At 41.4% G+C, this 110,862-nt stretch overlaps 6 protein-coding genes across 7 annotated transcripts; 3 read left to right on the top strand and 3 right to left on the bottom strand.

Annotated features, from left to right (window-relative positions):
• Nucleotides 1–6,280: 6,280 nt before the first annotated feature.
• LOC105727933 (acidic mammalian chitinase-like) lies at nucleotides 6,281–11,667 on the top strand. The gene is made up of 10 exons (XM_012468138.2): nucleotides 6,281–6,307; nucleotides 7,282–7,483; nucleotides 8,044–8,100; nucleotides 8,196–8,361; nucleotides 8,606–8,730; nucleotides 8,912–9,035; nucleotides 9,667–9,852; nucleotides 10,360–10,479; nucleotides 10,595–10,736; nucleotides 11,396–11,667. The coding sequence occupies exons 2-10, from the start codon at nucleotides 7,407–7,409 to the stop codon at nucleotides 11,665–11,667; spliced, it is 1,269 nt and encodes a 422-aa protein (XP_012323561.2). The 5' UTR covers nucleotides 6,281–6,307; nucleotides 7,282–7,406.
• Nucleotides 11,668–28,143: 16,476 nt separating this feature from the next.
• CHIA (chitinase acidic) lies at nucleotides 28,144–38,669 on the top strand. Its single transcript, XM_064371948.1, is given in 12 exon segments — nucleotides 28,144–28,168; nucleotides 29,369–29,395; nucleotides 29,862–30,052; nucleotides 30,054–30,067; nucleotides 32,530–32,586; nucleotides 33,271–33,436; nucleotides 35,668–35,792; nucleotides 35,974–36,097; nucleotides 36,364–36,549; nucleotides 37,313–37,432; nucleotides 37,520–37,661; nucleotides 38,410–38,669. Coding segments are annotated over 12 exon segments (1,437 nt in total).
• An 8,302-nt stretch (nucleotides 38,670–46,971) lies between these two features.
• On the top strand, nucleotides 46,972–53,315 carry CIMAP3 (ciliary microtubule associated protein 3). The gene is made up of 7 exons (XM_064370750.1): nucleotides 46,972–46,978; nucleotides 47,906–48,209; nucleotides 48,377–48,539; nucleotides 49,614–49,712; nucleotides 50,510–50,639; nucleotides 52,103–52,221; nucleotides 53,247–53,315. The coding sequence occupies exons 1-7, from the start codon at nucleotides 46,972–46,974 to the stop codon at nucleotides 53,313–53,315; spliced, it is 891 nt and encodes a 296-aa protein (XP_064226820.1).
• A 2,161-nt stretch (nucleotides 53,316–55,476) lies between these two features.
• On the bottom strand, nucleotides 55,477–69,965 carry LOC105727865 (pepsin B-like). Its single transcript, XM_064370747.1, is given in 10 exon segments — nucleotides 55,477–55,521; nucleotides 56,976–57,097; nucleotides 57,577–57,639; nucleotides 60,167–60,278; nucleotides 63,867–63,927; nucleotides 66,001–66,123; nucleotides 67,197–67,396; nucleotides 68,081–68,208; nucleotides 68,719–68,836; nucleotides 69,960–69,965. Coding segments are annotated over 10 exon segments (978 nt in total).
• Nucleotides 69,966–78,631: 8,666 nt separating this feature from the next.
• Nucleotides 78,632–79,017, bottom strand: LOC105727866 (prothymosin alpha-like; the record flags this gene model as incomplete). Its single annotated transcript, XM_012468011.3, has 1 exon — nucleotides 78,632–79,017. A coding segment is annotated over one exon (366 nt), but the record flags the coding sequence as incomplete, so codon positions are not given.
• A 5,457-nt stretch (nucleotides 79,018–84,474) lies between these two features.
• OVGP1 (oviductal glycoprotein 1) lies at nucleotides 84,475–97,647 on the bottom strand. Of its 2 annotated transcripts, none has more exons than XM_064372722.1 (10): nucleotides 97,332–97,647; nucleotides 96,302–96,358; nucleotides 94,476–94,641; nucleotides 93,877–94,001; nucleotides 92,218–92,326; nucleotides 91,931–92,116; nucleotides 90,238–90,354; nucleotides 87,292–87,427; nucleotides 85,895–86,347; nucleotides 84,475–85,150 (listed from the first exon to the last, which is right to left on the bottom strand). In XM_064372722.1, the coding sequence occupies exons 1-10, from the start codon at nucleotides 97,409–97,411 to the stop codon at nucleotides 84,666–84,668; spliced, it is 1,914 nt and encodes a 637-aa protein (XP_064228792.1). In that variant the 5' UTR covers nucleotides 97,412–97,647; the 3' UTR covers nucleotides 84,475–84,665. The 2 variants fall into 2 exon arrangements, with proteins under 2 accessions (XP_064228792.1, XP_064228791.1); XM_064372721.1 differs by having other exon boundaries at nucleotides 84,475–85,119; nucleotides 85,912–86,347.
• Nucleotides 97,648–110,862: the final 13,215 nt, after the last annotated feature.

The following is a 110,862-nucleotide window of genomic DNA, read 5'->3' as shown; positions in this document are numbered from 1 at the left end:
ATCCACTGTTCTTATGTTCTGCAGGGTGGTAACCTGAGATTTTTGGGAAAAAAATTTATGGATTAAACATATTTGGGACATGCCAGTTAAGCACTGAGGACTTAGAACTCTCAGTATAATGTGAATTATGATTTTCTAAGAGAAGCATCTTATATGCAGCATTTCTCCAACATATTCAAAGAACGCTTTTCATCATAAACACGACACCCATTAATATAATTCTGAAGAACAGTTTAGGGAACTGGAGTAGAAGATAAAGCTCATAGACCTTACTTTGCTTCATATGTCTTGTCATATGGCTCAAGGCTTGGATTGTAAGTCTTTTCTCTAGCTTTTCACTCAACTAATAGCTAGACTAGTATTTTCACCAGTTACTGGTGAAGTCTTCCCCGCTAAGACATAATCAATAGACCCTTGGAGATCACCCTTTTTGTTTAGTTAAGGCTTGCTGTGTAACAAACCACCCCAAAATATAACGGTTTAAAGCAGCAACATTGAACATGCTACTATATGGATAAAACTTGAGAACATCATCCTGAATGAAATAAACCAGTCACAAAAAAGCAACAGTGTATGATGACACTTTTATGAGAGACCTAGGCTAGTCAAAATCATGGAAACAGAAAGTAGAACAGTGGTTGCCAGGAGTTGGGGAGTGGAGGAAAATTGGGAGTTGTTTGATGGGTATGGAGTTTGTTTTGCAAAATGAAAACTGAAAAAGTTAGTTGTTAGAAAAAGCCCTAGAGATCTGTTACACAACAATATGATCATAGCTGACACTGCTGTACACTTAAATATGGTTAAGAATGTACATTTTTATTGTTTTTTAACCATAATTTCAGAAAATTAAAATTTAAGGTAAAAACAAAACAGCAACAACTTATTTAGCTCACAATTCTGTGGGCCAGCAGTTTGGACTGGGATGAGCCAGGCACTTCTGGTCTTGGCCAGGCTTACTCATGCATTTGTGGTTGACTGGCAGTCAACTAGTGCACTCTGCTTCTGGGGGTTGCCTGGCTGTCAGCTGAGGCCATTGGCAGTGACTGGCCACACGTTTCTTCATTGTCCCTCAGGCTAACTCTGGTCACATGACAGTATCAGCTTTCCAAGAGTATGAGCATAAGCTTCATGGCCTCTTCAGAACTAGGTCTAGAACTCACACAATCTTACTCTAGCTGCCTCCTATTAGTCAAAGCAAATAACAAGTCCAGTCCAGATTCAAGAGGTGAGCTAAGCAACTCCTGATAACAAGGCAATAAAAAGTACTGTGACTATTTTTACAATTGTCCATACTTGTCCTGCATCCCATTTTCTAGAATAATCCATTATTGACTGTTTCTTATATTTTATATATTCAGAAGCATTCAGGCACTCTTCTGTGCCTCAGTTTTCTTACTTTCTCAGACACTCTTCCATCTCATCAGCATATCAGAAGTGTTTTATTCCTTTTAGTGGTGAATTTTTGCATTACCATTTTGCTGTCTCTCCATTATCTTTACTGTACCTCAATGCTAAATGCTAAATATTCTAAAAACAATCTTCTCTAAAAGTGTTTCCTTGACTCTCTACCTCTGCCTCTAACAATTTCCTTGGGAATCCAAAAATCCAGATGCCTGGCTGTCTACTCCTTAGGCTGGGTTCCTTTTCACTTGCTGTAATAGTTATTCTGGGCTAACTTGCCCTATAATGTTTGACTCAGTAAGTCATAGTTTTTATTTACTTATCTATCTGCACCAGTGATAGTAAGCCCTGTGTCTTGTTTACTTGTATCACCAAGCACTCACAAGGTACCTGGCACAATGTAGGCATTCAGTAGGTAATTATTAAATAAATGAATAAACATTAATTAATGAATAGTTTGATGTAGGTGCATTCCCAAGGTGTTTACTGCAAATTATACCATCTGACTGTAAGATTATAGAGGATGGGAATGGCACCTCTTCTCTTTCTTTCTTCTAATTTGTGACTCATCTTTTACTTGAAGGATGCCTTCCTTTAATATTGCCTACCTGATTTCCTATATGCAAATCAACACCCTCAGCTTTCATGTGTTCACACCATGAGTACCATCTGCTAGACTCTGTCTCTTTTTTAGAGCATTTCTCCTCTATATGTGCTTTAGCTGATGAGCGTGCTCTAGAAACGAGAGCCTCTTCTCCCGTCACTCCTTCATACGCACTTGAAAAAAATGTGATTGTGTAAATTTTTATGTAATGTTTGTATATGTCAATTAGGCCAAATATTAATAATATGCTCAGGTCTAGACACTGACTTTTTTCTTTGTTCTGTTACTATGAGAGGAATTAGAAATCTCCTACTATAATTGTAGACTTGTCTCTTCTTCTTTTAATCCTGGCAATTTTTGCTTTTCATATTTTGTAGCTGTGTTCCTGAGTATATAGAGAATAAGAATTTTTAATACCTCCCTGTCAGATTAACCCTTATTATTGTGAAATGTCTTTATCTCTAGAAAGGCTTCTTGTTTTAAAGTCTACTTTGTCTGCTGTGAATATAGCTATACCTACTTTCTTCTGGTTAGTGTTTACATAGCATACTTTTCCGTGCTGTTATTTTAACCTTGCTGTGTCATTGTGGTATTTTTCTTAAAAGCAGCATTTACTTAAACTTATTTTTAAAAGAAAACACATTTGTAATCTTTGACTGATAAATGGAGTATTTATCTTATTTATATTTAATGTAACGACTGTCTATTTACGTAACTTCCCCAAAGCCACAGCATGATAGTGGTAGAGTACACACTAGACATTTCCTGACTTTCAAATCCGGGATGCTTTCTTGTTCATTACCTCAGACTTACGTTAAAGGCTGTATTTCCTTTAACCTTGACTCACATCTACTCCTGCCACTGTTGTAATATTTAGTCCTCCAAGTTCCTTGAGGGATATGGGCAGCACTGCCCTGGAAACTTAGCCTGGAGTTCTGCTCTTAGCATTACAAAAGAGGTAGCCAGAACAAAGGAATATTGTTAGCCCTCTGTGAGCTTTCCAGGAGCCCACACGATAGGGTTGGGAGGCTTTCAAAGAAATCAGTTCCGTTACTGAACTAGCATAAACAATTGTTCCATTCTGACTTCAGTTCGTTTCTCCTCATTTTATGTTTCTCCAAAGCATTCATTATCTAATATGAAAGAACTTCAAAAACTGTATTGAAGAAAACAATTGTGAATGTCCCAAACTCACCTGAAAGTCTTAAGATCCAGGAATAAATTCAGGGTCAGGACCTCAATGCCATACTATAGGTTGAGAACCCAAAACAAATCTAAGGTAGGACTGAATCTAGGACCCACAGCCACCAGCAAAGAACTATGCATGCTATATTGCTAGCACTCCCTAGCTCACCTATTTTCCTTTTTATTTTTTTAATGAGACTGAATCTCACTCTGTCATTCAGTCTGGAGTGAAGTGGCGTGATGTTAGCTCACTGCAACCTCCGCCTCCTGGGTTCAAGCAATTCTCTGCCTCATCCTGCTGAGTAGCTGGGACTACAGGCATAAGCCATCATGCCTGGCTAATTTTTGTATTTTTAGTAGAAACTGGGTTTCACTATGTTGGCCAGGCTGCTCTCAAACTCCTGACCTCAGGTGATATACCTGCCTCAGCCTCCCAAAGTGCTGGGATTATAGGCATGAGCCACCGCGCCCGGCCTACCTTACTTTTAAGAACAGGGAAGACTTTAAACATTCTAAAACTCAACTAGGGAGGCACAGGAGAAAGCAATGGAGATCTGGGCAAGCTAGAGTGCAAGATGAGTGAAACCACTTACCTTTCCTGCAGGTGCTCCTAAGGTACACAGTGCTTCAGTGCCTCTGTCTTATGGCTATCAGCTGTACAGTAATCTTTCTCAAACTGCAAAAAGGTCCAATTAAAATCCATCTTGCAATTCCTAGCATTTGCATTAAGGTAGGCAGCATATCTAGACATCCTTCTATAAGGTATGACTTTAAAAATATTAGAAGACTTTTTACCCAAAAGATGCTCTTACTCTAGCCTGCTTTTTCATGTGTAAAATACAACAGTTACTCCTACTAAAATTAATTAATTTGGTACTCAATGAATGTTTATTTAGAAGTCCTATTTTGCATAGGAAATAGACTTTAGGTACAACATGGGAATTAACACGGGTTTGACTAGTATTGAGTTCTTTGGAAGACTGGTATTCTTAAGGAGTTTTTAAGCAGGAGATAAGGCACATGTGCAAATAATCTATGATGATTTTTATTTGTGGAGTGTTATTATCCACCTGATTCTTTACAAATATTTCATTTAATGCTTACAACTGCCATGAAAGTAGGCATTTGTATCCCAATTTTCTAGATTAAGAAACTGAGACTGAGGCACTTTCCCAATTTCTCACACCAAATGAGCAATGAAAGGAATTTGAACCTCAATGGTAGAAAGGAAATCTAATATATGTGGGCTTTTCCACTGGTTCCACATTTCTTCCCTACCAATGGTTCATAAAAGGAAGCAGTGAGTTTTCCGAATGGTACAAACAAAATACCAGAGAAGTAGAGGTGAGGAAGGGAAAGCAATTCAGGTGGGCTTTTAATGGGGTGGGAGCTGGGTACAGGAGGACAATATTTTATATTCTAGACAGAGGGAATGGCCTCTGCAAGAGGGTGAAGATGAGACTATTTTTGAGCATGGAGAATAGTATAACTTAATATGCATGATTTAAATTGAGAGGCTAGCAGAAGGCAAGGCAGAAAGTTAAACTGAGGCAAGATTGTAGAGTCTTGATGACACGTGAAGGAAAAAAAACTCTGTGAGGCACTAAGGAGCTGTTAAACTCTGCGCCCCAACTCCAGGGACTTGGAGCCATATACAGAAAAGATCTAGAAGAAAAACAAGGAAGCTACAGTGCACTGTCACAGTGCTAAGCTCTGAAAGAAGTGGTGGTGGGGAATGGAATTGAAAGTTTCAAGGAGAAGGGAAACTCTAAGACCAAAGAGAAGAGGACTATAGATTTCAGCGACCGGTGGGTTCTGGAGAGTAGAAGAACTGTATGAATCACACAAACTATAGTGGTGAGAGCCTCAGTGAGCAGGAGAACTTTGGAACCACACACACAGAAATGTGGACAACAGGAAGAGGTGCTGGCTTAGTGGAAAGAACCACCTGGAAAGTGTCAGCCATTAGGCTCAGGGTCTGCTGGTCAGGTATGTTATGCTGGGGGCCCTGAGGCAGGCTGAATCCAAGGAAGTGTCACAGAGGAAAGGAGCCTCCTGAGAAGCAAAGAACCAAGTGAAGGCCACTTCAGGGGTAGAGGACTGGGAAAGGGTAGGAGAAATGGAAGTAGAAAAATCAACAGAAAGAAAAGAGGTAATGAATTTGGGGTCAAAAAGACAAAGTAGTAATGATCCTCTATAGCCTTTGCTTAAGGAGGAACATTTGTTCTTACAATGAGTGAGTGGATGACTGCAAAGAATAAACGAATGCAAAGTTACTCAGTGCTTCTGCCTGACAAAGAGTGCATAAAATGGCCAGTTAGTTGCTTCACTATCCGAATAGAAAATATAGCTCACTGTACACAAGCCATTTTGAATTACATAAGCTACTCCATAATGGAGCTTATAAGCGTGGTTCCTGGGCTTGAGCCCAATCATTTCTTCTTATTAAATGAAATCAAGATAGTATTGTTTCCCTGTCAATAATGGGTTCTTAAATGGGTTTGAGCTTTGTGAGCACTGCCAATATCAACATTCACTTTAGAGGCAATCTCAATAAAGGAAAATCTGATAAAAGAGGACCAAGAGGGTATAAATTGCAGGTTGGATGAGGGAGACACTGCCACTGAGGTAACATGGCCAAGCTCACCCTCCTCACTGGTAAGAGATTGTGTCATCTCTGTGTCTCTGAGCACTTCCCTCCCTCTTGGTTTTCTGCCCCTTTAAAACTCTTTTACCTTCAAATTTAAACCAAATTAGCTGAGATTTTTGCTTTTGGCAAGAGTATGGGGATGTACTGAACAGGGGACAGCCCTCAATTGCCTGGTGATAGGTTTCTCACTGCCGTCTCCCTTCACCAAGCCCCAAAGGCTCATGGCACTTTAATGGTCTTTTGAATGGAAATAGAGGGGAGTGGGTTTCCGGGACAAATCCAGAGGCTTTACCAGCCTCAGTAGGTTGGTCATCTACAGAGGGTCTTAAAAGAATGAAAAATAGCAAAAGCTTCCTACTGCTAAAGCGAGGTGACTCATGTATAAAGGCTGCTCTGCTCATATTCCTCCAGTTCATTATTCTCTCTGTTGCTTTAAGGTCTGCTCCTTGTGCTGACAGCTGAGATAGGTATGTATATTTCTTGGAATGAACCACTATATTGTTCCTCTTTTGCTTCTTCGTAATTTGGAAGCTCAGCATGGCCCTGTGTCCTTCCACATCAGACAAAGAATATTAACTACTCTCTAGAGAGTTTAAAATTCCCTAACCAAGTTTAAAGGATTGATACCATTGGCCTGAGAATCCCAAAGCAGAAACCAACCAGATGGCAGTCTTAAAGAATGAGTGTTAACAATAAAAACTAACGTGGTGAGGCAGCTACATGGTGTCTTCTGCTCTTAAAACATTTTCAAATCTGTCATCTTACTGAGTTTTAAAACAACTCTTCTTTGAGAGTTGTACAGGAAAGGCATTAACACCCCATCTCACAGACCAGTTAACCAGGGCATAGATAGGACGTATAACTTGACCCAGGTAATATAGAGAGCTCATGGCAGAATCTGAACCAGTAGCCAGGGTCCTTGGCTCCTGGTGGATAGCTAATTTCCCCCTGGATGGAATTACTCAGGGAGACATCTACAAGGGCTAAATAGGCTTATACCATCATCCTTTCTGTGTCTCAGTTGCCAAATGGGTAAAATGGGAAAAATAATAGTACCTCTCTTGCAAGGTTTTGGTGAGGATTAATGAGTGTATATAAGTAAGTTTCTCAGAGCATTACTTAGCACATAAGTGCTAATTCCCACGTAAGGGAGCAAGAACTAAATGATAGTTTACCAGCTTTAAAGTTCTATTTCAGCTAAAGACACTGGTTTCGAAGGTTGTCTAATTCTCTTTTGGAAGAACAGAGCTATCTCTAAGAGATATCTTCAGCCCTGAATTGTCTGCTCTTTATAGGTTTCCTGAAACATAAAGTTCTTACATCGACTTTTCCCCTTTCCTTTGAGATTTCAAATAGGGAACTCATTTGGAAATCAGTGGTTTTAAATAAATCTATGACTCACTAGGGAGCTTGTCTCTCATCTTCGTCCTCTGGGTAACAGGCTCTGCCTACCAGCTGACATGCTACTTCACCAACTGGGCCCAGTACCGGCCTGGCCTGGGGCGCTTCAAGCCTGACGACATCGACCCCTGCCTCTGTACCCACCTGATCTACGCCTTTGCTGGGATGCGGAACAATGAGATCACCACCATTGAATGGGATGACTTGACTTTCTACCAAGCTTTCAACAGCCTGAAAAACAAGTAAGTGACAAAAAACCTGAGTTTCAAATCCTTTAACCTTCAAGGACAGTTTAAACAACATCTTCCACAGCAGACTTCAGGCTGAAATTCCAAACGGGCCAACCAGCAGGTAAATTTAGCTTTTTAAAAATTATTTCAAGTACAAGAATGACTTTAATATTAAGGGTGATGGCTGGCTCACAGAAAGTAGTTGCCAACTAAAGCCCAGCTCAGTTCCCAAGGGAAGCTTACAAGTCCAACCACCAGTGGACTCAGATGAGAAATATCTTCCACTTGGAAGCAGTCCAAAGGTGGTATTGATAAAGTATTCAGTCTCCTTGGTCAGAAGCTTCACTCCTGGGGAAATAAATAGAACTGTGGAGACATTGAAACATAGCAATCATAGGCACCTACTCCAACATTCATAAGTTAGGAAATAAGGATAAGGATGAAGATAAATCGAGATGAGAGGCTGCATGACACTTTTCCTGGCTTCTTGCTCACTGTTGCAGCTAAATGTTGAGATGGCTTCCCTTTCTTTTCATGTGTTCTGATAAAACACTTTGTTTCTTTTCCCTCAGAAATAGTGAACTGAAAACTCTCTTGGCTATTGGTGGCTGGAATTTTGGCACTGCTCCGTAAGTTCTTTTTGGAGATGACTTCCTAGACTGATTTTACTCCAAGGTGTTGGGACCATGAAGGCCTCACCCTGCGTTCTTTGTGTCTCCCACAGTTTCACTGCCATGGTTTCCACTCCTGAGAACCGCCAGACTTTCATCACGTCAGTCATCAAATTCCTGCGCCAGTATGAGTTTGACGGGCTGGACTTTGACTGGGAGTACCCTGGCTCTCGTGGGAGCCCTCCTCAGGACAAGCATCTCTTCACTGTCCTGGTGCAGGTGAGCTGAGTTCCAGATCATTTTGACTGGAAAGCATACACCCATCTCATATGAAAGATCACTGGGACCTTAAACCTAGTTTCCTACAGTTTTAGTTGAGGTGAAGGACCTGAAGACCCTATTTCAGTAAGGATACTGAGGGATGAGTGGAAGGATGGAAGAAGTTAATTTAATTCAGAGTCATGAACCTCATGAAAATCAACTTAAAGTTACTATTCACAGACTTTCTCCTGCTCCTGTACAGGAAATGCGTGAAGCTTTTGAGCAGGAGGCCAAGCAGATCAACAAGCCCAGGCTGATGGTCACTGCTGCAGTAGCTGCTGGCATCTCCAACATCCAGTCTGGCTATGAGATCCCCCAGCTGTCGCAGTGAGTGATGTGCCTTATCCCCAAACTCCTGGAGGTGTCACTCGGGCAGGTCTGTCTTGTCCTTGGTCTGTCTTGCTATTCAGGGACCCTGTTTAGGAGGCTTTGGAAGTGGGGGAATGTGCCTTCACAGGTGTGGGAAATGACCATCAGAAATGATTTTAAATCCTCTACCCCACCTCAGATACCTGGACTACATCCATGTCATGACCTACGACCTCCATGGCTCCTGGGAAGGCTACACTGGAGAGAACAGCCCCCTGTACAAATACCCGACGGACACTGGCAGCAACGCCTACCTCAATGTGGTGAGTCCCCGTGCAGATGCAAGTGCTGACCAGAGATGATGATGTAAATCACATAGATTCAGGCACAAAAGGTATTATAAGTTAAGTGGTTTTCTCAAATGGGAAGTTAGGCTGCCATAATTAATGAACTGTTCTCATTTACTAAAAAACTTGCCAATTTTTTAACACCATATTGATAATTTTACCTAACACAAAAGAAGATTAATAATGAGTGTGTTGTTTTTTAATAAAAAAAATGATATCCCACTGCTCCTATTTCAATAAATTATAAAAGGCTTTTTCCACCTTTCCCCTTTTGCTGTTCCCCTTTTGCTTTATCTATTTTCTACTGTTCTAATCCATTGCCCATAGATGTCATATAGAATTTCAGCCATTAACCAATGAATCATACCAGCAATATCATTTTAAAGGTCTTGCTTTTCTATTATACTTTTATCAGAAGCGTATATGTAAAGCCTGCATATTGGCATGTTATTAAAAGAAGTTAGTGTAGAATGAGGCATGCCAATTTAAATATGTTGCAAGTACCTTGTACAGTGGGCACCACCAAACAGAAAAAAGTTTAGCTAATAATTAATCACTAGGCCATCAGCTATGGGTGAGAACTCTAGCTAATCCACTGCTATTCCAGGATTATGCCATGAACTACTGGAAGGACAACGGGGCCCCAGCTGAGAAGCTCATCGTTGGATTCCCAGCCTATGGACACACCTTCCTTCTGAGCAACCCCTCCAACCATGGGATCGGTGCCTCTACCACTGGTCCTGGCCCTGCTGGGCCCTATACCAGGCAATCTGGGTTCTGGGCCTACTATGAGGTATACACTCAAATTTTAGAGGAAAGGAGGCTTTTCTGGGTCCATGTAGCTAATAATATAAACAATATTTAAGTTCTTGGTCCATTTAGTAAACCATTGGAGCTGAAAGTGGATGCTTGTGACTCTCTAGAAGGGAGGCAAGATAAGCCCTCCTGTTGTACCACTTCAACTGGGCCTTCACTGGGGTCCTTTGAGGCTGGATTCCAAACACAGAAAGAGTAGGAAAGCAGGTTATCATTAGTGAGAGTATATAAATTTGTAGATACTTTTGACTGCCAGGGCATTCCTTGATTTAAGAGTTTCTCCCCACATTGAAAATAAATTACTCAAAAGGGATAAAGAAACAGAATCCCAAATGAACTAAGAAATTTGCCGATAGAGCCACAGACCTTCATTTTCAATTCGTTTTTATGCAATCCTTCTCTACTTGCCCTTCCCCGTGTCCTTTTACCTCTGCCACCACAAGGACACTGCCCACCTCTTGATCCGTTCCTTATATTCTGTTAGATCTGTACCTTCCTGAAGGATGGAGCTACTGAAGTATGGGAGGCTCCTGAGGATGTTCCCTATGCCTACAAAGGAAATGAGTGGCTTGGATACGATAACACCAAGAGTTTCAAAATCAAGGTAGACTGTGTTCCATGGGCTGTTGTTGCCTGTGAGCAAGTTCCCATTATAGCCCTGAAGCCACAGCTCAGTCTTGGTGTCTGTACGTAATTGGCTTCCTTTCTAATTATTACAGGCTGATTGGTTAAAGAAGAACAACTTCGGAGGCGCCATGGTCTGGGCCATTGACTTGGATGATTTCACAGGCACTTTCTGCAACCAAGGAAAATTCCCTCTGATCACCACCCTGAAGGATGCTCTGGGCCTGCAGAGTGCAAGTGAGTTAGGGAGTGAGAAGGGACACTAAGCCTCAGACTTGAGAGAAATGCCAAAGATTCCTTAGAAGTCAGGGAGTCATTGCATAAATAATTGTCTGACTATTGCTCCATTCCTGTCTGGTAACAATTGATTAATGGTGGGAAGAACAAACAGGGCTCTTCACCATTTCTTCCTTCCTTCATTCATTTCGCAAGCAATTTGTTGAACATCTATTACATATACAGTGCTCTGTATGTACCACAGGTGATCCAAATGCATAAATACCCATATCTATGTCTACTCTATGGAAGTTTACAATCTAGGGAGATAAATTGGATTCACAAAATTGCAAAGTCAGACAACAATACAGAAGATATTATATGATTAAGTGCTCCCCAAAAGAATAAGTTACCTTCTTGTGAGTTCATGAGAATAAGAAATTTCAATCAGTACGATGTAAGGAGCAAGAAATGCCCTGTGCCTTGAAGGATGAGGAAGGAGTTGCTAAGCAAAGGGGTGAGTAGAACAGGGAAGATGTATCAAATCAGAAGACTGACATATGCACAGACATGGAAAGAGGAGCCAAGAACAAACTCCAGGGTATTAGCTCTCATGCATCAGGTATCGCCGGCTAAAAGCAAGGAGGTTCAGGATTTATTTATTTATTTTTTCTTCTCAGGTTGCAAAGCTCCAGCTCAACCCATTGCTCCCATTACTGAGGCACCCAGCACAGGTGGTGGCAGCCACAGCAGTAGCTCTGGGGGCAGCTCTGGCAGCAGCTCTGGGAGCAGCCCCAGTGGTAGTGGATTCTGTGCCAACAGGGCCAGTGGCCTGTACCCTGACCCCACTGACAAGAATGCCTTCTACAACTGTTTAAATGGAAAGACTTTCATCCAGCACTGCCAGACTGGCCTTGTCTTCGATGCCTCCTGCTCCTGCTGCAACTGGTGATAACATTTGTCAGATACCACCTCACTCAGCCTCAGTAGTTCTTGTGCAATAAAAGGTTGTGCATTATTGCATTACTGTACAATGGCTTCTGCTTCTTTACTGTAGGATCTTAGATGTAATTAATCCCTATCTCCCAATGGTATACAGCTGCCCCACCAGCCCCCAAGCCTACAGCATACACTGCTCTTCCTGGGTGTTGGATAGCAGAAGCAGGGGGATTCAAGGAAAATACATAGTCCCTTCATTCTCAAAACATGTACTCAGATGAAGGCTGGGGACCCCAAGAATGTAAGACTCAGATAACAACGACCCATAAACAAATGTCATTTTGCTATGATCAATTTGACCTTTTTGTTGAGAATTCACCATGAGGAGGCTATTGCAGTGACTGAGGGGAGAGATGCAGGCTCAGAACAAAGTAGCAGCTGTAGAAGTGGTCAGAGTTGATTGTGTTTAAGCTGTATTCTTAAGATTTGTTAAGCTGGCCATTTTCTTTATGGGTTGTATGTACAGTGTGGGAGACGAAAAGAGGGGCCAAGGGTAATTTCAACATTTTCACTTAAAAAATTGCAAATATGAAATTATCATCAACTGAAATGGAGACAGCTAAATGTAGAGTAAATTATGAAAGAAGAGCAGGAGTTCACTTTGCACATGTTGCATTTAAGATGGTTATTGGGTTTCTAAGTGGCGCTATGGAGTAAATAGTTGGACATAAAACTATTGGAGGTAGTTCACATTTAAAGTCAATAGATTAGATGAGATCATTAAGGGAGACAGAGAAAGGAAAGCGTTCAAGGACTAAGCCCTGAGCATTTCAGCACTCAGAGGGAGGCTGGAGAGAAGAGTAGGAACAAGTAATGAAGACCAAAAAAGGAGGGCTAAGGGAGGTAGAAGGAAAACAAGAGTCAAGTACCCTGAAAGCCAAGAAAAGAAACATATTAAGGAGGAGAAAGTGATCAAGTTTGTTAAATACTACTTAGGTCAGGTCTGAGAATTGACCATCAAATTTAACAACCTGTGGATCATTGATAAAATTGACAGAAGTAGGGTTGGTAAACAACTAGGTGGCAAAAGCCTGAGTGCAGTAGGTTTAAGAGAGAATGGAAAGGTAAGAATTAAAGACAGTAAGAATACAAAAACCTGTCTTATGTGCACTAAAGGGAAGCAAAAAATGGGATTAAGAATAAAAGATTATGGAAAACAGAAGCTGAATTTGTATTTTCAAACCCACATTTACTTATTTAGAGGTATGGGAGATAAAAATCTAAAATCCTTTCCATAGCTGTCACCTCCTCATTTTTTAAAGTATTTTCACAAAGTCCATTTTTTTTTAACTTAAAAAGTGTTTTTTTGAGATAAGGTCTCATTTTGTTGCCCAGGCTGGGTAGAGTGAACTCATGGCTCACCACACCCTGGACCTCCTAGGCTCAAGCAGTTCTCCTGCCTCAGCCTCCCAACGTGCTGGGATTACAGGCGTAAGCCACCACATCCAGCCCCAAATTTTTAGAATCACTTTGTTTTATAATAGAACTAAAGTCCTGTGTTTAAATCAACGCAATATTCATCCCCTGTACTTACACTACAGCTTCTTCAATATTTGTTTCTTTAATTAGCTACTTGTTTGTTTTGTTTTTGTTTGCCAAGAAGGACTTGCAGTATCTTCCATTTTCTTGGATGTGTGAAAATGCCTGACTGTTGTCTTTTTACTTGATTGATAACTTTTTGGACATAAAGTTATTGGTTCACTCCTTTACTCAAAATTTTGTAAATATCACTGCTTTTTATTCTGGCACCGAATATTGAGCTAGTTCTTTTCTCATGGCTCTTTCATTTACTTCTTCAGGGTTGGCTGTTGTGTAGTTGGATAGTTTTTTCAAGTATTTGTGTAGCTGCCGCAGGCCTGAAGCTCCTTCATATGTGAGAATGTCTGCCTGTCTCCTCTGTTCTTGGAAAGCATAATTCAAATATATTATACTTGGTAGAATATAATATGATGGGCTTGTACTTTCTTTTCCTCAGAACTCTTCAGGTGTAGACAAAACTTCTTAACATGATTTCAAATTATCTCCACCTTATCTTTTAATTCCAGTTGAGGCTGCAGCGACCAATTCTGCATAAGCCTTAATCGCCTTCATGGCGCTAGGAAATCTACTTCAGATCTGTGTTGTGCTCTTCTTGCTACCCTTCCTACAGCTTCTGAGATACAGGTTTCCACTCAAACAGGTACAATCTAGACATGCAGAGGGGTTATTGTCATTTACGAAGATCAGGGGAACATGATGTTTCCACCTTTCTTCCCATGATGTTCTAGAAACACATTTTGTAAGACTTCTAACACTGTTCCAAAGGGATGGAGCATTTAGTTGTTTCTACCAGTGGCTAATTTGATAAAAGCATGTTTTTAATGGCCCTCCCTTCTTCCCTGTTTCACTCCCCTGTCTCTTATATTCCTTGCATTCTACTCCATTCTCACGTGAGCTGCTTCCAGGTAAACTTAGCCTTAGATAGTAGGCATTGATCCATTGTGTTCTGGCATTGAATATTGTTGTGGGGATGTTTGAAGCCAGTGGATAATCACTACCCTTCTATAATCCACTTTTAAAAGTTATTTGATTTTTTTCCTCTGAGTGCCTGAAGAATTCATGATTTATTCTTGAAGTTCAATAACTTAACCATGTTATACCTTGGTTATGATGGTTTTTGTCAATTTCTCCCATAAGACAGTTGAGAAGTAAGAGTTAACTTGCCTGGTGACCTGCAGGTGGCCTCCTGGAAAAGAAAATTGGCCTGTTGCATCTGGAAACCAACTATTACCTATAGCCTAGGTCCTAATGCAATCCATCCCGGCAGAGAGCTGACTGTGGTGAATGAGAACTTCAGCTAAGTTTACACCAAGCAATTGTGCTGTAATCACAGGGTTGGATTATATCAGGAGAAAGCCAAGTGTTCTCCCAATAGATGAATGCTGAGGTAGTAGATAAGACTGAAAGCCAAGGTTTTGCTATATCTTACTGTTATTAGATCCCATATCCTAATCTCACTAGAGTTTTGTTAAGAAGCTTAGAAGTCCCAACATCCAAGGCCCAGAGCCTCCTTCTCAAGTTGTGTGCTGCCTGAGAATAAAATAAACACCAGAGGATCACTCATCCGCCATTGCTTCAGTCTCTGATTTTTTTACCTAAAAAGTACTGTTTCAGAAATCCCAGTGTGCATGCTGCTTAGCTCCTCACCCTTAATCACTTGACAACTAGTATAGAGAGCTGGGTGTCAGACAGAGGCACCCACCATGGCCTCCAAGAAGTGAACCAAGGAGGGATTTAAAAGGTGTTTCTCAGATGATATGTCCCACCACTTTCAAAGATTGATATGACAGTCATGGGGACTAGTCCACTAAATTCCTAAGGATACAGAATGATAAAAGGACACTGGCTAGTTAAGATTGCTGAGCCTATCTTTCCATGATTGTTATTATTGGCCTTGGAAAATTAGCTCTAAGGAGGCAGACCGAGGGGAGCTTGACTGAGCATTTAGAATGAAATTACAATTTGAAAACTTTGGTGAATGTAAAATGATTTGTATATGGTCTTATCTAAGCAGGATCAAACAAATGCCTTCCTTTGACCCTCCTCCTATGACTGGTAGGATTAGTTCAAGATGGCACAGGTTGTCACATTGTCAGGGTGTTATGAGCTCCAGTTAAATGGGTGCAAAGGAGAGGAAAGACAAAGTATGTGACTTATGAGATTAGTTCCTCATAACAGGTGAAGAAGATAATCTAAAATAGGCTGATTGAACCAACAGAACTTCTGGGTAGACTCCCACTACAGCTCCCTCTTAGAAAGTCTATGTGATTATGGCTTCTATATAAAGGGTTAAACATGATAAAATTGATGATGGTCCCTATCTTTGTCTATGGAAAAAAATATCCAGTGAGTTTTGGGGGAACTCATGACCCAAGTCATAACAGGAATTTCAGGCCTCATAAAGACATCATGGTTGAAGCAGAGGTGCTCTGTTTCCAGCAAGCCCAATAGGAAGCTAACAATTGCTTTTCAAAAGGAGAATTCACCACCAGACTGAGAAGCAACAGCCTGGGCTCCGGAGTCAGACACTGGACTTCTGTTGTTATCAGATGAATTTGCTCAGCTGTGTACTGTTGTGTTGCAAAATCAAATGGCATTAGATAAGCTTAGCGCAGTCCAAGGAGGGGTTTATGCCTTACTGCATACTGAATGTTGTGTGTATAGCCAGTTCTCACAATATTACTCTCCTTGCAAAGCCATGCTGGGTGTAGTTTTTATTAATTGTGCTTTTAATTCTTCTGTGCTTACCCTGTATCTGTAATTTATATCAAATAAGCCTTCCCCATGTATCCGTAAGGGTATTTTCCTACAATTGAGTATCAAATTGATGCCAAATTTGGAGGGAAAGTTAAATGTTAAATTCGAACTCAATTGAACATGGACACAAACAACGGTCACCAAGTCCTGGAACAGGTTGTGTGAGCCCCTTGAGGTGTTCATCCAACAGTGTTTTGCAGAAATATCTATTTCAATTTATTCCTATACATGAGTTATTGAAAAACAATAGACAATCGCAAAAAACAAGTTGACCTTTTTGTGTTCCTTGAGCCCAGTTGCGAAGGGCCCTCATTACTAGGCCTCGTGCCAAACAACTCATTACAAAAAGAGCTAGGGTCCCAGACTGCACCGAAGCTTCATGAGACCTCTCCTTGTCTGTGTACAAACGGATGGCTGACTCTGGAGCCCAGCTGTTGCTTCCAGGTCTGGTGGTGAATCCTCCATAGTCAGGTGAGTGTATGTGTATATATATATATATATATATATATATATATATATATATATATACACATCTTTTCCCTTCTCCCCTTCTGATTGTAATTTGATTATTATAATTGCATATTCTACCATTTGCTTATTATATCTGCATTGCCATTTATGTGGGATAAAGGTTGTTTACCCTTAAAGGTATTATGTGTGTGTCTTTTCTTCTCCCCTCACATGTCTCCTGCACAGAACATTTTAAACGCAAAGGAATATAAATCATTCTACCATAAAGACACATGCACGTGTGTGTTTATTGCAGCACAATTCACAATAGCAAATACATGGAACCGACCCAAATGCCCAACAACGATAGACTGGATAAAGAAAATGTGGTACATATACAACATGGAATACTATACAGTCATAGAAAGGAATGAGATCATGTCCTTTGCAGGGACATGGATGAAGCTGGAAGCCATCATCCTCAGCAAACTAACACAGAAACAGAAAACCAAACACTGCATGTTCTCACCCATAAGTGGGATTTGAACAATGTGAACATATGGACGCAGGGAGGGGAACATCACACACTGGGGCCTGTCAGAGGGTGGGGGCAAGGGGAGGGAGAGCATTAGGACAAACACCTAATGCATATGGGTCTTAAAACCTAGATGACGGGTTGATAGGTGCAGCAAGTCATCATGGCACATGTATACCTATGTAACAAACCTACACATTCTACACTCATTTCCTGGAACTTAAAGTAAAACTTTTTTTAAAGAAAGGGAAAAAAAAGAAAATATATAGCAAAATTCAACTGGAATTTCCAAATGAAATAGTATTTTATTTAAACATCCATATTTTAAAAATAATTGTAACAATGAGAATACATGGACACTGGGGCCTGTCAGGGGGCTGGGGGGAGGGAGAGCATCAGGATAAATAGACAAAGCATGTGGGGCTTCATACCTAGGTGATGGGTCAATAGCTGCAGCAGGCCACCATGGCACACGTCTACCTCAGTAACAAACCTGCACGTCCTGCACATGCATCACAGAACTTAAAATAAAACAAAATAAAATCTCAAAAAATGATAATTATAATTAAATTTATATTTGAAACACGTAAGTTATTAATTCATACACAATATTTGGGGTGCAAACTCCCCTTTCCCCTACAATTACTCCTCAGCTGTCCAATGACTTGAGGTCCTCAGATTGGGAAAAATAACATTAACTAAAATTTATTAAATAACTAATATGTGCTAGGCCTGGTACTAGGTGTTTTACATTCTGTCACATGTCAGAACAGAATATCAGACATGTGTATCAAACAGGTGTGGGAGAACGCTCTCTGCAACTGACTGGCATTGGTTATTCTAACAGTTTCGCCCTCTTTTTATGTGAATAAACTGTCATTCTCACTCAGATTGACTGCATGCGTCAGTCTCCATAGTCTTTTCTTCAATGTTTTAAAAATGTTTTTCTTGTAGTAAAACAGACCAAAACAAACTACCAACTTAAACATTTTTAAGTGTACAGTTCAATGGTACTAAATATATTCATAATGTTCTTCAGCCATCACCCCTTTCCATCTCCATAATTTTTTCATCATGTAAAACTTCAACTCTGTACTTATTAACCAGTAAGTCCCCATTTCCCCCTCCCACAGCTCCAGGAAATCACTATTCTACTTTCTGTCTCCATGATTTTGACTATTGCAAGTATCTCACATAAACAGAAAAATCATATAGTATCTGTCTTTTTGGACTGGCTTTTTTCATTTAGCATAATGTCTCAAGGTTCATTCATGTTGTAACAAAGTCAGAATTCCCTTTTAAAGGCTGATAATACTTTATTGTATGTATATATAACAGTTTTGTTATCCATTCATTCATTGACAGACGCTTGAGTTGGTTGCATGTTTTAGTTATGGTGAGTAATGTTACTGGGAACATAGGTGTACAAATATTTCTTTGACACCAAACTTTCAATTCTTTTGGGTATACCTGGAAGTGGAATTGCTGGATCATATGGTAATTCTACATATGATTTTTTTAGGAACTTCCATACTGTTTTTCATAGTAGCTGTACCATTTTACATTCCCACCAAGAGGGCACAACTGCTCCAATTTTTCCACATCCTTGTTAACACTTATTATTTTCTTTCTTTTGATAGTAGCCATCCTAGTGGATATGAGGTGATATCTCATTGTAGATTTGATAGGCATTTCCTTAATGATTAATGACGTTAAGTATCTTTTTATGTGTTTATTGGCCATTTCAATATCTTCTTTGAAGAAATATATATTCAAGTCTTCTGCCCATTTTGAATCAAGCTGTTTGGTTTTGTGTGTGTCATTCTGTGTCATTGAGTTTTAGAAGTTCTCTCTATATTCTGAATATTAATCTCTTATCAGATATGCTATTTGCAAATATTTTCTCCCATTCTGTGAGTTGCATTTTTACTGTTTGTATTGTCTTTTGATATGCAAACTTCTAAAATATTCATGAAGTACAATTTATACATTTTATTCTTTTGTTGTCTGTAATTTGGGTATCATATCCCACAAATCATTGCAAAGTCCAACATCATGAAATTTTTACCCCATGTTTTCTTCTAAGAGTTTAACACTTTTAGGTCTTACATTTAGGCCTTACTTTTAGGTCTTACATTTAGGCCTTTGATCTGTTTTGAGTTAATTTTGCATATGATGTTAGATAATGGCCCAAAAAACATCATGGGGCCAGATGTGCTAGCCCACGCTCGTAATTTCAGCACTTTGGGAGGCCAAAGTGGGCAGATTGCTTGAGCTAGGAAGTTCGAGACCAGCTTGGGCAACATGGCAAAACCCTGTCCATGTAAAAAATACAAAAAAATTAGCCAGACATGGTGGCACATGACTGTGGTCCCAGCTACTTGAGAGGCTGAGGTGGGAGGATTGCTTGAGCCTAAGAAGTCAAGACTGCAGTGAGCTATGATCAAACCACTGCATTATAACCTGAGTGGCAGAGTGAAACCCTGTCTCCAAAAACAACAACAACAAAGAAAACAACTCATTTATCTGAGTGCCAGTCTTTATTATTTCTGCTACCTTTGGGTTTAATTTGTGTTTCATTTCCTAGCTCCTTACGTATAATTAGATTGTCAATTTGAGATTTTTCTTGTTTTCTTGTTTTTCAATGTAAACATTTACAGTTATAAAGTTCCCACTTCATAGTGCCTTCACAGGGTCTCATAAGTTTTGGTATGTTTTTATTTTCATTCATCTCTAAGTATTTTTTAATTTCCCTTGTGACTGCTTCTTTAATCTATTGTTGTTTAAGCGTGTTGTTTAGTTTCCACACACTGGTGGCTTCTACAGTTTCACTTCTATTATTGATTTAACTTCACCCCATTGTGGTTGGAGAAGATACTTGGTATGATCTCTATATTTTTAAATCTATTGAGACTTAATTTGTGACCTAACATATAGTCTACACTGAAAAATGTCCCATGTGCAGTTGGGAAGAATGTAAATGCTGTTTTTGTTAGGTGGAGTATTCTGTATATATCTCTTACATCTAGTTGCTTTATTATGTTGTTTAGGTCCTCTATTTTCTCACTTATCTTCCATGTGGTTGTTGTATTCATTACTGAGAATGTGCTATTGAAGTTTCCAACTATTATTTATTGTAGGACTGTCTATTTCTTCCTTTAATTCTGTCATCTTTTGCTTTAAATAATTTTGTGGTGTGTCATTAGGTATGGAAATGTTTGTAATTGTTATATTCTTGCTGTATTAAACCTTTTGTTAATATATAATGTCCTGCTTTGTCTCTTGTAAATATTTTTATAATCTGTTTTGTCTGTTATTAATATAGCCACCCCTGCTATCTTTTGGTTGTTATTTGCATAGAATACCTCTCTCCATTCTTTCTCTTTCAAACTATTTATGTCTTTAAATCTAAAATGAGTCTTTTGTAGACAGAGTATGGTTGGATTATGTGTTTTAATTCATTTTGCCAATCTCAGTATTTTGATTGAAGTATTAATACATTTACATTTAATTACTGATAAATAGGGAACTATTTCTGTCATTTTAATTATTTGTTTTCTATATGCCTTTTAGTTTTTTTGTCCCTCATTTCTGACAGTACTTTCTTTGTGATTAGTTCTTTATAGTAAAATGCTTACATTTCTTTCTTATTTCCTTATATATATATATTTTTTATATATATACACACACATATATACACATATACATATATACATATATACATTCACACACACATATATACACACACACAGAGCTATTTTCTTTGTGGTTACAATGGGGATTACATTTAATATTCTAAGATTATAACATTCTAATTTTAATTTACACATGTTTAACTGCAATAACTTACAAAAACTCTGCTTCTTTACAGCCCCATTTCTTACCCCTTTCAGTTGTTGATGTTATGAAACATCACCTTTATACATTGTATGTTCAAAAACATAAACTAATGATTCTTTGAAATGCATTTGTCTCTTAAATTATGTGGAAAGCAAAACGTGGAGTTACAAGCCATTGTTACAATAATACTATCTTTTATAATTGCCCATGTGTTTACTTTTACTGAGAACTTTTATTTATTCATATGGCATCAAGTTGCTGTGTAGTGTCTGTTTATTTTACCCTATAGAACTCCTTTGAGCATTTCTTGCAGGACAGGTCCACTGGTAACAAACTACATCAGTTTTTATTTATCTAGAAATGTTTCATCTTATCCCTTGCTTTTGAAGGATAGTTTTGCCAGATACAAGATTTTTGGTTGACACTTTTTTTCTTTCAGAATTTGAATATATCTGCCCACTGTTTTCTGGCTTCCAAAGTTTCTGATGAGAAATGTGCTGATAATTTTATTGAGGATCCCTTGTATGTGGCCAGTTGCTCCTCTTTTGATGCTTTCAAGACTCTGTCTTTGGCTTTTAAATTTTGATTATAATGTGCCTTGGGGTGGATTTCTTTGAGTTCATCTTACTTGGAGTTTGCTGAGTTCTTGGATATTTATATACATGTCTTTCATCAAATGTGGAAAGTGTTAGTCCATTATCTTTTAAAATATTCTCTTTGATCCTTTCTTTCTCTTTTATTTTTCTCAAATTCTCACAATATGTATGTTGGTCCACTTGATGGCTTTTCACATTGCAGAGCATATAGCTTGCTGTGAATGCCAAGAACTAAGTACTCAGACAGTTCCAGCTGAGCGGGGATAGGGAAGCAGCTCTTCTGGGAGAGTCTGCTCCAGCATCCATCCACCAAACATTTATTGAAAGGGTTTGTATTAACTACAAACACCCACTAGATGGTCATTTGAGGTGGGATGCTGAGGCAGCTGTGATCTTGTACACAGGCAAACTGCATTCTCAAGAGGCTGTTTTTAGTATACCTTATCACACCACACACTCCACTCCCTGTCCTGTTTCCAAGGTCAAGGAGTTTCATTCTCATGTGCAAATAACATACACACAGTGCCTCAGTATTTTTCCATGCTCAACCTCAAATGCCATGTATGTAAGCTTGAATATGTTGCCATGCACTCCACACACATACACACACACATGTCCTTTAGGCTCTGTTCAGTGTTCTTCAATTTGTTTTCTTTTGGTTCCTCAAACTTGATAATTTTCACTCTCCTGTCTTTATGTTTACCAATTCTTTCTCCTATCAGTGCAAATCTGCCCCTGAACCTTTCTAGTGAGTTTTCCATTTCAGTTATGTTACTTTTTAGCTCCAGAATTTATTTTATGTTTTGGTTCAAGTTTTAAAAAATCTTATTATTAATATTAACATTTTGTTCATACATAATTTTCTTCATTCTCTACATTTTTTTTTAGTTCTTTGAGCATATTCAAGACAGTTTTTCTAAAGTCTTTGCCTAGTATATTTGCCCTCAGGTCTTTTTCAGAGATATTTCTGTTGATTTACTTTTTTCATTTGAATGAGCTATGCTTTCTTGTTTCTTTGTATGCCTTGTGATTTTTGGTTAAAAACTGGACATTGGAATCAAATAACGTGGTATCTCTGAAAACCCCAGGATTTGCTGGGGTTTATTTATTATTGTTTTGGTTTCTTGTCTTTTTTTATTTTTTAGAGCTGTGATATTGCTGTTGCCCAGGCTGGCCTCAGACTCCTGGGCTCAAATGCCCCTCTGAGCTCAGTCTCCTGAGTAGCTGGGATTACAGGTCACTGCACTTGGCTTTGGTTTGGGGTTTTGTTTTGTTGTTTTTGTTGTAAGCTAGCCCTGTGCTGAGAATAAACCTGAAGTACAAACTTAATATCTTCACAGGTCTTTTCTGAGTCTTTCCTTGGGCATATACAGTCACTTTCTAATTATCCCAGTATATACAGTAATTTTTAAATGTCCTCATGTTTGATGTCTGGCTTCCAAATGTTGGAAAGAGAAAAATCAAGGGAAGATAAGAATGCTGCCAACCCTTTACATCACCAGGATATTACTTCAGCCAGAGGAGGAGTAGCTTGCAACCATGGGGGAAGGTGCAACAACGACTGCCTGCCTCTTTGTCTGCACCTTTGTAATCAGAAGCAGCAATCAGTGACAAGAGCACAGATCTCTGATATTTGAAAAACATAGCCCTTTATTGCCCACCCCGTCTCCCACAAGCTCTATGTAAGCTGCTCCCAGAACACATGCACAGCTTCCTGCCTTGGGGCTTAGTGGTGAAGGAAGAATATCTGCTACTGTGCTAAGAACTGAAACTGACTAAAATTAACTTCAATTTACCTATGAAGCTTTCTTCTGAAGTTGCAGGGCTTCAGTAGACTCTAGAGTTCCAGAGTAGTTGCATCAGACAAATTCTGCCAGTGAAATTTTTGTTACGAAGGGAGACAGATTTCTGGTGCTTTCTAGTGTGACATCTTCTCAGAATCCTTTCCTCATTTTCCTTCTATGTGATGCTCCTTTAAGCTAAGCATATTGGAAGTAAAGAAAGAAAACTGCCATTATTCTCAGATGACACAGAAACCAAAAAATGCATCAAAAATTATTTAAACTAATAATCATGTTTAGTGATATTGCTGGAATTAAAGTTTTTATAAAGATTAATTGTATTTATACAAACAAGTAATAGAAAATGCAGTTTAAAATGGTATCATCTACAGTAGAGACAAAATATATAAGAGATCTATAATTTTTTAAGATGTGAAAGATTACTGTGGAGAAAGTTATATAACTTTATTAACAGACACTTTCAAAGATGCAAATAACTTGAGAGGCAACCCATTTTCATGGAAAAACTTAAAATCATGAAGATTTTCATTTTTCCAATGTTATTCCATGTAATTCCAATCAAAAGTCCAACGGAATTTCTTTTGAAATTTTTATGATAAAATTAAAATGAAAGCATAAAAGGCCAAGATAACTAAGGCATTCCTGAGGATGAAAAGCTGTGTGTGTGTGTGTGTGTGTGTGTGTGTGTGTGTTGGAGGGTGGGTTAACTATGACAGATCTGAGGAGTGGCAGAAATGGCATTTCAAATTAGTGTGGAAAAGATGGGGTTTTAAAATTATGCTGGAGCAAGTAGTTCCTCACGTGGAAAAAATAAAATTAGATCAAGTCTATGCACTACACACAAAAGATAAATTTGATAGAGTAAAAGCTCAAATTTAAAGGCAACATTTAAAATTTTAGAAGAAAATATAAAGGATTTTACATTTTCAGAGTAAGGAGAAATCTTTCAAATAAGATTCCAAAAAATCAAACTATAAAGAACAAGTGGTATGCATTTGACTATATTAAAATTAAGAATTTATTTTTATTATAAGGCACTGTAAAAACAGTGAAAAAATAAGCCGTAAAGTGGGAAAAGATATGTTCAACGCACATAACTGAAAAATAATTACAATCCAGAATATATAAAGCATGACTATAAAAATTAATAAACTTGTGAACAGCACAATAGAAAAATGGGCAAAAGATACAAGCAGGCATTTCACAGAAAACAAAAGCAGCCAATAAATGTCAAAAATGCTCAACCACATTAGTAATTTGATAGATATAAACTAAAACTACTCATCTTAATGACACAAATTTTAGTCTGATGATTAGGTTTTGGCAAAGATGTAGAGTGATAGGAATTCTCATACATTGCTGCTGGTAATGTAAATTGATATAACTACTTTGGAAGAAACTTTCTAACTAAATAGTAAATTTTAATATGCATGTAATATTTCACTGGGCAATTCCATTCCTAGGTGTAAACATTGGAAAAACTCTTCCAAATGAGCACCAAGAGATCTGTGTACAGGAACACTTATAGAAGCATGCAGAAGAAAAATGCTGAAAATAAACCATATGTTGTTATTCATAGAAAGGATAAGTAAATCACAGCATATTGTATAATGGAATACCACAGAGCTGCTACTTGTAACAATTGGATAAATCTCAAAAACAATGCTGAGCTAAAAATGAATGAAATAGAATGCATATGGTATTATTTCATTTCTACAAAGACTAACGAACATGTTAAAACTAATATAATAAAGTGATTATAAAAAGTAAATATAAAACTAATGAATGTATTATTTAGGGGAACAGACATATGTGACAATATTATAAACAAAGTAAGAAAATAGATCAAAACTCAGAATAGTAGTTACTCCAGGGGAACGAGCAGCATTTAACTGGAGAGAAGCATACAGGGTAATAGTCAAAGATCATGTTATTTTTTAAACTAGATGATGGGGAAAGGGTTTTCATTTTAACTTTTTCCTTTTTTTATTTTTTTTAAGAAGGGGTCTTGCTGTTGTTGCCTGAGCAGGAGTGCAATGGTGTGATCTCAGCTCACTGCAACTTCTGCCTCCCAGGGTCCAGCAATTCTCCTACCTCAGCCTCTAGCATAGCTGAGATTACAGGCAGCTGTCACCGCATCCAGCTAATTTTTGTATTTTTAGTAAAGACGGTTTCACCACATTGGCCAGGCTGATCTTGAACTCCTGACCTCAGGTGATACATCCGCCTCAGCTTCCCAAAGTTCTGGGACTACAGGCCACTGTGCCCAGCCACATTTCTCTTAAAATGCATACCTAAAGTCATGTTTATTGTAGATTTTACAATTAAAGAGACTAAAAATAATACAAGGTTATTGAAAAAATTAATAATGTAAAAGGATACACATGGTCACAATTTAAAACTATTCATTCTATGACTCATAATGGCAGTAATTCTTTCCAACACCCAAGTGCTCAGATAGGATGCAAGTTTGATGGGGACACACTTGGAGCTTTTAAGGAACTATTGAAAAGGAATGTTTAATCTGCAGGTCACGTCATTTATTTAGAATCAGGGATGCCAAATTCAATAGACAATATCTCATTAGATATAAATGGTAGCTACACCCGATAGTCCTGAATAAAATAAACCTGGAGCTACTGGCCTTGCTGTTTGTTTTTACAAATCCTTGACACTTATTTGACACATTCTGACTCTGTGGCTCAACTGTATTCTCCTGACTGACTATCTGGGGAAAGAGCCTTACTCATTTCAACCTGGACCAAAAGCTTGCCTACTTAACACAGAGAAGCAGTGCTGTATAAATTAGGAAATTCCCATTGTGGAGACAGCTGGTCTTGTCTCCACACTGAATCCTAGATCTGGTGTTTAATAGCTGCTTAATTTTCTCATCTGCAAAATTGATGTGATAGTAATAATCCTCTTTGTAGTGTAAAAGAAATAATAAAGTCAAGTCTTCTGATGTAGTTATTTTTAGTCACTCAGCTTAAACTTTTTATTCTTTTAGAATTGTATTTTGTGACCAGTCCTGGAGAAAATGTTAATCCAAATACCCTGCTATTTCCCTAATCAAAGGTCTAGTGTTATTTAACAATATGCCTTTCCCCCAGAATTTAATTCTTGTCATTGATGGATGGAAAATAAAATTGAAGTTTATTTATTCTAAGCCTTCCTCCCATAACCCTCCCCAGAGGAAGACTTGGTTTCTATTATATTAGAGGCAGGTTCTGTATTATTTTTGATTCTGTGAGCTTCTTCATGTCTTTCAAATATATTGATTTGTGCTTATTAGAGTTGGTTTTGATTTCTTACAAAATTAAAGCCTAAGCGATATAAGCACCAAATATAGTCTCTGGCAGATAGTAGGTACCTGTAGTGTTTGTTGATATGATTATTTTCACAATTGAAATTTTCCCTGAACAACACACACTAGGGCCTGTTGGTGGGGGTGGCAGGAGGGAGAGCATCAGGAAAAATAACTAATGCATGCTGTGCTTAATATTTAGGTGATGGGTTAATGGGGGTAGGAAACCACCATGGCACATGTTTACCTGTGTAACAAACCTGCACACCCTGCACATGTACCTTGGAACTAAAATAAAACAAAAATGTTCCCTGACATCACTTCTATTAGACTTTATCTGGTTCTGAGAGTAGAACAAAACACCTAACCTACCGATCACAGGAAGAATGGATACAATTTAGTTTCTGAATGTGATAAACGGAAAAAACTGTCTGGACTCACAAGAATTCTGCTAAGGTGCTGATATCCCATAATGAGCACCCATATTCCCACCAGCTGCATTCCTGGTATTGTCACAAGACAGTATCATATAAGCAATACAGAAAATATGTGCTAGAGTACATAAAGTAAATCAGAAGAAGGAGAGATCATTGAGATACACAGAGAAGATCCGAGCTGGACTTGGAAGAATTGCTAAGATTGGGATAGGCAGTGAGGATAAGGAGACATTGCAGCAAGTCATTACAGGCAAGGAGTGGAGGGATAACTTGAGCAAAGACATGAAAGGCATGTTTGAGGACAAAGAACAGACCTTTGACCAAAGGAGAAATGTATTATAGAATAATGGTAGTGAATTATGTTTGGAAGGGGTAGATTAGCATTAATTTTAAATACAAAATTCCAGAAATGGTCAAGTTGCAAATATTTCTATTAAGAGATTCATTTCAATATTGTCAATATCATCAACATTATTTCTATCCATTAGCAACACAAAATAGTTTTTAGTGGATGTCATTTGAAACTACGGAACACTAGAGAGTTCTTGGTGACCTTCATGGGGGACATTTTGAAATCCAAACATTCTTAAATAAAATTATCATATAGTTGTGACTTGAAGCCATTCCAAAGAACACGTGTGAGTAGAATTCAGAAAGTAGCACCTGAAGAGGGAAAATTTCTTAGGCACTGATCGTACAAATTACATATGAATAATTCCATGAAGAAAAATGTTTAAGAACAGCTAATTACTTCCAGAGGGTTTTGCTATTTAGTTTTCCATAAAGACTTGCTTTGATGCTAGGCACGAAATGTCCACAACAGAAAATCTAACTACACTATCTAAACAGATTCTTATCAGCCCTTGGAACTGCCAAAAAAGCTATTAAACTGGTGCTTTCCATGGTGATGGTCTCCACCACCCTATTAGGAGCCGTGGCCTTGTTCTGTCCTTGTTGGGCAGAGAAGGTGGTGATGCTGGTGGTGGGAGGCTGTCGGTTGAAGGTCTGGGGAGGGTGTTTGTAGAAGAGGGGATCTGTTGATTTACTGATTAACTACATACACATCTGGGTTAAATTGCTCTCCGTTTGGAAGCCCTTGTGATAGTCACGGAATCAGAACACATAAAAAAGCCATTCTAGGCTCTGCGGGACTGGTACTAACTGCAACCATGGCAAAACTTATTCTCCTCACAGGTGAGTTTGTAATCAGAGATTCACCCTTCATCTTAGCTGGTTTCTTTTTCTCTCACAGGCTCTTACAACCATGACGTGGTCTTCATACTGCATCTCTACACTTTTCCATTCTTCTTCCATTGTTTCAAATTTCAGGTGAATCTTGTTACATACAAATCAGTCTGCCTCTTGTTTTCTTAAGCGCAACTAACTCTGGTAACATGTCTGCTTTTGTTAATCCCACAGGCCTGCTCCTAAAGGAAAGGTTTACTTTCTCCCAGTGTTAGTCTTACTCTTTCATCTTTTGTTCGGTCATTCCTTTTTCTTTATTCATCTTCCTACAGCATCTCATTTTAATTGGAACAATGTTTATTTATGTGCTTGTGTCCTTGGGCTAGGTTTTTCGGGGATGAAAATCAGTAGGAATTAAGAGAGAGTTATGGAAGTTGTCTTTGTTCTGCTGTTTTCAGAATTATTTCTCTTTTTATTCCTTGATTATCCTACTGAGTTGATGATGTACCATAAACATGTTAGAAGTTAAACTATTCAAAGAGTTTGATTCAGTAAATTGCTTAGAGTCAAGTCATACCCAGAATTTATTACTTGCTCTAGAGCTGGGATTTGCAAACTGTTTAAGCTTCTGAACCTTTTCCAAATGAAACCTCAGGCTCAATTTATGAAACAATCAGAGTAGAAGAACTGCTTTGTAGAAGCCAGGGAAAGGCATCTGGAGTCTCACCTCACAGTTCCTAGCTCTTCACTCCTCGCCTAAGGGCTCCTGAAAGTCATTCCAAAAAACTCCTAAGGCTCAGAAGATACTGAATTATCTGTTTTAGAAGATGCCTTGTCTGTTGGAAGGCTGTATTCTATCACTCAGGGAGGTGAAACACAAATGGATGTGTAGTCACTGAGTACAGTGACCAGGTGATTATTTCAGTAAGTACATCTTCCATAGATAGTAGACTTCAGACTCACCATTCAGTAACATTTATTTGTGACATGGTGTAAGAAGAAGGCACCATGGTCATATTTTACAAAGGGGAGAAAGGTAGATCCACTGTTGCGTTCACTGAAAAACCTTTGGAATCACTACTAAATTTCACTGAGGCTGTAACAATTAATTTACGGTAAATTGGAAGGCAATCAATGCTTCAGAGTTAGGTTCTACAGGGTACAGACAATTGGTTCAAAGGACATGTTGTCGTTTTTTTTTCTACCTAGGTCTTGCTCTTGTACTGAATGTGCAGCTGGATAAGTCACGGACTCCATGTTTTATCATTGAATATATATATGAGATAAACCATACTAGGGAAAGAGAGCTGCTGTTTGCTTCACAGACAGATGGGTTTGATTTGGGTGTAATCGTTTTCAATTGGCTGTCACTGCCACGCTCTTCAGCATGACCATCTGAATTATAAACTCGTATTCATTGGGCTTCATAGGACTATGAGCATCTTTTCTCAGAAGGCTGCTAGCTACGCTTCTCCAAAAATCCCAAAATGAGTCTATCAAAGTTAAAAATAAACAACCGCAAGTTAGTGACTAGTTCTGAGTTAGAATCTTTGGGTGCATCTGTAAGAGTGTTCATACTAACTACCTCCACTCAGAGATCAGGCATCTGAGGCACAGGGAGGGAAACAGAGGCAGGGTCAAAACTCACAGCACAATTCAGTGACTCCTAAACCAGGCCATTGTCCCTCCTGCTGATTACACATAGGCTCTGCCTACCAGCTGACATGCTACTTCACCAACTGGGCCCAGTACCGGCCTGGCCTGGGGCGCTTCAAGCCTGACGACATCGACCCCTGCCTCTGTACCCACCTGATCTACGCCTTTGCTGGGATGCGGAACAACAAGATCACCACCATTGAATGGAATGACAAGACTCTCTACCAAGCTTTCAACTAGGCTGAAAAACAAGTAGGAGGAGGGAGATATTTAATTTGGTATCTCCTTTTTCAGTACTTCCCAAACATTAATGCTTCTTGAAACATAGTTCAGATCCATGGGTCTGAGATAGGGACCAAGACTGCATTTCATTTTTCCTTTATAATTGACAAAATTGTATGTGTTTATCATGGACAAATGTCGTGGGTTTTGTTTTTGTTTTTTGTTTTGTTTTGTTTTGTTTTTGAGACGATTCTTGCTCTGTCACCTAGGCGGGAGTGCAGTGGCATGTTCACTGCACCCTCTGCCTCCCAGGTTTAAGCGATGCTTCTACCTCAGCCTCCTGAGTAGCTGGGATTACAGGCATCTGCCACCACACTCAGCTAATTTTTGTATTTTTAGTAAAGATGGGGTTTCACCACATTGGTCAGGCTGGTCTCGAACTCCTGATTTCATGATCTACCCGCCTCAGCCTCCCAAAGTGCTAGGATTACAGGCATGAGCCACCACACCTGGCTGACAATGTCATGTTTTGAAATATGTATACAGTGTGGAACAGCTCAATTTAACCATCAACATATGCGTTACCACAAATACTTAATTTTTTTTGTGGTAAGAACACTTCAAATGTACTGTTAGCAATTTTCAAAATACAATATATTGTTATTAACAATAGTTACCATATTGTACAATAGACCTCTGCAACTTACTGCTCATTTCTAACTGAAATTTTGTATCCTTTGACCAACATCCCCCCAACCCCCATCCCCACACCACCCCCAGCCTCTGCTAACCACCATTCTACTCTATACTTTCATGAGTTCAACTTTTTTTAGATTCCACTTACAAGTGAGATCATGTGGTGTTTGTCTTGCTGTGCCTGGTTTATTTCACTTAACATAATATCCTCCAGGTTTATCCATATTGCTGCAAGTGGCAGGATTTCTGCCTCTTTTTTAAGGCTTAATAGTATCCATTGTGTATATATACCGCATTTTCTTTGTCCATTCAACCATTGATGGGCACTTACGTTGATTCCGCATCTTAGCTATTGTGAATAGTGCTGCAATGAACACGAAAATTCAAATATCTCTTCAACACACTGATTTCATTTCCTTTGGATATAAACCCAGTAGTGTAATTGCTGGATCGTATGGTAGTTATACTTTTAATTGTTTGAGAAACATCTATACTGTTTTCCATAATGGGTGTACTAATGTTCATTCCCACCCACAGTGTGCAAGAGTTCCTTTTTTTCCACATCCTCTCCAACACTTACCTTTCATCTTTTTGATAACAGCCATTCTTACTGGATTGAGTGGTGCCTTGTTGGATTTGGATATGCATTTCTCTGATGATTAGTGCTGTTGAGCATTTTTCATGCACTTGTTGACTATTGGTATGTCTTCTTTTGAGAAATGTTTATTCAGGTCCTCTGCCCATTTTTTAATTGGGTTATTGGCTTTCTTATTACTGAGCCGTATACATTTCCTATGTATTTTTGATACTAACTCCTTACTTGATATACGATTTCCAACTATTTTCTCCCATTCCATAGGTAGTCTCTTCACTCTGTTTCCTTTGTCATGCAAAAACTTTTTAGCTTGATATAATCCCAGTCTATTTTTGCTTTTGTTTCTGCACTTTCCATGTCATATCCAAAAAATTCTTGCTGTAGCTTGTGAAGCTTTTTCCTAGGTTTTCTTCCAGGAGTTTTACAGTTTGAGGTCATACATTTAGGTCTTTAATCCATTCTGAGTTGATTTTGTTCGGTTTAGTTATGTTTAAGAGAAGGAAAGCTACAGGTGATTGCTACCATCAGTAATGGCATTATTGTGAATACAGCTACTAGAACTTTAGTTACAATGGCTAAGGGCAAATAAACCCCTTTACAGCCGTGTTTCTCGAAGTGCGGTCCATTGACTACTTGCATCGGAATCATGTGGAGTACTTGATTAAAGTGTCAGTCCCTACTGCAATCCAACTGACTCGAAATCTCAGGGGAAGGGGTGATAAACCCAGATCTTTAATGTTGTCCTCCCACAACCCTTGCACTTAATTATTATGTACATTTATGTTTGGGAGTTTCTATTCCAGAGAATGTGTATAATTTCAATCCAATTAATTTATGTTAATTTTATAGAGGCTAAGAATGTAATTAAGCTCATGCAACATTTACCATTTTATCTGATGGAATAGAATGTTATATTAGCTATTTATGCTTTTTAAGTTATGCATATCAAAGATACTGCCAATACACAATATTTTTTAAAGCTCAGTTTCAAAATTCAAATTTCCCTAGGAAACCCTGAGAGCATTTATGACAAGAACAACACAAATAACTTTTATAAAGGAAGTTTTCATTAGTGGAGGAAAATTGTTCTACAAAAGGCAAAACAAAAATATATGATCAGATCCAATACTAAAGCAATGTATTTTAAACAGAGGGACTCATGAGTTTTGAAATTTATCTGTTTCTATCCTTTGCTTTACAGGAACAGCCAGCTGAAAACTCTCCCGGCCATTGGGGGCTGGAACTTTGGGACTGCCCCGTAAGTCTTCTGTGGAGAGCATATTGTTCGTTTGCTATTGAAAGCAAGTTCGCCCCATGTGATCACTGTCCCTTTAGACTTCACAGTCTAAGACAGGGTATTGAGGATATACATAAAACAGTATGTGAATTAAATAAATTGCTACACCGGAATCTCAATATTAAATGGAACACAATTTATTTCATACATTTAATTTTGGGTGAACATTTTGGGGCCCTATCCACAGAAGTTTACGGAGGTTCCCAAACAACCTCTTCTTAAAGTATTTCAAGAGTACAAACCCTGAGGAGAGTGTCACAGTGCTTCTGTCTGTTTACCTCCTGGTCGGAGGAGGAACGAAAAAATCACACAAATGAACAAGAGGACTTCTTGGAGGGTACATGAACTTGGCGGACTGTTTGGGGAAGGAACACAGCGTGCTGGGTTTCCCAGGTGTTCAAAGAAACGAGGGCAGCTTGGGAGAAAGAACAGAGTTGGGGGATAACAAAATGAAGGGAATGTTAAGATACCATGGCTGGGAAGAGTAGTGATTACACAGGGAAGAGAGGAGAAAAACAAGAACATGCTTTAATCTGCTCTGTGGGTCCCGATGAAGGGCTCCGAGGCAGAAACTGAGAGCTTAATTTTACTCCAAAGTGTTGGGGCCACCAAGGCCTCATGCTGCCTTCTTTGTGTCTCCCACAGTTTCACTGACATGGTTTCCACTCCTGAGAACCACCAGACTTTCATCACCTCAGTCATCAAATTCCTGCGCCAGTATGAGTTTGACGGGCTGGACTTTGACTGGGAGTACCCTGGCTCTCGTGGGAGCCCTCCTCAGGACAAGCATCTCTTCACTGTCCTGGTGCAGGTAGGAAAGGAAGTCACAGTCTTTAGCCCAAAAAGATTCAAAGTCTTTCTTTCCAAGGAGAATTGGGTGGCTGTAGGGTAAAACTAAACTTGAATTTAAACTGATGGAATATAAGATTGCAAAGATTCTTCTATGTCATGCATTCATTAAACAAACATTTAATAGCAGCAACAAAATAACCTGTGAGTTGTGTGCCAGGCACTACCCTACATGTTGTTTTAAGAACCATAACTCATTTCATCTTCACATTTGCTCTATGGCATACATACTATAAGTATTATAATCTTTATTTTACAGATGAGGAAATTAAAGTACAGAGAGGGTTTAAGTAACTTGCCCAAGTTACACAGCTAGTAGGCATCATAACTACCTCTGCAGTTTGGCTACAGAGTCCCTTGCTTGTAACCACTACACTAGGCTGCCCGTTATTACTGAGCACATACTCTGTGGCAGATATCGTCAGGCTAAAGATAAGAGTAAGACACTATCCTTGGCTTGGAAGAACTTCTTCTGAGGTGGAAGACTGAAAACAATGAACAATACAGTGTATTGTGATAAATACCATGATAGAGGTCTGCAGGGTACAAAAGTAACAAAGAAAGAGTGTACCCAATTCTGCTCTGGGGCAGGATCAGAAAGCATTTCTAGAGAAAGTCGTGCTTGGGCTCAGCCTCGAAAGAAACTGGTGTTAACTAATCAAGTGAGGATGGGAATGGCACAAATGATAGATAAGTGTGAGCAAGTGGGTGAGCAATGGCTGTGAAGTTGCGTGGGTGACAAGAACCAGATATCGTGAGAATTTTTATATTATGTTTAGGAATTTGTACTTTACCTTTGAGGCAATGGGACTATTTTGAATAATTTTAAATAGTAGAGAGCTGATTTTAACCATAGAGGATAAATTAGAAGGAGATGAGAAGTCACGGATAGAATTAGGAGGTTATTGTAGTAAACAAAGCAAGAAATGATCAGGGCCCCAACAAAGTCTCTATACTGAGAGAAGAAGAGGATATATCAAGAGGATAGAGTCAATAGGATTTGGAAATCAACTGGAAATGGGAAATAGAGAGGACGCCCAGTTTTCTGACTTTGAGGATGGGTTTGATTGTGATGCTATTAACTAAGATGGTAAATGCAGGAAGAAGTATAGATTTGAAATAAAAAGAACTGCTCTTGAACATGATGAGTGTGAGGTATCTGCAGAGCACCCTAAAGGAATGCCCAGTAGGCATCAGATAAATATCCATCTGGAGTTCAGGACAAAAAAGCTTGATTTGATATACTTGCTTTTTAGACTTACTGTCTCCCAAGACACGTTGTTTGCTATACCATTCTATGTACCAGATCATCAGCCAGCCAATGAATAGTTTCAATGTTAAGTAACTAGGTGAAAAGTCAATTTACTTATTTGTTGAATAGCTCTAATGATCAGAAAGGAGTATCTCTTTCTTGGCTTGAACATGCCTCCAGTCACAATTTACAACTTCTGGTCATTGTTTCTAGTTCTGCCTACTGAAGCAACAGAGAATAAGACTGTACCTTTTGCAATATGTGGGCTTAATGTTTTAAGACAGCTGTGATTCCTTGCCTATAATTTCTCTTACTCGAGTTAAATAACTTAGTTCCCTCAATCAGTAACCACATGACAATTTTCAGAGCCACCCTTCACTAGAACATACTCTGGCACCCCTAATGTTTCAACTATAAGAACTAAACCCAATACTTCAAATGAGATTACAGTCAAACAGATACATGTGGGTTAATCTCTAGCATTGAATGGGAACCTATCATCTAGCTATTACCACCTTCCTTATTGGCCAATTCACCATTTTATTTGATGGGATGTCAGTCCTATAAAGTACTTCATCTACTTTATGAAACAAATTTTTATACTGCTAGATGTAAGGTATCACTGCAACTACAGCTTCAGAGTATAGAGATACCATGGAGCTCTGATGTCATCTGGGATCTGGGTTCTGGTCATGACCTACCTACTAACTCACTGTGGGACTTTGGTGAAGTGTCCTAACTTTTATGCATATTAGATAGCTATAAAATTCAATAATATAATGTATCCTATCTACTTTATTAGGTAGTTGAGAGACTAAAGTAAAATAAAATACATGAAAGCAATTTAAGACAGAGAAGTATTATACAAGCATATGTTTATTATTATTTAAGGAGCTAAAATCAGCATCATAGATGTCCTATTATGCCTTATTATTCTGTAGAAAATGCGTGAAGTTTTTGAGCAGGAGGCCAAGCAGATCAACAAGCCCGGGCTGACGGTCACTGCTGCAGTAGCTGCTGGCATCTCCAACATCCAGTCTGGCTATGAGATCCCCCAGCTGTCGCAGTGAGTGATGTGCCTTATCCCCAAACTCATGGAGGTGTCACTTGGGCAGGTCTGTCTTGTCCTTGGTCTGTGTTGCTATTCAGGGACCCTGTTTAGGAGGCTTTGGAAGTGGGGGAATGTGCCTTCACAGGTGTGGGAAATGACCATCAGAAATGATTTTAAATCCTCTACCCCACCTCAGGTACCTGGACTACATCCATGTCATGACCTACGACCTCCATGGCTCCTGGGAAGGCTACACTGGAGAGAACAGCCCCCTGTACAAATACCCGACGGACACTGGCAGCAACGCCTACCTCAATGTGGTGAGTTCCTGTGAAGATGCAAGTGCTGACCAGAGATGATGATGTAAATCAGACAGACTGGGACACAAAATAAACATAAAAAATTCTGCAACTGTCTCACTTGGACAACTGTCCTCTTAAGTTGATTGTATTTCATTAATTACAACTTCACCAAAATGTTTTGAAAAAAATAACTAATCCATTTTCAATTAACATCATACAGTTTTACAACTAAGCACTGGGTCCTCAGCTGGTTGGGCCTTGTAACCAACCCACTGACATTGCAGCATTATGTCATGAACTACTGGAAGGACAACGGGGCCCCAGCTAAGAAGCTCATTGTTGGATTCCCTACCTATGGACGCACCTTCACCCTGAGCAACCCTTCCAACACTGGAATTGATGCCCCTACCTCTGGTGCTGGTCCTGCTGGGCCCTACACCAGGGAGTCTGGGTTCTTGGCTTACTATGAGGTACATAGATTGGACTGAAAAGGGCTCTGTGAATTCCATGCACTGTGCCTCAGGGCTAGAATCTGCTGAAATCTCGAATGTTCATTCTGTCTCCTACCTAACTGCTTTAAACAAAGCTGCTTAAAGTGTTTAAATAACATTCATTTACGTAATCCAAATGAAGAGCATTTAATAAGCATAATATCCCTTCACACAACAGACTACATTTTTAATGTAATTTATATTATCACACAGGAAATAAAATAAATATACCTCTCATATTACTGTGGATTCTCAAAATTATTTGACAAGCAGCTTAATCCTCTTTACTACAAATAAACACCTGTAATTAGAAATAGAGCAAAACCCCAAATGTAGACATGAAAGAAGAAAAATTAGAAACATGTTTTTCTGGGCTGGGCATGGTGGCTCATGCCTATAATCCCAGCACTTTGGGAGGCTGAGGCAGGTGGATCACCTGAGGTCGGGAGTTTGAGACCAGGCTGACCAACATGGAGAAACCCTGTCTCTACTAATAATACAAAAATTAGCCGGGCGTGGCGGTGCATGCCTGTAATCCCAGCTACTTGGGAGGCTGAGGAACGAGAATCACTTGAACCTAGGAGGCAGAGGTTGTGGTAAGCCAAGATGGCGCCACTGCACTCCAGCCTGGGCAACAAGAGTGAAACTCGGTCTCAAAAAAAAAAAAAAAAAAAAAAAAGAAACATGTTTTTCTTTAATGGGAGTAACATTTAAAAGATTTGAATCTCTTGACTTTTGAAAGATCTGTACCTTCCTGAAAAATGGAGCCACTCAGGAATGGGATGCCCCTCAGGAAGTGCCTTATTCCTATCAGGGCAATGAGTGGGTTGGCTATGGCAACGTCAAGAGCTTCGAAATCAAGGTAAGATCAGCCCCTTAAACGTGCTGAGGTCCCAGGCCTGAGTCCCAGGAAATCAAGTGATTCCTGTTTTCTTCTTTCTTTGAACAGGCTCAATGGCTTAAGCAGAACAACTTTGGAGGTGCCATGGTCTGGGCCATCGATCTGGATGACTTCACTGGCACTTTCTGTGACCAGGGCAAGTTTCCCCTAATCTCCACCCTGAAGAAGGCCCTCAGCTTGCAGAATGCAAGTAAGTGACTGAGGGTGGGGTGATGCCCAGGTGTATAAATGCCCCTTCTTTAACTCAAAAAGCAACCCTGATGTCTTCCCACCCCCTACCCCCTGCCCAGGGATCCTCTTTTTGCTTCACCTCACTGCTCTTGCCCAGGTGAGACACAGGTTCTACCCTTGAACTGCCTTGTCAGGAACATCATGCACTTATGGAAAGCCAGGCCTAACTGGGTAGGTTTTCCAAGTCTGCTAAGTCTTAAGAGTGTAGAAGAGACTTGAGAAATTATACTAACTTCAACGCGAGTATCTACTTCTCCCGAATCCCTTATTCAAAGTCTTAGCCCACCTGGGGAGATTTAAGAAACCCTCACCAATGTTCTCATATGTCTAATCTGTGATTCAGGGGATGTAACAGTTCTCTGAATTTTTTCCAGATTTTTCCTAGAATTTATTTGTTCACCACTTATGCCCAGATTCTAGAAAAGTGTTTTGCATACACTGGGTGGTTAGTAAATATTTTTTTGAATGATTTAGATATTATAAGGAAAGAGCAGCCTTTTTTACAATTAAAAGCCAGGCTGGCTTGACACAATAGTTTCAGTTAACTCCTGAATCTGGAGTTACTTTCTCATCTTCTTAGTTGCAGGGATCCAGAGCCAACTGCACCCCACCTCCACACTTCACCTCCCACAGTTCTCTTCACCTCTAGGTGAAGCTTAGAGCCTCTCCCAGGCCCACAAGTCTGCTTTTATTGCTGTATGTTTCAGGTTGCATGGCTCCAGCTCAGCCCATTGAGCCAATAACTGCTGTTCCCAGCGACAGTGGGAGTGGCAGCGGGAGCGGGAGCAGCGGCTCTGGAGGCAGCTCAGGAGGCAGTGGATTCTGTGCTGGCAAAGCCAACGGCCTCTACCCCGTGGCAAATAACAGAAATGCCTTCTGGAACTGCCTGAATGGAGTCACGTACCAGCAGAACTGCCAGGCCGGGCTTGTCTTTGACACCAGCTGTGATTGTTGCAACTGGGCATAAGCCTGATCTGGTCTATATTCCCTAGAGTTCCAGTCTCTTTTGCTTAGGACATATTGCTCCTACCTAAAGGCCTGCAATAAAATCAGCAGTCAAAACATGAGTGTCTTTGGTTTTAAGTGATTTGGGTGGAAACCTTTTCTAGATATGAAAATAAGGGCTATGCGTGGGGAGGGAGTGATGGAGTAGTGTGCCTAAAGAAGTGGTGGAGCTAATAGCACCACAGGCTTCTATCTGCCTGTGTTCATCTCCATAAAGGTTGGAAGCTGTAAGGAGGAAATGTCCGCTTGTTTGGTGCATGGGTAGGATGAGGATATGAAGAGGATAGGTCTGTCACCAGGTGACTTTCCTCAGGAAGGAGCTGAAGTGCTTCCATGAGTTTGGGGGATATAGGCAGTGCTGCCTGGCTTGCTCAAGGAGTGGAAGGCTGGGACATTCTCTCCACTTCTACTGAAGACCTAGAGCTGATTGACTGGCCCCTCCCATCGCTTAGCTGATTGACATCAGGTTCAAGAACACTAATAAGATCATCACCCCTCAGAATTTACAGCTGGGAACAAGTAATTGCCTGTCAGTACCTAGTGTGGGTGGGTCTGTCATGTGTAAGCTCAGGAGCTGTAGTGAGGGACTAGGAGGAAGGAAACGTTGTCCTTGATGCAGAGCTGAGCTACAGAGAAAGCCAGGATGTGAGATGAGAGAGAACATTTGCTGATAGATGGCCTTCTTCTTCTCCTTCTTCTTTTTTTCTGAGATGAAGTCTCGCTCTGTCACCAGGCTCCAGTACAGTGGCATGATCTCGTCTAACTGCAACCTCCGCCTCCCGGATTCGAGTGATTCTCCTTCCTCAGCCTCCCAAGTATCTGGGATTACAGGCACATGCCACCATGCCTGGCTAATTTTTTTTTTTAATTACATTTTAGGTTTTGGGGTACATGTGAAAAACATGCAAGATTGTTGCATAGGTGCATACGTGGCAGTGTGATTTGCTGCCTTCCTCCCCTTCACCTATATGTGGCATTTCTCCCCATGCTATCTCTCCCCAACTCCCCACCCCCCGCTGTCCCTCCTACTCCCCCCCAACGGACCCCAGTGTATAGTGCTCCCCTCCCTGTTTTCATGTGTTCCCATTGTTCAACACCCGTCTATGAGTGAGAACATGCGATGTTTGATTTTGTGTTCTTGTGTCAGTTTGCTGAGAATGATGGTTTCCAGGTTCATCCATGTCCCTACAAAGGACGTGAACTCATCGTTTTTGATGGCTGCATAATATTCCATGGTGTATATGTGCCACATTTTTCCTGTCCAGTCTATCATTGATGGGCATTTGGGTTGGTTCCAGGTCTTTGCTATTGTAAACCGTGCTGCAATGAACATTGGTGTGCATGTGTCCTTATAGTAGAACGATTTATAATCCTTTGGATATATACCCAGTAATGGGATTGCTGGGTCAAATGGAATTTCTATTTCTAGGTCCTTGAGGAATTGCAACACTGTCTTCCACAATGGTTGAACTAATTTACACTCCCACCAACAATGTAAAACTGTTCCTATTTCTCCACATCCTCTCCAGCATGTGTTGTCTCCAGATTTTTTAATGATCGCCGTTCTAACTGGCGTGAGATGGTATCTCAATGTAGTTTTGATTTGCATTTCTCTAATGACCAGTGATGACGAGCATTTTTTCATATGCTTGTTGGCCTCATGTATGTCTTCTTTTGTAAAGTATCTGTTCATATCCTTCGCCCATTTTTGAATGAACTTGTTTGTTTATTTCTTGTAAATCTGTTTTAGTTCGTTGTAAATTCTGGATATCAGCCCTTTGTCAGATGAGTAGGCTGCAAAAATTTTTTCCCATTCTATTGGTTGCCGATTCACTCTAGTGACTGTTTCTTTTGCCGTGCAGAAGCTGTGGAGTTTGATTAGGTCCCGTTTGTCTATTTTGGCTTTTGTTGCCAATGCTTTTGGTGTTTTGGTCATGAAGTCCTTGCCTACACCTATGTCCTGAATGGTTTTGCCTAGATTTTCTTCTAGGGTTTTTATGGTGTTAGGTCTTATGTTTACGTCTTTAATCCATCTGGAGTTAATTTTAGTGTAAGGTGTCAGGAAGGGGTCCAGTTTCTGCTTTCTGCATATGGCTAGCCGGTTTTCCCAACACCACTTATTAAACAGGGAATCCTTTCCCCATGGCTTGTTTTTATCAGGTTTGTCAAAGATCGGATGGTTGTAGATATGTTGTGTTGCCTCCGACGCCTCTGTTCTGTTCCATTGGTCTATATCTCTGTTTTGGTACCAGTACCATGCTGTTTTGATTACTGTAGCCTTGTAGTATAGTTTGATGTCTGGTAGTGTGATGCCTCCTGCTTTGTTTTTTTTGCTTAGAATTGACTTGGCTATGTGGGCTCTCTTTTGGTTCCATATGAAGTTTAAGGTGGTTTTTTCCAGTTCTGCGAAAAAGGTCATTGGTAGCTTGATGGGGATAGCATTGAATCTGTAAATTACTTTGGGCAGTATGGCCATTTTCATGATATTGATTCTTTCTAACCATGAACATGGAATGTTTCTCCATCTGTTTGTGTCCTCTCGCATTTCGCTGAGCGGTGGTTTGTAGTTCTCCTTGAAGAGGTCCTTTACGTTCCTTGTTAGTTGTATTCCTAGGTATTTTGTTCTCTTTGTAGCAATTGTGAATGGCAGTTCGTTCTTGATTTGGCTCTCTTTAAGTCTGTTATTGGTGTATAGAAATGCTTGTGATTTTTTCACATTGATTTTGTATCCTGAGACTTTGCTGAAGTTGCTTATCAGTTTCAGGAGATTTTGGGGTGAGACAATGGGGTCTTCTAGATATACAATCATGTCATCTGCAAATAGAGACAATTTGACTTCCTCCTTTCCTAATTGAATACCCTTTATTTCTTTTTCTTGCCTGATTGCTCTGGCTAGAACTTCCAGTACTATATTGAATAGGAGTGGTGAGAGAGGGCATCGTTGTCTAGTGCCAGATTTCAAAAGGAATACTTCCAGTTTTTTGCCCATTCAGTATGATATTGGCTGTTGGTTTGTCGTAAATAGCTTTTATTATTTTGAGATACGTTCTGTCAATACCTAGTTTATTGAGGGTTTTTAGCATAAAGGGCTGTTGAATTTTGTCGAAGGCCTTCTCTGCATCAATTGAGATAATCATGTGGTTTTTGTCTTTGCTTCTGTTTATGTGGTGAATTACATTTATAGACTTGCGTATATTGAACCAGCCTTGCATCCCCAGGATGAATCCTACTTGATCATGGTGGATAAGCTTTTTGATGTGCCGTTGCAATTGGCTTGCCAGTATTTTATTGAAAATTTTTGCATCTATGTTCATCATGGATATTGGCCTGTAGTTTTCTTTCCTTGTTAAGTCTCTGCCGGGTTTTGGTATCCGGATGATGTTGGTCTCATAAAATGATTTGGGAAGGATTCCCTCTTTTTGGATTATTTGGAATAGTTTCAGAAGGAATGGTACCAGTTCCTCTTTGTATGTCTGGTAGAATTCAGCTGTGAACCCATCTGGACCTGGGCTTTTTTTGGGTGGTAGGCTCTTAATTGCTGCCTCGACTTCAGACCTTGTTATTGGTCTATTCAGGGTTTTGACTTCTTCCTGGTTTAGGCTTGGGAGGAGGCAACTGTCCAGGAGTTTATCCATTTCTTCTCTGTTTTCTAGTTTATGTGCATAGAGTTGTTTGTAATAATCTCTGATGATGGTTTGAATTTCTGTGGAGTCTGTGGTGATATCCCCTTTATCATTTTTTATTGCATCTATTTGGTTATTCTCTCTTTTCTTTTTTATTAATCTGGCTAGTGGTCTGTCTATTTTGTTGATCTTTTAAAAAAACCAGGTCCTGGATTTATTGATTTTTTGAAGGTTTTTTCATGTCTCTATCTCCTTCAATTCTGCTTTGATCTTAGTTATTTCTTGTCTTCTGCTAGGTTTTGAGTTTTTTTAATCTTGCTCCTCTAGTTCTTTCAATTTTGATGATAGGGTGTCAATTTTAGATCTCTCCTTTCTCCTCATGTGGGCACTTATTGCTGTATATTTTCTTCTAGTGACTGCTTTAAATGTGTCCCAGAGATTCTGGTATGTGGTGTCTTCGTTCTTGTTGGTTTCGAAGAACATCTTTATTTCTGCCTTCATTTCAGTGTTTATCCAGTCAACATTCAGGAGAAAGTTGTTCAGTTTCCATTAAGCTGTGTGGTTCTGGGTTGGTTTCTGAATTCTGAGTTCTAACTTGATTGCACTGTGGTCTGAGAGACTGTTTGTTATGGTTTCCGTTCTTTTGCATTTGCTGAGGAGTGATTTACTTCCAATTATGTGGTCAATTTTAGAGTAGGTGTGATGTGGTGCTGAGAAAAATGTATATTCTGTGGATTTGGGGTGGAGAGTTCTGTAAATGTCTATTAGGTTTGCTTGGTCCAGGTCTGAGTTCAAGTCCTGGATATCCTTGTTAATTTTCTGTCTTGTTGATCTGTCTAATATTGACAATGGTGTGTTGAAGTCTCACACTATTATTGTGTGGGAGTCTAAGTCTCTTTGTAAATCATTAAGAACTTGCCTTATGTATCTGGGTGCTCCTGTATTAGGTGCATATATATTTAGGATCGTTAGCTCTTCTTGTTGCATTGATCCTTTTACCATTATGTAATGTCCTTCTTTGTCTCTTTTGATCTTTGTTGCTTTAAAGTCTATTTTATCAGAGATGAGAATTGCAACTCCTGCTTTTTTTTTTTTTTGCTCTCCATTTGCTTGGTAAATCTTCCTCCATCCCTTTATTTTGAGACTTTGTGTATCCTTGCATGTGAGATGGGTTTCCTGGATACAGCACACCAAAGGGTTTTGGCTTTTTATCCACTTTACCAGTCTGTATCTTTTGATTGGGGCATTTAGTCCATTTATGTTTAGGGTTAATATTGTTATGTGTGAATTTGATCCTGCCATTTTGATGCTAGCCAGCTGTTTTGCCCATTGGTTGATGCAGATTCTTGATTGTGTTGATGCTCTTTACCATTTTGTGTGTTTTTGGAGTGGCTGGTACTGGTTGTTCTTTTCTATGTGTAGTGCCTCTTTCAGGAGCTCTTGTAAAGCAGGTCTGGTGGTGATGAAATCTCTGAGTACTTGCTTGTTCACAAAGGATTTTATTTTTCCTTCACTTATGAAGCTTAGTTTGGCTGGATATGAAATTCTGGGTTGAAAGTTCTTTTCTTTAAGGATGTTGAATATTGGCCTCCACTCTCTTCCGGCTTGTAGGGTTTCTGCTGAGAGATCTGCTGTGAGTCTTATGGGCTTCCCTTTGTGGGTAACCCGACCTTTCTGTCTGGCTGCCCTTAGGATTTTCTCCTTCATTTCAACCCTGGTGAATCTGACGATTATGTGCCTTGGGGTTGCTCTTCTAGAGGAATATCTCTGTGGTGTTCTCTGTATTTCCTGGACTTGAATATTGGCCTGCCTTGCTAGGTTGGGGAAGTTTTCCTGGATAATATCCTGAAGAGTATTTTCCAGCTTGGATGCATTCTCTTCGTCACATTCAGGTACACCTATCAAACGTAGATTAGGTCTTTTCACATAGTTTCATATTTCTTGTTGACTTCGTTCATTCCTTTTTACCCTGTTTTCTCTAATCTTGCCTTCTCGTTTTATTTCATTGAGTTGATCTTCAACCTCTGATATCCTTTCTTCTGCTTGGTCAATTTGGCTATTGAAACTTGTGCATGCTTCGCGACATTCTCATGTTGTGTTTTTCAGCTCCGTCAATTCACTCATGATCCTCTCTAAGTTGTCCATTCTCGTTAGCATTTCGTCAAGTCTTTTTTCAAAGTTCTTAGTTTCTTTGCATTGGGTTAGAACATGTCTTTTAGCTCATGGAAGTTTCTTATTATCCACTTTCTGAAGGCTGATTCTTTCATTTCATCACACTCCTTCTCTATCCAGTCTTGTTCCCTTGCTGATGAGGAGTTGTGATCCCTTGTAGGAGGAGAGGTGTTCTGGTTTCAGGTGTTTTCATCCTTTTTGCGCTGGTTTCTTCCCATCTTTGTGGATTTATCCACCTGTCAACTTTGTAGTTGTTGACTTTCTGATTTTGGTAAGTTTAAGTCTGCAGCAGCAGAACTCATAAACCCCTTTTTTTCCCCCCAGATGTTCTGTCCCAGGGAGTTAGGGCTTTATGAGTTTCCGCTGTGCTGCTGCCATTTTCTCTGCCCACAAGGAGGCAGCCTAGTCACTCTCAGCCTGCAGGGGCTTCACTGAGCTGCTGTGGGCTCCACCCAGCTGCCATGTGAACTTCCCTGCAGTCCTGTTTATATGGGTGTAGTTAGAACTGCTTCTGCTATGTTGGCCTGCCTCTGTAGTGACGGACTCTCTCTGTAATGGCAGGTCGCCTTGGTGATGGCAGGTTGCCTTGGGAACTGCAGGCTGCCTCCATAATGGTGGACGCCCCACCTCCACAGAGCTGGACTGTCCCGGGTTCAGTTGTGCTTGCCGTGAAAGTCTCAACCCAGAGCATTTCCAATTGCTGTTTTTTTGTTTTTGTTTTTGTTTTTGTGGGGTGGGACCAGCCGGGCCTGGTCACCTGGCTCCCTGCCTCAGAGTCTTTTGTTTTTTAGTTGAACGGTCAGCTCTCTACCAGGTGACCTGGTCGCCTGTTGAATAGGCACTGGGATCTGTGTGATTTCCCGTGCGGCGACCCACTGCGCCGGCTGAAACCGCGGCTCTTAAGATTCGTGGCGCTTTTTTGCCCAGGAATCTCCTGGCCTGGCTCCCTGCTTCAGCTCCCCTTGCTGACTAAGAAGGGACACAGTCTTGTTTACTCTGCACTGGGAGCCGCTGCGCCAGCTGAAACCACAGCTCTGAGATTCGTGGCGCTTTTTTGCCCGGGAATCTCCTGGCCTGGCTCCCTGTTTCAGCTCCCCTTGTTGGCTAAGAGGGGACACAGTTTTGTTTACTCTGCACTGGGAACCCCTGCGCCAGGGCACAGGCCAAACAGCCACGCCAGCAAAAACAGCCACGCTGGCGACCCATGGGGCTCCTCCGCCTGTGAATCTCCTGGTCTGTGGGCGGTAAAAATCCGTCTGGAAATGCGGCATCCACTCACCCTCTGCACTTTCACTCGGACCTGCAATCCTGAGCTCCTCCTAACCGGCCATCTTGGATCTCTCTCCCCAGGAAACTCCAGCTGGGTCCAGGTCGCAGCCAAGTCGCCTCTGCACTGCGCAGGATGCTATCTCTGAGGCCTGCAGGGAGAAGGCAGGCAGGCACGAGCTCCCTCGTCGACTCCAAGCACAATCTCGCCTGGCTAATTTTTGTGTTTTTAGTAGACATGTGGTTTCACCATGTTGGTCAGGCTAGTGTCAAACTCCTGACCTCAAGTGATCTGCCCACCTCGGCCTCCCAAAGTACCAGGATTACAGGCATGAGCCACCATGCCTGGCCAGATAGATGGCTTTCTAACTCTTGATTATAGTTTCTTCCTGAGGCCCAGATGCACTTCTGCCTTTGAATTTTGTGAAATATCCCTATAATACATAATAAATTCCTCTTTCCTGCTTAAGCTGACTCAAGTTTGTTTCTTTTACTTGCAAATGAAAGAAACCTAACTAACGTAATGAGAATATAAGGGCTCATATTTTTTCTGGCATTCTTACTATGTGTCAAGCTGTTCTAAGTGGTTTACAGGTGTTTTCTTAGTTTTCCCAGCAACTTCATGAGGTGGATAACGTTAACTCCAGGAAACTGAAGTAGAGACAAATTAGTTAACCTGCCCCAAATCACACAGCTAGTTAGTTGCAGAGCCAGATACACAGCCCGGTGGGCTGGCCCCAGAGCTCACGGTCTTACCTACTATGTTTTGCTTGCCTCCCTTGACATACACCACAGTGTTCTCATGGGAGATGACCACTGGTGGCCGTGATGAGGCACACACCACTCTCTGAGCAGCATCATTTATTCATGAACTCACAGCATTTATTGATTACTATGTGTCAGGTGTCCTGGTACTGAAAATATAGTGGTAAGTAAGACATACTCTACTCTCATGGGGATTATATTTTGCTGGTGGAAGTGTTAGATGATACATAAGCAAATGAACAAATGAGAACAGTAAAATTGTGATAGAAAGTGACCAAACAAGACTACTTTAGTTCGAGCAATCCCAGAAGGCTTCTCTGAGGAGGTCCTGTACCAGATGGCCTTGATAATCAAAAAGAGTTAATCTGTTTTGGGATCTGGGAAAAGTGTGTTTTGGGCAGAGGGACTATGTGCAAAGTCCTTGAGGTGGAAGCGAACATGAAGTGTTAGATATGGCACAATTCACTGTGTGCCTGGGCAATGCACTGTAGGATGTCTAGCCTCCCTAAACTGTTGACCAGGAACAACACCGCAACAATTTTTCACAAACAAAAATTATTCCGCAAATTTCCAAGACAACCTTAGATCTATAAAAATCATCCCTGAAGTCCATGCTAACATTGAGTATGTCTGGATTCCAGGGTCATCACCCATAAAGAGTCAAAGTATGGACCAGTCACACTGGGTGTCCTGTTACCTCTCACACCTGGACAACTCCTAATGCCATCCTAAAAATCTAGTGAAAACAAGCTAGTGTTAATATCCATGACAAAGGCAAAAAAGACAAAACACACTCCGATCTTTTTTTCTTGGGTTAGTATTATCTTCAGTGACAATAACTTATTGTATGTCACCCACCAAGCACCGCTCTGTTTTAATCTTGTCATCTTAATCCTCTCCACAGCCCTATAAAGAGGAATTTTTATTCCCAATTTAGAGATGAGAAAACTGGGGCTTAGAAATTTGGCTGCCCCAACTTCTAAAACTATTAGTCTTCTCTGATTCCTTGGCAATCTACCCGGTCCACACAAGGCCTCCAGTCCTTTTAAGGCCTCGCGCCCCTTCCCCTCGACCCCCGGGGTAGAATGGGCAACCTGATTGGAGGTGCTTGAAGAAAGGGAAAAAAGTGGTCTAAGAAGGGCCTAATAAGGAACCAGCTGTCAGCTCAACTCCGACCCCTACTCCTCTGCTCGGAGCGTTGCCCAGGGAGTCCACCCCCATACGCTGCAGCGGCTGTGTCTTTCTGCTTTCGTTTTACCTGCTGGTGGCCCGGACTTCGAGACGTTCTGAACCCCACTGTCCCTCCCTCTACAGCAGCGCGTTCCTCTTGGCCCAGCTTCCAAAGCTCTTGGTCACCCCGTCATCCCTGCAGGCACTACAGCCGCGGATCCAGGAAACCCTCTACCCGCAGCCCAGCTACTGAGTTTACAATCCCCTGGGCTCTCGGCTCCAGGGTGCGTGTTTCCGCCCCGTGGTGGCTGTGCGGACGTCCCACTTTCTGCGCAGGAGCGCTCGGTTCCTCTCCCCAACCCCCGGAGCGCCGCAGCTGGGGCTCGCGCGGAACTAGCCTTCGTTTCCTTGGCAACGCAGTACACAAGTGCTAGCCCTAGAAGCTCGCGATGTACTTCAGCAAAGCGGGTGAGGAGGGCTGCAGAGGAGCCTAGAGTAGAGGGTAGGTAGGGGGAAGGGTGGAGACGCTGGGAAAGATGAACGGGGAGGACGTGCAGCTCGCCCCACTCTGTGGCGTTTGGCTTGGTTTTGTAAGTGCACGGTTGGGCCCCGTCCTCTGCTCAGTCTCCCCAAACGCACTCTCATAGACCCAGGTGTCGATCCTCACGTGAAGCCTCTCCTCTTTCTTTCTTTTAAACACTGCGGATAACTACTGTTTTGGAACATGTCAACAGAGTAAACTTTTTCCTCACTTCCATCCCCCAAATGTGATTGGGAACAAGTTTGTTCCTCTTAGGGGATCACCCCACCGAGGGCCTGGTTGTTACTTACCAGATGTGAGTATTCACCTCTCCTTGGGTGGGTCTCAGTTCCCCGGCTATTGACGCATAGCCAAGTTTCCAAGTTTCATAAAAGAAAAAATTCTGTGGGACTTGAGATCTTCAGAGTCCCAACGTAAGAAAGCGCTCTGTTCTTCTGCAAGCAGCTGTTTAAGCCAATGCCAGAGATTAAAGGACCATTGCTCCCTGCCTTGCACCTCCACTAAAAGCAAGCACTAGCTTCATATAATCCCTGCTCCGTCCTCACTTCCAAAGGCCTGTGAGCCAATGCCAGTTACTCTCCCATTCCTCCAAACCTCAGGCTGACAGTTGCATTAGAGTAAGTTCAGCTCTGTGGGACTCCGAAGACTGGATTCATTTGAATATACGGCAATGTCCTTTATTCTACCTATCCAGCCACACCCCTCTACAAAGTTACCTGTATTACTTGTGTAATTCTATGGTCTTGAGTCAAGATAAGAAAGTGTAATCCCTTGCATAGAAGATTCAGATGGGTACTGTAAGGGTTATTGCTGAGTTTAAAATGAGGAAACTGAGGCCAGCACAAGAAGATCCAATGCGAATTTATTCAGCTCCCGGGCGAGGTTCTGCAGTCCGACAGGAGGGGCCAGAGAAGTTGCACGGACGCCTCTCAGATGTGGCATTTTATAGGGAGTGGAGGCGTTTGATTGGTTGTGGGAGAGCAGGGCGTGGGCGGGGCAAGCTTGCTATTGGCAGGTAGGCAGGGTTTGAATGCTATTGGGTAGATTTACAAGACTCGACTGCTATTGGGTATATTTACAAGACTTCTTTTGCATTTTGGCAGGGTTCTTCAACAGCTGGCTAGGTGCCGAGGGCAGAGCCTAGTGTCCAGTGCAGAAGTGGGCGTGGAGTAATGACGTGGTTTCCAGGCGCTGATGGGGCATGTCCAGGCTCCCAGAGAGGGAGGGGGTGTGGTGTGTCCGAGCTCCTGGCAAGGTGACCGGCCTTACAGGTACATGCTGAGTTCACCCAATTTTGATGACCCTGATGTTCTCTGACTATGTGTTGTCTTTTCTTTGTTTGTTTGTTTGTTTAATATATCACCAAAAGGCATATGGCTTGGCATACAACTTATCTAAGATCCCAACCAGCATAAAAGGATATACTTTGGGAGCCAGAACAGCTGTGAGGTTTAAGCCAATACGGAATGTAATGTGCTGGGATTTTAGTGTTGTCCACGTTACTGCATGCATTTGCACAGGAGTGCAAAGGGCAGAGAGCAAGGGGGCTTATCTGAAAGCATATGCCCTGAAATTAAAGAAAAGTAGGCATTTAGGCAAAAGCTATTAAGAAGCCTATCTGAAAAGCTTGGGCATTAACATTGCAAAGATGTGTGTGAGTATACCAGGAAGAGTGGGAAACAATTTACAGAAGAAATGCTCCCAACACAGGGCTTTGGTGCTGAGATGCCTGAGATTAAAATATTAGAAGCTTGCATTTATAGACATTATATTATCTTGTCAGTTAAAAAAAATTCCAATTTTTCCACCCCTTTGTGTGATTGGGGTTCAAATCTAAAGTTCAGTATAGGATCCTAATCTCTTATTGGACATTTTCCTGACACTTGAGCTTAAGGAGCAGAGATACTAGCTCTAAAAATCTCTGAATGCAATGTTAAGGGTAGTGGCTGGGAAAAGTTGCCTTGCCTCTCTACCCATCCTAGATTTATTTCTACAACCTATATGTTACGTATCCCTAGGTAGCTGAACCACACCCATCTCAGTTTTCTACCTACCGAAGGCTTATTTCTGTAGCCTGAGGTGGCTAAACCATAGCTGATTTATGAATAGAAAGAAGATGATTCTGTTTTCTTTCTACCTGGAAGGCTTTATGTGTGTGTGTGTGTGTGTGTGTGTGTGAGAGAGAGAGTGTGTGCATGTGTGTGTGTGAGTGTGTGTGTGTGTGTGTATCACTCTCTAACATAATGCTCTTTTTCTTGGAAACAGGAAATGACACCTCATGCAGGCATGTACCAGCAAGTAAGTCCTCAGCAGGAAAAACACAAACAAAATTTTGCTCCATTTAATGTCTTGGTGCCTAGATTTAAGAACTACTCAAAGGACACTTACTATCCCAGGTATGTCTCCTCTCTTCTGGTGCACTACAACAAAAAGCAATAGGGGAAAATAAGTATGTATAAGAAAAGAAGCATGTAAAGGAGGGATGCCATCCAAACCATCCCAGTTAAATAAGGACCCACTCACAGATTTAATCAGGTGTCTCAGATTTCTGCCATTGTAGAATTGCAGAATCATAGTTACTCATTCAGTGAATTTTTTATTAATGTGCCAGGCAGTTTTGTAGGTTCAATAGATTTTGCAGTATGTCCATCACACAAGGCTCCTGATTTCTTGGGGCTTACATTCTAGAGTCCAGACAGAGCACAAAGCAATACACAAGAAAATATCAATAGTAATAAGGAGAGTGACCATATAATTTGTCAGTCAAACGATGACACTTTTGAGAGTAAAAGCGATCCTATTAATAATTCTACCAAGACAGTAGCCACAAGGCAGGGACTCTCATGGACAAACCAGGAAGAAGCTTGCCCAGATGATATGCTACAAAGAAGGTAAAACAGGATGACAGTATAATAGTGAGTGATGGACTGGAGTCTACTTTAGCAAGGGTTGAAGAAATAACACTCAACCTGAGATCTGAATGACAAGACTGAGCCAGCCCTTTGAAGATCCAGGGACAGAGCATTCCCAGCAGAAGGAACAGCAAGTGCAAAGGCTATAAATTGGGAAGGAATTTGACTACTGGCTTGAGCAAAAAGGAACGCTAGCATGGCCAGAGTGTAGTGAGCAAGGAGAAATGAGACAGAAATGGAGGGCACGCTGGAGCTCATAGGCCTTGCAGGCCAACAGGCTTACTCTCAGTTCTTCAGGAAACTATTCAGAATGTATAGAATTGTAAGGCAAAAGATCAAGGCCTTTCTTTTATTGATGAGAAATCCAAGGATCACAGAGTGAATGTAACTTTATCAAGACTGCATTAAGGAAGTAGAAACATTGTCTTGACCCCCGTGTCCACTCTGTAGTTTCCTGACAGTAATAAGTCTACACAAAAGACAAAGTGTGATGAACAACATAAATTTTAAATGAGCCCATTGTCAAGAAAATTTAACTGATTCTGCTTTGCTGTGCCTACATTGCAGATAGATTATCGCTGCACTTTTATCACCAACTTTAAATTGTGGGCTACTAATTCATCACTGTTTTAGATCTCTTTCATCACCCACCGTTTCTAGGACCTTCTTGTCCTTCAGCTATGGATACTGAGGTGCAGAAATATCTTCTAAACTGGAGTCGATCTGTGCTCTAATTGGAAGTCAAGATTGTCGAGTTAGATGTTTAACACCAACATCTAACTCAAAATATATTAACAGGTAAAAGAATCTCATGCTTAATTAAAAAGCTAATCAATCTGTTGCCTTTTTCCAAGAGGTTAGGCCTAGTTAGGATCAGCTCTGGTACTGATGGAGTTTGTGTATGGTCACTAACTCATTAGATATGATGCTCGTATTTTTATTTTTCGCCCGGGCACATACAACCCAGAGAAGAAGCCACCTCCAAAAATTTCACGGCCAGTGAGATTTGGATCTCCAGACTGGGCTCAGGTTCCATGTCTTCAGAAAAGAACCTTAAAAGCTGAGGTAATAAGATTGGACATCTGTAGGGGACTCTTATTCTATATAGTACTTTCATATGTATAAGGGACTCTTATCTAGGGGTTTGTGGATGAACTTCAGGAAGTCCTTGGTCCCCAAAAATTATATGTACAATTTTGTATGTATATGAATATGAAGATCTTTTTGGAGAATTGCACTATTTCATTATATTCTTAAAGGTATATATGACTAAACAAGTGACATTTGCTTATTTGATCCTTAAATAATCTTTTGTGATGGGTACAGAGGAAATATCCCTACACAATAGAGGCTCAGATGGATTAAGTGATTTGTGCAGGTTGCACAGCTGGAAACCAGATCTCATGACTCCTAATCCATTGCTCTTTCCAATATATCCCTTGAGTACTAGATCACTGAGGAGCCACACAGCATTCGGCCAAGAGCATGGATTCTGAGTACAAATCTGCTTGGATTCATATACTAGTTTCAGTATTTACTTATTGTATAATCTTAAGCAAATCCTTTGACTTTTCTGAGCCTCAGTTTTTTAATCTGTAAAATGGGTATTACAATAGAATCAATCCAATAAGGTTATAAAAAAAATGTGGAAAATTATTTAGCACAATACCTGATAGCATAGTAACTGTTCAATCTGTTAGCTATCATAATTCCAGAGGTACTTTTTTTCTTTCCTAGTGGAACTTTCTACTAATTCCACAATTATTTATTAAGTGCCTAATGTATTAGCATTATTGCATTAGGGCCTATGGGTAACATTCAGGAATTAAACATATAATCCTTGACTTCAATAAGCCCACCAACTGCTTGGGGATTTGCTAAGTAGCAAATAATTCCTAGCATGGTATATACTATAGTAAGATGATAAAGGGTAGATGTACATATAAATCTTGGGAGAATCACTAAGACTAGGTTACTATGGGGTTGGGATTCACTTCTATAATGCACACTTCTTTTTTGCATAACTGGGAAGACCAGAGGCAGAGGATTCTCATTAGAATTTTGATCTAGGCAACATTCTTTCATTGCAGCTGTCCACAGACAAAGACTTCAGAAAGCATTGGAACCGTGTGGCCTACCTAAGCCTGTATTATAACTGAGCAGGGGTGACTACCTTCACGTGCTCCTCTTAAACACAGACTCTCCAGGACTGAGGACAGAGCTGTCTTCTTCTTCTGCATTACTGTGACCTTCTTGTCTGGCAGTCTGGGGCCCAGGGAGGGACAGGGGCTTAGAGCTGCAGTAGGAGAGCATAAAGACTAGCGCACAGTGCTTGTGGTGTATGTGTGCGTGTCTGAGTCTGTGGGTTCGTGTTGGGTGGTGAATTGGATGATTTCATTTTATTAAATATTTGTCGGCCCCTGCTCTCTAGTTCTAATTCCCAAGTGCCAATTTTATATATTTTACTACTAGCCCTGGTCGTAGGAGGCTGTTAGCCTATACATATCAAGGATTTGGATGGGATTTGGGCTTGCTAGACACAGAAGACACTTCAAGGCAGATTAAAACATTTATTGGCGCTCTGCCCATTGCATTCCTCAGCGTGGAGTGTGAAGATCTTCATTTGGTTGACTTTCCCAGATTGATATAAAACTCAAAAACCAAAACTTGCCCATTTCCCATGACATCATCTATTTAGTCTGTCAGTCAACATATATATTCAGGTCCTACTATATATTGGGCAGAGCAGTAAGTACTGGGGATATGGCAAGAATCAAACTTATTTTCTAACTCCTTGGGCCTGGCTTGAAGTCAGAGGAGGACTCCCCAGGGAAGCTAGTGGATTGGGTCTGCCCTCCAATCTGAATGACCCCCTAGAGCCTTTACAAGTCTGTCTAGGGTTATAAAGGTCAGAAAATATATAGCCCCAGACTGACTTGTAAACAGCTACATTCAAAGTACTTACTCAGACACTCAGGCCTGAGAGTTAGACCCCTTCCCTTCCAGCAGTAACTGAAATAATCAAGTATAATTTGTTCAGGGTTGGTATTAAATGTAATCTAATCTTTTGGTAGGAAGGCCCTTTAGTACACACTTAGGCTTCTTTGTAATAACCAGAAAAGCGGTAAGCCTACATGTGTCTGGATACCAAAGACTGAGAAGCTGCCAATGGCTGCAGGAGAGCACTAGCCTACCGTAACCCTTATGGCTACCCCCCGATCAATGTTAGCTGAGGAAAGGGCTAGCAAGAGGTGAAACCTCCTGGGCATATGATGCTGGGGAGCCTAATTCCTGAAAGGCCAAGGTCTTCTAAAACAATAACGGTGAAGGACAGGAACGTCTTTATGAGAAATCACATAGGACATATTAAGATAATGATAAAGATACTTAGCAAAAATGTACCTAATATATACACTTCTTTTAATCTGATGATTTAATGATTTCTATTATCTTGTCAAGAAGTATTTATGACTTAAGTCAGGATTAACTCTTATCACCTGTCCTGCACATCTCCCTCCTTCCTCTCCTTTGTACCCACACCTGCAGATTTTTTCAGAGGTGACAATTTAACATTCAGTGGTTTATTTTCTGATTCAGGGTCTTAGGTCCCTTCTTTGGAGGATATTGATGGGGGTGGGGTTGGGGATAGAACATCTTTCACACTGTTTAGTACATACGTTCAATTCTTTTCCAGGGAAGCGAACACTCTAAAATAATGATCTGATTTGATGAAAGATAAAATTTTAATATAGCTTCAGTTAACCTTCAGGGTCCTTTAAAGTGCTAAATTGTATATAAAAGTAATTAAGAAAGTACAAATGAACACAAAAACCAAAACATACTGTGCCACATTTATTTTACAGCTAGACTTGGTTCAAGGAGTTTATAGTATTTTTAGGTCTTAATAGAGTTAAGCTTTATTATAATGCTGTTTTATTGGGGTAAAGCTTCCAATGTGACAGATTTATAAAATATGGAGACTACATGACATATTGGAGGATGTGGTTTGACATGCAGACGACAGAATCTGTGACACTAGGATTTTACAAGTACATTTAAGGCCAGTTGCAACACTTACAGTTCTGCTGCAACCTTGGGCACACTTGAGGTGAAAGGTACTGCCTTCCACACACTGGTGGAACTTGGTATTGTCTTCAGGATTACTATAAATGCCATCTGCTTTACCAGTACATCAAGCTCCATCTCCTCAACTGCCCCCATCACCACTGCCTTCTCCATCACTTCCCTCGTCACCGCCACTTTCTCCACCACTGCCACTGCCTCTACCAATATTAGCACAGAAGCCTTCACTTCTGGGTGTCACAGGTCAGTTATACCAGCTGTTGGCGGCTGGTGGAATACATTCTAAAAGAATAACAACATTTCAGAGCATCATCATAACCTGTTTTTATGCATAGAAACAAGCAGCTCTGGACTCTGTCCTATATCAGTTCTGTTCTCAGAGAACTGGAGGAAAGCTGCAGCTGGGAAGACTGCTGCATGAGATCAGATGTCCAAAGCAAGGAGGAGGGAAACAAAGGCCCTGGGGTCCTAGCAGGACGTCAAGCCTCGGCTTCCATGCTAGTTCCACTAGAGGGGATGTAAACCCAACCCTACAGTGATAAGGAATGACTTTTTTGAGACTCTAATATTTGAGTTTTGATAGGGGAGGCTTGTCTGTCAGTATTTCTGTCATATGTAATATATTTGGATTTTTCTTACCTTGTTATGTTTTGTCTTTCATGCTGTATGTTTGCTTGCTTTATTTCAGCACTGATTTTCCCTTCTTTCCTCTCCCATGGTGATTCAGAAGTTTTGTATTTCATTTTCCTCTACTAGTAGAATGCTCTCAACCACTAAAGTTTTCTGGCTCACTGTTCAATTTGAGTCAATAATTTTTTTTTTTTTTTTGAGATGGAGTCTCACTCTGTTGCCCAGGCTGGAGTACAGTGGTGCGATCTTGGATCACTGCAACCTCCACCTCCCAGGTTCAAGCGATTCTCCTACCTCAGCCTCCTGAGTAGCTGGGACTACAGGCATGCACCACCATGCCCAGTTATTTTTTTGTATTTTTTAGTAGAGATGGGGTTTCACCATATTGGCTGGTTCAAGGCTGGTCTTGAACTCCTGACCTCATCATCCACCCACCTCAGCCTCCCAAAGTGCTGGGATTACAGGCATGAGTCACCGTGCCCAGCTGAGCAAATCATTTTATAATCTCTCATAGGTTTTTACAGTTCTAAAAAAATCAATGAATTTCCTTAGAGACCTTATATAGCAGCTTCCACTGCTCTCCCTCCACTTTTAGACCTGCCCCAAGGGATGCTTAATCCAAGGAACATACAAAGTCCATGAAGAGCAGGAGTTTCTCACTTCTTACCGTTGAGACCCATCAGCCACCTGAGCCTTTGTCCCTGATCTTTTTTATGATATCCTTCCAGCTGTCCTCACCAAGACCCAGACGACAAAATTTATGCATCTAAATTAGGAAATGGTGCACTGCCATGAGTGAGAGAACTGATCTACCTCAGAGATAAATGCCGGTTCGTATAGGCATACCTCAAAGATATTGCAGATTCGGTTCTAGGCCACCACAATAAAGCAAATGTTGCAATAAAATGAGTAACACAAGTGTTTGGTTTCCCAGTGCATATTAAAAGTTATGTTTACACTCTACTGTAGTCTGTCAAGTATGCAATAGCATTATGTCTAAAAACAGTGTACATATCTTAATTCTAAAATACTTTATTGCTAAAAAATGTTAACAACTATTTGCATCTTTAGTGAGTCATAATCTTTTTGCTGGTGGAGTGTCTTGCCTCAGTGTTGATGGTTGCTGACTGATAGTGGCTGTAGCAACTTCTTAAGACAATGATAAATTCTGCCATGTCAAATCGAAATTGACTTCCTTTCATGAAAGATTTCTCTGTAGTTTGCAATGCTATTTGAAAACATTTCACCCACATAGAATGTCTCTCAAAATTGGAGTCAATTCTCTTAAACTCTGCTGCTACTTTATCAACTAAGTTTATGTAATATTCTAAAACCTTTGTGGTCATTTCAACAATGTTCACAGCATCTTCACCAAGAGTAGATTTTATCTCAAGAAACTACTTTCTTTGCTCATCCATAAGAAGCAACTCCTCATTTGTTCATGTTTTATCAGAAGCAATTCAGTCCCCTCTTCAGGCTCCACTTCTCATTCTAGTTCTCTTGCTATTTCCATCACATCTGCAGTGACTTCCTCCACTAAAGTCTTGAACACATCAAAACTTTTAGGGAACACCCATTGATGAGAGTTGGAATCAACTGCTTCCAAACTTCTGTTAATGTTGATATTTTGACGTCTTCCCTTGAATTACACAGGTTGATCCTTGGAAATCCTCTCCAGAAATCCTCCCCAGAAGGTTTTTCATTTACTTTTCTCAGATTCAGCAGAGGAATCGTTGTCTACAGCAACTATAGCCTTATAAAATGTACTTCCTAAATGATAAGACTTCAAAGTCAAAATTACTCTTGATTCATGTGCAGCAGAATAGATGTTGTGTTAGCAGGCATGAAAACAACATTAATATCTTTGTATGTCTCCATCTGGGCCCTTTGGTAACTAGGTGCATTGTCAACAACCAGTAATATTTTAAATTTTTTTTCTGAGCAGTAGGTCTCAACAGTGGTCTAAAAATATTCAGGAAGACATACTGTAAACAGATGTACTGTCATCCAGGCCTTGTTGTTCCATTTATATGCCACAGGCAGAGTAGTTTGAACATAATTATTAAGGGACCTAGAATTTTCAGAATGGTTAATGAGCATTGACTTCAACTTAAAGTCACCAGCTGCATTAGTGCCTAACAGGAGAGTCAGCCTGTCCTTTGAAACTTTGAAGCCGGGCATTGACGTCTCCTCTCTAGTTATAAAAGTCCTAGATGAGCATCTTCTTCCAGTAGAAGGATATCTTGTCTACCTCACCTACCTAAATAACTAAATCTGTTGTTTAGTGTAGCCACCTTTACCAATGATCTTAATGATCTTAACTACATCACCTGGATAACTTGTTGCAGCTTCTATGTCAGCACTTGCTGCTACACTTTACTCTTTCATGTTGTAGAGGTGGCTTCATGTACCAACCTCTGCTAGCTTCACATTTTTTTTCTTTAGCCTCATCACTCATCTCAGTCTTCATAGAATTGAAGAGAGTTAGGGCCTGGCTCTGGATTAGGCTTTGGCTTAAGGGAAAGTTATGGCTGGTTTGATCTTCTATCTAGATCACTAAAACTTTCTTTATATGGCAATAAGACTGTTTTACTTTCTTATCAATCATGTGTTCACTTGAGTAGTACTTTTAATTTCTTTCAATAACTTTTTCCTCTGCATTCACAACATGGCTGTTTGGCATAAAAGGCCTAGATTTTGGCCTATTTGGCTTTTCTCAGATGTGAGTGCCTAGAAGTTCCATGGCTGTCTCCATGCACTCTGGCCTCTCTGCCTTTGCTGTTCTTTGCAGCCTAACCTGCATCTTCTTCAGAATAGTGTGCTGGACTTAGTTTTGATGCACCTGAGGACCAAGGTATGACTTCAGCTTGCTTATGAGCAGGTATTTGCTCTCATTGCAGAGCAAATTTCATCCATCTCATGCCTTCTTCACTAAGCTTAGCTTTTGATTTAAAGTGAGAGATATGGAACTTTTCCTTTCACTTGAACACTTAGGACATTGTAGGGTTATTAATTGGCCTAATTTCAATTTTGTTGTGTCTTAGGGAATAGGGAGGCTCCAGAAGAAGAAGAAAGATAGGGAAATGGCCATTCAGTGAAGCAGTCGGAACACATACATTTATTGATTAAGTTCATCATCTTACATGAGTCCTATTACTGGTGCCCCAAAACAATTAGAATGACAACATTAAAGATCACTAATCATAGATCACCATAATAGAAATACTATTTCTAAAACTTCTGGCCTATTGGTGACCTAGCCCAAAATTAACATGTGACTTACAATCTGTACATATATTTAATAGAGCATTTCTGTTCCCAAAGATGTACTATTAAATTTATGTTGAATCCAACATTTTCAAGTGCTTTATATTGGTAGAACTTATAGATGTTAAAATTCTGTCGAATCCTCTGCCATAGTCAACAATCGTATAGCCTATAAATGCTGTTTAAACACTCTAGGTTTGTTCCTGATTATGATAAGCCTGTAATTAACGTTTTGTAAACTGTATCACAACTTCCCTAATTTACCGGGGTTTTTTTATTTTAAGTTCAGGTATTTAATAGCTAGAAAGGCTTGTTTGTTTGTTTGTTTGTTTGGTGGAAGTAAATTGACTAGCACCAAACTGGATAACTTAAAATGGGAAAGAGAAGATGCAGTCTGGAGTTTGCGGTGTAAAGACTCTTATTTATGTAAACTGTGGAGGTGGAAAAAGCTATATTGGTGGAAAGGACATCTCAGGCAGAAGAAATATTCACCAAATATCACAGGTAAGAATTAGCTTGTTACCTTATAGGTAACTATCAGAAAGTCTACTGACTACTACAGTGAGAATTTTAAAACTTAACGGCAACTTGTTCTAACCATCACATTGCTACCTCTAAAGAATTAGGGAGGGGAAGAAGGAAGAGGAACAAATTACTTTTTATGTCAAACAATCTTGTGCTATCTGATTTTTTAAATAATTATGGGAATGCATTACTTTTATAATCTAAAAAGTAACTTAAATGCCTTTTTTATATACAAGTCAAATCTATTTCACCATCTCCTTTTCCAGTCCAGAGTCCACATGCCTTTGATGCTAATTATCTTTTCTTACTACTTCCCAGTAGCAAAAGCCTATGATTCAGCCCAGGGCTCTTCCATTCTCATCAGCAGACAGTAACTCTTCTTTACCATCAAACCCCCCTCCCTACCACGCCTCATTCTCTATATTCTTTTAAGTACTTGATTCTCACCGCACCATTGCTATCTTTCCATAGCTGCTATAGCCAGTCCTTCCCACCCAGATATTACCTTTGCAGATGCCAACATCTTTCTCCTCCGGAATAACCGTCTTCACCTCCTTCTCTGATACTACTGTTTCCCACCTCAACCTTGGGGACTTTCTTGCCTCCACCCTCATCCCCTGGCCATGAGAAGGCTCTTACTTCTGAATGCCAAAGTTACAGCTACTAGGGGCCAACAAGTTGGCCAGGTTACCATTGCTGCAGAAAGAAACAAAATGTGCTTCTGTGAAATCTCTGTGAGATTTCTGTGAAACTGCAGGATGCAAACATCACAGAAAGCAACTTTTCTTGCCCTCATTCGTGACTCTCTGGGGAATGGTCAGCTGCCAAGCACAACCTCTAAAGTCCCCATGGCAAGCATTTCTCCCTAACTGCCTCAGTTAGTGTTTATATTATATTTTACCATAATTGTCAGAAATGTGCCATAATTGTCAGAAATTTTACCATAATTGTCAGAAATTGACAGGAACAAACTGTCTGCAAAGGATTTTGCCTCTCAGAATCTTATGCTAGTGAGAATGAACTGGAGACTGAGCTTGGACTTTCCATTATCCCTCCCTGTCTCCCACTCACTGTGGACCCAATTCCTATAGACTTTCTTTCAGGACTTGGAACTGAGGATATAGGACATCACTATCACTGCATTCATAAGAAGCAATCTTGTCATTCACGGTGGTGAAGGCATATATCAGTTGTGTATGCAGATGTGGGTTCACATTCTTAAGAAATAACTTGGCTGGTTCTGGTCAATACTGCAACCAGTTGGTAAAGTAATACACTAGCTTGTAGGCTGAGCCTAAGAGGAGAAAGCAGCAGTTATTGTCATGCAAGGCCTCAAAACTGTCTCACTTGCTGATAAACTCTTCAAGGGAAGAGTAAGTAACCTAAAAATTAGCATGGTGTGTACCTGGTGGATACTGTCAAGGAATTACTAACCAGAATATATAATATGTTTTATTTGTTTCAAGAAGCAAACAAAAACGTAAACACAACATATCACAACCTGTGGGATACAGTTAAAGCACTACTAACAGGAAAGTTTTTAGCATTTAGTGCCTACGTCAAAAAAATAGAGACCAGTCTGGCCAACATGGTGAAACCCTGTCTCTACTAAAAATACAAAAAATTAGCTGGGCGTAGTGGCAGGTACCTGTAATCCCAGCTACTCGGGGGCTGAGGCAGGAGAATCGCTTGAACCCGGGAGGCGGAGTTTGCGGTGAGCCGAGATCATGCCACTGCTCTCCAGCCTGGGCAGTAGAGCAAGACTCTATCTCAAAAAAAGAGGTAGAAAAAAATTACATAAACAACATAATGATATATCTTAAAGAACTAGAAAAGCAAGAGCAAAGCAAACCCAATATTTGTAGAAGAAAGAAATAATAAAGATTAAAGAAGAAATAAATGAAATTGAAAGGGAAAAAATACAAAAGATCAATGAAACAAATATCAGTTTTCTGTAAATATAAACAAAATTGACAAACCATTAGCCATACTAAAAAAAAAAAAAAAAGAGAGAGAGAGAAGATAAAATCAGAGATGATAAAGGAGACATTACAACTCACACTGCAAAAATCCAAAATATCATTAGTGGCTACTATAAGCAACTATATGCCAATACATTATAAAATCTAGAAGAAATAGGCAAATTCCTAGACACACACAACCTACCAAGACTGAACTGTGAAGAAATCCAAAACCTAAACAGACCAATAACAAGTAACAGTATCAAAGCTGTAATAAAAAGTCTCCCAGAAAGAAAAGCCCAGGACCCGATGGCTTCACTGCTGAATTCTACCAAACATTGAAAGAAGAACTAATACCAATCATACTCAAACTATTCTGAAAAACATAGAAGGAGAGAATACTTCAGTATTACCCTGAGACCAAAACCAGACAAAAACATACCAAAAAAAGAAAACTATAGACCAACATCCCCAATGAATATTGATGCAATTGTCCTTAGCAAAATACTGGCAAGCTGAATTCAATAACACATTGACAGTTCATTCATAGAGACCACCTGGGATTTATTCCAGGGATACAAGGATGGCTCAATCAGTGTAATACATCATATCAACAGAATGAAGGACAAAAATCATATGATCATTTCAACCAATGTTGAAAAACATTTAATAAAATTCAACATCCCTTCATTATTTAAAAAAAAAAAACTCAAAAAACCAGAGATAGAAAGAACACATTTCAACATACTAAAAGCCATAGATGATGGACCCACAGCTAGTATCATATAGAATGGGGAAAAACTGGAAGACTTTCCTCTAAGATCTGAAATAAGACAGGGATACCCACTTCTACCACTGTTATTCTATATAGGACTAGCTAGAGCAATCAGACAAGAGAAAGAACAAAAGTGTATCCAAACTGGAAAGCAAAATGTCAAATTATCCTTGTTTGCAGATGATACAATTTTATATTTCTAAAAGCCTAAATACTCCATACACAAAAACTATTAGAACTATAAACGAATTCAGTAAAGTTGCAGAATAAAAAATCAAAATACAAAAAGTAGTAGCATTTCTATATGCCAACAGTGAACAATCTGGAAAAGAAATCAAAGAAGTAATTCCATTTACAATAGCCACAGATAAAGTTAAATACCTAGGAATTAACCAAGAAGTGAAAGATCAATGTAATGAAAACTATAAAACCCTGATGAAAGAAACTAAAGAGGACACCAAAAAATAGAGAGAGAGTATATGTCCATGAATTGGAAGAATCAATATTGTTAAAATGTCCATAGTACTCAAAGCAATCTATAGGTTTGATGCAATCCCTATCAAATTACTAATGACATTCTTAACAGAAATTTTTAAAAATATCCAAAATGTATATAGAACCACAAAAGACCCAGAATAGCCAAAGGTATCCTAAGCAAAAAGAACAAAAATGGAAAAAAACACATTACCTGACTTCAAATTATACTGTGGAACTATTGTAACCAAAACAGCATAGTACTGGCATAAAAACAGACACAGAGAACAGTAGAACAGAATAAAGGACCCAGAAATAAATTCATGCATCTACAGTGAACTCATTTTTGACAAAGGTGCCAAGAACATACATGGGGGAAAGGATGGTCTCTTCAATGAATGGTGCTAGGAAAACTAGATTATCTATATGCAGAAGAATGAAATAAGATGTCTAACTCTTCCATATACAAAAATCAAATCAAAATAGATTAAAGACTTAAATCTAAAACCTCAAATTATGAACATTGGGGAAACTCTTGCTGGACACTGGACTGGGCAAAGACTTCTTGAGCAATAACCCACAAGCACAGGCAATCAAAGCAAAAATGGACAAATGGGATTACATCAAGTTAAAAAGCTTCTGCACAGCAAAGGAAACAACAAAGTGAAGAGGCAACCCAAAAAATGGGAGAAATATTTGCACACCACCCAGCTGACAAGGAATTAATCATCAGAATATATAAGGAGCTTAAACAATTCTACAGGAAAAAACCTAATAATCTGATTAAAAATAGGCAAAAGATCTGAATAGATATCTCTCAAAAGAAGAAATACAATTAGCAAATAGATATATGGAAAGGTGTTCACATCATTAATCATCAGAGAAATGTTAATCAAAACTACAATGAGGTATCATCTCAATCTAGTTTAAAAATGGCTTTTATTAAACAAAAAGTAGGCATAACAAAGGATGTGGAGAAAAGAGAACCCTTGTACACTATTGGTGGCCTGGCAGCCCTCGGAGCACAAGCCTGTGGCCTAGTTACCAATGGCAAATCTGAGGGAAACACCAGGGCAAAGAGAATCAAGTGTGTCTACCGAAAACATGAGCCATGTCATCCCTCGTCCCCCAACCCAGCAGCTCTGATGTTCTTCCTCTTCCAGGCAGCCAAGCCACTCCTATTACACATCTGTCCATGAAATGCTTCTGTGCATGTGTGGTTATTGGAGTCCCATCCTCAGTGTTGATCTGATGTCCACTCTAGCTCTGACCGAAAGCTTTAGAAAGACAGCGGCTGTCTTACCGTCTTTAATCTACCTATATGGGGCCCAGCATATAGCCCAACGTAGGGCTTGTAATGAGTAAATAGCTGTATTTTGAGCACCTACTATGTGTAAGATGCTTTTTCAGGGTTCATGGTGATACAAGGAGTGGGAAATTTGTACTTACTCTTTTAAGGACCTTATTCTAATACAGATGAAACAGCACAATTAAGCCAAGACTAACACTGCAAGGCAGTAGCTGATAAACCCTGTAATGTGGTCCATAGAGTCTTATATGATTCAGTCTCTGATTCTTTGTGCTGTTTTTTTCTACTGCTCTCCCCTTCCCTTATAGATTTGTTAAGTGCTGTCTATGAGCCAGGTATCACACAAGGCACTTGGAGACACAATGGTAAACAAGACATACACCAAAGTCTAGTGAAGAGGCCAGACACTTAACAAAAACACACGAATTATGTTTAACTGCAGCCCTGATAGGTGCACATTGCGATGTGACGATCTAGTTTGGGAAGTCAGAACAAGGGTTTTTCTGAGGAAATGATACTTACAGGATGAGTAGAATTGGGCTATATGAAAAACCAACCTCCATTCCATGCACAAATAATCTGCCAAGCTCTTCCCTCTTTCTACTCTTGCAGGCTGGCCTGTTTCCCCAGTGCCTTACCCAACGACTAGGACATGTTAATGGCGACAGCAGCACAGGTAAGCACTGTAGGACCAAAAGAGAGAGAAATCACTGCACCCTGGGCCCCTGGCCTCCTTTTTAGGAGAAGATACTAATTCATCTGGGCTTTGAAGAATGCCTGAAATTCAAGTATGCACTCCAGGTGGCATGATTAAAAGAACAAGAGAACATGGCCAGGTGCAGGGACTCGGTGAAGTCTGTGCTTCATATCAGGAAGCACTGAGAGGCTGTACTGATAGGTGGAGCCGAGATTTTGTATGGTCTTGAGTACAGATCACAGGAGTTTTGTCTTTAATTGCCATGTGATAGCAAATTCTCAAGTGCAGAAATAACTGATTTGAGCACAAGCTTATCTGATCCCAAGGCTGATCCAATAAGCTTATGCTCAAATTTTGGTCTTATAAAATGTGTGATTTTGGACAAGTTACGTAGCTCTCTGAGCCTTAATTTCTTTATCTATAGAATGAAATATATTGCTGACCTCCTTATAGTGCTCTTGTGAAAATTATATGCAATAATATATTTAAAGTACTTAGGCCAGGCACAGTGGCTCACATCTGTGATCCCAGTACTTGGGGAGGCCAAAGTGGGTGGATCACTTGAGGTCAGGAGTTTGAGACCAGCCTGGCAACACGGTGAAATCTCATCTCTACTAAAAATACAAAAAAATAGCTGGGCGTGGTGGTGGGTGCCTGTAATCCCAGCTACTTCGGAGGCTGAGACAGGAGAATCTCTTGAAACCAAAAGACAGAGGTTGCAATGAGCCAAGATCACACCACTGCACTCCAGCCTGGGTGACAGAGTGAGACTTCATCTCAAATAAATAAATAATAAATAAATAAATACAATACTTAGCATAGCACCTGGCACATCTCAAACAGCAATGACAGCTATTACTTTGGCTAATGATAGAAGTGGTCAAGATTATGCTGACGGAAATCATCAATCTTCCAACAATAGAAACATAGATTCACAGCACCTAGGAATGACCAACCTGCCAGCATGATGAGGCTGAGTACCCAGTTCAAAAACTTCACCAGCCTGGGGGCTGGTGATTCTATTTAAGAAACCTGTGTGATGTGGAGGAACAGGAAATGTTGTCAAGCTGGAGAAACACCCTGCAAGTGTCCACAATCCACAGGAAGTGGCCTCTCTACTTACTCCTGGATGGCAATCTGCCGGTACAGTTCCCAGGTGACAGGGGTCCAGATGATCTGACCAGAACAAAGTTGGGGGTCCACACCTCCAAGGATAAGCCCTCCACCGTACTGGCAGGTTGGCTGGCTGGAGAGAGATGTAGAAGAGGGTGAGTGCCCACACATAGTTGGTGAGACAGTGCTCTCCTCTCTCCTTCCCACACTCCCTCAGACACAGGGGTGCCGCAGACTAGGGGGCGCTGTCCTCTGAGCTGCTTTCAGACTCAGCCTGCTGAGGCATGGGAGGAGACTTCTCAGACTAACACCAAACTACTAGACACTACACCCATAAAGAAGATGGAAGTGGAAACCAGGCACCCAAAAACAAACTAGAAAAGCGTCCCAGAGAAACCCTCCCTGGGAGGAAGTGAAAATAACAGGAAACAGCTTTGGGGACAACTAGAACAGGGCCTGAGAGAGCCTGCAAGTGTGCTCTGGGAGGCATGCTCCCGCTGTGGTCGAGTCATTAACTACACAATACTGGAAGGACTTTGGCCTTCAGTGCTCCTTATCCTGGCCAGTCCTAGAAGAAAGACACATGAACTTCAGGTGCTTGAGGATCATGTGTTTGGGAAAGAAGGAACAAGAGATAAAGTTTGGCACAAAAGTTCAGTGCCGAGTGGAGCAAGAAAAGCACTGGATTTGTGATCAAGATACTTAAGTTTGAATCTTGGCTTCACACCTACCGTGAGTGACCTTGATCAACGCTGACAACCGGTTTGAGCCTCCATTTGCTCCCTGGCAAGACGGGGCTAATATGAGGATTTTTGAGATGTCATTTGAATTTCTAGAAGGACACTTTATAAATCCAGACATAGCATTATGATTATTATTCCATTTTCTCTTTACTAGTAATGCTCATGAGGCCTGCTTTTTAATGCTAATACAGCAGTCTCCAGATTTCCTAAATAAACACTGAGGGACCGTTACTCAATTTTATGAAGACTCATCATGCAGCTTATAGCTAATATAATTTAAAATTCTTAAAGTGTACTTAAAATGGGATTTTTCCCAAATTTTCTGAAATGCATGAATTTTATATATCAAGTTATACTGACTGTGTCAGAGCACCTCATCACCTGGGCCCCATCTGGCCTTGGGTTGTGTAGAATCCGCATGGAGCCTCATTTTCTGAGCCCTTCACAGGATGAAGGTTCTCACTGGCTGAAATAGAAGCTGAAGATGGGCTGAGTGAGCTGACCCTGCTGCAGCAGCCCCTGCATCACTGTCGGGGTATTCCCCACTGCCATGTTTGGGTAGACCATTCCCAGGATCCCGTCAAAGTCTGAATAGTAGAAGGGGTCGCTGGGCTCATTCTTACTCAGGCCGAACTCCTGGTTATTGATGATGATGTTCTGAACCTATGACGGGCAGACAATATAGCTTGACAGTTCAGGTGCACAAATCACGTGGCTTCCCAGACTTACGTACCCCAGATATCGGATCCAGAAACCCTCCTGGGGAGAAGACATTGGCTTCTTTCATCCAGAATCCAACCACAAGGGTGGGAGTGGAAGGTGAAAGGGCAACCTTTTCAATCATGTGTCTTGAAAAAAAGAGTGTGGATGTTGGAAAAGTGGAAGCAGTTTTTTCTGGAGTTATAACTAGTTTCCACTTCCATGGACAGTGAAAGAACTGACTGGTTTCATAATGAACAATCTGTGTGCAAGAATGATTAGAGGAATTGTAGGTGTTTAAAGAAATAAGGAAATAGTAGAAAGATTTATCTTCAAATATGCAAAGTGCAACTGGGTGGAAGAGGAAACAGCCTCATCTGTGTGTTTCCAGAGGGCAGAGTTAGGACCATACAGCAAAGTTGCAAGAAGACACACAACTTGAGCACAACATCGAGGCTTCCTACAGTCAGGACTGCTGTGGAAGCGAATTTCGTCTTGGGGCAAAGGCTGAATTAGACAGGCTTTGTGTTCCCTCCAACACTCAGCTTCCGGGAAGCTTGTACCTAATTAGTAAGCATGGATTTCTCTAATAGTGTTAAGACTCTAAAAATGGGAACCAAACCACAGACCATCAGAGGCTATGAGAACACGACTCAAAGTCATGGTGTCATAGCCCAGGAACACACTCAGGCTGCCACTCCCATAGGGCAGTGTATAGGTTTGTCCGTTATTTCTGAAGATGGAGGACAGGCTGGGGTTGAACCTGTTGTGACTGGCTGCAGAAGGACAGAATGCAATGTTAGTGTCATTTACAGTTTTCCAAAACACATGAAAGCTACTTATCCTTGATGGACTGGGCTCATCAGACCAGGGCTGGGATAGGGCATCACCCTAGATCTTTTGCTTGTAGACAAACTGCCAGTTTTAGAAAAGTCTATCCTCCTGGATGACACACGTTGCCCAAATTCCTTCCACCTGACCATTCCCTGAGGGAAAGATTGCCTCAGTTGTGCCAGGAATACTGGACCACAAGAGGGAGCTGGGGGGAAGGAAAGGAAGCCTTAGTCTGTTTCTGCTGTCTGTCTCCAGAAGAGTCAGCACTTCTGAAAAGTGGTGCTGAAGTCATAGACTGACAGTAATTTCTAGATGTTCCAAACAGAAGGAGGATAAGTGACGGATATGCACAAAGGACTCTGGACTTAGAATAATGCACCTGTACTCAAATCCCAGCTCCGCCCCTCTATCTGCTCCCCTCATGGTGTGAAGGGTGATGGTGACATACTCACAGCAGGCTTGGCTCTGACCATAGATGGAGGGCACCCACAGATTGGAGGAGCCCGTGTCAAAGAGGACTAGGAAATTTTGGGGTAATGTCCCAATGTTGATCTCTCCAAAGCAGAAAGACTGAAAAAGAAAGATTTGTCACCTTCATTAAGCAACCAAGCCTTGTCTTAAGAATGGCTAAGGAGTTAGCCCATAAGAAGCCACATTCTGCCCAAATCATTTTTTGGGGGGAATGAGAGGCTCATCCCACAAGTTCTCCTTCTTATCTGGAGTTAGTTCCTTTCAAGATTCTACTTTTTGTCCCTAATCACAAGGCTTTGGCCAGCCAACTTAGTTTGGCAAGACAATATCCTCTTTCAAATGTGTTTTCTACTTTTACGATAAGCTGATTTCTTCAAGGATTTACCATGCTACACTGGAGTACCCAGAACTGGGGAAACAATTGCTTTTTCTTCTCTTACAGTGTCCAGACCCACACACACACACACACACACATTCCTCTCCCCTTTCTTTTCAATGTTAGACACTCCTACCACCATTTTCCTCTCTCCCAGTCACACACTAGCAGAGGGTGCTAGGGAGCTGGAGAAGAGGACACATGGAGAGCAAGAAGAGCTTTTCACTGGAAGGTAGTTTAAGCTCTAAGTTAACTTGGGCCAGTCATGTCACTTATCTGCTTCTCCCTCCCCTTCCGTGTCTCATCGGTAGCCTTCCATATACGATTTTCACAGCCCATGACATTTTTCTTTCTTTATTCTTTACAAATTAGTCAATTCTTATTGAATGCTTACTCTGTGTTCACCTCTGTACCAAGCTCTGGAAGTGCAAAGATAATCAGGAAGTGGTCTTTGTATACAAATGCCTGCATTCCTGCTGGAATAATGAACACATAATCAAACTGTCAGACCATGTGATCACTCTGAGCATTCAAGGGTTTGTTGAATGAGTGAGAGGAATAACAATCTTGTTAAAGCAAGCAGAGAGAGGGAGTGATAGTTCCTTGTGGGATGGAAAAGTCTTCACAGAGGAGGTAACATTTAAATAAGGATCTTGCAGGATATTAAATGAGGAAGTGAAGAAATTTATACACACACACACACCATTGCAAGCAGATGAAAAGCTTAAGCAGTGGCACAAAGGGGTGAAGTTGTGTGATGATTCAGAGAACACTGTGGCCAGCGTAGCCAGAAGAGCAATTCTCAGCATGGTTCATCACCAGCCCAAGACCATCCACAGGACTTACCTGCATGCGACCAATTTAACTGTTACTCTGAATATTATTTTCTAGCCAAGAAACCATTTGAAATAGAAAAAACTGTAATGCTGTAATAGGAATACTATGGAGTCTATGATACTATATTGAAGCAGCACATATTTAACACCCTCAGAAATTTAACTATTATACGCTGTAATACATATGTTACGTACCTATTATACTCTTCTTGAGTAGAGTACTGGAGAGATTTGAATACTGGACTACTGTAAGAGTAGTACATGGCTCGTTACTGTATACAGTACAAGGTATCTATGTGGGCATGACTTACGTGATCAGCATCTTGTAAGGTGAACCCTCTATGCCATACCGAGCAACGCTGATTTAATTCTGTAAGCAACAATAATCAAAATTTTTTTCAAATCTAGCAAGCAACACACTGAATGCCCTTCTGCTAACCATTTATACATAGTTTTTTATATTGTAGCCTTTCAGAAGTATTGAGTGAAAGAGGCCAGTTACCAAAATGATGCCTTAAGTAAAGTTGTGACTGGCATGGAATTTTGTCATGAATCTACCCTAAGCTATGCACAGCCCCAAAGAAGGCTCAACTTTATATGCATGACTTAATTTCTATGCAGAAATAAGGTTTTTGTTTATTTGTTTTTTGTTTTGTTTTGAGGTGGATTTTCGCTCTTGTCGCCCCGGCTAGAGTGCAGTGGTGTGATCTCGGCTCACTGCAACCTCCACCTCCCGAATTCAAGCGATCCTCCTGCCTCAGCCTCCCAAGTAGCTGGGATTACAGGCATGTGCCACCACGTTCAGCTAATTTTGTATTTTTAGTAGAGACAAAGTTTCTCCATGTTGGTCAGGCTGGTCTCCAACTCCTGACCTCAGATGATCCAACCACCTCGCATCCCAAAGTGCTAGGATTACAGGCGTGAGCCACCGCGCCTGGCCTAGAAATAAATTTTTAAAGGGAAACTTCAGAGCCACTGTACACTCACAATGACCATAACTCCCACATGTTGAACACCAACTTTGTAGCAGACAAATATTTTATGTAATCATTGCAACATGAAATGTTGCAAATCCTTGTGAAGCTAATTTAACTTTCCCAAGACCACCCAGCTAATAAAAGGTAAAACTGGTTTCAAGTCCGGTTTGTCTGAACTCTTATCTAAATAAAGACTCCTCCTCTAGACCTGGTGTGCCTAAGTTCTCTTTGAGTAAATATACGTGAGAACATCAACTTTAATGATGATAAGATTTCATTTAATTTTCTATAAAAAAGTATGTTAATTGCTTTTGTCTTTCCTAGTTTTTTTCCTGCCTGCATATAAAACTTAACCCTGATAACTGCTGCCACCTTGTGGCAATATTCCTAACTTACAAAAACAGGGTTTTGAAAGGTTGAAAAGTGTTAACTGACTGAAAAGTGTCACAATTCAAGTCAGATGTGAAAATAGCTCATAGCATCTCCACAGCTCTTTCCTAAGTGAAGACAACACACGCCTGTTCATTTGTCATGTCTGTTGGAGGCTGCCCTTTTCCCCACCCACGTCAAAGCAGCCAAAACATCACCTTTCCAGCTGCTCTTAAGACTTCCCCGTCTCACATCCGTGCCTCTGGTAGAGACGGGGTTTCACCATGTTCAATCCTAACACGCTAGTGTTCTTATCTTTAACACTCCAGAACACTTTCTCTTTTTTCTTTTTTTTTTAATCCTTTTTTTTCTAGTGTCTGGAAATACTCTCCAGAAAACTTTGTAAGGCTCTCTTCCTACCTTTGGAGAGTCTTCTTTGCAGCATATTAGTAGATAAGCTCTCTGAGTGTTTCCTCAGCCTAAGATGAAAGAATGTGTGTAAAGTGCAGAGCAGCCTCTGAGTTCTCCGGGATACGTCATTCCTCTCACTCATTTTTAAAGGCTCATGAAGCCTGGTTCCTGAAATATCACACACTGTACTCAGCATAGTAGCTTCTATGTAGTAGGTGCCCAAGAAATAAGTGTGGAATGAGGCTGAGTGCGGTGGCTCAGCCTGTAAACCCAGCACTTTGGGAGGCCGAGGCAGGTGGATCACGAGGTCAGGAGTTAGAGACAAGCCTGACCAACATGGTGAAACCTCGTCTCTACTAAAAAATTAGCCAGGCATGGTGGCATGCACCTGTAATCCCAGCCATTCAGGAGGCTGAGGCAGAAGAATTCCTTGAACCCGGGAAGCAGAGGTTGCAGTGAGCTGAGGTCACATCACTGCACTTCAGCCTGGGTGACAGAGAGAGACTCCGTCTCAAAGAAAAAAAATGTGGAATGAGCCAACTATATAGACAGGGACAGCAGTAGGACTTCAAAGTGTCCTGTTAAAATACACATATTTTGCCAGTTTGAGTTCATTACAAAGCTCCTATTAGGTTGGTGCCAAAGTAATTGTGGTTTTGCCATGACTTTTACCATTATCATGCCTGTAGTTTAGCTTTTCCTATTAGCTGGGAATGGAAGGAGGAGATCAGACACATTTTAAATGAGAATGGAAAGAGATAAGCACAACATCCTCGGTAACTGATGATATTGGGAAGATCAAAATGAAGCTTCACATGGGTCCTAGGAAAAACAGGCGTGGAATGTAGATGTTTTCTTTCTCAAAATTAGTAGAAGTCTAATTAATCCCTTACTTTGTGTTCACTATTAGACTACTGATGATGTAACCTTACCAAAAGTTTCTAAAACACAGAGTGAATTCTCTTATAGTGAATTATTTCAGTGTTTTCTTGATGCTTAGGAAACAAAGACTTATCATGGGAAAGTGTCTGCCTCAAACATGAGTCTTCCCTTGGAGACATTTGCCAGATTTGAAGCTGCACGGACGGGACAGGAGGCCACAGAGTTGAGCTGGGAACTTCTGATGACAAGAGATGAACCCCCTTAACTCTTTCAAAACTTCAGAGATAGATATCCACCAACTGTCAAACAAAATTTCAGAGAAGTCATTCCAGAGCAACACGGACAAATCGAAAAGTAGATGAGTATTTCAAAAGCTGCAACTCAACCCTGACCTGGCACAATCCCTAAATAGATTGGAATTAGCTGGCTTTCAGTTTGTCTGCATAACAAAAGAAAAGAAAGACCTTTTTCAATGAAAGAAAAAATAAAAGGTAGATGATGATACTGGGAAGATCAACACGGAGCTTCGCATGGGGTCCTAGAGAAAACAGTCACAGGATGTAGACACACTGTCTTTCTCAAAATGAGGAGAAGCCTAATTAAGTCCTTGCTGTGTGTTCAGTATTAGACTACATTAATTCCAGGGTATTCACAACTCAACTGACATATTCTCTTCACCTCTTCCCTAAATTGTTTAGTTCCTCCTGCTCTGCCCAGCCCTTGGCTCTTCCACAGGGCCTGACTGTAACCACTGTTCCTGGAAGTCTGTGTTTGAACTGCAGAAACGAATTGTACCAGAGTGTCCCCACTCCAGCTTCAGGGTTGCTGAGAAGCTGAGAAAATGTGAAATTCTACACCAAGGACTATGTTTCCATGTGCTCTGCCAGTCTCTCTCTTTTTTAATTTTATTTTTATTTTTTTGAGACAGAATTTCGCTCTTGTTGCCCAGGCTGGAGTGCAATGGTGTGATCTCTGCTCACTGCAACCTCTGCTTCCCAGGTTCAAGCAATTTTCCTGCCTCAGTCACCTAAGTAGCTGGGATTACAGGTGTCCACCACCACGCCCAGATAATTTTTGTATTTTTAGTAGAGACAGGGCTTCATCACATTGGTCAGGCTGGCCTCAACCTCAAGTGATCCCAAATCCTGACCTCAGGTGATTCATCTGTCTCAGCCTCCAAAAGTGTTGGGATTACAGGCATGAGCCACGGCACCCAGCCTAGAGTCATTATTGAGATTGAAATAGAATTGTTAGGTGAAATAAATATTTCCACTGGAAAAATATGAGCTTGGGGGTTTCAGTAGTGATTGTTTTGACCAGATGAAGATTATCTGCAGAATAAAAGCTAGCAGAGATGTGTGTGTGTGTGTGTGTGTGTGTGTGTGTGTGTGTGTGTGTGTGTGTTTGAGAGCGAGAGAGACAGAGAGAGAGAGAGAGAGAGAGATGGGGGAAAGAGAGAGAGCATGTGAGCACAAGACAGTGATCCAGGCCCACTTGCATAAAGAAAACTAATACATTCTCTTGTTGCTTAAGCTTCTTTGAGTGTTTGCCACTTGCAGATTTTTCTAAGTCCTGATGAATAAGCTAAAATCATCCCAACTATTTCTATAAAAAGATTGATATTCAGAGAGATTAAATAACATAACTAATGTCACACAGCCAGCAATTGTTGAGCTACGGTTTGAATCCAAGTTGTCCTGCCTCAAAAGTTTCTGCTTTTGCTACAACATCATCCTTCTGCCACAGTCGAAGCTAAGGAAACTAAGCCTTAACATGAGGGACCCAACTTGTCCCAGGTTCTTCCAGCTCTTGGGTTAACTGGCATTAGCGAGTTCTTTAGAGAGTAGAAATGGGGAAAGGGCATGCCTCACAGAAGGGAAATGTGTGTGTTCAAGTTCTATTCCTTGGCCATGATGAACTTGGCTTGTGGGCATAATGATCAATCATCCACCTCTACTGACCACCACAGAGTAGGTGCAGTGGGGCTAAATAATGGATAGACATCTGTTTATGCCTTCTGTGATCTTTCAGCCTGATAAATATTAGTATCTTGCTTTACATTTGCATTCTGTTCACGTAGATCTATTCCACTTGTCTTTTGTGAAATCTTCGTGATGCGCCTTGGGCAATGAGAGGAAGTATAGAAAAATGGTTGAGAGCATGCACTCAGACACCAGACGGGTCCGATGCGCATCCTGGCTCTGCCACTTTCTTATGTGATCTCAGCCAAGTCACTTAAATATGGAGACATGTTCTGAGAAATGTGTTGTTAGGCAATTTTGTAATTGTGCAAATATCATAGAGTGTACTTACACAAACCTAGATGGTATGGCCTGCTACACACCTAGGGTATACGGTATTGCTTCTAGACTATAAACCTGTACAGCCTGTTACTTTACTGAATACTATAGACAATTATAACATAGTGGTAAGTATTTGTGTATCTAAACATAGAAAAGATATGGTAAAAGCACAATATTATAATCTTATGGGAGCACCATCATATATGCAGTTCATTGTTGACCAAAATGTCTTATGCGGCACATGACTGAACTTAACAACTTCTGTGCTTATTTCATCATTGGCAAAATGCAGATAACAAGTAGTGACTATGTCATAAGGTATTGTATACATTTAAAAAAGTATAATATGTAAATTGCCTAGCCCAATGTCTAGTGCCTGGTAAGTGTCATATTATTTCTGCTATTCTTAACCATGAGGGGTGCCAGAGGCAGCTAGTTATCCACTGCCCTGGTTTGAGTTTGCCTGGAAACAGAGCCTGACTTGTGGGTAGGTAGTTTAATTGAAAGGGGATCCTAGGATGCAGGAGTAAAAGAGTGTGGAGAGTGAGATGGGAAGGAAATGAGAAATTCTAAGGCAGGGGAGGGTGTTCAGCTAGCCTGAAGTGGAGATCAGGACAGATGCTGGCAAGCATTACAGACAGGCAGATTAGCTCATGTGTGCCTCAGCTAAACTCTCAACATTTTCTGGAGAAAACATAAACAGTTAATATAATGTTAGGTTTTTTTTGTAAGTCCCCCATAAAGTATATGAGACCCTTTTTGTAAAGTTAAAACAACTAAAATAAAGATATATACTCTTTGGAAATTCACATACCACAATTGAACTTATATCCCAAGAAATTAAGGTATGATAGGCCAGGAGCAGTGGCTCACGCCTGTAATACCAACACTTTGGGAGGCTGAGGCAGATAGATCACCTGAGGTCGGGAGTTTGAGATCAGCCTAGCCAACATGGAGAAACCCTGTCTCTACGAAAAATGCAAAATTAGCCAGGCGTGGTGGCGCGTGCCTGTAATCCCAGCTGCTTGGGAAGCTGAGGCAGGAGAATCACTTGAACCCGGGAGGTGGAGATTGCTGTGAGCCGAGATTGTGCCATTGCATTCCAGCCTGGGCAACAAGAGCAAAACTCCATCTCAAAAAAGAAAATAAAAAATGAAATTAAGCTATGATAAACTCGGGATGTGAGATGTGCTGACTTAGATGGGGTAGATAGAAATTAAATGGTGAAGGATCTATTTCGTTATTTATAGTTACAGGTGGGACAACTGAGACACAGGGCAACCAGAACAGAATAGAGAGTCCAGAAACAAACTCATTACGGATATTTGATCTATAACCAAAGTGGCACTGAAAAGCAGTGAAAAAAAGGATAGTATTTTCAATGAATGGTGCTGGGTAAGTAAATAACCACATGGAAAATGATTAATCTTGATCCCTACTTCATGTCACATGCAAAAAAAAAAACAATTCTAGTTGGATATTAGATTTAATTGTGAAAGATCAAACAGTAATGCTATTAGAAAGTAACATTTAAAAATTGTCATAACCTTAGCAAGAAAGATTTCTTAAACATGACACAAAAATAACTCATTAACCATACACAAAATTACTTACAACTTGGAACATATTAAAATTATGAATTTCTGTTTATCTAAAGGCATTATTGAAAGGGTTAAAGTTGTGTCGGAGTTGGAGAAGATACTTGTAATTTACCCAACATTATCTGTATATTACCTCTCAGTTCCAGATTCATTCATTCCCTATTGTCTGCTCTGGAGATATGGTACTGAATCTTTTAACTAGCTTTCCTTTGCCAGCTGGCATGATTTTAGGCTTTGTCAGTACAGGATGCTGGAGAAACACTGAGGGAGAAAGGGATTTTCCCTTCCTGGTTCTGGTGTGCTCTCTCAGCAGACTCCAGCAGCATGCAGCTGCTGCAGCACCCAGCTCTACACCTGAACAGGAAGTGTGAAATGGGAGAAAACAATCACTTCAAATGTGAGGGGTTAAGGCTGCAGAAACCTTGCCTGGGGCCAAAAACAGAAACCAGTGAGCAGTCTGAAACTAGACCAGATCCACATCACACAGGAGCCAGATACTGGTCCAAGCTGATCCACCTGCAGAAGGGGAGGACGCTGAATTGAACAGCAGACACAGACCTGCTCTGGGGTGATGCACACTGTAGGGACACTGAGGAAACGGTTAGATGACAATGATCCATTGAATGAGAATTAGAAAATGTCTTTCAGTCAGCAGATCCAACAAATGAGAAAACGTGAATGGAAATATACGTAAAACAACAATGATTTGAAAAAGTGATTTTGAAGTAAGTCTATATTAAACTTCCAAGACATAAGACAGAAATAGCACTCACAAAAAAGAAAAGGGGGTTATGAAACTAGTGAGGGCAATTAAGCAGCAAGAACAGTCTACAAAATAAAACCATGGAAATTCAAATATAGTAAACAAAAAACTGAAAACTCAAAAGAGGGTTAAATATGTCCAATAGGTGCAAGAAGAGATGCTCAACATCATTAATGATCAGGGAAATGCAAATCAAAACCACAGAGTGGGACCATGTCACACCTGCTAAGCTGACTATAACAAAAAATAGAAAACGACTGTTGGCAAGGATGTGGAGAAACTGGAACCCTCATACATTGTGATAGGAATGTAAAATGCTACATCTGCTATGGAAAACAGTGTGGTGGTTCCTCAGAAAGCTAAGGTTTGCTGCTATGGAATGAAGAAATAGTAAGTCAGGGTAAGGAATATCAAGAGTGTGGGGGCAGGGAGTGTGCAGTTTGCAGTAGTATTCAATAGGCTGATCAACTTAAGCCTTGTTGAAAAAGGAATTATTAAATTAAAGGCAGAATGGAGGTAATGAGCTATGGAACATCTGGGAAAAGAATGTTCTGGGCCAGGAGAACAGTTCATGCAAAGGTCCTGAGGCAGAAGCACGTCTGGGGTGCTTGAGAAACAACAAGGAGATGGGCAGAACTGGAGCATGGTGTTAGGAGAGAGGTCTCATCATGGAGCGTCTCCTAGGCCATCGTAAAAACTTTTTCACCCTGAGTGAGATCACGAGCCATTGCAAAGGAACATCACAAGATTAAAGTTTGGCTGCTGGGTTGGGAATAGAGCACAGGAGACAAGGTTTAAAGCAGAGAAGCCAAGAAGGCTATCTTGGTAACCCAGGTGAGAGGTGTCTCAGGCCAATGTAGCAACGGACATGGTAAGATTTGTTCAACACTAACTCTATCTTCAAGGAAACATCTTCTTTGTTCCAGAATTCAATCCATGATCCTATATTGCATTTAGAGGTCATATCTCCTTATCTCCTCCAACTTGGAACAATTCCTGTCTTTAATGGCCTGGACACATTTGAAGAGGACTAGTCAGTTAACTTTTTAGAATGTTTCTCATTTTGAGTATGTCTGATGTTTTTCTGTGTCTTAATTCAAGTTATGTATTTTTGTTTGTTTGTTTTTGAGACATGTCACCCAGGCTGGAGTGCAATGGCACCATCTTGGCTCACTGCAACCTCTGCCTCCAGGGTTCAAGTGATTCTCTTGCTTCAGCCTACTGAGTAGCTGGACTACAGGTTCGTGCCACCACACCCAGCTAATTTTTGTATTTTTAATAGTTACAGGGTTTCACTATATTGGCCAGGCTGGTCTTGAACTCCTGACCTCATGATCCGCCTGCCTCGGCCTCCTGCGTGAGCCACCGCGCCCGGCAACTTTTCCTTTTTTGCTGTCTAATCATCCTCGTTGGACTTCTGCTTCTTGGTATCGACATCGTCATCCTCATCATCTTCAGCTGCCCGCTTGCCCGTAGCAGACTCAGCTTCCTCATCTTCATCTCCATCCTCCCCCTCACCATCACCTTCTTCCTCTTCCTCCTCTGCCTCCCCACCTTCTTCCTCTTCTTCCTCTACCTCGTTGTCAGCCTCCTGCTCATTTTCCTCATTCGCATTCCCGTTGGCGGGGGCGTCTCTTCCATTTTCCGCCTCTTCCACAACTTCCTTCTTCTCCTTCAAGTCCTTGGTGGTGATTTCGGAGCTGGTGTCTACCGCTGCGTCTGACAGGGTGGGGCACGCGGGTGATCCGATGCGGGGGATCAAAAAGAAAGCGAGAGTTCAGGGACTCTGGCTATCAAGCTGCCAGAGGAGGCGCGCAGCGGAGGCAGCTGCGGCGAGCAAGGAGTCGGACGAGGAGCAATGCAAAGATGGCTTTTAGAGTAGCCAGTGGGGTGGACTCATAATATTTACTTTATTCTGCAAACTATAATCCTTTTTATCGTTATATTTATCATTTATTTTGTTGCTGAAATTGTCCCAGACTTGGTTGGTCATTGCGGACTCCTTCAAGGTGGCTCTTGTGTCCTTTTGACGTGGCTCAATCATCTTTTTTAGAACTTCTTTACTACTCTCTGTAACCCTAAGATGTTACAGTCTTTTCTTCTACTTCCCTCGCCTCAGCCCAAGAATCAGCCATTTCTTCAAGGACTTCTGGTTCCTTTTTATTGAAGAATGAAATTTAGAAACCAGTATCTGGGCACTATATATACGTACTGGAATATAATTGCTTCAAGGGCCTCTCAGCAGTTAAAGCTGGGAAATATATTTATGTATATACATATTTTATATGAATTTCTCTACGGATATATAATCGTGGTTTTAAATATCTTTTAAAATATATATTTATAAATATATTATTATAAAATATATTAAATATATATTAAATAAAACCATAATCGAATACTGAAATACCTTCAATTCCAATACCAAAGGGTTCATCCTAGCCTCTTCTCTTTCCCTATTTATAACTTATTTCTCTGACAGTGAGAAACACAGCTTTCTTTATCTACAGGACATTTATTTACTTGCTTACTTTTGGAATACACATGAGGTAGTTTAAGAATTGCTTCTAGCCAGAGTAATCAGGCAAGAGAAAGAAAAAACATCACGTGAATAGAAAGAGATAAAGTCAAACTATCTCTGTTTACAGGCCACATGATACTATATCTAAAACACCCCATAGTCCCAGCCTAAAAGTTCTTTGAGCAGATAAACAACTTCAGCAGTTTCAGAATACAAAATCAATATACAAAAGTCACTAGCATTCCTGTACACCAACAGCGAAGCCAACAGCCAAATTAGAAAAGAAATCCCTTTAGAATCTAAATATATTTCTAAAAATATTTGGGAATTACACTTGCCACAAAAAGGATAGAATACTTAGGGATACAGCTAATCAGAGAGGTAAAAGATCTCTATAATGAGCGTTACAAAACACTCCTCAAAGAAATCAGAGAAGACACAAACAAATGGAATAACATCCCATGCTCGTGGATAGGAAGAATCAATATCATTAAAATGGCCATATTGCCCAATGCAATTTACAGATTCAATGCTATTCCTATCAAACTACCAGTGACATTCTTTGCAGAACTATAAAAATCTATTTTAAAATTCACATGGAACCAAAACAGAGCCCAAATAGCCAAGGCGATCCTAAGCAAAAAGAACAAAGCTAGAGGCATCACCCAACTTTAAACTATAGTATAGGACTATAGTAACCAAACAGCATTGTACTGTACAAAAATAGGCACATAGACCAATGGAACAGAATAGAGAGCCCAGAAATAATGCATGCCTATGACCAGCTGATCTTCAACAATGCTGACAACAATTCAACAACAAAGGGGAAAAGACTCCCTATTCAATAAAAGGTGCTGGGATAACTAGCTAGCCATATGCAGAAGATTGAAACTGGATCCCTTCCTTACACCATATACAAAAATCAACTCAAAATGGATTAAAGACGTAAATGTAAAACAAAAAATTATTAAAAAACAAAAAACCCTAGAAGACACCTAGGCAACACCATCCTGGACATTTGGAACGGGCAAAGATTTCATGACAAAGACAACAAAAGGAAAAATCAACAAGTGTGATCTAATTAAACTTAAGAGCTTCTGCACAGCAAAGGAAACTATTGACAGAGTAAATAGGCAACCTACAGAATGGGAGAAAATATTTGCAAACTATGCATCTGACAAAGGTCTAATATCCAGCATCTATAAGGAACATAAACAATTTACAAGAGAAAAGACAACCCCATCAAAAAGTGGGCAAAGGACATGAACAGACACTTTTCAAAAAAACATATGAAAAAAAATCTCAATATCACTGGTTGTCAGAGAAATGCAAATCAAAACCAGAATGAGATACCATCTCACACCAGTCAGAATGGCTATTATTAAAATGTCAAAAAATAACAGATGCTGGTGAGGTTGCAAAGAAAAGGGAACACTTATATACTATTAATGAAGTGTGTAATTAGTTCAACCAATGTGAAAAACGATATGGCTATTCCTCAGAGAGCTAAACGCAGAACTACCATTTAACCCAGCAATCCTATTACTGGGTATGTACCCAGAGGAATAGAAATCATTCTACCACAAAGACACACGTGGCCAGGTGCGGCGGCTCACAGCTATAATCCTAGCATTTTGAGACCAGTCTGGGCAACATAGCCAAACCCTGTCTCTACCAAAAACACAAAAATTAGCCAGGTGTGGTGGTGCGTGCCTGTGGTTCTAGCTACCGGGGAAGCTGAGATGGGAGGATCACCTGATCCACTGCAGTGAGCCATGATTGTGCCACTGCACTCCAGCCTGAGCAACAGAGTGACACCCTGTCTCAAAAAAAAAAAAAAAAAAAATGGATACAGCACACGTGCAGGTGAATGTTCACTGCAGCACTATTCACAGTAGCAAAGACATGGAATCAACCTAAATGTCCATCAATGACAAATTGGGTAAAGAAAATGTGGTATATACACATCATGAAATATTATGCAGCCATAACAAAAAAACCAACAAAATTGTGTATTTTGTGGGAGCATGGATGGAGCTGGAGGATATTATCCTTAGCCAACTAAAACAGGAACAGATAAACAAATACCACATGTTCTCACTTATAAGTGGGACCTAAGTGCTGAGCACTCATAAGCACAAAGAAGGAAACAACAGAAACAGGTTTTCTTGAGGGTGGAGGGTAGGAGAAGGGGGAGGAAGGGGAAAAGATAACATTGGGTACTGGGCTTAATACCTGGGTGATGAAATAATCTGCACAACAAGTTCCTGTGACACAAGTTTACCTTGTGTAACAAACTTTCACATGTACCCCTGAACCTAAAATAAAGTTTTTTTAAAAAAAAATGCTAATGTATGCATCAGTAAGAAATAAATTTACCAACTAGAGTACAATATTTATGTCTAGTTCCTTTTGTCTTTAGCCTTTCAATATAAATTCAAAAGCCTATTTTCCAAAGTTAAAATTACCAAGGCTAGTATTTTTCCTCCCTAACCTCTTCAGTTCAGTTATATTGCTGTCGTTAAGTAGCGTTCATTTGTAACAGCATTCCATTTTTAGTTGCCCCCACCACTGCCACATTTTCATTGAGAGGATAAATTTTTGCATTATATTAGGTAAGAGGACTTTTTGCAATTGTTGTTGTTAGGATACTCAAGTATGAGAAGAAGAATTAATATGTATGTATGTATGTTACATAGCCACAGAGTGATCCTTAAAAGCTGTAACATTACCTAACTCAGTACTCATTTTAACACCCTCTAGTATGCTTTTCTGTGATATAGGCTAGCAAGTTAAAATTAGAATTCCCAGATTCCCTGAAGTAAGGGTTTCATCTGTGACCTATGTTCTGCTAAGCAAACATGGCTACAGGAAACTTAGGTGAATTACAGAATAAAGGTAATGAATGTATAGGGGAGACCAGGTCTTCTGGGAAAGCTGACTCAGAGATTCCAGTATCTAGTCTCCAACATCATGGATGCTGAGTTGCAGGCAGTGGGATTGCTGCTAGAATAATCCCAAGGTATTTTCCATGGGTCTGGCGTTTCTAGACATCTTGGACTATCTTTTCAAGGATATTTGAATAGCAAATAGACTTGAGATCTAGAGATAAATCTCTATCTCCGGGCAAAAAAGAAGAGGGGGGAAATGGGCTGGTCATCCGAAACCTTATATATAACAACATAGTTTCCTAATTTTGGGGTTCCTCTCTTGAAATGTACCCACTGAATGTGCAGGCACAGTTTGGCCCTCATTGCATCTCCCTTGTAGCTTTTGGAACTGGCAAAAGATATTGTTCTGGCTTTTGCTATTTTTAATATATTCCCTTGTCTCTGACCCACAGGTCTTGTTTTTTGTAGTGGGCACACATGCACTGCAAAAAGGTTGGGTTGTAAGGTTGCAAGTAGGGTAAAATCTGAGACCTTTAACAGTATGTCTTAAAAAGTGAGTTGTCCATATCCCCTGGACATGTTGTATCCAGATGTATAGTATCCCATCCTGGTTTCCTGATCCTCCCAGAAACTCTAATACCATTTAGTGTCTTTTTTCTTAAATTAGCTTTAGTGGATTCCATTGTCTGCAACTAACAGCTAACATAATAGAAGCAAGACTTTTGACCACCCATTGATCTATGCTTTGGGTTAGATGATAGAGATAGAAGACCCAATCAATGTATAGCTAAGAGATAAGTTGAAGGCAGCTTATAAATTCGATAAAAACATAAATAAATTAGAAACTAGAAGGCAAATTACTCTTGAATAAAGTGCATGCAGAAGATGGGACAGAAAAAACTCTCAGATCCATCAGAAATATTTACTTATTTATTTATTTTGAGACAGGGTCTTGCTTTGTCACCCAGGCTGGAGTGCAGTAGCACCATCACGGCTCAATGCAGCCTCAATCTCCAAGGCTCAGGTGATCCTCCCACCTCAGCCTCCCAAGTAGCTGAGACTAAAGGCATGAGCCATCATGCCCAGCTAATTTTTTTGTAGAGACAAAAGGGTTTCTTTCATATGTAACCTAGGTTCTGTTAAGCAAATGACCATGTGCTTTCACATGCTTCAATCTTTATGACAGGTGCCTGGTCCTATGGACATTTTAACTGGAGACTCCAGCTTAAAGATTTGGAGGCTACACTTCCAAAAGAAAAAGTAGTATTAATGATAGGCATGACACCCAGTCTACGTAGCACTAGCTCCTAAAAGTGGAGGGCTAGAAATTGATCCAGTGGCTATAGCAACTTATGAGGGACAGTGATGCCTAGGAAAACGTTCCATGGGTGTATTAAACATTTAATGCGTGAGAATTGGTGTTTCTGGAGGAGACCTTGCAGAAGTGTGCAGGTAATACTGTAAGAAAAGAATTTTTAAAGTATCTTTTTTATACCTTCTCCTCAAACACTTCTTGAGGAGAGACTAGATGGGGTTATTTTTTCAGGAACAGCAAGGATTTTACCAAGGAGAGAATGTAATTGGAAGACTCAGCTTTCCCCTCCTGCCTCAGCTCCCCTTGAGGATGGTGGAAACTGTTTTAAGAGATTCTGGCTCCGACCAACAGTGAAGTGAGCAGTTCCTCACAGCAAAGAAGGAAACACATCATCCACACAGGATAGCAACACTGTAGACTAGACACAAACTCCCTCTTTCCAAAAATAGCAGTGGGGAAAATAAACTTGAAAGGGAGAAGCTAACAAGTGAGTTGCAGAGTTCAATTCGAGAAAAGAATCTCAGAGAACTCAGGTGGGTTCTTGTGTTTCCAGTTTATTTAACAGAAAAGAGATTGGCCAATTGAGGTTTTGATGCCTGCTTTGCCCCAGGATGAGGAGGCATCCATCATGTTACTTAGAAGAAAAGACAAGGGTTTTCCCTGGTTTCTGACACCACCAGGGCTTAGGCTCCTTGATCCACAGCAGAGTTTTCTGGGTTTTCTTTTTTTAGAGAGAGAGGACTTGTTTGAGGGGTCATTGAGTTGACAGAGGAATGGTTTCCATAGATGGGAACAAAGCGATTGTCAAAAGCTGGAGGAGTGTGTTCCGGGAGCTGGATGATAGGGCTGGAGGGCAGCAACATCTTATTTTCAGCTTCCATCTGAAGACCCAAGTTACCCACCCTGGGGTGAATGCCCACCTCAGAAGCCAAATTCTCCCCTCTTAGAGGCATAGTCTGCCCTTCAGGGGTAACTGATATCTTTCTGGAGAGCACAGTCACCTTTTCAAGGGTCACAGCCTTCCTTCTAGGGGCCATTGCATTCTCTCTAAGGGTCTCAGTCTGAAAATGAACAGGGGTCACAGTCATTTCTCCAGGGTTCACAGACTGATGACTCACCGGGGTCACAGATTGATGAACCAAAGGGGTCAGGGTCTTCTCCCCAGGGGTCACGGACTGATGACCCACAGTGGTCAGGGCCTTCTCCCCAGGGGTCACGGACTGATGACCCACAGGGGTCAGGGTCTTCTCCCCAGGGGTCACGGACTGATGAACCACAGGGGTCAGGGTCTTCTCCCCAGGGGTCACGAACTGATGACCCACAGGGGTCAGGGCCTTCTCCCCAGGGGTCACGGACTGATGAACCACAGAGGTCACGGACTGATGACCCACAGGGGTCAGGGTCTTCTCCCCAGAGGTCACGGACTGATGAACCACAGGGGTCAGGGTCTTCTCCCCAGAGGTCACGGACTGATGACCCACAGGGGTCAGGGTCTTCTCCCCAGGGGTCACGGACTGATGAACCACAGGGGTCAGGGTCTTCTCCCCAGGGGTCATGGACTGATGAATCACAGGGGTCACGGACTGATGACCCACAGGGGTCAGGGTCTTCTCCCCAGGGGTCACGGACTGATGAACCACAGGGGTCAGGGTCTTCTCCCCAGAGGTCACGGACTGATGAACCACAGGGGTCAGGGTCTTCTCACCAGGGGTCACGGACTGATGAACCACAGGGGTCAGGGCCTTCTCCCCAGGGGTCATGGACTGATGAATCACAGGGGTCACGGACTGATGACCCACAGGGGTCAGGGTCTTCTCCCCAGGGGTCACGGACTGATGAACCACAGGGGTCAGGGTCTTCTCCCCAGAGGTCACGGACTGATGACCCACAGGGGTCAGGGCCTTCTCCCCAGGGGTCATGGACTGATGACCCACAGGGGTCAGGGTCTTCTCCCCAGGGGTCATGGACTGATGACCCACAGGGGTCAGGGTCTTCTCCCCGGGGGTCACAGACTGATGACCCACAGGGGTCAGGGCCTTCTCTCTGGGGGTCATGAACTGATGACCCACAGAACTCATGGTCTTCGCCCCAGGGATCTCAGTCTGCTCTCCTAGAGCTACAATGTGCCTTTCAAGGGATACAGTTTCCTTTGTAAGGGTCACAATTGTGCCTCTAGGGGTTATAGTCATATTTTCATACTTTCCATGGATCTCAGTGACCTCAGCCTCTCCTCCTGGGGGCAAAATCTTAATATCAGTGGTCGATGCCTTGGTCACAGCCAGCCTTGAAGTGCTTGAAGGGTCAGTGCTTGAAGAATTCACAGAGGATGACAGCCAAAATTGTGGTAAAGAAGTTGAATTGAACACTAGAGAAAATCAACAGAAAAGAATGAGATTCCTACCACTTCATTCCCATCCTATTAATTACTGGCAGAACTAGAACCACTCCAGGGCTGAAGTACCTGCTTCAAAATTCAGAAGTGTAAGATTTCACACTATACCTCCTTGAGGACATAGAGGAAATCCCACCACATAAAAGCTCTGCTCCATACCCCATCATATTCACAAGGTCCCGGACACCCTCAGGCACTCAGTGGATTTGCTGCATTTCCCATGAATGACCCCAGAAAGAAGCCCATTCCCTGTGCTTAAGCCCTCACTTTGACATCTCTGACTGCACCATCAGCAAAACCTTGCCCTCAAGGCCTAATTCTAAAGAATTACTTGATGAATGTACAAGAAGAAGCTTCTTCTGTTTCCGTATTGCAGGAACAAAGCCAGGGGCCAGGAGGCTGGAGACAGCATGCTGTGAACAATGGGACTGGGGCTCACCTAGAGACTTGACCTGACTGAGATCCAGTCTCATTACCCATAGAGTGAAGATTATAACCATCTATATGCATGCTTCATCTCTTGCACACTGGGTTTCATCTCCTAATTGCCAGGGAAAGATATCAAAAGAAACCTAATTCCTTTAGCCCTTGACCATGAGAGCAGAAGAAAGAGAGAAATAGACTAACATATATTGAGTGCTAAGACAATTTTTCATTCCATAGCTCACTTAGTTCTTATAATAATGTCATGAGTGTACAGATTATTCTCATTTTAGATGGAACAAAGGAAGCTCAAAGAGGCCAAATAAGGGCCAAGTATCCACACAAAGACTGGAAAACATATTGGCCTGGCAAAGCTTTTTCTGTCCCCTCAATGTCATGTTGCCTCACCAAGGCATTTAGATCTAGCAGAATAGACTCACCCACTGCCTGGTTATGCGACTTCCAACCCCAGCTTCCAGGTCACAGTTACTTACCAGCCCTCACCAGGATGTCATTCAGTACGTAGACAAGGGGGAAAGGACCAGTGCCACAGAAAGTGCCCCTGACGTCATCCATGTCCAGTGTCCACACCATGGCCCCCCCAAAATGCTCTCGCTTTATAAACCATGCCTGTAAAAGTAACAGTCAGTCAACACACTGTACTTGTCACCCTCCAGACTGGGTACAATGGCCAAAAACTGAAGACAGCCCCTGAGGAAGCAATGTAGCAGGGTGGTTATGAGTGTAGTCTATATTTGAATCTAGCTTTTACTGCTTATTACCTATGAGATCTTGAAAAAGTTACATAACCCTTGTGTGTCTTAATTTGTTAAAAAAAAAAAAAAGGATAATAACATGTCCAACGTTTTTAGACTCAAAAGATTCTTACATGCACATACTACAATACGGATGAAGTGTGAAGACACTATGCAAAGTGAAATAAGTCAGACACAGAATAATGAACACTGTCTGATTCCACTTATATGTAGTATCTAGAGTAGTCAAATTCCCAGAAACAGAAAGTAGAATGATGGGGGAAGGAGGAATGGGAAGTTGCTGTTTAATGGGTACAGGGTTTCCATTCGAGAAGATGAAAAGGTTCTGGTGATGGATGGCGGTGATAATTACACAACAACATGAATGCATTAAAGCCACTGAATTTCAGACTTTAAAGTGGTTAAAATGGTAAATCTTATGTTTTATGTTATATAGGAATGCTACATAAGTTTTCCTAAAGAGTTCCTATGCATATTTGGATCAATACCTGGCACAGTGAATCTTCAGTAAATGTTAGCTACTGTCCCTCTGGGTTTCCTGCCTCATTAATCACCATTATTATCATATTAAACTGTAGATATTGCTCTACTATTTAAAATTTATTTCCTTATCTCACAGTGACACTATAAAATACAGTAGAGCACAAAATATTGTACTCTTCTCACAGCTAAGAAAATAAAGACTTTCATCCACACATTTTAAAACCTCCATTATAACTAAATGGCAGAGCTTAGACTCAAGTCCAGTGCTCTCTGTCAAGTCTGATGGAAGAGACAGACTCCATCAGGTCCAAATAGCTGTGTGTGTGCCTTAGACAAGTCAATTGGCTAATTTCAGGGGTTGATTTTCCCCAAATATAAAATAAGAAGAAGGAGGAATCCAATCGTTAAATCTGAAACTGTGAAGTTTCTGAGATGTTTATCCTATTTACAAGCTAACTAGCCTGCCAGTTTTGTGTACACACACACACACACATACATACTACACACACACACATACATACTACACACACACCCAACACCCCAGACCTCTGTATCAGAGGACAGAATGTTTATTATTCACAGAGAAACAAAACAAAACAAGAAAATAGCCAGAATAACACCTTGAGTCAGTTTCCATGTCCCAATCACCCAAAAGACAATGTGAGGAAAGTCAGATGTTCAATTCGCCTGCATATGCAGTGGGGTCTGTGCTGCAGAGAACAACCCTGCAAGCATGAGACTCAGAGCTTATATAGAATGGTTGACATATGTGGCCCTCCTCTCTCTTTTGCAATCATTGAAGGTAGGCAAATGGTTCTGGGGGAAAGAGGAAGGCAGCTCTCTCTTTTTAGTTTAGCTTGTCTGCTTCCTTTGCCCTCTCTATGTCCTATGGGTCAGAGATTTAATTCCATCCAATTGAATAAATCCATTGAGTCATTGATCCTTCCTGTTTGTGTCTTCCCATTCCCAAACCACAGAGCAAGATCCCAGAGGGGAGAAGCCACGCTCTTTGACCTCTCTCCTCCCCAGCAGGCCTCACTCAGTGTTAATGCAAAGAAGAGCCACACAGTGAATCTTCATGAGTGCCTCCCTCTCTGGGGCTTCCCACACAAACTTCGCCCAAAGAACAGCCAACACCTGCCATTTCTGCATCACCGGTAATAGGGGAACTGTGAATTCTCTCTATTTAAGTCTCGATATCCAAGCAACATTCTGACAATTTCTCACCTGTAAACTGCTGCTCCTTCCAACTGCCCTAGTCCAGACACTCATTATCTCCTGCTTGGACACCTCTGTGTCCCCCCGGAGCTCCCAAAATGCCAACCTGGAAGGATCGCATGTGGAGGCATTCTAAAGCAGTTTCCAAAGTTTTTCTAAGACCTAATGAATATTCAGGAGTGAAACCAAGATTTCTACATGTGTCCAGTCTCTCAGGTGATTCCAAAGCAGACGCAGGTCTAGGAACTGCTGGAGCATGTCAGTTCTCTTTTAGTCCACTATAAAAACCTGCCAGATTCAACTTCATAAAACACCACTTACATGAAGGGAGGGTTTTAGTTTAGTTCTAAAAGTTTGAAAGTTAAAGGTCATCCACCTGTAGAAACATGATTCTGCCTTAAAATGTCCACAGGATGAAGACCAAACACCTTTACCAGCATTCAAGTCCCTTTATAAAAAGCCTCTGGTTCACCCAAATTCTTTTTTGAATCTCCTATAAGCTTTCTACACCACTGAGCCTTTCCCCCATGTCATCATCTTCTCCTACTCCTGCTCACCTCCCTCAGGAAGCCCTCCCAGACTTCCTCATTTCTGCTACATGTCAGTAATATTTGTGGAGCACTTACCATGATCTACCTTGTGTTGGTATTTATCTACTATGAAATTAGCTGGTCCAAATGGAAAAGAAGAAACCAAAAAGATCATCAAAAAACTGTATGAACTGAGAGAATTATTTATTCCCTCAGATCCTAGATTTCTTCTCTTCAGAATAGAGACTTGGAACAGATGGGATTATAAAACCCCAGTTGGAACCAAAATGTAGGCATGCCTGAAACTCCCCTGGTCTAATCGTTCTCACCTTTCACCCTCCACCCAATACACATGCATGCATTGTACAAACAAGGGCCCCATGGAAGCCAGTAGGAAACCATGTGCTGGAGCACGAAAGAACCAGGGTCTCACCTTGTAACTGAAGCTGATGGCATCATCATAGCCAACCCACTCGTCCCCTTTGTTGGCATATGGGACATACTGATAATCAATCCAGTGCTTTTTCGCTCCCCAGACAAAGGAGCAAATCTGCCAAGAGGATCATCAGGTTAGTTCTGGGAAGTGCCACAGAGACAAGCACCAGGAGACAGCTGTTCCTTGCCCAAGGATAAAGAACCTAAGAATCCCTAACCAGTGAATGAGAAAAATGTAAACCAAAGAGAGAAGAATGGAGAGGCCATTCATGAAGGAGCTCCTATTTTGAATAAATTTTTACTGTCACCCATTCCTTCCTCTACTGTCCATGATGGAAAAAAGAGAACCAAGGAGTGGATGACATACAAGTACCAAAATAGTAAGAGTAACACACCTCATCCTTGACCAAATCTGTATCTCATTCAAAGTGTTTTCATAAGCAAGCCTCTCCTGTTAGATCCCAGCACAAACTGCCTCATATAGGTAGTTATCAAACTAGCACCTCAACTTCTAGTAGATTTAAAGTTCTTGAAGGCAGGGAGAAGCAGGTGGCTATAATCAGTTAAGCATTAGACTGTCTACTGGGTGCCCAGCATTGTGCTACAAACTATATGCTGCAGAAAAACAGAGGTATGCAAGCTGTGCTGCAGAAGTTAATGTCTAAGTCATTCCTTTTTTTCTTTTGGTGCTTTGAAGCGTCTGTCTATCAAAGCTTCTTTGGCCCCAAATGCCCTTGAAGAACATTGTTTCAACTATGACATCACTCATAAAAATGCTTCATTGGATTAGCAGAAAAACGCCCTCATCCATCCAGCGCAGCGCAGAGCAGAGATAGGAGAGACTTGCAGCACCTCCACTATTGCCTAAAGTAAGGCTGCAGCTCTCCATCTGGCACTTCCTACCACCCTGTGCCTCTGTACCTGCTGTCCTTTACTTGGGAAGTCCTTCCTGTCCAGTCATTCCTGTCCATCAGGATTTCCCTGTGCTTCAAACTCTGCTCAAAATCTACCTGCTCCATAAGACCTTTCCAGGTCACTACGACCACACACTGATGTGGCTCGTGTTGTCACCTCTGGTGGTTACATTTTCTTGGAAACATGTCTCTTTCTGCCACTCGGTAGCAAACTTGGTTGCGATGAGGATGAAGAGGGTGGAGGTGGAGTAGAAAGAAAGAACCTGTAGTAGAGAATGTCTTGGAATTGCTTCAAAATCAGCTAGTAGTAGGGAGGGAGGAAGTCGGAGAGCAGAGATGAGACAAAATTGGCTATGAATGATTAATCATTGAAGCTGAGTGAGTAGAATGTCAGGGAGGTACAGAGGTTGTACTATCTTTTACTTAGATATATGTTTGAAATTATATACATTGCAAATATTAATGATTTTTATTTAGGGCATATAGAAAGTCAGGGTTTACCTGTATAGCATTCAAGATCCTTTTCTGGGATACAATGAAAACCTTCCATCCAGATTCCACCAAGCCTTTCATCCCTTACATAGGACTCAAATAACATACCCCAAAGAAAAAGAAAATATCCCACATAGTGGATTTCCCTTGTCCTAATAGACTACCTCTTTGCCCTGTCTACAGCTCTCACCCTTGCCATTGCCCCTTATCCTGGCCTTTGCTCCAGATGAGGGTGGGAGAGTCCTAACTGGGAGAGCCTTAGACAGAGGCTGTTATTTCCATTACCTCATAATAAGCCAATAAGCCTGCTTGCTTGGTGTACTTCCCTGGAGATGCTGGTCCCATCGCTCTGGCCTGCAACCCACTGTTAGAGGCTTTGAGGAGGCGAAAGGTACGTCCATAGGTGGGGATCCCCATGATGAGTTTCTCTGAGGGCACCCCAAGCTTTCTCCAATAATTCATAGCATATGCCTGCAGGTAGGAAGAATCCAGACCCCTTCTTTTTACTAACAGCCAAAGGCCTGAGCTCAGGGGCAGATGTCTGGGCCACCTGAGATCTTTCCTTTTCTTACCGAAGATTTGGGATCTTCAGGCAGAGAGAACAGGGGGCTATTATGTCCTGTGAACCTTTCCCAACTTCCATGTAAGTCATAAGACAATACATTGATGAAATCCAGGAGTCTGCAAGGGGCAGGAGGAAGAGATATAAAGACTAGGCTAGCCAGATTTCCAAGTCAGATCATCACAGCACTGTCTAGCTAACTAGCTAGACATTGGTCACCAGAGCTTCCCTGCTCCTTCTGCCTGTGGGCCCTGCCTAAGCTGTGCTGCCCACCCACCACTAGAACAAACAGCTGGCTAGGAATAGCTGTGCATGAAGATCTATGCATCCTGAGAGTATCTGTGGAGGTAGACAGGAGTTAGATGAGAGAAAATACAATCAGGCCTGATACAAATGCTAACAGACGTCTGCACAAATAGTCATGAGTAAAAGCAGTCTGTCCCATAGCTTGTCTTTCTACCATTCCAGGCACCACTGAAAACCCACCTCCTCTAGAAAGCTTTCATCATTACCAAGTCACAGGGATAAGGGTTTATACTGATGATCTAATTTAATTTCAATCTGGCTAATTCCCTAAGTACCATATCTACCTCCATTTTAAAGTTGAAGAAATTGAAACTCAGACGAGTTAACTAATTTGCCTAAAGTTGCCCAGTTGGGTGAAGGCAGGACTCTCTCAATCCTGCCTGGCTAAAAGATCAACACTAACAAACTCCATGTCCCCTGCGTCTCTCACTTTCCTCCCACATTGAAACCACTCTTGAGTGCAATCACACAGGAACATCCCATTTCTCTTTTGGTCTACATCTGACTCAGTTTCCTCTTCTGTAAATACTTGATTCTCAAAGTTCTAAAAAATATACCTAGAGGCCAGGCGCAGTGGCTCACGCCTGTAATCCCAGCACTTTGGGAGGCCGAGGCGGGAGGATCACAAGGTCAAGAGATCGAGACCATCCTGGCCAACATGGTGAAACTCTGTCTCTACTAAAAGTACAAAAAATTTAGCTGGGCATGGTGGCACACACCTGTAGTCCCAGCTACTCTGGAGGCTGAGGCAGGAGAATTGCTTGAACCCGTGAGGCGGAGGTTGCAGTGAGCCAAGATCACACCACTGCACTCCAGCCTGGCACCTGGCGACAGAGCGAGACTCTGTCTCAAAAAAAAAAAAAAAAAAATATATATATATATATATATATATATACCTAGAGCTGACATGTCCAAAAAGACTTATGTCCTGTTCTTTGTCTAGCTTTTGAACTTTTGCATGGAGAACTGTTCTGAATACTGGGTGTGGTTGGGCATTCCTACTTTTGTTTTTGTGGCAGTGGTTGTTAAATCATCTGTCTCTGATGCCAGCATCTGCTGCAGAGCGTATGTCTACAGCTATACTCTTAAATAGAAAGAGGCCGGGACCCTGGGATTCTCTCCTCGTGAGACCCAGCAATAGGCTGCGCAGAAGATTCTACCCATGCTAACATTGTTGTGGGCAGATCTAAAGGAGCTAGCCCTTGTCCCCATCCGTGCTCCTCAGCCCAGCCCCAAACTTGCACTGACATCAGCGCAGGCACATGGTGAGCTCAAAAACAGTGCTTGGGAAGCTCTGGGGTTCTGAGCTCAAGACACCTGCTTCCCTCCAATGTCCTGCCCCACCAAGGCAATATCCACTCACCTTCCTAGAAAGCGCACTTCATAGGATGTTTGGACGATGTGTGGGACCCCAGAAACAGCAGCAGACAGTAGCAGCCTCGGGCGCATGGTGAGCAGTGCCTCCTTCTGGAAGGCAAACAGGAGCTCCTAGGAGGAAAGACAGAAAGACACAGAGAACTAGACAAACAGAGAGGCAGGGGCTGCGGGGGAGTGTCATCCAGGAAGCAATTACTGAGCCCCTGAGCCAGGCTCTGGGACATGAAGGTGAGTCGGACATGGGCCCTGCCACAGGCTTGTGAGAAGGGCAGATGAGGGCTGATGCGGTGGATGATTTAATTGAGGGGTAGGGTGCAGGCACAGGAGCACAGAATTCAGACAGACACTGCCTGAGGGAGTGCAGGAAGCTGCACAGAGAAGGCATCCCTTAGGCTGGAGGCCTGGAGCAAGCCGCAGGTGCAGAGAAAACAGTAACCTCAGGTGTTTTAGGTATTGCCCTCCAGGGCCTCACAGTAAAAGAACATTCTGTCACCCTCTTCTGCCCCTGCCCCTGGACTCATGTTCCTCTCCTGCCTCTGAAAGTAGAATAATTTCTTGATTCTGGCACTTCCAGACCGGACTTACTTTAATTAAGAAGAGAAAAGTCCTCCGGTCATGCCTGGGACTGCCTCTTAGTCCAGGATATAAGAAGAAAAGGTCAAGACCATCAAAGTCATGTGTCCTCAGAAGGGATATAACTGAAGCAATAAACTTTCCACGGCTGGCAAATGTGGACAACATAGTGGTGAACCTGCAGGGAGACCAGGCGTAAGGCAAAGAACACTACCCACAGAATCACAGCCTCCTACGAGGGCCCTCGCAAGCGTGGTGCCCTGTGGTAGGCGTGGCAGATGCGGCTGGAGGAAAGGAAGGCAGATCTCCGAATTTCTCCCACCTTCTGACACGCCTCTCCCAGCACCAGGAGCTTGATACCCAGGAGTGGGGAATTCAGGCAGCTAAAAGAAGTTGAAAACCATGTGCTGCCCCGAGGCCAGGTGGCACAGGAACAGCAGGCACAGAACCAAGCAGTAGCCTGGGGTGGGGAGAACTGGCTCAGTCCAGCTCTGTCCCCTAAAACCTGGTATGCTCACTGGCAAGGCACCGTGCCTCTCTGTGCTATCTCCTCATAGGTAACCACTCAATTCCCACGACCTATGCTAGCTGACGTTTTCTACCTGACTGGATTAAGGCAGAGAACATGAGCCAAGGGCCAGCATGTCCAGAAAGACCTATGAGTTTATCTGGGCCTGGGTTGTATAACTTGGCACAAGAGGCCTGCGCTCTGACAAGGGGCTCCTGATCCTGTGTTATTTTGTTCGCTTGCTTGTTTGACAGTTTTCTATTTTACTTTGTTTCCTCTTCCGTAGTGACAACACTTTGGAAACATTCTAACTTATTGGAGCTGAACTTTAAGCAACTCTGGGGTAGTCCTGAGCCATGGTTAGAAAATTAACCAGACTTACAAACAGACCTGGTTTCCGTGGTCAGTTTGCCACCTCCAAGCTGGGCAATCTCTCAGGAATACCTGGGACAAATTTGGCAAGTTTCTTAATACCTGTGACTTGCGCTTTCTGTTGTACCAATTTGGAATACAACCACTTTGTAAGTTTCCTCCAAGTGTTCACTGGGTGATGCATGCACAGCCCTCGCCCAGCATCTGGAACACAGGGAGTGTTCAGAGAAGGCAAAGCCTGGGACTGAGCAGAGCTGGCTCTCACCCCTCTGCCCCGAATCCTGCCTCCATCTTGCAAAGTGCTTTCTCACACACTCCCAGGCCACCAGGCGTCCCTCTCCTGCATCTCATGCCTCTAAGGCAACAAGGCAAGCGTGGCCTCTACCCCAGTCCTCAGCAATGAATAGCGGAAATGTTTCTTCAGAAAATATGACGGCAGTTTGTCATCTCCACGTTGCCTCATGGAGACTGAAGTGCTAACAAGAGCAGCTGCTGCATACTGCACGTGTACTATGTGCTGGGCACTAAGCCTAGAATTTTGTTGTTTCCTTTCCTCTGATCCAGTCCTTTCAGGCTGATATCCCTGAATCCGTCAATAAAGTGAAGAAACCCGGGAGGTTTGGGAGTTATTCTCGTCCTGCACATTTTTCCTTCCCTTGGAGACAAAACCCTTGCCTCCTATGAAAGACCGAGGAGACAATTGTGAGTGCCTCATTTTGTCTCTAATTTTCCCCCAGCCCCTTTCTTACCACCTGCTAGAACGTCCTTGTCTCCCCTGACCCACCGTGGAGAAGAGGCCAGGATGTCCCTCGAGTGCAGGGGTCCAGGATTCACGACTTAGGGAAGTGCTTGTGCTAGCTTCGCTGTCCTGTGTCCAAGCTGGCTCCCCCTTCTGTCTTCACGTCTAGCCAGCCTGCTCCACCCTCCCAGGGAGAAGACAATAAGAGCAAAGTCTCACCTTAAGGTGCCAAAGTCCCACCTGCCGATGGACAGCAGTGTTTTCAGCTCTCTGTTCCTACGATGTGGAAGAGAGGGTTGATAAGCTGGGTCCTCCACTCCAGTGGGCAGCTGCTGCTACGTTCTTTTGTTATGCTCATTGGAAGAAAAACAGGACACAGGAGAGATGGGAGGTAAGGGAAGGAAAAGGGAGAAGGTGATAGAAGGAGAAAGACAAGCATACGAGAGAGGAGGAAAGAGAGGAGAACAATCAACCCAAGGGCCATCACAACCCATCAACTCTCAGGCTGTACAAAGTCCGCCAAACTCACCCATGTCCCCATGATGCTTCTGAAAAAGAACAGTCTAAAATGTTTCTCTTTACTAACTTTCCTATTCAACAAATATTTATTGAGCAATGTCTATGTGCCATTGACTGCTTTAGGCATTTTAGAACAGAGAACAACACAGATAAGCTCCCCACTCTCAGGGAGCTTGTAATCTAGTGGCATAGAATGTCTGCCCTGCTTATCTATAACTATTAACGGAGTAGCAAACCTTCCCTTGGGCAGGGAACGATCCCAGGAGTTCTAGAGAGAGGAAAATGTAAGCAAACACTGAGCACCAACCCTAGCACTTGGGATACAACGACACAGCAGACACTGCCCCTTCCCTGGTGTAGTTCACAGGTGACAAATGGTAATAGAAACACGAGCATCTGTTGAGCATCTGGGACGTGTAGGCCCACTTTAACAGCATCAACATCTGAAATCCTCACAGCTAGGTTCAATGGCTGAGTCGGAGTTTGCCAGGCAGAGAAGAGAGAGAAGCACATTCCAGGCAGAGGCAACAGCAACCACAGAGGCAAGGAGGCGGAAAAGAGCTCAAGGTGTCTGTGACAGGGAGTTCTCAAGTTGGGGGTGCTCAGGACCCCTATTTGAGAGGAGGCTAGGACCGGAATAGAGGAAGGTTGAGGAGTAACGGGAGAAATAGGCTGTTATCTTACACCCGTGAAATCTGAAAATACAACCCCACGTCGAATACGAACAAACCTCTCCTTTAGTTTGTTGAACTCTGGATATAGAATGTTCTCATCCTGGAGATTCTTAGCAACAATCTGATTGTTGCTCATTGAGGCAAAGGCAAATATCAGGTGGGTGCAGAGAAAGGGGTCCAGGTCATGGGGCAAGATGGAGGCGGGGCCTGGCCGACTGTGTGCCCAGCTGGTGAAATAACACACCAGTTTGTAGGCAGCACCTGGTAAGGGAGAGCACACATTAATTGGCAGAGACCAAGGGAACGGGTAGAGCTCAGTTTCCAGAAAACAATGTGAACACAGCCCAAGAGTCCAGGCCACATTTTAACACCCTCTCTCCCCAGCCCCGACGTACACCTCAAAACTACACTGAGGTTCTATTCCTCCCCCGCTGCCGAGGTCTCAGGAAGAAAAGAATGCCCTGTGAAATCCTGGTCAGAACAGATTCTCAGATCTGGACCAAGGCACACACTCAGTGACACAAACAGCAGGTGACCAAAAATCCTCTGAGGAACTGTGTTGGATCAATAATCCCTGACAGAGGAGCCAGGGCAAAGGGGGCTGCAGGGGGCACTCAATGCGGAGGACTTCTCAGCCAGAGACTCTCCCGGGCTCTGAAAGGGAAAACAGTTTCCTTACCATCGTGGTGCGTCAGCACAAGAACCAACCCTGCAGGAAAGAAAGGGAGGAGTCACACAGATTCATACGCTCGCCAGAGTGGCATGCCACGGCACACCCTCTGGTTAGCAAGGGCGCCCACCAACACAGCACCTTATGCAGATGCAGATACACACATGGGGACACCACTCACTCGCTTCCTAGTCTCTAAAGTTGGCCCAGTGGAGCTAGATGTAAGTTCCTTTTCTCTCTAATAAACACGTGTATATGCTAATGCTTTGCACAGGGACAACAGTGACTGTTAGAAGTCCCAGAAAAAGCTTGAAGCCAGTGGTTCTCAACCCTGGCTGAAAATTAAGAATGACTGATATCCTGGCTGGTCACACAGAGATTCTGATTGAACTGGTCCAAGGTGAAACTCAGGCATTTAAATTTTCTAATGTGCTACCAGGTTTGAGAACCACTATTCTGACCACGTCTCCCTGGGTCCCTCTGACCGTTCACTATGGCCCATCCCATCTCTACCTAATCCAGGGCCCCTGAGTACCAGGCTGCTCTCTCAGCACCAGAGAGATGACAAACTCATGAAGTCTGGCACCTCCTGGACTGAGTGACACTACTGGGACCTGCCACACTCACCAACCCACAGCAACAGCCTCCACATCTCAATGGTCTGACAGCTGTGAAGCCAGAGATGGAGCCCTTTATAGGAGTTTCCCTGTGGATAGCACTGGGACAGCCCAGCTACACACACACACACACACACACACACACACACACACACACACACCCCATTGCCAGGATCACTAATTTATGAGAGTCATAGTGACCCCAGAACCACACATCCTCCCTCTCCAACAAAGCAACAGCTCCAGGCTGGCATTGAATACCAGGAAGAGATTCTTCCTGGTATTCAGTACCACATGGACCGAATATGGGAAATAAATCCCACTTGATAGCAGCAATTCTATTATTAAAGGATTATTGGTTGGGAAGCAGTGTAATTTAAAAGCATTTTTAAAACCCCAGCTTTGGATTCAGGCTTTGAATCCAAGGTTTGAATTCAAAGTTTGAATCTCAGTGTCACCACTTAGAAGTTTTGTAATCTTGCACAAGTTACTTTGCTTCTGTGAGCTTCAATTCCCACACTTGAAAAGTGGAGATGACAGCTCAGACTTACCTCATCAAGCTTTATAGAGATTAAAGAGATAATGGATCAAAAATTGTTAGTTTTGTGCTTGCAGATAATAAGGGCTCAATGAATGGTAGCTATTATCAGGGACGTCAAAAGGGTTGCCCAGCAGAGCAGAGTTCTCAAACTCAAATGACACTCACCATGCAGGCAATGTAAATGGATGGAGTAGATACAATAAAATAGCTCTCTCCATTTTATTAGAAAAGTAGCAGTTCATGCCCAGTGATGCACGTCAACTGACATGAAGCCTCTTGGTCAGGAGACAACAGAGATCGGTGTGAAAAGGGACAGCACTCTGAGCAGCTGCTAATGGTTGCCCTGCAGAGAAACAGACCCAGCATTGCTGGATCTTTCAGTTTCTCAGGAGAAGACAACACCTGAATTTTTGAGTCAACAATATTTGAGTCAGTATATGAGCCAATTGTGAGGATGTGTCATGAACCTCAAGAATATGATGGATACAGTTCTGGACAAGAACCAGTTTTTTAAAAATGCAACAACAGAAGAGTGAACAGACACTTTACAAAAGAAGACATATATCAGGCCAACAAACATATGAAAAAATGCTCATCATCACTGGTCATTAGATAAATGCAAATCAAAACTACATTGAGATACCATCTCATGCCAGTTAGAATGGTGATCATTAAAAAATCTAGAGACAACAGATGCTGGAGAGGATGTGGAGATATAGGAATACTTTTACACTGTTGGTGGGACTGTAAATTAGTTCAAACATTATAGAAGATGGTGTGGCAATTCCTCAAGGACCTAGAAATAGAAACTCCATTTGACCCAGCAATCCCATAACTGGGTATATATCCAAAGGATTATAAATCATTCTATTATAAAGACACATGTACAAGTATGTTCATTGTGGCACTGTTTACAATAGCAAAGACCTGCAACCAACCCAAATGCCCATCAATGATAGACTGGACAGGGAAAATGTGGCACATATACACCATGGAATACTATGCAGCCATAAAAAATGATGAGTTTGTGTCCTTTGTAGGGACGTGGATGAACCTGGAAACCATCATTCTCAGCAAACTGACACAAGAACAGAAAATCAAACACCACATGTTCTCACTCATAGGCAAGTGTGGAACAATGAGAACACATGGATACAAGGAGGGGAGCATCACACACTGGGGTCTCTCAGGGGGAACTAGGGGAGGGACAGCAGAGGGTGGGGAGTTGGGGAGGGATAACATGGGGAGAAATGTCAGATATAGGTGATGGGGAGGAAGGCAGCAAATCACACTGCCTTGTATGTACCTATGCAACAATCTTGCATATTCTTCACATGTACCCCAAAACCTAAAATGCAATAAAATATATATATTTTAAAAAAGGAGAGTGAAAGATAAAATAGGACTACAAGCAAGATACTTTTATAATTCATCAGTTTTCTTTCTCTGCTACAGAGGGTCTCAGACCCTATGTCCATCTTCACAGAGACATGCTGTTCATGTAATCCACATGAACTACCACGAGGTATTAACCAGATGTCAATATAATGCACAACACAGGGAAATAATGACTAGTGGTCAAATTCATGTAACATCTATCCTTCATTTCTAGTATGAAGAAACCGGGAAAGTCATTGTTTCAAATCAGCAGTTTGCTTGGATATGGTGGAATAAAAACAACAAATAGTATGAAATGTTTGGTGTATTTCACTGAAACTCCGGGAAAGCCTGATGGAATACCCCACCCAACAGTGACTATGTCGCCTTTTCTTCATGTATTCAACAAATATTCACTGAGCATGTGCCACGCCCTGCTCGGCACTTGAGACAGTGTCTGCTTTCAAGGAGCTTATGATGTAGTGAACAGATTGATCATATCCAATTCCCGCTCTGTACCATCACTGAGGCAACTTGAGTCCCACTTGATGCTCAATGCCACCCTCCATTCCTTGGACTAGTATTAACCTGAATCAGGAGATAATTAGGCCTCCTGAGACCAACACTGGATCATGCTTGGCAACAACTTGTACCACTGGTTAGACTATCCCTCATGTGCCTTCTGACTATAACGACCATGCTCTTGTTTCCCCATTCCTAGCCCTTGTGCCCTCATTCTTATAACTGGGTCTGGTCCCTGCTTTGACTTCTCTTCCTGTTCTATGAACTGCTGGGACCACAGTTGGTTCCTAGGTCCTGGGTCTTCTGTGTCTTTCCAGGCTCCCCATATGCCATAGCCTAAGGGCCTCCTGTCTTTTAAGATCTCTTTGATATGGAATGCCTGCCTTTCTCCACTTCTGAGCCTCCTCCCACAGCATCCCCTACCCCATAAGATTTCACATCACTGAGATTTCCCACTAGACTGTGGCCTACCACCCAAACTCCTAATAGGGGCACTAGCTGCTAATGCTGCACCTATCACAGAAGCCACATTTGCTTGCCAATTTGAACTTCATTCATCTGCACCTGAGTCATCCTCTGGACTCCTATTCTGCTGCACTGAGCATGGCTAGATCTCAGACCTGACCCCTCTGTGCCTTGCAAAAATGACTGATGATGTTGAGAATGCCAGGATATAACAATGGATGCCCAGGAATGACCTCTGTATAATGTGGGGATGACCGTGCCAAAGAGCTGGCAACTATGCCTCCGTATGTACAGCAGATGATAAACAGTAAAATGCTGAATGGGGGTTATGTTGAAAATCAGTGTGCCGTGTCGCTCTGTGTGTTCTCAATCCATTTCCTTTAATTCTTGCTGTCAAAAAATAAAATAAATTACAACTATTGCTTTTTATTTTTACATACCCACCCAGATACTTAGAAAATATCCCTCCCTAGTGCTTAGCCTGTTCTCATGAAGTTAGAAAAGGCATTTGCAAATGTCCTTTACTGAGTAACTGAAGAAATTCCTGCAGTAGTGTGACACCTCTCACATTTACACGAATTATCAAGATGAAGGAAAAATCAAAGACGTGAAGTGCTTTGGTTTTAACTTAGCATTTGGCCAAATATTTCATGATACCCATGTGAATGAATTAGAGAAATATGACTTAAACAAAATCAGTTGGTTGAATAATAAAAGAATCCAAAGAGTCTTGACTACAGATCACTGTAAACTTGAAGGGAGGACTCTTTTCTAGTCAGTTACCACATATTTAAAGTGAAGGGAGTGTTCCAATATTTGGTGTGAAAGATTATTTTTGGTTGTGCATGAAAAATTTTTTAAAGAATATTTACTGTGTTTAATATATACTAAGAAAATGAATATTATCATATAAATCCATACTTTCATGAATCTTAAGTTTAAAAATTGAGGAAATTCTAAAAAGAGTATCTTAAATAAAATAGTAAAGGTAGTGCTATTTGGTTAATGTCTTTAGGGGTCACGTAGGCAACGTCGCAATCCTAAATATAGTATCTTATAACCTAGCAATTTTACTTTTAGAAATTTATCATGCCCAAGTACACAAAGAAACAATGTTCATTGCAGCTTTATTTGTAACAGCAAAATGCTAAAAACAAAACAAAAATCCTAACTGATTAAGTGACATCATTAGGAAATGGCTAAAGGTGTTATTGCCTCTCCCTGCAAAGGCCCTTTTCCTTTTAAGCCATTGATTCTCAATTGCACACAATTTTGCCCAATCTAGCAATGTCTGGAGATACTTTGGTTGTCACAACAGTGGAAGGTATGCTACAGTACCAAACAGGTAGAAGCCAGGGATGCTGCTAACCATCCCTCAATGTACAAGACAGCCCTCCACAATGAAGTATATTCAGGGCAGAGATTCCTTGACTTAAGATGGGATTACATCTCAATAAACCCATTGTAAGTTGAAAATATTAATGTTTATGAGAACACATGGACACAGGGAGGGGAACATCACGTCACACACCAGGGCCTGTTGGAGGATCGGGCATGAGGGGAGGGAGAGCATTAGGACAAATACCTAATGCATGCGGGGCTTAAAACCAATGACAGAATGATGGATGCAGCAAACCACCATGGCACATGTATATCTATGTAACAAACCTGCATGTTTGGCATATGTGTCCCAGAACTTAAAGTAAAATTTTAAAAATTAATGTTTTCAACTAACCATGATTTTATCAGGATGTAACTCCATCATAAATCAATGAACAAATTGACACAACCATTTTTTTTTGCACCGTTATAAAGTTGGAAAATCGTAGGTCGAACCATCAAAAGTCAGGGACCACCTGTACTGATAATTTAATAGTGCCAAGGGTGACAGACCCTGGTTTAAGCAGAATTGCTTTTTTGTGGTCGTCATTGTTCTTATTCTTTTCATTCCAACAGAAGTTGGAAAGTGTGCTACTACTTAAACCCTTATAACACTAGATTTAAAAATTAAACTGTTTCATCTATTAAAAAGCAAGCTCTTTTAGTGAAGGATTCATGATTGATTCACCTTTGTTGCCCCAGATCCAATGGTTAAATGGTCTGTCTTTGAAATGAATGAGCTGAGAAAAAGCATAGCCAAAGAGGTGGGCACACCCCAGCCTAGAAACAGGCAGATCTGGGTTACTAATTAAGAAATTTCAGACAACATATTTGAAAAGTAGCAATAATGACACTTTTCTTCAAATTTTTTTTTTTAAATCGAGATTTTAGGTGTAAACTGTCTGACTCATGGTGGGCACTCATAGTGGCAACTGTTGCTGCTGCTAACGGTTATTATCATTGGCAGTGAGATCAGCACCTCATGACATTGAACTAATTGCTCAACAGGTTTAACTAACAGATCCTTAAGGTCCTTTCCTGCTTCAACATTCTGTGGCATAGTCCTGAAAGCAATTCATTCATTCATTCATTTTTCTAATGTATTCAACAAATACTTTCTACTCTAATGGAGGAGACAAAAACTAAAATCACAAAAATTTAAAATATAAGCATGTAACTTAGATGTTAGAGACTCCCTGCCCCTCAGTGCTCTGATTACACTCTGCCTAAATCCCAGCCCCACAGCCTGTGTCAGCCCAAAGTGTCCCCCATAATCCAGCAAAGTCTCAAGAATTCCTCCTTACGTTTTTCTCTACTCCTGTGCTCCTGCATCCTTGGGTGTAGACTATTTTTCTTCATGGCTTCCTGGTGCATGACTTAACCTCTTACTGGCCTCCATAAGAAATCCTTACACATCAAGTTCTTGGTAGTTTTTACTAAAAGCATAGGATGAGGGGTGCCTGTGAAGGGTCACTTCACCTAATGCCAAGACCTCACCAACTCCTGGCTCCTCTCAGCTGTCCCAGTGTTCTCTCTCTCCCATTCCAGAGTTCCTGAAAAACTCCTCCCTTGTTTGCTGCAGTTAAGTTCTAAACAGACCCAAAATGCTTGGGCCTTCACTGTCTATACCCAAAGCAGATATTAGGGCACTTTCTCAAATAAATCCAAAGAGGAATTCCAATAGAAACTGTTACTACAATTACCTTTTCCTATTTACTTATATTTTGTATAAGTATGACTAAGAAAATATGCAGGATGCACTGTTTGGGAAGGAGATGGTTTAGAAACTTCTTTACCATGGAAGGTATCTGGGCAGGAAAGGGAAACAATCAAAAGGATATTCTAGGAAGATGCTTATAGTCAAGTAAAAGAAGGAATGGAACAGAGATCCATTGGACGGCAGGAAGGAGGCAGGGTCCTAAACCATCCTGAGTTGCTCTTTTCCATCTTCCCAGTACTGTTCCTTTGCTCATGGTGACTGATCCCAATTCAAAAAGGTGCAGCTCTATGGTGGCTGTTCTCTGTATGCTGGAGATAATGGTGGGAATAGATGCAAGAGAATCAGTTCCCTGATCAACCAGATACAAGCTAGGCAGTGACCACAACAAACATAAGAAAGAAATGATAGTCATGGGCCAGACACAGGGCTCACACCTGTAATCCCAGTACTTTGGGAGGCCGAGGTAGGAGGACCACTTGAGCCCAGGAGTTCAAGACCAGCCTGAATAACATAGAGAGACCCCCGTCTCTACAAAGAGTTTCAAAAAATTAACTGGGCATGTTGGCACATGCCTGTGGTCCCAACTATTTAGGAGGCTGAGGTGGGAGGATTGCTTGAGCCCAGGGGTTCAAGGCTGCAGTGAGCTATGATCATGCCACTGCACTCCAGCCTGGGTGACAGAGCCAAGATTCTGTCTCAAATAAATAAGTTAATTAAACTAAATATAAAGAAATGATCATCATGGTGTTTTGACCTTTAAGAATTTGTAGTGGGCCAGGCACGGTGGCTCATGCTTGTAATCCCAGCACTTCTGGAGGCTGGGGCGGGTGGATCACAAGGTCAGAAGTTCAAGACCAGCCTGGCCAAGACATGAAACCCTGTCTCTACTAAAAATATAAAAGTTGGCCAGGTGTGGTGGCAGGTGCCTGTAATCCTGGCTACTCCAGAGGCTGAGGCAGAGAATTGCTTGAACCCAGGAGGCAGAGGTTGCAGTGAACCGAGATAACACCACTGCACTCCAGCCTGGGCAACAGAGCAAGACTCTGTCTCAAAAAAAAAAAAAATCTGTAGTGATGACTAATTGATAGTGAGGTCCCAAGAAATGAAATAAATGAGCAGTCTATGAAGGTGCTGCTAGACATACATAGGTGGAATATTTCTAAATCTACAAAACAGAAACCTAACCCAGATTACTATAAAAGAGAGTCACAGCTTTTTACCTAGTTCCCAAATCTAAGCTTGTTCACAGTCCTGGAGCCACTTAACTATGAGGAAGCTGGGTCCTTCTGAGAAGGGATCCTGCAGTGTAGCCACAGGTATACATTCTGAATTTTCACCCAAGCTTTCCCCAGAGATAGTGTGGGTGGGTGACTTCACACTGGGGAAAGAAATGACTAGACTATGCAGGGGCATTAGGTACTGTCTCTAAATTGACACTGATTCTCAGAGACTGGAAACACCAGTGTGCCTTACATGTCATTGGGGGCTTATAAAGTTCAAAGGGTAAATGAAGTCTTGGCCTGAGTCCATCTAAGCAGTGTAATCACGGACTTACTACGTGATTGTTCCCAAGTCCCAGATGTAAACTGGGAATAGATATCAGTAACAAGCAGAGTCCTTACATTATTTTCCTGGCCTCTGGTAGGAGGGCTGTTATGATAGAAAGGGTCAGCAGAAACCTCTGGAGTTGCATATATGTATGCTTGTGTGTGTATGTGTCTGTGTGTGTGTACACACAAACACACACATCTATAATTTTAAAAATATTTTTTAAAAAGCACTACTGTGTCCCTAGAGGAACTGCAGAAATTATGCTACTATCAAAAACTTGAGAAATGCAGAGTGATGATTCTTACCACATCATCCCTTAATTCACCTAATTGGCTGGTGGGAAAACCAAACAAATTCTGAAGAATGACAGTTGATAATCATAATCAGGTTGTGCTGCCAATCACAACTGCAATTCCAGATGTGCTTTTCTTTAATGGACCAAAACATGAGAGCCCCTTACACTTGACATGCAGCTATTGACCTGCTTTATTTTCCATTCCAACCATTAAGGAATTTGGAGAAACTACACTTGTATGGTAGGGATAAGAGTACTTTTATTAATACCATCTTGCCCCAGGACTGTGTCAACACTTCCACTTTTTGTTCCAATATAGTACAAAGGGAACTTAATTTTCTTGCTAGCCCATAAAACATTATATTAGTCCACCGTATTAATGCCATTAATGCCTTAAATCAGGGACAATATATGGTGCTGTCTCTCCCAAGGCCAAAATGCACAGCTGCAATAAGAACCAAGGGGTAGAAATAGGAGTTGCCTCTTTTACTATTATATCTAATAATTTACCTGAACAGTTTTTGCTTCTTATTCAGCAGTCTTGACTAAGTAGGCTTCAAGATTCTAGCATTAAATGAGGAATGTTTCACCCAGTACGGTTATAGCCTCAACGAATTAGAAGCTAAGGCTACCCCTTACTCACCTGGGGTTCCTAAGGCCACTGAAACAAAATGTAAAGAAAGAAGCCATTGTACCAGTTGGGGTAATTGATCCCAATTACCAAGGGGGAATCATGTTGCTGCTGCACAACTAGAGAAAGGAGGACTGTGTTTGCAACTCTGGGGACTCACTGGGACATCTTCAGTACTCTCTTGCCCAGTAATTCCTGTGACAGAAAGCTGCAGAAACCCAATAAAGAGCAAATCACTAAGAACTCAGACACCGCACACCAGAAGTTTTGGTCATCTCACCAAGGTTCTCGGAGGGTGACGGGAACGTCAAATGGATGGTGGGAAAAGATGGCCATGATACTTAGGCTATGTGAGCATTTAAGAGCAGGAACTCTAACAGCTATATTTTGTTACTTGTATTTCTTTTCACTTTTCTACTGCTACTTTATATGAGGACACTATAATGATGCCTAATCATTTAGGTTTAAGATGGAAGTACTCTGGGCATCTCTTGTGTTGAGGACATGAAATTTCACCTATAATAAGGACAACAGAGGATGATAACCTCTCCCCTCCCTTGCCCTTGGGCACTAGCCCTTTAGTTTTCCTATACCATTCCCAAACCTTTGTAATTAGTCCCTTTGTAAATAAACTCTCCTAAACTATCTTGAGTGTACCATTTGCTTGTTGTGATAATTCATTACACATGTACACACGTATAATCATGTTGTACACCTTGAATATACACAGTATTTGTCAATGTTTTTTTTTGAGACTGTTTCACTCCCATTGTCCAGACTGGAGTGCAACGACCCAATCTCAGCTCACTGCAACCTCCGCCTCCCAGGCTCAAGTGATTCTCCTGCCTCAGCCTCCTGAGTAGCTGGAACTACAGGTGCATGCCACCATGACTGGCTTTAGCATTTTTTTGAGAGACAGGGTTTCACCGTGTTTCCCAGGCTGGTCTCGAATTCCTGAGCTCAAGCGATCCAACACTTCGCCCTCCAAAAGTGATGGGATTACAGGTGTGAGGCACTGCGCCTGGCCTAATTAAATATTTTTTAATTAAAAAAAATTTAAATGTTAATCAGGGAAAATTTTTCACTTTCATGACTGGGTTATGAACCCTTGTTTTCTAGGAATCTTTACTTTTGGCCAGCACCTAAACACTTAATTCCATCCTGTTTCTCTAGACTAAGCAGCTGAATGTAGGATAACCATGTCCGTCTTGCTCATTATCAAGCCACGAAATACCCAAAAGCTTCTGACACACCATAGCTGCTTACTACTGAATATGATTTCTGTCTGGTTTCTGATCCATCTGGAATTTTCAAAAGGTAATCTAACTTAAACATGCATGAGTCACCTAGGAAGCTTTTGAAAATGTAAATTCTGACTCAGTAAATCTGGACATTCTGTATTTCTAGCAAGTTTCAGGTTATGTAAATGCTGCCATTTATAGAACACACTTTGAGGAACAAGTTAACACCTTACAAAATTAAGCCAGAACCTTCCCTTAAAAAAAAAAATTGTATGCTCCCACTTAAATATCTAGAATAGTCAAATTTATAGAAAGGTAGATGAATGGTGATTGCCAGGGTCTTGAGGAAGGGGAGTTAGTGTTTCATGAGTACAGTCTCAGTTTTCGACGATGAAAAGTTTGTGAGATGGAAGTGGTGAGAGTTGCACGAAAATGCAAATGAACTTAATGCCATTTAACTGCATACTTAAAAAGTTAAAATGACAAATTTACATTAAAAAAAGATCTTAAAAACTCAAACGAGGCCCAATTTGGTCTTGCCTCAAGGAGTCCGCCACAACAGGTCCAGGTACAGCGGTGCACACGGAGCCTGTCTCACCTGCTTCCAGATGCCTAGATCAAAGGTTGCATTAATGCTAACTCTGCCAAGCAAACTGTGGTTGGATAATGGTCTTACAGGGTCTCATATTCAATTCTACCCAGAGGATTTCTGTGAGACAACTTGCAGAAACTGCAGAACATGAAGCTAATTTAGCCTGTATATAAAAAGAGCATTTTCTAATCTGAACAATTTTCATTACTTAGCTGAGAGCCCAGAGAAGAGTTACTACCAGAACGGAAACTGTTTGCAACTGAAATTCCTAATGCTTACAACATAGTGCCTCCCAGAGTGAAATGTGTGACCGTAATCTGGTACCTCACGATCACAGGGACAGGTGAAATATAGCTATATCCACTGAAGGCACTTTCAACCAGGGACACTGGCTGAGTTTTCAGCAGAATGTTAAAGGATGTTGTTTGGGAATTAAATTCTTCATTATATTTTGAACTTTGATGGTCCACTCATTACATTTTGAAGCTACAGAACATCGTTTATGAGATAAGGAGGGTTTCCACACCAAATAGAATGCTACTCTATTAAATGTTATACCAGACGATAAAACATTATGGGATCACTAATTACATCACGTCTCTACAACTCAAAACAAGAGCCAACTTTTCCTCTCAGATGCTCACAGCTCCCTCCGTTCCCTGGATTAAGTAGTCCTGTGACCACTCAGTGAGACCAAAACAACTCCAGAAATGCCTATTTTTCATGGAGAACTAAAAAAGAAAATGTGTTTGGGGTCCCAGAGTTGTCTGCTTACCTTGTTTACTCTTCCAAAACTGTATTATGTGAACTGTTGGAAGTTCTCGAGACATCTTAATTAACTCAAAATTGAGACTACAGCTTATCCTTTTTTGAAACAAAATCAATTTCACAAGTGCTTCTAATGTGTTCAGTATGACCATTACTCACTGTCCAAATGCAACACTAATCTGTCTCTTAACAATCAGAGCCCTTTACTATCAGGTCTAGATGTGGCAAGAAAATTTTGGAGCCCTCTGAAGTCCAATCTGATTTTTAAAATCTCTTGCCCTTTCTAACGTGCTATCTGGAGGTAATATGGCTGGAGGCCAGAGCAGTTAGACCTTGGGTGTTTTTGCTGCTGTAATGTGACTGTGAACCAGTAATGTCCATATAGCTGTTTATTAAAGAACCAGACTCCAACTGTCCTGTTGGGCGGGAGAGATACCTTGGAAAGTAGGTATCTAATCAGGGAAATGATTAGTTACCTAATTAGTGAAATCACTAATCGTATGATTTCAGGTGGCACCAATATCTGATGCCACCTGAAATCATATGCAAGTCTTTAGTATTTCTTGTGGTTCTGAGCCCAACCAAGGGGTGAGCCTCATTGACCTTGGTGGACCAGAGAACAGCCATGGAATAGAGGCTGGATTAGTGGACTTCAGAGTAAGAATGTAGATAAGGAAATGGGGTTACCCTAGTGTTTAGACATTTGAACCAATGAAATTAAACGCAAAGTATTTGTGTATTTCAAAATATAGTCCTTCAAAAACCAAGCTTTCTGGTAGGGCGAATCACCTGAGGTCAGGAGTTCAAGAATAGCCTGGCCAACATGGTGAAACCCTGTCTCTACTAAAAATACAAAAATTAGTTGGGCGTGGTGGTGTGCACCTGTAATCCCAGCTACTCGGGAGGCTGAGGCAGGAGAATCGCTGGAACCCAGGAGGCAGAGGTTGCAGTGAGCCTAGATTGTGCCTCTGCACTCAAGCCTGGGTGGCAAGAGTGAAACTCCAGTCTCAAAAGAGAAAAAAAAACACTATGTTTTCCTTCCTTATTGTAACCACCTTGACACATATACACATTTCCTTTCTTATCTCTTTCACTGTTTTATTTCTTCCATCGTTTTTAAGACCATGAGGAAAAGGGCTATGCAAATTCCTACTCACCTCAAGCTCACCAATCCCTTACCTTCTCTAAGTGTCCACAAAATTGAAGTTTTATCTTTG

This window comes from Aotus nancymaae, unplaced genomic scaffold (genome assembly GCF_030222135.1).
Source record: "Aotus nancymaae isolate 86718 unplaced genomic scaffold, 86718_ANA_hifiasm-v0.15.2.pri h1tg000007l, whole genome shotgun sequence".
In the NCBI taxonomy this organism is placed as follows: domain Eukaryota; kingdom Metazoa; phylum Chordata; class Mammalia; order Primates; family Aotidae; genus Aotus; species Aotus nancymaae.
This window is presented reverse-complemented; position numbering and strand designations above follow the sequence as displayed.

Coding starts and splice junctions, on each gene's coding strand:
- LOC105727933 (XM_012468138.2), top strand. CDS start 7,407: ATGCGGAACAATGAGATCACCACCATTGAATGGGATGACTTGACTTTC. Junction 8,362..8,605: donor TCTTCACTGTCCTGGTGCAG/GTGAGCTGAGTT, acceptor GCTCCTGTACAG/GAAATGCGTGAAGCTTTTGA. Junction 9,853..10,359: donor GGTTCTGGGCCTACTATGAG/GTATACACTCAA, acceptor ATATTCTGTTAG/ATCTGTACCTTCCTGAAGGA.
- CIMAP3 (XM_064370750.1), top strand. Junction 48,540..49,613: donor CTGGTTGTTACTTACCAGAT/GTGAGTATTCAC, acceptor TATCACCAAAAG/GCATATGGCTTGGCATACAA. Junction 50,640..52,102: donor AAAGGACACTTACTATCCCA/GGTATGTCTCCT, acceptor TTTTTATTTTTC/GCCCGGGCACATACAACCCA.
- OVGP1 (XM_064372722.1), bottom strand. CDS start 97,411: ATGAGCAACAATCAGATTGTTGCTAAGAATCTCCAGGATGAGAACATT. Junction 94,642..96,301: donor TGGGACTTTGGCACCTTAAG/GTGAGACTTTGC, acceptor GTCTCCCTGCAG/GTTCACCACTATGTTGTCCA. Junction 94,002..94,475: donor CTTTTCTCTTCTTAATTAAA/GTAAGTCCGGTC, acceptor CTTTCCTCCTAG/GAGCTCCTGTTTGCCTTCCA.